This window comes from Pygocentrus nattereri, chromosome 3 (assembly GCF_015220715.1).
Source record: "Pygocentrus nattereri isolate fPygNat1 chromosome 3, fPygNat1.pri, whole genome shotgun sequence".
NCBI classification, from domain to species: domain Eukaryota; kingdom Metazoa; phylum Chordata; class Actinopteri; order Characiformes; family Serrasalmidae; genus Pygocentrus; species Pygocentrus nattereri.
Window position 1 is genome coordinate 38519903 of NC_051213.1, and position 144179 is coordinate 38664081.

General features: G+C 38.6%; 3 protein-coding genes across 14 annotated transcripts in view; 2 read left to right on the forward strand and 1 right to left on the reverse strand.

Moving 5' to 3' along the window:
* Positions 1-1009: 1009 nt before the first annotated feature.
* asic1c (acid-sensing (proton-gated) ion channel 1c) lies at positions 1010-96428 on the reverse strand. 10 transcript variants are annotated; one of them, XM_017700721.2, is made up of 12 exons: positions 94982-96428; positions 19657-19807; positions 15229-15356; positions 12886-13036; positions 12616-12672; positions 12017-12170; positions 11606-11697; positions 11349-11428; positions 10019-10090; positions 7111-7163; positions 6864-6899; positions 1010-2616 (listed from the first exon to the last, which is right to left on the reverse strand). In XM_017700721.2, the coding sequence occupies exons 1-12, from the start codon at positions 95543-95545 to the stop codon at positions 2538-2540; spliced, it is 1617 nt and encodes a 538-aa protein (XP_017556210.1). In that variant the 5' UTR covers positions 95546-96428; the 3' UTR covers positions 1010-2537. The 10 variants fall into 10 exon arrangements, with proteins under 10 accessions (XP_017556210.1, XP_017556209.1, XP_037392985.1 ...); XM_017700720.2 differs by lacking the exon at positions 15229-15356 and adding an exon at positions 16977-17104 and having other exon boundaries at positions 94982-96425; XM_037537088.1 differs by lacking the exons at positions 15229-15356; positions 94982-96428 and adding exons at positions 16977-17104; positions 85540-86344.
* Positions 96429-124816: 28388 nt separating this feature from the next.
* zgc:92591 (uncharacterized protein LOC436997 homolog) lies at positions 124817-125968 on the forward strand. The gene is made up of 2 exons (XM_017700724.2): positions 124817-125064; positions 125635-125968. Exons 1-2 carry the CDS (start codon positions 124948-124950, stop codon positions 125869-125871), a joined length of 354 nt encoding a protein of 117 aa, XP_017556213.1. The 5' UTR covers positions 124817-124947; the 3' UTR covers positions 125872-125968.
* A 12372-nt stretch (positions 125969-138340) lies between these two features.
* Positions 138341-144179, forward strand: part of asb10 (ankyrin repeat and SOCS box containing 10) — a 17411-nt gene continuing 11572 nt past the window's right edge. For 2 of the 3 annotated variants that reach the window (XR_005130093.1, XM_037537091.1), the window contains exon 1: positions 138341-138835. Coding sequence is in view for 2 of the 3 variants with exons in the window: in XM_037537091.1 (XP_037392988.1) it covers positions 138496-138835 (340 nt within the window). In the remaining variant the exon portion in view is untranslated. Of the gene's footprint in view, positions 138836-142227; positions 142591-144179 lie in introns of those variants that run through there. The other variant, XM_037537092.1, reaches the window with a different exon arrangement.

The following is a 144179-nucleotide window of genomic DNA, read 5'->3' on the forward strand; positions in this document are numbered from 1 at the left end:
CTTCTCCCTCAGGGTCGCAGGGGGTGCTGAAGCCTATCCCCCCGGTCATTGGGCAGGATACACCCTGGACAGGTTGCCAGTGAGGAACAGTGTGAATTAATTAAAAATTACAGTTAGCAGGTATTTTCTCTTGTCAGGACAATGTATTCAGTATTCTACACTACTGATCACTACATCATTACTATTCCAAGTATTCTGCCCAACCTTGAGTTAGAATAATATGACCATGTAAACCAAGAACAATGTACAAAACTATGAACAGCAACATATTTAACGCTGTGTTTAGCTAGCAAGTCCTGCAGAGGTGCTAATGTAAATTAGCATTATCACAGTGGTGGTAATTGGATGAAAAAAGGCTGCAAATTAAAATGTTTTAGCATTGAAGACATAATTTTACGACTGTCTTTCAGAGTAAACAAAAAAGATTATAAAATTACTGGAATATCCCATTTTTGTGGGTTTATTGTATGTCTGTACAGTTGTTTTAGCTTGTGTTATGAACAGTCACTGGAAATTGTATTCGTTTTCATACATACTGTTACAATGAGTTCAATCTATACATTATTATCCAAACAAGATCCTCATTAAGCTAAACCTGATGTATGTTACTGATATCAACCCCAAACCATTGTTCAGACCACACCTTCAAGATATGGCTGTATGAGAACAGGTTGTATACTTTATGCGATTTCATAAAGCAGTTGGAAACAGGGCTAACTAATAGGTCTGGATCTGTTAGAGAAGGGGACAGAAAAGAGTGACAGGTGATAAGACTTAGTCATTAAGATAAACATGTTAAGAGATTATAATGTTATTTGTTAATATAATAAAAGAGGAACTGATGTGGATTTATAATGAGTCCTCGGTGTTGATCTTAAAGTGGTGCTTAGAAAGTGTTTAAAAAACAGACCCCAGTACAAGCCCCAGATGTTTTGGCTTAAGCCCCAGATGTCAAATCATAGAAACACCCATGTGAAAGACAATGACAGATACACACTCCATTAAGAGATGATTAAATATATTGTTTATTATATAGGTTGATTTACACTTCACAACCAACTGTTTTAAAATGTGGATAACATGTGCTAGAAATCCCTTTGTAATTGATATAAAACAATGCAATTCTACAGTGTAGCGGAACGCAGAAGCGAAATTAAACGAGGGTGAATGCTTTGTGATACCATCCCTCACTCTATTGCTACGCTCTGAGCATGTGGCAGGCCATCAAGCTTTCTGTGTGCAGGTAATGAGATGTGCATGCAGAGAAGAAAGGAAGACGTTTGCAGTAAATTCTAGAATTCACCACAAATGTATATGCTAGGTGAGCCTTGAACGCTGATCTGTGAAAGCTGCAAGGAAGAGATTAGGACTGAAGCAACCCCAAAGGAATTCAGCATATATTTTATAAATCACTGTTCTACTGCAATCTTTGCTTTATATCCTGTCACTGATATGCCTTTTAATAAACACAGCCAGTAAATCAGCCGTTTGCCATTACTCACTCACTCACAGCAGACTGAGGGACAGATGAGTTAGCAAAACTGGACTGAAATTGAGCGAACCATCAATTCTAAAAGCTGCTTTATTCACAGGTATGGTTGGGGCAGCTTTGGATGTATTCATCATCAGGCCATCGTTGAAAGAGACAGAGGTGCTTGATCAGCTAAACCTGGATCTTTCAGACTACCCACATAAATGTATGACAAACTGCAAAATTTAAGTCTCATCTGTATTTCATAATATCAGAATATATAGGTCATAGAAATAAACAAACAGAAACACAATGCTTATCAAACGTAAAATACAGCTGACACAAAGAACCAGAACCAGATCTCTCTCTTTCTTTTGTTCTTTCCTCCTGAAAACCAGTATTTAAGACGTGAGGGTAATACATTGGTTATTCTAACACATTATGCATATTATTGCACTTATATACATGTAATGTAAACAGAGATAAACAATTTGGATGTTCTGGACTTCTTGAAATTCTTTTGAGCACTATCATAGAGAAAATCGATGAGGCCTGTTGAACACATGACAGTAAAAACTCCTACTTGTTGACGGATGTAAATGTTGCCGCCAGTTTACCTTCTCCAACTTTTTTGTGCAATTGTGTGCCTTGTTGTTCAGTTTACTCTCAATGGCGTTTTTCAAATGATGCTTTTTGGTTCACAAAAATCACTGAAAGCCTAAAGAGGCTCTTGAGTCTCTGGCTTAGTTTTTTTTTTAATCTTTGATAACAGTTTACTAGCATTTTCACAACATGAAACAAACAAGTGGCATCAAGATGACACTGAGTTATGCTAATAAAACCTGAGTATTGTTTTGGAAGTGTTGCCTATTTGTATTTTATGGTGAGATTGGTGTCTATTCAGGCATTTATTTTCTGACTTACTGAGCTAGTCATCATGTACTGTGTTGTGGACTTACACATAGTTTGGAGTATACAAGTTATATCACAGTTTGCTGTCAAACCCTAATTGTCCTCTTCGCACCCTGCCTCCTGCATCATCAACAAGCAAACTCCTCGAAGTTGCCTACAGACGGGTGACTAGGTAGCATGTTCGGCGCGAATCCGAGACTGTCCGAGTGACTCCGGAGTGTGTCACATGTGCTCTGGAAGAGAAGGGAAGGGGACGGAGGGGAGAGGAGTTCAGATGTGTTGGAGGGGTGTGATGAATCAATGGCAAAAGCAGATAAACACAATGACAAAACAGAGAAAGACATAAAACGTGGACAAAAATGTGAACACATGATCAGGAAAAAAAGGTAATGGAGACAAAAGACACAGAGAAAAACACACAGACGAAGCATGAGTCACAGCGCATGTGAACATTGTATAATTGAACATGGATTAGAAGGATTAGAGATGAGAATGTTTATATATTGCAGTGAGAGATGTGATGGGGGTTGGAAAAAATGGGGTGGGGTATGAATGGAGGGGAAGAGGGGAAGAGAACATTCTTACTTAGTCCTGGACTTGGGACTTTTGCATGACCCCTTAAACTACATGTTCATAAAATAGATAGCCAGCTTCATAAAAACAAGTTTAGTAGTCAATCAAGAAGTCAAGTTTAGCAGTTTAGCAATCCTGGGCCGGTTTCTTTCTTTTTGGGTACAAACTCATTGTGTGTAGACCTGTGATGACACCACAAAGAGATGCATCTAGTGATGTTATTGGACACAGGTTTCATCACAATGCCCCTGACCAAAGAAAAAAAAAGCTTCTTCAGCTCCTGTGCATGTCTTTCTTTTAAGGGTGCAAGTTGCAAGGTGCCAAATCCTCAACCACAGAACTGCTCAATTACCTGCTTTTAGTAAGCATGCTGAGATTTCTGTGCCTCTTACTCTCCTTACCCTCAAGAAAATGAATCTTGTGCAAGTAGAGAAGCTTGACACTTAGTAGAATCCTGCCTTTTGCAGCCTTTCAAGCTCAAATTTTGATGCATATTAATGTTCCTCTCCCCCAGTTCAAGCCCGGCAACTAAATCTGCACTAAAGGAGCAATGCTGATTTCACAGGTCGATGAGCAAGAATTGCAAGACAGTCTAGGAATTTTGAATAGCTTTATAGAATAATAATTTCTTGCATAAATGTAATGTATTCGGGAGTCAAGCAATAAAGGCTGCAGTCAGATTCAAACAGGGTAATTTTCATTAGGGGTACAAATGTATGAGTGATATTTGAATTATAGGTAATTACTGATCACAGCAAACAATAACCTGGAACCCCTTGTTTGCTCATGGGAGGTATTATAGTGATCCTCTGACAAATCCAATTGAAAATGTTTGGATGAGCAAGTAACAACAAACCACACCATGACCTCATCACTAGATTCAATTGCTAATACATTTCTCCAAACAACTTCCACAGACCTTTCTGTGTTTAGACTTCAGTGACCAACTCACTGCTTCAGTAAAATGTTTTTCCAAAATGTTAACAGGAAAAAGCAAAAAACATTCTATACTTTTAATGTAAGACAATGTCATTAACATTTTTACATAAAATTTATTTTTAAATAATACAGAAATTAATTCTGGGAAAAACGGAGAATCTGCTTTTTGTTTCCTTTTTGGACAGCTAAAATATGCTAGCATAACCTTCATGACGCTAACCAGTTTGTGTACCAGTTAAGACACGCAATACAAAACTGCTTTGTTCTCCACAAAGCCAGGAAGAACTCTGTCCTCTGTCCTCAGTCCTCACCGGTCCTGACCTGTTGGGTAGCTCTGACACTGTAAACCTCCAGACACTTTTCTTAGCACTCTCAGACTTGGGAATTGGCAACACTGCTCCTGTCTTATAGGTCATGCAATTTCTCAGGACCGCATCAGCAAATAACATACTAAACAATACAAGTCTGTTTTAAGCAATATTCACATTTGGTGCAGGCAAAGACAAATAAGACATGAAGCAGTCCTCTTTCTGGACAGGCCTACTGATATCCTTAATAAAATAGGCCTTCCCGAGTTGTTTGATGGCACAAAGTTATCAATAAACAATTTCCTTAAGATTAATAGTAAAAAATCTGATGGTATCCTATTGTCTTTGTAAGCTCATACAAGTGAAACATGAAAAATCCTGCATTTTTTAGCTTCTGTAGTTATAGAGTTGCGCATGTATGCTGTATAACATGCATATCTCATGGATGTTTGGCTCTTTATTCCTTATAATTCCTAGGATTTATGATGACCTTCTTGTATAGAGTTATAGATTTATAAAGCTTTATGCCATTGCATGATATTTTCATAGAAGAAATTTAACTTGGGTTCCTCCTAAATGTTCAGTGTTGGGGTTTTATCTGCACATTCAAATCCTCCAAAGCCAACCTTTATATGCTTTAGTTTTGTTTATTTTACTTTTGTTTTGCTATACAATCTAATAAGTATACTAATGGAATTGTGTAGTAACATATTTAATTACATTGAGAGTTATCAATTACATTTTAAGTACTGTGCAAAAGTCAAAGTTGATCCTTCATTTATTTAGTTTTCAGTATAAACAACCACGTACCAAAAGCCAATTTCTGCCGCAGGGGCTAAGCCGTAAAGGGCCTCCCCGCCATCTCCCACTGCCTATACAGCACTGCACCACTCCCCCATGCTGGAACTTGCGGGTGGTGGGCGTACACAGTCTCCCCACATTGCCTCTTTGGGCTGGTCCTGGTAACCCTCTCCCAGGCAGGCTACACGATTGTCTGCGCCCATTTTTCATGGAGAGTTTTTGGATCGAGTTAGTCTGGGTCTTCACTCCAGACCTGTTCGCCCTGGGAGACCATGGAGCATATTGCTCCCAACGACTTAGCTTTGAAGATCCCTAGACCACTCAAGCCCTTCAGCCATGACAAGGCCCTGTTCCAGGAAGCTGAGTGTGAAGCAGTTGGTATGCGGATCAGCACCTCCAAGTCCATGGTCCTAGCCTGGAAAATGATGGCATGCCCACTCCAGGTAAGGGGAAAGGACTTGCCCCAGGTGGAGGAGTTTAAGTATCTCGGGGTCTTGTTCAACATCGTGAGATCAGCCGCAGGCTGGGACAGGCGGCAGCAGTAATATGGTCACTGTATCAGACTGTAGTGATGAAGAGGGAGCTGAGTCATAAAGATACATCCTGACCCTCACCTATGGTCATGAGCTGAAAAAGAATGAGATCGCAAATACAAGCAGCAGAAATTAGCTTTCTTCGCAGGGTGGTGGGCTACACTCTACTTGAAAGGGTGAGGAGCTCAGTCATCCAGGAGAAGCTTGGAGTAGAGCTGCTGGAGGGATTATATCTCCAAGTTGGCCTGGGAGTGCCTTTGGGTCCCCGAGAATGAGCTGGAGGAAGTTGTGGAGGACAGGGTGGGCTAGATTTTCTGCTGTCCGGACTGCTACCGTGACCCTATCTGGACTAAGCGGTTAACGATGATGTTAATGATGATAAACAACCACTAAGTACAAGTACAAGGAGTATAAAGTATAAAATATATTTGCATAAAGAAGGTGAAAATATGTGAAATTCTTGCTACGGGCCTAAAAGAAGTTGTAGCCGTCAAGAAACTGTTACTGAGAAACTGTACACTTTTGTAGTTGAGACTTTTGTGTAATATATGTTTCTTGCTTTTATATATATATATATATATATATATATATATATATATATATATATATATTTTTTTTTTTTTACTTAATGGCTGTTTCTCTGGAAATTAAACAAATCAAATGTGGTCTTAAACTTATGCACAGCACTGTAGATTCAATTTACATTCTCAAGTCTGCACGTCCTACTTTTTCAATTTGTTTAAATGTCAAGAATAAACAAAATTTGTAAAAGTTAAAAATGATTTCTTTCCACAAACAACTGTATATAACAATTATGTTGCATCAAATTCAAAATCTTAATATCATATATAATGGAAGACAAAATTCATAATCTGCACTTTAAGCTAAATTTCTGTTTGTTCCAATGAGCTAAGAATGAGAAATAATTAATATTGAATCACACCATGCTTCTGGTATCACTGGCAAAAACTACGACTCTAAAAGTCAAGCATTTTTAAGAATAAAAATAAAAATAATAGTCATCACAAAAATGTCTGTTTCCCAAAAGCTCCAGTACTAACTTGTGGTACTCTGCGATGGTTTTATTTGTTGAAATTGAGTTTGTGTATCAAAGTTCGTAATGCAAAGTGGTATGTTGCATATTACAGCCCAATGTGAAGTTGGTTTTTCTATATTTTTGCATGATAAACACCTTTACAGCTCAAACACTAGTTTTAGTTTTTGGGAAAGAGGACAGGACAATGCAACAACACAGACTGTTGCAACAAAGTAGCAAAAAAATAAGGCAGGAGAAACTAATCCATTCAAGACACTAATTTGCATTACCTGAACTTGTGCAAAACATCATCTCCGTCATGAAAGCTATAGGATTTGAAAGACCTTCCTTAGAACGTTTTGGAAATGACAGCTTTTCTGCTCTAATTTACGGCTTCAAAAATAGACTTCTATTTTAAGGTGAAATCAATAGAGAAAGATTTCAAAGGGAGATGAAGAATGAAATGCTCATGAGAATATGCTAAATTTAGGACAGATTAAGAGGATATATCTGCGGCATTATCCATGGCACTGCTACCTGGGGACATGATTAGGCGTGACAGCAGGGCTGGTGGGGTTCTCGGGGTAGTCCTGGAACACACACGATGGGGAGAGAGATGAAGATGACCAGAGCAGGTTTGGGCTCAGTTCAATTTCAATTCAGCCAGCAGAAATTCTAAATAAACAGAAAACAGCACCTATACAAGCACTATAAAAAGTGGATTTCTTTTCTCCACCAAGCTCAAATTAATCATTTTTAGCAGAAAATGGATATCCTGAATTTGCTGAATTGAAACAGAACTGACCCCAACCCTGGACCAAACTTAATGTAAAATTATACATGTGGGGCAAATGATCAATTTATTTGTTTCAAAACAATATTGTCTTTTGTGAAATTGAATGAATAATAACATTTAAAAGGCATGAACAAGTTTTAATGGACTGGGTAGTACAACATCCACTACAACACACAAGACGCTGTATTTCAACCAGTCCCTTAATACTTTTCAAGTGTTCGTTTAATTGCACTTTTAACATCAAAAGGTGCCACAAAGATCAGTGTGTATTTTAGAATGACAACCGTTCAAAACAGAAATGTCTTTATGGGTGAGAAATGCAGCTGGTAAGCAATAACGTATCCCATCTCTGAACATGGTGTTGAGCACTCACCAGTTAACAAACTATATTCAGAAACCTGTTTTATTAATAGTGAATGGAAACATTTGAAAATTTCTGTATATTCCATCTCATCAGATGACCTGGGTGGCTAGTTTTGTGGACTGACATTCATAGCAGCAAGTGTGTGGACAATATGTATATTTTTAGCGTTATTTTACTTTTTAAAACTATAAAAACAGTTATATCTTGGACTCAAATACTCTCGAAAACTGGATACATCCTCTTAAAGCCTCAAGCACACATTTTTACAGTGGCCACCGTTTTCATTTAATTACTTCTTTAAACTCTCAACTTTGTGCAGTTAGAGCACAACGTCATATCTAAGTTACAAGAAGTGCTCACAGTTATGAAACTGGTTTTCCTCTTTATAATTCCTGTTTCATTCTACAAGAGAGAAAAGCACCTAGTTAAATTTTTTGGCCAGCTTCATATCTATTCAAACCTTCAAATCTATAGTTAAAATCTATTTTGTAGGGCCACAGGACGTGTGGCTTGGGGGCCACAGTGAAACGCTTAAGGCGATCACCATGTAAACAAAATAGAATGTAATTAAAAATGCAAATGCCATTTTAACTTCTGTCAATGAGCTTATTTGACTTTTATGCATAACTCTTGCTTAAAAAAACAAATATGCTTCTATAACATTCTGATTAGCCACTGTTACACTTGAACTAAGCCTACATGAAAAAAATGTGACAAGTGGACAAAGCAATGCATTTGAACACTATTAACATAAAGTTTAAATGGATGGAGAACAAAAATGATACTTGGGTTTAATAGTGTTTGGTAGCAAAACACATAGAATATCTTTGTATGCATGACTAATTATTTGAGTATTGCTTAATTTAGGGTAAAATCTCAATTATGAATAGGTTCCAGAAACAAAATCAGCATGTGGCCCATGCAGGTGCTTCTTCTTCTGTTGACTCATTAGACTTATTCAGATTTTATTACATCACAAATATTTCAGGACTTGTCCAAGAATAAAACAATTAGTATTACACAAAGCTAAAGCTGACTCCAGCATCTTAACATAGACAATCACATCACATTTGTGTGAATTAGCAAAATTCTTCCAGGTATCATTTACAAGTATACCAGTGTCCATTCCTAAAATACTGTTACTGCATGTTGAAAATGCTGTATATGTTTTTACACCTCAGTTTGCTGGGTCCTACAGGGCCTTTGCCAGTTTCAATTATAGGTCATTTTTACTTATATTTCATTTTTTTTTACCTGTATTTAATTTACCTAATGTATTAGCATCCTAGTAATGCCTTCTGATACAAACACATAAAAGGGTCAGTCTTCATTCTTTATAACTAAAGAAATAAAATTTTAGAAATCAACTTGAAAACTACACAAGGCCTGGAAAAAAGTCCACTACGTCTAAAAGTCACAGTTGAAGATTGAGCCAATGTAATGATTAATTATGCAAAGCATTGGGAGAAGGTTATCCTGGTCAAAGGAGGACTTTGTCTGTATGTTTTATGTTGTTCTAAATATTTTCACTCTGCTTTCTTAAGTAATAAATTAAACCAATAAAAGTGTGATGAGGGAAAGAATGTTGTCTTCAGTTTATTTTACACTACACTGTGAAAGTGACTTACTTATTAACTACTAATAAATTAGACAAAATAAATGTATATAATAACATTATATGGAAAATTTATAAAATAACATTAAATGGGATAAGTATGCATTGCACAAGTTAAGGTAGCTCATGAGTGACACTGCATCTGTTAACAGTGTGATGTGGTCAAAGGCAAAAAAATAATGGAAAGTTCTGGGAACTCTTTGTCTGCTGGTAGTTATTAATATAGATATTAATCAGACCATGGCCATTGTGCAAACTTACTCAGATATCTCTCCTTGAGCAGACAGATCTTCACCAATACACTAAAAACCCTCATCTTCAAGTAAACAGCAGTCATTTTTCTCACATTACTTTTATAATTACACAGAAACCAAGATGTTCATCTAGAGCTAAGGTATTATTCTTCAGTTATTCAAGTGGCAACAGCCACTTCAAATCAACCACAGGACTGTTGTGACCCTGTCTGAGGAAAAAAAAAATCTTTCAAGGCTGCCCTGGATCAGAATTTGAGCCAAAGACAATATGCATGCCAGCAGCATGCAACAATAAATACAGCTTTGCATCAAAATAGTCAAAATGTTAAAGAAAACTAAACATTTGGATTCCGTCATGTTTACTCAGCTCCACCTACAGCATGCACAAGCATATTGTATAGAAGCAGCTCAGTTACCAGATTATCGCTTGCGCTCCGGCGTGGCCGTCCCTTGCGTAGGAAGTAGCCCAATACTTTGTCCTTAAATACCTGAGAAGCAAGATTACAAAGTGGAGTTAAAATTAGGAACATGAACAGAAATCCTGTTCATAAACATTAAATTTTAAGACTATTAAAATCTGCCACCGATTTGTTGGCATTCAAATGTTATTCAGCTATAAACCTTTGTAATTTGAGCTGCTTAAAACTAAAAATACAAAATGAATGTGTTTTGTTCAGAACGTGTCAACATATTAGTGGTTCCCAGAGATTTTAAAGGTTAAATAAAGTAAATAAAGTATAATAAACGCTAGAAGAGAACAAAAAGAAGTATCTGCATTACAAGTGGTCAGATGGTTGCAGTATTTTTCTTGGTTCAGTCTTCATCAGTTTTGCACATTGACTTTCCCTCAGGATACTGACTAAGGTGCTCATTAAACTAACTTTATTTTGCTTAAGATGATTCTGAGTAGCTTTTGTCTTAGGCTTCAAATTACTGTCTGGCTAAAAATTAAAATTGCCTAGTTTTAAAGTCAACCTGAAATCAAATTTGACATTAGTTCATGTCTATGATAATGTTAAGCATGATTCCTCATACCATACTCTTTAAAAGACAAAATATTTTCTCCTTAATCTTCTATCAAAATGAAGACTGAATGCCTGCCTGTAAGACCTCACTTTCCTACTACCTCTGTGTGAAAACGGTCAGCCAACTCAGAGACCCTGCCTATTTTTATCATCCATTTCTGTTCTGCTATTAGCAAACTTTCCACGGGACAATGTCTCCATGATTGTGCTTTAGTATAGAGAAGGTGTTGATTCAGCAGTTTATTCAGCAGTTTAGTTTGGAGGGATGTTCTGACCGCAGCATTCGGGTTGAATGACACTTCTTCCATTTTTAACTATGAAGTAGGTGGTACATATAGAGATGTTCAGAGACATTCATACTTTTTGAAGACTTATGCCTTACGATTCATTGTTGAGTAATGTACAGATTTGTTTTGAACTTTAATTGAAATATTATGATTGATTATACAAAAAATATAAAAAAAACATGAACTAAGAAAATTTGGGTGGGTCCATCAGGCTTTGTTTCTCACTGTGAGAGAGCAGGTTTAATTTAAAATATGCGCTGCTCTCATGTAAATTGCTAAAAAATAATCACAACCCTGGTTCATTACTCAAGATGGATTATTGTTAATTGAGTGATCCAGTTTAACTGATTGATCTGTGACAGCCCAAGACAGAAACACGTTTGCAGACCACTATAGATCAGTGCAGAGAAAACAGTCATGGAGAGGCAGCATACCTCATACAAGTAGTCAAATATTTCCAGTATAGTCAGAACACTGGCTCCTATAAACAGACCCATCTGTCCACCAATGTCACCTTAGCAAAAAAAGAGTTATATAACTAAGCAATTGTAAAGACAGAAACATCATTTTACTATATATTATGTAGGACATATATTATGACTTAAATTAGTTTTCTGGATACAGCACTGCTGTGTGCTATCCCACACATGACAGACATTTCTCTTCATCAATAATCTGCATGCTGTCTCACCAAGTAGTCCAGCCACTTCATATGCTTTCTTCTGCTCAATCTTTTCATAGTTCAGAGCCTCAAAAAAGATATCAAGAACTAATATGTTGTCTCTGTAAATAAATGAACAAACAGTTTGCTCAAATTTCGAAGACCAAAATGAAACAACATTGCATTCAGTATGTCTTAATACTGGATTTGTTAATAGTGATCATTTTATTTTAGTATTACTGATAAATCTAAGGCGATAACACTGGTGAGTTTCCATGCAATGCAGTTGTTAAAAATATACTCACACTGAAAAGGAACTAACAGTGTTTACAAAGAGCCTTAGATGTTCTGCAGGAATATGAAATCTAATCTTAGATAAGTGAAACGGTGCTTTATGCGGCAACTAAAGTCTTCTTGGCCAGAAAGTGCCTTGTTTCATACCCAATGTATTGTTCTGTTTTGTTGAACTTCTTGGCCAGGTATTTGGCAGAAGCTTTGCTGGGTATTTTCACCATTGAAAGCTCCTTGCCATATCGAGTCATGTTGCAAGGCGTCTCACACACGCAGTAATCGTTGTCTTTCTCAACGAGAAAATCTGAAAATTTTGACAACATAAATGCAGAATCATTCATTCATTCTGAATCTTCAAGTTTTGCCTAACTACAGCAAGCCAAATTTAGAGTATTTCTTGTAATCTGAATTACAATAAAACTTTCAGTTGGATATTAGTGACTTGGCACGTCAACACTGCTAGCCACTTGGTTTTATTAATATTAGAAATGATTAGCTTTCCCTAGTGTCACCATTTCTGAAAAGCAAGTCATTTTCTCAAGGCCCAGCTCAAGTCTTTCATCATAATGTAACATAATGTATCCCTACCAGTAATATTCATTTGTCTTAATATTTTATCAAGTTTTAATGAAAAAATCTCTGTATGGTATCTTGAGCTTTACACAAGACTTATTAAGACTCAGCGGGTGATTATGCATAGTCTGATGATTGATGATAAATTACAGTGATTTCTTCCCACATTCTCTTACCCAAGGCAGGGTCTGCACAGTCCTTATACTGCTCTGGCGTGCACACTGTGGAGGTACCTATTATAGAGTTCAAAAACAAACCACTGAAAATGCTTAGTAAAAACTCATTATATTAAAAAATCTGTACATAACTGTAGTGACAGCAGTCATAAGAACAAATCTGTCCTCATTTACTGATTATGAACAACTCAAATTGTCACTCTAAAGAATGTGTTTATATATATGTATCATACAGTAAATTACAAAATGGCACATTTCATGTGTCCGTACCTGGCATGTGAACCATCCTGCAGTTGCAGTTCTCGAGCAAATAGCGAGTTTCACAGTCAATGCGACAGGCTGTTATGCTATAAGTGGAGAAGTACTCTGAGTCCATGGGAGTGGACCTGCAGTCGCCCCAGGGTGGTGGAAGATACTGAAGCTGAGACACACACATGGCTTTATCATTAATGGCACAGCGGTTCTGTCTAAAAACAAGTCAGTCATGAACAGCCAAGCAAAGAAAGAAAAAATACTTAATAAGGAGGCACATCACAGAATACCAACTGAAGGACAATGTAAAATTAAAGGAGCCAGATCTAGCCATGTTAAAGCACATGTTTGAATGAAAGAGATCACAAAGAAATGTGACAGCCAGACAAACATGCGGCAAAACAGTGCTGAACATAACCTGGAGAAAACCAGAGACAATGAAATTTGAAAGTAATATCTTTTACTTCTAAAGACGTTTTTCAAAATTTCTGCATTATTAAATTGCTGAGATGTAAACAAAGTCATTGAGAGTGTTTCATATGGAATGGTGGATTGTAGAGAAACTTATTGACTCGAGTTCTTTACAGTGGTGGTGATAGGAACCAGGGGTCATGACCGCTATAATGCAAAGATTTTATTTAGCCATTTTATTTACTATCCAAAATAACCAGTGACCCTACGTGCTGCACTGAAGTTTTTATATTTAATGTTAATTATGGTAAAATAGCAGTACATCTGAATATATCTGATTTTGAGACTATTTTGCCTTATCCTCCCTTGCATGTTTAAAAAAGATAAATTTTTTAGATCAAAACCACAAACATATAATAAAACAATATCTCAAGCATCATTTTATGCACTACCTTTCTGTGATGTAGCTTTTAGGGGCATTAAACTCTTTAGACAGCAAATTTCTATCACCACCACTGCGAACAATTCTAATCTCACAGTGCTGAGCATTTCACATCAAACCAAAAAGTGAATAATCCAAAATTTAAATAGTTCAGTACTGATGCTCAAGCTATACTAATGGCTTAACGCACTAGGAAGACAATGGTTACTGCTCAATACATTATCTACTAGCTGAACACAACTGGCTAGCAGGACTAAACTATGCACACTAGACACCTCAAACATCAGCCACTACCAACCATCATGCTGGCTTATCCTTTACCACTCCTGAAGATTCAACCCTTTCTTTCCAAGGAGGCTACCCTGACTTGTCTTACTCTGAACTCTCCGATGTTACTTCTCTTCAGGACCAAAGCCAAAACTGGACAAGCCACTCCCTACCTGAAGGCAATAGTCAAACCCTGAACTGCACCTTATGCCCTTTGATTATCAAATACAGCTCAGCCATCCCTCAAAAATCTCTGGCTTCAAAAGCAGACTGAAGGTAAAAAGGTTTTGAAGTCTTTTTGTATTGTGTATCAGTATATCTAGGTAGCAGCACAGACTCCTGTTTCTGGCAGTGTCATATCTCAAGGGTGTCTTTAGACCATTGCTTATTTGCACTAGCTTAAGCCCACGTTTATTCAACAAATCACTTTTGTAAGGCGCTGTGGATTAGAATGGCTGCTTAAGTAAATCTAAATGTAAATGTACACTAACTGAAGGCATGACCATGCTGTTGTGAGCTCTCAGCCAAGGATTGCTATATTATCACTAGGTGACAAATAGGACAAGGTACAACCCTCACAGCTGACTGTGCCAACCAGAGCTCTCCCGCAAATCATTTTTATTTAATGTGTGATGGACCTTTTAAAAGATTTTCTGAATTTCTGTATTTTACATGACCTCCAAACCTTTGAGCTGCGAGCATTACCGAAACAAAAACATTCTCACGCAAAACTGTGTGAAAATCGAAGAGTTTTTGTTCACAAACAGAAAACAATTATTCAATTAACTATAGGTATGAAAGACAAAAGAAGACAAAAGCTGCTTATTTAGCTGATAACGATCGAAAAGGAGCTGATGCCACAACATAGCTGCCATGCAAAAGAGCGCATGGGAGACTTTTCATTTGATCTGCCACAAAGAACCACAGGCTGATAATCAAAAATGGAAACACTAGAGGAAATGAGAACCAGTGTGCTGCAACTGCCAAAAGAGTCATTTATCTGACAATGTGACAAAGTTTGTTTCATGCATAATGAATATGCAGTCTGCAGTGTATTTGGTTCACAACCAGTATCCAGCTTCCTCAAAAGCATCATAGCACAAAGACCATCGTTAAATAGCAGTGCGAGTATCACTTTGACCACTCCCTCTAGTTAAGATGATCATTACAATGCTTTTGAGCAAACTGCGTAAAGTCTGTTGCATGCAAAAACTGGTTGGAGATGTTGTCCCATACACTACCCTTTGCTCTTGTGTGGACACAAAGGTTTGGAAACCAGGGGTGACCCCGAATCCCAGCTCACTGGGGAAAGGTGGCTCGGACTGTGAATGAACTTGCACTTTAACGCCAGCCTCATAGGATGTTTCATCTGGGAGAGTGAGCAAACACAACCCTAGATTAATGCCCCCAACACTAACTTCATGGAACGCTGTAAAATAATTTTTTTTATTTTTGCACGAAGAGGTCACAGAGCTTAAATGAATTTATACAAACTAGTCACCAAAAAGAAATCTTGCTCCCATTCTCTTCAGACATAACTGATTTCAATTTAGTGATGCACAGATCCAGTAATGGAAGTAAACAAGTCAAATTGAAAATATTTAAGAAACTGTTATCGAGATATGTAAGTAAAAGGCTTCTTTGGTGATTATCAACTGGCTATCATTTTGATGAAGGTTATAAAATCAAGGTGTGTTGATAATTCTAACCAGTGATGCATCTGATCAGTATAAATTAACAGAAGAAGCTGTGTGTGATAACACCTTAACTGAAGAAATTATTTAATGTGCCAAGTCAATGAATCCAAATTTTGTCTTCACCCTCTTAAGCAGACAGTGTCACTTGTGTCTGTTTTAAAGAGTGATTGATTATTCTCCCATCACTGCTTTGAACACTCAGCACTAGAATTAAGTGAAAATAAAAGACCATGGCTTCCCAAATTAATGTGCTCAATTTGGCCCACAAAGCAATCCTGTTTGGCCTGCTAGATGGCATTCAATTTAACAGACACATATTTTTTATACATCTGGAATCTTCCCAAACAGATGGAAATTTCCATAATTTTGCCATTGTGTTGAAGTGCTAATACTTTTGAACGCACTTAATGTACTTTGTGGTGGTAAAGGGACACCTCACTATATAAAGTATGAGGCATTATTTTGGCCTTTCTACGTTATGAATGGACTGATCATAACAATAATGCCTGCTCATTCACTCACTGAAGCCAGCAATTGTATGATTTCTGGCTCTGTTTTTTCAGCTACTGTGAAAAATGGCTCAAAAACGTTTATTTACTGATGGTTTGCTCACTAGCTAATAAGCACATTTCAAAGACAAAGTGGATCTCAACCTGTAAAATATTACCAGCCTAACAAAAAAAAAAAAGGATTTCAACAATACAGCGTATAGTACAAACATTCAGATTTTCAACTCTTTTGCTTTGTTCTGTTTGTTTATACACAAATAAGATACTTTGGTGACACTTTACCGAAGGGCAGTGCTCATAAGGCTTCATTGCACCTACATAAATGTTATTTCACCACAGAAAGTGTCATGACAACCATTTGTCAAAAAAATCTGTCATCTCACATAAGGGTTTGTGTCTTGACATCAAAGTTGACAAAAATAATCTTTGACAGATCTACTGGAATAAGACTTTCTTAAAATGTATGCCTATAATTTGTCATGAAGGGCTTATGTAGGCATTATAATGATGGTATTATTGTGAACACATTTTCAGTGAAGTATTACTAAAGCAATGTTAAACGGTCATAAAGGGATTATTTCTTGAAGATTTATTCTGCAAAACATATAGTGGGCCTTATAACATTATCTCATTTTTTCCCCATGGTTCAGTTCTGAACTCAGGTTTGTCTTTGGTTTTCTCCAGATCTGTAATGATTTTAATGGAGGGAAAGTGCTGAGCACGCAGGCAAGCAGAGATAGCAGTTGAGAATGGGATGTGTTCAATAGGCTTAGCGTTAGGTACCAGTTGCTGCTGACAAGACACAAAAGTTTGAAAACCAGGGGCCACACCAAATCCCAGCTGGTCTATGAAGGGTGGCTCATCCTGGCTGTGGATCTGAACTTTGATGCCTGCTTCATACGAGGTTTCGTCTGTGGGGACAGCATGCCAGGAAGTTAAACTTTACAGATTTGACAATGACTTTACAGAGGGAGGAAAGTGGTCTTATGTTCCTCTGAAAGGTACTGCCTCAAAGATATACTGTATAGCTGAATGCGGGCGTAGCACAATACATAGGGGTACTTCACATCCTGTAAACAGCATTTAGATGAACATTTGTCATTAGAGTTGCAAGGAGCGTGAACACAAATTTAGACAGTAATTTTTTGACATTTCATTCTTGTACATGGTTAACATCACAGTAAATTTTCATATTCACAAAAGATGCTGTTTTATAACAGTTTTCCCCACCATATTCTTGTTCAAATGTGTGATTAAACTGAATTGGGAAAAGATGGATGTGATGGAGTAAAGATAAAGGAAACAGAGCACAGCAAATGGATAAAAGATAGTGATGACGCTTAGGTGCACTCAGTCAAAATCAATGAGGAAAGCAGAGGTGTCTGGCTACCTTCAGATCATAGATCAGTTAAGAAGTAAGAGGATTTACATGATGGTGAGAGTTATCCCATCAAAACATGGTATGGATCACTAGCTTCCCTGTTTCATGCATTTTGTCTTTGAAGTTCCCATATGACTTTTAATGAGTGAACCATCCAACCAATGAAAGGCAAATTCTGATAGAATCCGACTATAATAGCAGACCTTCATAAATGATTAATGCACTGTAATGCTTAGGCTGAACATCCATTCATCAAAAAAGCAGAACAATAACCATTAGCACAGAATTTAGATTGGGGCATGCTGGTAACCTGCTCATTTAGTGATTTCAGTAGCTCAAACATACTGAATGATTAATTAAAGAAATGGCCCACTACTGCCCCAGCTAAAAGTACACATTCAGAGTTCTGTACATTTCCAGCACATGAGTAGATATCACTAAAGAAATGTATTAAAAATGTATATCTTCAGTGAAGTCTGTAAGTAATTGGTTAATAATTAGTTTTGTTGTTTTGGCTCTGTACTCCAGCTCATTGGATTTTAAATAAAACAATGGCAATTGAGTGCAGAACACATTCCTAAATTCAACTGTATTTATCAAGATGAACTATAGTGCTACTGTGTAAAAGGCAGAGACCTTTCATTGGGAAAAGGCAGACATCTTTCAGTGATTTAACTGCCAGTCAAAACAAAACATTTTTCATCACCAAAAACTTCTACAACTAAATATGTCAGGATTTTCTAAATTTGCATTTAGTGTGTCCACACTTTTTCAAATAAAGTTTTTCAAATAAAACTGCAGAGAGACTTTTCCCCCACACCTTCAAAGGTAAGTCTTAGAAGCTAGTATTATTTTGTGCTTCTCATGATCCAAGTAATCCAAAACACATTCAATTAAGTTGAGGTCTGGACTCTGGAGTGGTCAGTCTGTTGTTCTGAGAACATCAGAAGCTTCTTTGTTTGATGTGTACATTTTATTCTTTGCCTATTTCCGTTTCTCAGTAACAGCTTCTTGATAGCTACACATCCCTTACACATCTTTCATAGCCATAGTTTTGTGTTGCCTGTCTCACTGTGGACAAGGATGGACTTCTGTAGATTTTTTCAGATCTGAAGCAAGAAATGAGATTGATTTTCTCTTCTCTCTGAAAGATGAAAGCTATTAAATACTGTTTTTCTGATGGTTACAGTTTTGTGCTCTACCAGGTCTATCAGAACATTTCCCTTCCTCATCCATGTGGATTATCCTTACATCTGATCTCAGAAATATCTCCTGAAAAATGAACCACTAGTATTTATTAGCAATAAACTGGGAATTAAACTGATGGAGGGGGTCTCTGACTTTTGCATAGCAATGTATGTAGTAATCATGTTACTATGATTAACAAGGCAATGCAAAAACTGTAACATGAATAAACAACATTGAGTAAAGATTCTATTTTCAAACTTCAAAAGATAATTTAATATAGTTTTACTATATTACAAGTGGGTTTGTTATTTATCCATTTGTTTCTCAGCATTGGAGATGCCTCTATTGTAAACAATCCATAATGCCAGCATATAGCTTGCATTTCAAAAGACAAGAAAATTTGGGTAATGACATTTTGCAATGCAATAGAATGTCTTCTAGGGCATGCATGTTTAAATTTTCTGAAAAGTTCAACTTTTTTTTGTGCTACATGTTGTATTTTTATTTTACTGAAAATAAAAAAGGTATTGCAACCCCTGAATGTAATGTTATATATAAATAAGGATTAACTGACTGACAGACTGATTTTCTTGATTTAGCTATGAGAGGATATGAGAGATATGAAAACAGCCACAATAAACAATTAATGAGCTCTTAATCTGCTCATCATTTTAAGCATCATTAACAATTCATTATAATACAAACATTATAGCACTAACATTTAATGTCAGGCTGTTGAAATGCATACTATTCAGAAAAAAAAATGTTAGAAACTATGCAAGTTGCATTCTTCTTATAGACACTGTACTCCCCTACACAGTACACAGCCTTCAGCCTCTAAAACAGCATTTGTTTTATGTGTACACATGTATGTTTAGTATGTTAAATATTTACCTGTGTCTCCCCACACTGGCAGGTATTCGTCTTGCTGAATATCCAGCATTATCTCAAGCCCATTGCCTGTGCCACCTTTTAATGTCGTCAGCAAAGGGTTGCCATCCAAGCCTGAGTTAAAAGTGTAGCACTTGCCATATCTTGTATAAATCTGAAGAAAGACAGAAAAAAAGAGGTTAAATAAATAAGCGTTTGTATAATAATAACCAGGTGTGATCGGTGGCTGCAGGTAAACAGTATTTGGTAATGGACAGGGAAGTTGTATATCTTAAGGGTGTAATTTGATCAGGATCGGATTTGGCCAACACTCACTCCTTTTATGTGGTTGATCGGTTTTATGTGGTTGACCACTGTGCTGTGGTTGTGATTTTATGACATCAACAATACAAGGCAGCTACAGATGTACACGTTACATTTCAATGCTTTTGCGATACTTTGCCAAAGATGCTTTTTGGAAATTTCACAGTACATTAAGAACTTCTGGGAGCGGAGCGTTAATTTAGCCCGGAAGGGTGAGCTTTAGGTATAGAGCAAATAAATAATGAAAAATAATAAAATAATGCAAGGACTGAAGGTCAGATTTGGAGTATACAGAGGCTGCCTCCAAAACTCCAAAACCACATGCTACTATACTATACATACCACACTAATGGTGGTGTACCAATTTGACAAAGTCACTTGCTTTTACATGTTCTATCTGTAGTCGGTCTGTGATTTGTACATTGGGCATATAAACAATTGACTCATAGAAAACAGATTCAATCCGAACGTTACATTTTATTTATCAGATGTCATATATTTCCAAATAGGCTGCAATAAAAATTTCTACATCTTATAGATACTGCTGTCAAATGTACACTACACTGCCAAAAGTATTTGCTTGTCTGCCTTCACACACTTATGAAATAGAGTGAGATCCCATTCTTAATCCATAGGGTTTAATATGATGTTGGCCCACCATTTGCAGCTATAACAGATTCAACTCTTCTGGGAAGGCTTTCCACAAGGTTTAGGAGTGTGTTTATGGGAATTTTTGACCATTCTTCCAGAAGCGCATTTGTGAGGTCAGACACTGATGTTGGACGAGAAGGCCTGGCTCACAGTCTCCGCTATCTCTAGTCTCAGGCCAATCAAGTTCTTCCACACCAAACTCACTCATCCATGTCTTTATGGACCTTGCTTTATGCACTGGTGTGCAGTCATGTTGGAACAGGAAGAGGCCGTCCCCAAACTGTTCCCACAAAGTTGGGAGCATGAAATTGTCCAAAATCTCTTGGTCTGCTGAAGCATTAAGAGTTCCTTTCCCTTTAACTAAGGGGCCCAGCCCAACTCCTAAAAAACAACCCCACACCATAATCCCCCCTCCACTTAACTTTACACTTGGCAGAATGCAGTCAGACAATTACCGTTCTCCTGGCAACCGCCAAACCCAGACTCGTTAATTGGATTGCCAGGTGGAGAAGCGTGATTCGTCACTCCAGATAACACATCTCCACTGCCCATAGAGTGGCAGCGTGTTTTACACCACTGCATTCAACGCTTTGCATTGAGCTTAGTGATATAAGGCTTGGATGCAGCTGCTGGGCCTTGGAAACTCATTCCAGTAAGCTCTGTACGCACTGTTCTTGAGCTAATCTGAGGGCCACATGAAGTTTAGAGGTCTGTAGCAATTGACTATGCAGAAAGTTGGCGACCTCTGCACACAATGTGCAGTCATTTTATGTGGCCTACCACTTCGTGGCTGAGTTGCTGTCATACCCAATCGTTATAATACCACTGCATTATATATTATAATACCACTGACAGCTGACTGTGGAATATATAGTAGCGAGGAAATTTCATGATTGGACTTGTTGCACAGGTGGCATCTTAACACGGTATCATGCCGGAATTCACTGAGCTCCTGAAAGCGACCCATTCTTTCACAAATGTTTGTAGAAGCAGTCTGCATGCCTAGGTGCTTGGTTTGATACATCTTTGGCCATGGAAGTAATTGGAACACCTGAATTCAATGATTTGGATGGGTGAGTGAATACTCTTGGAAAAATAATGTATCTGTATATGTATATAAATACAATTTTGAAAGAAGGAGTTGTGGAAAATTACTTAAAATTTAACTGCTGGACATTTATAGTGTCTAACAAGTTCATCCACCCACTTAACGTCAAGAATAAGTAACACTGCCATCAGCCACTCTAGTCTTCATAATGCTAAACTCAACACAGCAAGGTGAGATAACTGGTACTCTGAAGACAAAGCTCTGTCATGCTTTCCTGATTCCACCAAAACACTAATGAACAGAGCACAGCCTTCACATCTAGTGCACTGCCCTCTCTGAGCTTTAACAAGGACCCTCTGGGCTCCTCCTCTTCTTGGGCAGCTTTTAAATGACTTCCTGCTAAACAAGGGAGGCTTTCCAGGTAATTTTGTTTCTGTGCATTTGAGGCACCTTTTCATTCTTTGCAAGCTTCCAATCAGGTACAGATAAGTTTGTTCGTTTCCCCACTTACGACCACTAGAATTGCAAATCAGGAGCCATTTTAAAGATGTAATCTTTTGAATCTCAATTAAAATGACAAAGATGAAAGATAAGGCAATGTCTTTGTCAGCATATTTTGTGGGTTGCAATGTGTTAGGTATGCGGTGCACCGTTTTACGCTGAAAAAATCATGGTTTGCTAAAACACAGAGAAAATCAATGCTTTGCAAAACTCCAAATACTCAATTAAATAGATGGCTGACTTTTATAACTGTACCTGCAATTTCATGTGTTTAAATGCCAGAAGGGATTTTAACAGTATTACAAATGCAAATACAATAATAAGGAAGGATTTCCTAGAGGTATCACATTATTGAAGAGAGTCTGAGGGGAGTTTTGGCTGTGGGAGATTTTCAGCTCATCTGTGCACAGCATGGAGAGATGTTCAATTATTCATGTCTTTTCCACCCCAGAAATTTGTCAGGGTGCAGTTTGAATGCAGGTTGGTGTTGTTGCAAAGATATGCCTCAGGGTATCTTTTCGCAGCCTTCCAAACCTGTCGCCTTTTTTTTTTTTTATTTTAAGGAAAAACGTTAAAGAGCAGGAAAGACTCAGGCTAGTGCCAAAAGCAGTCAACTGTGGTGCCAAGAGCATTTTTAAGTGATTAGGACTGCTTAGGACTGCTTCAGTCAGCACAGTTAGGAAGAAAACCCTAATGGAAAGAAGCCAAACAATATATAGACAGATACAGTGTAAAAAAACAATAATTTATGGTATTAAAACTTAAATAAAGGTTGTCTTTTTTACTGTAAAAAAAGACGTGATGCACATACACATAAATGTACGTACTGTAGTGAAGTTCTTGTAAGTGCAGTTTTCCCCTCTGAACCTACACTCCAGAAGCATGTCCTCCAACTGGTGGCCCAGTCTGCTGATCATCTCTGTGGTGTTCGGCTCATAGTGGGCAGGCAGGTTGTAGTCAGAAAAGTCCAGCAGCTGCATCATCCTCTCCCTGTGGCGACTGTGCTTAAGCATAGCCACACTCTGCTTGTTCACCGAGTGGTTAAGGTGCATGATGTCCATCCAGTAGCCACTGTAGTAGAGGTCTGCTTTAGTGAGGCTGGACACGCGAAAGAGATTCTGGTTGCACAGTGTGATGGCTGGAAATGTCATGTTGTGTGCCCAAACCATGTAGATTTTTGTCACGACAGGGTAGGAGAGAAGATAAAGCACACGGTTCCATGACCACGTGAACAGAAGCCCCAAGCATATGAAAATGGCCAAAAGCCAGAACAAGCGACGAGCTCTCGATTTATCTGGGGCAAAAACATACTTCAGCCCATGTACCTTGGTTCGAAGCACAAACGCCAAAGTGATATTCTTGGTGTTATAGGTTTCAGCTACACTGCATCTTCTCTCAGAGTTGGTATGCAGAGCTTTAGACCCATGGTTTATGGGTTCTTCAACTGATGGTAGTGTCACCATAGTTGGAGATCCCTTGCATGCACTCAAAATTTTCAAAATATAGCATCCATCACTTTGAATAATTGCTTGTGGTTTGGTGGAATAGGGGTTTGCGAGTGATTAAAAAAATAAATAAAAATCAAGCAATCAAACGCACAACAACCCTTCTCCAAGAAGAGGAAAAGCTGAGAGACAGATATTAAAATAAAAAACAAACTCAAAACAAAAAAAAATCTGCTCCACTGACAGAATGGCACAGCTTAATAACATGAAGACTTTCTCAAAGGCTTTTTATTAAGGCACTTTCTAATAATAGAAAAGGAACAAAACAGTCTGTACATTACCAAGCTCAAGGTCCGACAACACTCTTAAGATAGATAGATGTACTCATGTGTGGTGGTCCATAGTATCTCTAGCAATCCTAAGGTTCCAGAGGCAATCTGTCGGCTGCAATCAACATCTGTGTGTCTTTGTTTTCTGAAGTAATCGGAGAATCCTTACTTTAATTCCTCCCCACCTGCTTGCTCCTGGAGAGAGACTGTATGTGGCTGCAGATTCTTGTTGCTTTCCTTTTGTGTGAGGTAGCTCAACCCCTCCCTCCCTCTCAGATTTTTCTGCCGATGGATTTGCAGCAGGCATAAAGATCCACATTTTTGGCTTCTTCTTTCAATGCCAACTTGAGAAATTCAACTGTTTTGATGTTTCATCTGAACCCAAGAAGAAATAGCAACATCCTTCCAAGAAAAAACCCAACATAAATCCACCTGTTATCAACCCATGGCAAATGTAGTACGTGTGTTTATATACACAACTAATTCAAAGACTATGTGAGAGTCTAGAAATTCATCACCCATAAACAAAAAGGTGAGCAAAAGCTTCATGGTAAAAAGGTCCTTGGGACTATAATGGCCTAATGTGTCCATGTTTCCTAAGCTGTGAAGCATACAAAGAAATAAAATTATTAGTTGTACACTATAACCTCATATCCTTTAGTTTCTTTTTCAAAAATATATATAAAAAAACCTAACAAAAAAACAACAAGATCAAACATCAATCATCTTGGTCTACTGCACAATGATCTTTACTTGATTGTTTGGTCTATCCTTTTAACAGAGCCAATTTGTCCACTTCAAGAATGGACAAAAATGGGAACCAACAGAACTTCATGTTCTACTTGAGAGCCTTGTTAGTACCCCATTTACCTCAAAAATAAAACAGTTAACAATTTAATTGTCTTTTTGGTCACTTTATGCCTCTCTAGTGACAAAAGACTAAAGGACTAACTTTGGTTACTAGTTATGGTTATCTGTATAGCAGTAATGATGATGATAGTAATAATAACAAAAATAAATTCAACATCATCAACAACATGACAATTCAAAATGTTATAATGTCCTGCACTCACATAAAAATGTCAACATTTACACAGAATCACGTGTAGAGTCAAGTATAGCTTCAGTTTTTCTGTGTTGAGGGTAAAAATACAAGTCAAAACCAGCCTACTCTTCATAGCGAAATAATTCTAAAAGTATTACTTTATAAAGACTTTGCTGAGGTGACAGCCTCAGCGACAAACTAGAATGCTATGAGACATATTCAAGAAACATAAACTTGTTTACATTTTGGTGCATTTGTGGGTGATGTAATAAGTGCTTGGTGATTTATCTTCACCTGAAATAGTAAAGAATTTGCTACATTTTTGTCTGCGTCAGCTATAAGTGTTGCCAAAGACAGAGAACCCTTTTGAGTACTGTTAGGTTTTGCTGGTACCAATAAAACTTGAACCTTCAGTACTGGATGAAGTTTTCTGCTGCCAAAGATTCAAGTACTTTAAGCAGTGGAAAATGCACTTAGAGAACCATGATTTACTGTATTTATAAAATACATATAGTAGTCATTGTCTACAGGATCTACCAGCCTAAATTAAGTCACTAAAATGCAGAACAGATGGTTTTGAATAATATTCTCTTGTGTGGGCTGCCATACATTGCCACTGTTGCACTTTCCCTGCTGTCACCCAAGCAGTATCTTTCAGATGCCTACACTATATCCCAGGCTGATACTTCATATCAGAATGACATATTTCTGTGATCCTTTTTTTCAGTATTTTACAGTGTATAAATATTGGATTTTTTGTTTATAAAAGGTGTCTTTCCTTGAATACAGTCCCATTCTTTTTTTGTACCTTCTTTATACATATACACAAATTATTTGATCATATCATTCTGAAAAAAAAAATGTTGCAGGAGAAACAAACTATAAAATGGTTATTAATTCCAGGAGTTACCACTGCAGCCTGCATCAGTTCTGTTTTTTTACACTTCAACTGATTTCTATTAAAGCAGAGTAGTAAATTGGTCTGATCACAGATTGCTTTAAGGAGCACTCCTCTTCCTCTGGATTTTTTGATCTGACCATACCATCTACAGTAATGAATCTATACAAACCTCCTACTGACACTGCTTAATGACACCTCCGCAATGCAATGAATACATACGTTTTTGTTGTATAGAGTCATGGTGCGGACAAATTGACAAATGTCTGTAAACATCAGATATCTTTAAACCCCAAGCACACATCTCTGTTTACAGACATCTTTAAGCCCCTTCAAAGTGACAGGATTTAGCCCCAATTACTGATTTCTGTCCTAAAGCTGTAATCCTATAGTTTATTAAAAAAAAAAAGAAAAGCTGACAACACTTGAAAAATGAAAAACTTCAGTGGCATATGCTCTGTGTCAAAAGCATGGCATGATATATATTTAATGTAAAAAGCTTTATTATAGGACGTGGAGAATTCATGATAGAGTGCAAGAGGCTACTGTACGATCTCATATGTGATATAATGTATGAATTGGCCCAGCCTCTAGCTCTGAAACTACAATTTCTCATGGCTAGATTTCTAATCTTAATTCAGTGAGCCTTACCACAGGCTAAATGCAATTGACTTTTTGCCTTGTGGAAAATTGATCAGCACCATCTAGTGCTGAAACGATTGCTGCTGCCAGTTCCATTCTAAAATTCAATTCAACTAGTTTCAAAGTAACTGATCAGCTATCAAAACTTACACACACAAAAGAATGGGTGTTGTTACACATTCCCCTTAACCTCCTGCCATGCCTGCCACACACACACACACACACACACACACACACACACACACACACACACACACACACACACACACACAGAGTTCAGTTCTAGTTTAACAGCACTTATGGCCTCATGAGGGCCTGACAGTTGCTTGATTTAGACAATTCTCTTGCTTGCCAATCCCTCAATAATGTCATCTGTTGGGGTCAATTCTATTTCAATGCAGCTACTTGGAGAGCTGAATGTCAATACAGTCTATTAACTGAAATTACATAAAAGTTACCAGCAATGTCTCCACTTGCTGCTGTAATAGCCCTGTAACTCCCACTACATGACTAGACCACCAATTTGTGGAGAGCATAGGCTATTACACACCTCTCCTAATACGTCTAGTACGGCTTTCTAGTGCATCTTTTTAAATGATTGACCATAAGGTAATGCTAGCAGAGCAACACATGCAGAAAAGAACATACAGTCGTTATGCAAACATGGTATCCCAACGCTAGCATTTTGAGATGGGGGAGATGTGTTGCATCTTTTAAAGGCCTTAAAGAGGGAAAAAGTGTGAATTCCACCAATTTTGCAACATTTCTGCATAACAAAATGGTTAAGATGTAAACAGTGTCATTCAGAGCAGTTTGATGTGAAATGCTCCGTTCTAGAGAAAGTTCATAATTGCTTACAGTAGTGATGATAGGAACCAGACGGCCAAACTGCCTCTTAAATCTACATCAGAAAATGTTATTACATGAAATGGTCATGAATATGCTGCTTGATGAGACATATTTGACCAGAACTTTGTTTTTGACTCAATTAATGGAAGAAAGATACATGTAGGGTATTCTGAAGCAAAAGATTCCCCAGAGAAAACTTATTTTTAAGTTCTTATCTTATTATCCTACATATCACACATTACAAATGAAAACTGTTGCTTGTTGTTTTACTGGTGGTTTTGGAAGTGACTATATGTGCTTTACTGGACGTCCTGACCCCTGGTTCCTATCACCACCACTGTAAAGAAAATCTGGGTCAGTAAGTTTCTCTACAATTAATCATTTCACATCTAACCATTCTGAATGACTTGTTCATTTCTCAATCACTGAATTAAGCAGAACATTTGAAAAGTCCCCCTTTGAAACAGGGACGTAGCAAAATCAGCCACCAAAAATTGTTCAGTATAAACAAAAAGAACACACAAAAAAAGATTAAATAGACATAGATTGATGTGCCAATATCTAAGATTTTACAATGTGCAGTTAGCAAAATATACCATTGGATGATTTGGATTCTGCTCCAGTTCTGTGTTGTAAAAATGCCCTTCTCAGAAAAGTTGACTCTGAGAGGATGAAGCAGTGAGGAAATATGATCCCCCCAGATATAAGTCTTCGAAAGCTATAAGAAATGGATCACCTTCTCTGTAGTCATACTACTTCAGACAGGAGTAAGCACACAGAGAAATCCATCTTTCTACTTACACAAGCATAGTGCATTTTTCATTAGTTAACTAGACTAATTAGTCTCTGGTGATTTTCAACAGAAGACAACCTTAGTAATGCACGTGAGTGACCTCAAATGGTTGTAACAAATGGAGCTGTATCAGTAAACATGCCTAAAACAGCACAGAGCAATCACGTCAGAAACTTGACTTAGATTAAAAACCCAAGGAGATCATGAACAGATCACTTAAACTACATTCTGAGGTAGTCAGAGACGACCTACTCCACATCTAACAAAAATGCAATTGTGTTTTCAGTATCTGCACACAATAACATAATCCAAAATGTGTCTGCTGAGTGCTGACTACCACATTAGAAGACAAACAAGGAAACTCAACGCGGGGGAATTCAAGATATCCAGATCCAGTCCGGACATGAAACACATATTAATGGAAATTATAAACAAGCTCACTGTTCTACATAACATGAGGGTATATATGAGGTTTGTTTGATGATCTTTCTCTCAAACTGCACTTCCTGCAGTTGAAAGCCATTTTAAAGCCTCAAAGACCTAAAGCCAGAAAGGTCCCTTGTCTTACAGCCAATTAATTACTGTCTAGATCGATATGAAAACCGCCTGTGAATTATGTTATTACTATGAGTCTCAGATGTGGCCAAAGGCACAGAGAAAGCTTGACCATTACCCCTATCCACACAGCTAATTAACCAACTGCTTGTATAAGATGCCTTTGTCAGACTGTTTAGAGCTTTGCTTCAAATTAAGCTCCTGCTCACTGATAGAGAATGTTTTCAAAGTTATGCTTGCTCTAGTTTAATACAACTGGGCTGTGATGGTTTTGAGAGACATTGTATGTTAACTGAATAATGAATAAATACTGCACAAAACAGAATACTGAGAAAACCTCTCAATTTCAGGAGAATCAGAGCAAAATGAAAGGCACAAATTACAACTTATAAATATATTTCCAAGTGAGACTACATGTATAACACCACCTTCTACGATGCTTGTACATACAGTGTGATTCAAAAAGATTCATCTGATTTTAAGGTGCCATATTTTTACAACCGTCAGGTGCCTAGGAACCAATCACACATCAAATGAAAGAGGGGGTCATAAAGTTTCTGACTATCACCAGAAGATGGGTCCCTTCAGTCTGTGAGGAGATGGCGACCCCTGAGCAGAAAGAATATTAGGTTCTCCACTTCAATAAGAGAGAATCCGTCATAACTGTGCAACATAATTTTCATAAGCAGTAAATCTCCAAAAGTTCAGTTCATTCATTGCTTCTACAAAACTGGATGATATGCAAAACCAAATTGAAACAGCAGTGAGTACAGTGACACCTGACATGCTCAATCAAGCATGGGATGAATATGACATCGCATTGATGTTGTCTGTACAGCTGGAGGAGGTCATACTGAGCACTTGTAAAATGATATAATAAACTTTATGCTCACTTAAATCATTTACAATTTACTCTATTGTTCTGTAAAGATTTAAAGTTCATTTTAAAATTAATCTTTTTGAATCACCCTGTATTTTGGAGCAATGATGATTCTTCAGACGAGTTGCTTTAACATTTCACTTTAGAAATGAACGGTTCTGACAAATATTACTTTGATTTAAATGGATGACGGAAGCCTGAAAAAACAATCCAAAGATGGATTGGGGTTGCATGGCTAAATCCAACTCAAACACAAAATCCTACAAAAGAAAAGTGAGATGCATTACAGCATGTTGCCACTTAAATATGGCAAGAGTGGCCAAAATGTTTTTTGTCTTATTTTATTCTCTAGGCACAAATGTTTCTAAGCTAATCCTGAATCCATTTAGCAAAGAGTATTTGCAAAAGAAAAACAATAACATTGCAACTTCAGCAGGACGACAGTATTTCTGTTTTAACATTACTTCACAGAATTAAGAGGCATCAGTTAAAGAGTAAATGCAGCTGTCTCCTGTCCAGCAACCTCAGAAACCAGACCAAAAAACAATCTTGGTTGGAGAATTTGCTCTCTGTGGTCAAGCATAAGCACAAGCATCTGTTTACATCAGTCAACAACTATGCGCTTACACATCCACGTTCTTGCATTTTAGGTTAACGTTAATTGAACATTTAATTATTTCTCTCTGTCATTCTGTGTATTACATTTGGGTATTTGGGAAGTGAAACCTGCAGGAAGGTAGATCTTTAGGAGGAGGCTTGGTCATTTTCAACATGCTGCGTCCACAATCGACAAAAAATATTAAGAGACAAGCATTTTGTTTGGTTTTAAGAGAGGTGATATCTTGATATTTCTGACGCAGCAAGTCTTGCATCATTTATTCAGAGGTAGTGTTCCTCTTCCTCTTGCTAATAGTGACCTCTTGTGGTCAGCTTCACATAAAATGGTTAAGCAAAACATAGCCATTCTATCTAAAGCATCTTAAAAAAACAAAAACAAAAACAAACAAACAAACAAAAAACCCCATCAAAAAACACAGCTACGTTTTATCCATAAAGAGAAGCAGAATTTTTGTACAAACCACAGTAGGGCAACTTGCATGGCACATTCACCTTAAAATTCCTTCCTTCCTCCTGGATATCACTTTATATATAACATTTTTTTAGCTTTGGGATAATGAGAGAGCTGTGTGACAGTTGTGTTGTTTGAGCTGTTTGATGGGCCAGAGAGCTCACACCTTTAGCCCAAACGTTTCTGCTGGTTTGAGGAGGCTGGAGTCAGCAGAAGCGAGCAGCTCTCATCAAACGGTTTACATCGCCGCCTGGCTGCTCCTGAATTCCCCTGACACTGTCTCTGCAGAGAGAACATTCCGTCTGTATCAGTAAATAACAGATGCTGTTTTTCCCCCCACCGCCAAAGCCCTTGTTCTCCCCTCCCTGAGCGCCGAGTGAAACCTATCAGAAGAACCAGAACCGCTCTGTCACTCAGTGAGACGGCACGTAGCCTGCAGACAACACTCTGAGAGAGGCACCGTTTACACTCGTCCCTTAAACCCCCTGCCACCAGCTCCAGCCATTCGGAAGCAGTATGCTTCAGCAGGCCCAAAGTGCTTTAACGATATGGTGCCTGCGTTGTCCTTATCTTAGTTAAATGAATGGAGAATGGAATTCCACATTCAGATTAGGCTTGTTAATAGAGTAGTTAATTGGTGCAGTGTGTCTTCAGGGGGAGAGAGGCAGGTGGTGCAATGCCAGAAGGAGGTCTCTGCTCAGGGTTGTGTGTGTCTAGGGAGGTTTGGAGCTGCCTTGTTTCTCAGTGCTGCAAAAAAAGACATCATGACAAATGTGCAATGTGACTGGATCTGAGAAATGGTTATTGATCAAAATCATGCCTTAATCTGACCAAAGAAAAGGCTCACAGCTGAGCCCTGATATTTACTGTCATGAGCTCACATGGTCCTTCTATATCATAGACATCAGAGCTAGGAGTGGCCAATATGACAATATGTTATAATTATTGTGATCCTTTACATCACAGTATGCTTTTCTGAGTATACTTTGGGCATTTTAGCATATCTGAACACTGAACTGCATTATTATATAGATTAATAAAAACAGATTAACAAATTACAGAGATCCTGTCAACAACAACAATTAATGTACAGCAACAGCATAAACTGCACAATCAGTGTTGTGGATAACATGGTACTACGTCATGTGTTACAGTGATTCAAAAACTAGGAATTTTCTGAAATGTCAACCCATGAAAATTTTCATCCAAAAGTGGCTCTTTTGGTTTTAAGCTGAAAATTTGGCCCAAATAAAGCATAAAATTAAACAGGTCTACAAAAAAGCCTCAAAACTAATAGTAATAAATAATCTGAATAATAATGAAAATGAGAAATATAAATGAAAACTGTTGTCTCTCTCTTTTGGTCAGCTTATATGTTCAAACAGTCTGAGCATCAGCAGATCAACACAAACATCTTTGAAGAAAAAAACAAAATGAAATTTGTTTTAAAAACACTAATTCAAAATCACACACAGGGTCACGGGGGGGTGGGGGTGGGGGGGGGGGGGTGCTGGAGCCTGTCCCAGCGGTCATTGGGCGGAAGGCAGGATACACCCTGGCTAGGGTAATTCAAAATCTTTGGGTAATAAACTTTTTTTAAAGGTATTATTACATCTGTCCCTAAGCCTAAACCTAACCCTAACCTTAACCTCAAGGCAAAACCTACACCTACTCCTAGCCTAAAACATAACCTAAATGTTTTTAATAATCAACTAAATATCTCCAAATAGTTATTAATAATAAAAGTATCTGTAGATCATCTATTGGGGCCCATCTAAATATAGTGTCACCAAAGTGACTTGTGTATCACTTTGAGTCCCCTCTGAGTCACCTGCTAAAGAAAATTCAAAAGCTACGTTCACATGCTTTACAAAAAATGCCATGATTTCTGTTATTATAGCAGAGATGCCCTAGGATTTAGCAGGGAAGCCATGAAGTATTATGTAACTTTTAGTAGTTAATATTATTTAGCAAGCTGTTTAAAATTAAATGAGTCCATTTAATTTGAATTCTCTTTCTAAACACAAGGATTGTCTCATTTGAAGTACTGTACACATTACACTAAATTCCTGTAATCAAATTAGTTACTGACTTAATAAGAATTTCATTACTTGCTTTAATGTTTTATTCAGAAACTCCTCTGTAAACATTATATTTTATTGTAACATTTTATCTTATCTGTTTATAGTGGGTAGTTGCCAGATTTTCTAGATGTTCATATTTTAATCAAGAATAAGTGGCTGTTGCTTTTTCAAATGCAGCGAGAAGAGGACCATTGGGTATTCCCATGTACACCCTTCATACAAGTTGGCACAAATTTGCCTGGGTTTTAGAGAATAACTGTAATGAGTAATGAAATTACATTTTCTAGGAAATAATACGTTAAGTAGACTCATTATAGTTTAAGTGAATTAGTCATTTATAATAAGTTTTTGAGTAACAAGTAGCTAATTGGATGTCAGCCCACATCAGTAAGTACAAATAACACATTATGAATATAATAGGCAAGCCTGTACAAGCATGTGGTTTCACGTATTCCCTGCCCCAAAACACTTGATCCAACAATAAAGGGCTTGATAATTACCTGATGAACTGAATCAGGCATTAATAAAGTGATTTAACCCCTTGAAATGCAGGGACATCAGTGCAAACGGGTTGAGCTATTCTTAGGTTATAGAACTGTACAATAAAACCTTGGGCCCACCAGTGCACCCTGGCCATGTAAGGAGGAGCTGGTGTCAGATTTGATTTGAATCCAAATGCATTCTAGACTTGCCAGTATTCTTCCATTAATTGTGATCTGAAAAGAGTTGCCATTTTGTATAAAGAAAGGCTTAAATACATTTTTATTTTTTAATATCCTTTTTTTTAATGTGGCACTACTGCTTTGGTGGTCTGCATTGTCCATTCTAGGTGGTTCACAAACCTAAGACACACCAATCATCATGATGCATATTATGTAACATGAAAATCTTGAACCATCATTGTGTTATATTTTTGCCAAACTGCCCAGTCTTCATCAGAGCCTTTCCCAAAGTTTGAGCAGGCAGACTGTTTAATGCAACTACATTGTTCATTAACAATTATTTCAAAAAGCTTGATTGCTATATCTCTCCCTTGATTGTGCATCATGCAGATACATTAATCAGAAACACCATAAAAACTCTAGAAATCAGATACAGTATGTGGCTGAGCTTTATGATATAAAATGCAGCTGTGATCCATTTTTCTAGGAAATCTCAGTTTACCCAGAAGCCGTAACCCAATCACAGGGCCTTGCTGGAGAAGTTGCAGACAGCTTAGAGGAGACTCAATACAGATCAGAATAAGCATTAGGAGAAACATCATTTTGGCAGGGACGAATGTAATGCTAGACGCAAGGTCACCCTGATCCTAACTGCTGGGAGAGCGACAGTAGTTGTTCAAGCAAACATTCGGCAATTATCAGGCCAGGTTTATGTCCCTAAGCATTTCTGGTTCAAATCAGTAACACATGCCAAGTGCCATAGTTTTGATCTGATATGATCAATTGCTGAGCTCTGATTAATGCATCAAATTTTGCTACAAGTTTAGCAAAGCCCATTATGAACTCCCAAGAGGACACAAGCCCAAAGATAAATGGATCAGAATAATCTGATTAATGATTTGGCCACGAATCAACTAAAAAAGGTGACATGGAGTGTAATCATGAACTCCAGAGAGGCTTTGAGGAGTTCAATGAGGAGTGTGAAACACATTATTACCCTTAGTTTAATTAAAATGGTAAACTCTATTAAAATCAGAAGCAGTTGCTGTTTCGTTTACTGGTGGACATCCTTCTCCTCATGTCAAATGTCACCAGATGTGAATTATCTGGTGTGAGATAAAGTGAAGTACGGAACTGAGTCGACTCCGCGTCAACCTCAAAGTCTCACATCAATAAATCTCAGAGAGATAAAGGGCATAGCTTTGCTCTCTGAAATAACCCCTTGCCTTAGGTTAATCTTATCCCAGACACAGCGCTGTGTCTGGGATTCAATTGTAAGGTTGATTAGGAGATCACAGAGGGTGGAATCGCATTACTGCCTCATTCAAATACAAAACAAATGAAAACTTTAGGACAATGCATCTGGTGCTCAAACATGGCGTTCAACATTTACTTTATGCCACATTACAGGCATACATGACACAAGAACTGATTTACAGATTATTTTAAATCAAAACAAAGTGAATTTCTGTAATGTATTCATGCTTACTTCAGCCTGCTGCTTTTGTCTAAAGGCAAGTTTATGGATAGACAATCAAACATACCGGATGGGACTGACTTAAATAAGCCCAATCAGGGCACAATACAATTAGGTTTGTCTAAATTAACTGTACAGACAAATAGTGAAAAAAATAAAAGAAAAATAATCTACATTTTATAATTGTTGACCCATCAATATGCCAGGGTAAAGTCATAATCATTGACTCATAAGGTATATTTTTCCTATATTATTGGCTGTATAATGTGACTGTTGCAACATAGGCTGAATAATGCAGCTCCACAGAAGAGGATAATTCTAGCAATACCTAAGAACGGCAGGTGAATTTCAATTCAAATGGCTTTTGATCCAACACCAGCTCTAATCGGTGTGTGGGACATAAGCCCCTTCCCTTCACCGTGCTGAGTGATGCTGTTATCAGACTGGCAAAAACAAGCTCATTAGTGCAAGCAGCTACAGACCGAGGAATGCTGGACTAACGGAGGCATTCACTTCATCTCCTTGAATTCCATTAAAGAAGGGATTGGTAGAATGTTTTTTTGTCAAAGGAATGAACAGGGTGCATTTTTTCAGAGTTACATGCAAATTGACAAGCACTATAACTGATTACATTTGCATCCAAGTATCAGTAAAAACAACAATCCTTTTAACTAGCTAACTAAATAAATAAGGAAACAAGTAGGCAGACTGTAATATTTGCTTGTTGTGTAAATAGCAGATCATAATTCATGGAAGAATACTGGCAAGTCTAGAATGCATTTGGATTCAAATCAAATCTGACACCAGCTCCCCCACAAGCTTTGATTTATCCAATCCAAGTAACATGAAGTATAATATTTTTAACATCCTATCCTGAGCAACAATAATATCCATCCATTCCCAAGCCGCTTCTCCATCAGGGTCGCGGGGGGGTGCTGGAGCCTATCCCAGCAGTCATCGGGCGGAAGGCAGGATACACCCTGGACAGGTCGCCAGTCCATCGCAGGGCAGACAGACACAGACAGCCACTCACACCTAGGGGCAATTTAGCATGTCCAATTGGCCTGACTGCATGTCTTTGGACTGTGGGAGAAAACCGGAGAACCCAGAGGAAGCCCACGCAGACACAGGGAGAACATGCAAACTCCACACAGAGAGGACCCGGTCACCCGGCCGGGGAATTGAACCCAGGCCCCCCTCGCTATCTCAAAATAAAATCTATTCCCAGAAATACCTTAACAGCTGTGCATAAACTTCCAGAATGGGAAATGCCTCACGTTTGCATGGATGGATAAATAAGTCACTTCTGACTCTAAAGCCGGCTTTAAACTAAATGAAAACTACCACTGTAACATGCTGTTAAGTATGGTTAAAAAGAACACTGTATACTTCTTTCTGATATTTAGTACAGTCAAGCAGTCAGTTTGAGGTGTCACAAAAAGCAACATAGTGATTAGAAGTTCTGTGTAGCAGCCAGTGTACATTTTGTTTTGCTCAGAAACTGTATCCTTAAACAAATTCAGCTCTGCATAACCACTAATGACTTGAAACTGAATAACTTGATTTAACCTTTAATATTTTTCACTCAAAATAAGATAAATAATTAAACACAGTGAAACAGCTCATAGTACAAACAAGTACATCATAAAATAAAGGACATCAAACTAGCATAAAAAAGGTTCTGTGATTACAACAATGTGTCAAGTTTTTGATTCAGAGCAAAGTAAACTGGTTTATAATAGTCTAATCATCCATAACATAGCTTATCATGGCATCCAGTGATAGTGCTCTTGCCAGGTATTTCTTTTAATCGTCACTGCTCTTGGCCCAAAACCTCATATTTCCAAAACTTTACAGAAGAAGGAAAAAGCATACTTTACTTTTAATGTAAATCAATGTACCCAGAGCTGGACAAATGTCTGAGAAATAAATAAATAAATCTATATCATGACACACATCATCTGTCTTTGGCATAACCCCCCCTCGATCAATGGTTACATTTTTATCTTAATGATCCAACACACTGCAAGAAAGACCCTGGTGCCTTAGGCAACATTTGCACCCGATGAAAGGATTCATACATTTTTAATCTCTCCCTGCTTAGGGCAGAATGAGCGGCTCCGATTGCTGATACTCAGCTGTAACCCAAAACCTGGTCACAGCAAGGGCATGACAAAGTTTACTAACCACTAATTCAGGGGACTAGATTATTCCAAAAAGGCCCTTTCTATTTATAAAGGAACATTAAGTAAGTAGAATGAATATAGAATATAGACTCAAGCTGGACTGTGGATAAAAAAAAAAAACTGGTCATGAATAAAGTACATTTCCCTTTGATATATGTCATACCTTGTCCAGCACCTCCAAAAAGGAATGAAAGATTACACACTGGGACAGAATCAGGTTTTACACAGTGACACTTCAAAAGCAGCTTTCAGTCCAAAGCTTAAACATAGTAACATATTCGTATATACTGACCTGTCACAGTTCCTGTCAGTGGATATATGTAAAAACCGTGACATATCCACTACAGAAACCTCATTTGAACTTATCAACTGTGTTAATTGGACCTTTAGCTGGCATTTGAGGCAGAGTGTGGGGCTATCTGCTAACAAGCTGCACTGTAAGAGGTTCAGTACTGCAGAGAGTTCTCAGCATCTGCTCCAGGTGAGTAACATCTGCTACATCTAACTAGAGCATCATCTTTAATGCAAACCACATCAATCACATAAAAAGGATTAAGGAAAAATAAAAAGGATACACTTTATTGGTGTGTTTAAATGGGCTGATTATTTCCTGATGAGTACTTTATCTACAGAATCTAAAAAAAAAAAATTAAAACATGGGTGCACTGATATGGGTAGATCAGTATTTTTCCAATTCCAAATGCAAGGTGCATAGGAGAAATGTACCACCTGAGCAGCTCGTATTAACCTGCTATTAATGCAGGCTTTCCATTAGTGGACAATACAGCTGCGTGCAAAACTGCAATCATTTCAATCAGCAATGTAGTGCCTATAAGACTTTCAGTGCAAATAAGTTATGACAGCAAAATTTTGCACTGTATTTACCTTTTGGTGAACTCTGACATGCAATTGTGCATCTTAGACAAGTACCGCTACAGCTCTGGCTGTGTTGAACTCTGAAGGTCAGCCCTTCGTGTAGAATTTAATGGAGGAAACATTAATTTAAGCACGGTCTAAATGCTTACCATGTCTTCCCATTTTCTATAAAAGAATACATGAAAGAGACAATGCATGATAGGCAGTCAGCCGTGAGTTATTAGGTGAGTTTTATTAAATTAACCAGCTTCCTAACTGCAATGTTAGCTTCATCACAGACAACCACACCACCATGCTGTGGCAAGTATGTGGTTATCTGATATAATTATGTCCACTTTTGTATTCTGACTGTTTATGGTAGGTGAGTTTTTCCGCTTGCTACCACAGTTGCACACAAGTCAGCCCACTGTCACCACCCACGCTAATTATCTACATTTATTTGGTACAACTCAAGTGTGCAGCACTATACTCCCACGGGTATATAATTATCTGATGTAATGATGTAATGATGTCAGGATTTTTTTAGTCACCAATCTTCCAGACCAGTCTCTGTCACTTCCATTTCACAAGGTGATGCAAACTGCAAATGTATAGGTAGACTGTGGCTTTCAACAAAAATGTTGCCTCACACTATAGAATCTTCTGAAACAATACTAGGTATATTAGGACTGATACAGGACATGGACTACACCTTAAAAAAAAAACCCCACAACAACAACAAAAAAAATGGTTATCTCTGCAACGGTACCTTTAATGGAGAGGGCAAGCATTCTTTTCTTTTCATGCAATTAGGTGTAATGAGGTTTATTTATAGTATTTATAATAATATAGTAATTCTGCACGATTTCTATTTGTTTAAAACATTAATTTTTTGACACAATGTAAAAGATAGTAACTTTGCTTAAATGGTTAGGAAAAATAAAAAAATGTGTGTTATTTTTTATAAAATCAGGTTTGAGAAGGGGGAGTTAGTCCTAGATCATCATCAAGGAGAAAATTCTACCAACAGTGACAAAGTCTCAACTTCCATTACTCAAATCAGTGGTCCATTTTATTGAATAGCAATCCTTCCACTGCACAGAAGGTGAATTTTTTTCTGCTGCAAGATGATGTTCAATCTCTTTTAGATGCAATATAAAACCTTTATGATTAGAATTTATTGTCATGCTAGTAAAGGATATCGGGGTCAACACTGCACTTTTTATATCATCTACTATTACATGCTTTCCTGTTTCTGCTGCTGAGATTTGTCTGTGCAGGTATCTACCATTTTCTGTCATGAATGAAGTTAAGCACAAATATCTGAAGCGTAATTACTTATCGTTGGTTTTAAAACCAAAGCGGGATGAATTCAACATGCATTTTTTATTTAATTTTAATTTAACCTTTTTTTATCTCCAGAGTTATCTGTTGGCTCACAACGAATCTCCTCTGTTTTGTGTTATTTGATATACTAAAGTGTTTGTCATTTTAATGGGGATGCTATGGTCAAAGCAGGAAACCCTGTTTAGTATATGCAAACATGGCATCAGAGAGCTCATTGTTGCTTCCCATGACATTGGTAGATGTTTAAAGAGATGATTTTAAAAAGGCAAAACAGCCTCTGAAACGTCAGAAATCAACACTGAAAAGTCTTAATCTCTCAGTATTGGTGTTTTCAGATTTTGTCATTTATACTCTTTCACTGTTGGGGAAGGGTTAAATTCAATGTTACCTGTCCTCAACCATATATGGTAAGAACATAGAATAGCAATGTTGTATTGTTCTTCAGGTCAAACTGAATACAACCATCCTTTAACTTCATGATCTCATTGCCTTGAAGCCAAGAAACAGATGGTAGTAATCAACAAATGATTAGCCCATAGCGCAGCTCTGAATAACTTGAACATTTTATAGATGCATCCATTTGTCACTATGACAGTGCCTGAGCCATTACTTACTGTAGTGAAGTTCTCTGGTCCACAATCCTTGCCTCGGTACTTGCAGTCCAGGAGCATTTCTTCAATACTGTGACTTGTCCTCTGAACAAATTCCAGCATGTTGAATGTCTTACTTGGGAAGAACTTGCTGTCATCCACAGGCTGTCCTAGAGCAGCCATGAAGTCATCAAAGTCACTCTGTTCCACACCAAGCAGCCCAGCCATCCAAAACAGGTCATTCCGCTGCATCTTGGAACGGCGGAAGCTGTTGTAATTGCAGAGTGTTATGGCTGGAAAGTACATGACCGGGCTGTCCATCTCGTCCAGGATGGTGACATGGGGGTAGCGGTAATACTCCATCACTGCTCCGGCCACCTGGTACAGGAAAATGGAGAGCGAGCTGATGAAGGCAGATGCCCAGAGGAGGCGGCGGAGGGTGACTCCTCCAGGCAGGAAAATGTGGCTGAGGCCATGAAGTGTGCAGTTGGCTCCGAAAACAGTGATGTCCGACGGCCGAGGCTGCTCGTTCTCTTCGGGGTTGCCCATCACTTCAACATTCAAACAAAGCTGACCGGAGGAACAAAGCCAGCTGCCTTTGCTGAGATCTTTGTGTACAGTGTAATGGGACAGGGAGTGGATGAAGCCAAACGAGTTCTTACTTTTTTGACACGTCCCGTGAAATGGAGGGGGGGCAGTCAGAAACAAGAGATGCCTGTTTCCTTGCTGACAATGTGCTTTCCGTTTGCGCATTCTTGGAGGGCATGAAGAGCACAGAGGTTGGGTTTCTTCAGGGACAAGACATGGCCCCTCAAAGGATCGAATGGAGGAATGGGGGAGACCGATGTGAAAGCGTAGACAAAAATCAATCCAGGCTGCTAAATAAATGTAATGGCATCTTCTAAGCATGGACATACATGAAAATTCTTTTACATGAGAAAGGATTTGAATTCCATGGAAGTGAACAGAGAAAAATGTTCACTTGTACAAGAACGACAGACAGATTTTTGTGCTACATAGTATGGCAAGTTTTCTGAGGCTGGGGTGTCAGATTGGCACTTTAGACTGTTTGTATAGTTGTATAGTATAAAGTGTATAGTTTGTATAAAGTGTATAGTTTCTATTCCGAATTTTAAAAAGTGGAAGCTTTTATTCTTAAGTCATTGCTGTTTGATTTATCCTTTGCAGCAAGGACTACAGGCAACAGCCATATGATGGAGAGTGCATGGGAAGTTAAGAATAGCCTAGTAAAAAGATTATTGCCTACTGTCCACATTTCCTTTAACTACTCATCAGCTAATCTCTGATGGACCAATATATTCATGCATGCTGAATGTCTTGGCACTCAGCACTTGAGGGAGACAGAGAGCATTAGGGTCTCAGAGAATCTGTGCTTAACAAGGCAAAACACTCAACTGCATAAAGCCTCAAGTGGCACGAACAAGAAAAGTAAGGACATATGATGCTCTGAGGATTTACAGCAACTGATAAAGATCAGCAGAGGTTAGTTGTCTGGTAATACGATCATGTAAAAGAGTAAAATGTATCCATTAGAGAATCTGATTAAGGCTGAGACATTTAATATGGTCTGTTAAAAAGAAGCCTCTAAACCTAAATGGTGTACAGTAGCATCTAATTTAAGCTCACATAACTTCCAGTGCTGCAGTAGAGAGCTAACTCAAACACAGAGAAAATTCTCAGATGTATCTACTGAGAGTTTCCTCAGGGCACACTGCACACTGAAGCTCCACTTAAACGAATAACATGAAGCAAAATACAGATAACATGAAAACCTAATTTCACGCAATTTAGCAAAAATACTCACAGGAGATTACTTTTCTGGAAGACCCTATATATTACATTTTCCTCCCTGAGGTCCACTTATACGTGTAGGTTTATGTTGTAATCCATTTTTACAGGGCCATTTTACAGACTCTCTTTATCCCACAGAATTTAACAGGCTTGTTGTTGCTGTGCCTTGATGACTGACATATGTAAATGATTAACTGCTCTGTACTGTGCCTCATTCAAAAAGAAGTCTGGGCTAAAGCACTTCAGCATGAATAGGTGTGGCTAAACCGTTGGCTGAAGAGGCAGACATATGTGAATGTTTTGGTTTCCATGACATCACAAAAAACAATAATTTCAAAATGGGTTGTTTTTGTAGCTTAATTTCTAAATACAGACTATATGAACTGGGGAGTGAACAGTGTGTTGTGAAATTTCAACAATGTTTAAATACTTCTCTTTGTGCATAACCCTGCTAGCATAATGCTAATTTCTGTTAGTGGAATTCAAATGGCTCTTCAGAGAATGTGCTATAGATGGTTGTATATAGAACATTTTTGAAAAGGGTTCTATATAGCACCTGCTGTGTTATGTTTGACATGGGCTGTCAATCTAGAGGTGGTCATGAATATGCAATATGTTGAGTGTCACACCTATACTGTGAAATCAAAAAAGTCCACAAAGCACATGAAAAGATTTATTTGACGTGTATTTCACATAAAACATTTATTTTCATCCTCTTTTTACAAAGATTTTGGAATTTGGGAAAAAGTGTTAAATGGTTTGGCGAAATCTTTCTTTTTGACAGAAATTTAAGAAGTCATTGTGTTGGTCTTTCAAGGGTTTGCAATTCCTTCATTTGTTTACTGAATGTATCCTGATACCAATGGAGTGTACCTCCAATTGTACCATTGCTAAAAGAAAATGCTCCAAGATGTATATATCTGGACTTAACAGAGCATCCTATGTGACCAGATGTAGTAAAGCCCTCTTTCTCTGATAAAATTTCTCTGTTGGGACTTCAAGAAACAGACCAGTGAAGCACAGCAAACTATTTCATAACACCGGAGCAGAACCACTGCTTTAATATGCCGCTTCCCCAACATCAGCATTTCAGCATGGCAGGGCCCAAATATGCTTTCTCTCTCCAGTGCAAGGCAGCCGCTGCATTCACACGTGTTCAGATTACTGATCTCTACAGGAGCTTAGTGTTCACTTTTCCATCACACACTCCACATTCCTGATATGCAGGAAATGTCAGCGGTAGTCTATGAAAGCTACTAAACCCCCCGAAGGAACTCTGCTGAGGACAGCTCAGGTACTAAAAGAGCCATGATGTTATTATGAGGTACGTATGCCTTCCAGAGGCATATTGATATATAGAAAACAATATAGTTCCAGCACATTTCAACCATTACATTAAGTTTCCCTTTCTTTATTTATGTTCAGTTTAATAACCCTAGCGCGCTGACCACGCACTGTAACAACATGTTCTGGCATTAGTGTTAGGAGACAAGCAGTCGATACCAGTCCATGTCAAGTACCTCAGCAAATGAAAGCTACTATTACAGGCTGCTTGTTAATGTAATATACCTTCTCTAGAACAGCAGTGTAAAGACGTGTGGGAACGTGATCCATTCCAGCCAGTCAATAGTGCCGTCTGCTGGCCGTCGGCTCATCCCAGAGATCATTTCATAGATCTTTGAGCCTGTTTCCACCTTGCATTAACATATGTTTTATGTCCGGATTGTAAGTGATAAACTTTGGCTTGATTCCATTTACACTTTTATTAAAATGTATCTCTAGACCAGAGATCTGACTGTGCTTATATAGAGTAAAAAGCATAGAAAATACATCATGGATTGTTCTCATTTTACTTTTTTTTCCATCTCTTTTACCTTTCGATACAAGTTAACAAGCTTGGCTTGGGTACTTTAGAGTGGCTGAAGGCACCTTGTTTGGGACCAGCTTCATCCTTGCATATTCTCTGTCATTTTGATGTTTATCCCCTCACCTGCTGGTCAGAGAGATTTTTACTCACATATTGTATAATTGTATACGGATGATGAAAATGCATTCTGTTTACACTTGTATTAAACGCGGTCCATCTCTGACCACTTCCAAATGTGGTTTAAGCATTCTGATTGTGATCTGCACACAACAAGTTATGGGGGTCTTCACACCAGGCCTTTCTTGTGGTTAACTACACCGGACTCCTAACCGATACAACCAAGCATACTGTTCGTAATGTTGGAAATAAACAATCAGGAAGCAATGCTTTGGTGCCACAATGCTTCTTTCACACTAATCTGTGTCTTGTTGAGATAGCAGTGGGATCTGCTAACTTCTTAACATGAGGATCTCATACTGAAGATACAGTAAGAGAACTACAGGCTTGGATGAGTAATCATGGATCACTAAGGCTGAGGGCTAATAGCTTTGCGATTATAGTGGTACATATTGCGATAGTTCATGCAATGCCCACTGGTGATTGAATGTGTCATAGTTGAAGAATAACTTAAATAATTTTAGCCAAATGAATTTAATTTTGTTACTACATGAATACCCTGATTCAAGTCACAGCACACAGTAAAAAAAAAAACAAAACAAAAAAAAACACTGATTAGTTTAGCTAATTTGCATATCATATCAGCATTGCAAATGGAAATGTCGCAATAATGATTAACAGACGATATACTGTGAAGCCCTGCTAGAGGCTCTTCAAAAGGTCTCCCACATAAACACACCTCCACAGAAGTGAAAAACTAATTAAGCAGTATTTGAAAAGAGAGAGGTGACTTTTCATCCCTCGAGGTTTATGAGGGAGCTACTTCGGGAAAAAAAGAGCCTGGGTTGAGTGTGTGGCTTTTTGTGTTGATTATTTTATCTACATTGTTTTAGAGAAACAGCAGAAATGGAGACTAAAAGGATTGCCCTAAAACACCTTAGCAGCACTGCAGCTTTTCTGAATGAAAACATTATGTGCACTTGAACTTGACTGTTCAACACTATATGTGCGCCACAAAGCACACATTATAATAATACATCACATATTGACATGCATAACTTTGCAGGTACTGAAGAGACTCAACACTGCGTGATAAGTCGTACAGAAATAGCCAGAGGGAGGAGGAGTGGTGAGTGAGTGTACAGGGAGAACGGTGCGAGTACTGCAGCAGATGTCTAACAGACAAGGAGACAGGGAGGGGGAGAAAGAAAGAGAGAGAGAGAGAGAGAGAGAGAGAGAGAGAGAGAAAAAGAAAGCAGAGAGCAAGAGCTTGTTAAATGGAAAGACAGGTGGGAGTGAACATATTCTACCGGCTCTCACTGTCAGCAAGGGGCCAGGCCAAGCAAACAGCCCACGCACTCATTCAACATGACCTGTGAGTTTCAAGGGCCATCAAAACAAATCCTGATTTCCTCAAGCGTTTGAGGAGAGAAAGCCTGACTTGCAAAGTTAGCAGTGCATCACATAAATAGCTGCCACAATGAGTAGGCTTACGTCGCCTATGGTGTTAATTATGAAGTTCATATTTAATGTGATTCTTTTGAGAGTTTTAGCAGGGGGGTATAAATCTACATCTAATAATCTTAATACATTCATAAACGTTTATGATTAATTTCAAGCTTTTTGACACTAAAGCCCAACGGAACATGCAAGTATGGATTTAGAACCCATTTCAGGGAAGTAACTGTATTTCAGAAGTCTGAGTATCAGTGAAAAGTCCCAGAGGATATTCAGATTAACAGTAATATGGTTTTTGGTGAATGATTCTTGACCTTTGTTCTCTGCTCACCACTACATATATTATACATACTTATATATGTGTGTGCGTGTGTGTCTTGTGTGACAGGTGTGATATTTACCATACCAAGATTGTGTTTAAAAGTTTGGCTCTGATTCATACAGACAGAGAAAAACCAAGCAAAGCTTAGAAAAAACAGATCAATCTAGCTAGTGTTTAATGCCACAGGCCACAGTTCTTACCACCTCAAAATTGATAAAAAGTGACTTTTTATCCTTGTATGGTGGGTCATGAAACTAAGCCTAATCTTTAAGGAGTCGAGCCAAAAGCAAAAGTGAGATACCTGAGCTGATGTATAGCCATTTTGTCTAAAGCATAAGTAACATAACACAGTAATTCTGACTGTCTTAATAATGAATAATGATTTTTTATTCCTTTAGCATCTTTCACAATTACTCATAAGCTGCAACACAGTACAAAAAAGAGTATCAGGACAAGGAATGGAAAGTTTTCTGAAGAGATTTGATAGAGAAAATAAATGTATAGGCTTGCAGAGAGTGCTGAGCTGTGGGAGTGTGGCAGGGATGTAACTGTAACGACGAAGGAACTCTGCAAGATAAACAGGAGCCAGGTCATGGAGGGCTTTGAAAGAAACGAGCAATATTTTATACTTAAAGCTTGAGGTTACTGCTAAAGAGTGCAGCTGAGTAAGAATGGGGTGATGTAAGTAAGCACTCTTGCTGCAGAGCTCTGAATGATCTGAAGTTTGTTAATGAAGTATGTTTTAGCCAAGGGACCAATAAAAAGGGACTTAATCAATGTTTTGGCATCACTTGTGGTAAGTGATGGCCAGCAATGTTACCGAGTTGAAAAAACATAGTTAAGGAACATAAGGTGAAGATTTCTTGTAATTCGAGAAGGTCTCCTTCTACCAATAGTGCAGTTGGACATTCTCGAAGTTTAGGACCTGCCCACAGAACTTCAACTTTTTCTGTGTTTAATTATAGAGGAATGTAATGCATATAGAGTCATAATTCATGGGTGCATGCTGCTAGAGCTTCAGGTATAATGGGAGAGGTGGTGTTTCTGCTAACAAATTCCTGCATATCATCAGCTTAGCACTGAAAACCAGTAGTAATAAATTGTTGTCAGCTAGAGGGTATAAAGTTTCTCAGCATTGGGCTGTGAAGCAGTGTAAAAACATGTGGACATGCATTTGTATGGATTGTATACATTATATTCTATGAACAATCAAATACAATAATGTGTATAGTTTCATGCATATCCCACAAAGTAACATGTAAATTACAAAAAAGGGGACCAATAACAGGTCTTTGAAGTACTCCCTGGCTAACAGTGGATGATCTTTATTTACCAACAGTAATAATTCTCTCTGTTTGTAAGGTACGAACGGAACCAGTATAGGGCTGCTCTTGAAATGTCAACAGATATAAGACAGAAGAGAAGTACATCATAATAGTGTATCGAATGGCGTCATTACTGTCAGCGAGGGATAATACAGTTAGCTCTCAGTGTGGTAAAAGCCCAGGGTCCTGTTTATCTCATTGTTCATGGGTGAAATAAAACACAGTACATCTTCAAAAGTTTGTGGACTGCTCCACAACCCAATGCTGGGAAACCTCATAACCCTCCAGCCAATATGTGGCACTGGGCATGGTGACTTCAGCCTCATGTGTTGCTCCAGAGCATTACTTGTTATCAGAGACAGGGGCAGTGACCTTATTTTTATATCATGAAGGTTTTAAGCTCCTCAAACACTACTTTCTATTGGAGCATGCAAAAACCCAGCGCAGACTCAATAGGTTTCTTTCAGCTTTGTACGGCTAGTTAGTTAGCATGCCTTCATTTATTCACCAAAATAAGTGCAGCTGAGAGAATGCTACTTAGCAAGCAATCCAGAGCAGTAGGAAAACATATGTAAACTGCACAGGGAAACAGAGAATTAGATGTTGTCACCTGAAATCAGAGATCTAAAATGAATAGATTCATGCGAGGCCTTTTTCTGAATCATGCTAGTGTGTGTCGTGGGTTTTGTTGCTTAAAACAGACCAACCACAGACCATTGTTTTTTATGCAAGGCTTTTGTTTCACAATGTCAAGTCTACTAGTGAATGCTGGCATTTAACTTGATTGAGGGCTGAGTTTTCATAAAAGTAGTAAAAGTTTTATGAATGGATTTCTAATTTTTAGAATACTTTACCAGATATATTGAAATCCACTGAATATTTGTTGCAGCACTATTTGACTGCATTCAGAGGAGTTACAGTTACACACCTCAATGTCAGCCGGTTAAAGTTCAAGTCAAAACAATCTAGCCAACAGTGGTCCTGTGGTCAGAAACTGGCTGTTGATGAGCTAGAGCATGGCCTAAATTTCCACTGATGGATAGGGTATAGTACCTATATCACTACATCATACTGTAAATGATAAATGACAATCTAATCTATGTATAATATATTCAATAAAACAGTAAATGCCCCCCCACCCCCCACATGCAGAGGTCAGTATTGGCTGGTCCAAATGATGCTGCATCTGAAACATGTTTTGATCAGAGGACCACCCTGACAAACAGAGATAACAAACGGAGCGACGTGAGTACATTTGGCAGAGAAATGAGGAGGCAGCAGAGGACCCGAGAGCTTCAGAGAAAACCGCAGGCCCTGAATCAGTGCCATGCAGCTGAGAAGAAGTGATAATCTCAACAGTTATCAGTCCAAACAAGATAACATTTAATACGTTAATGAAAAGATTCTTGCAATTTCACTGTTCATATTCATTCTGCATCATGCGGTGGGCTTATACAATATATGCAATATTTATAGTTTATTAATATTTATATTTTACACATATTATATATATATGTATATAACTGTGTAGTTCAAATAAAAGTCTCTGATGCAGGCATACTGCCATAATAAAAGAAGTCCTCAAATAATTAACACAACATGCTTTACTTCCAGACTCCATTTACTAAGGGACATGTATATAAAAGGGTTTTGTTGTTGTGGGGTATATTTACACGCTGCCTGTCATTTGTTTACTGTGAAATATAACATGCTAGATGCTACAAAGTCAAACCATGCAGTGAAAATGAACATATTTCTTCTCCTTTTTTCTGAGGAGGAAGTCAGTACTGACACTTGAATGAGTCACCCAAATGAAATGGGTCCTTATCTCTGACTCTCACATGGAACACAATCAAGCGGCTCCTCTGAGCCTGAGACAATGTATTCTAGAATTCAAAAAGATAAATCTGGAATTAAATTTTAGTGGAACAGGGAATAAAAAGGCTTGACATCTGGACCAAAATCTGTGTTGGTTTATAACTACATTAGTAAGTTATAATCAATGCTAATGTTTTGGAGAGGGTATGGTAGCTGTAAATATTGAAGTAATATTTTGAACATTCTGTTGCAACCTAAAGCTCTATTATAAACACTATGCAAGCCTTGATTACAGTTTATGCAGGGTGAAATCACATGGTATTAAAGGCATTCACAATGGTCAAATGGATTATTCTCCAGATCATTCCAAAGTCCATTGTAACAGTTTAAGGGTCACAACGTAACATCAGTAAATACCACCAGATATAGTTTAACGTGCTGACCACATCTACCTTGCTCAAAAAAAGCATATTGTGATGTAATGTCACAACATTTCACAATTGATCAACATAATATACACACACATTTCAATTTATTTACTATGTAATTGGTATTTACTATTTACTGATACTTAAAAAACAGAAAGGAACAATATATTGTTAAACGCAGCAAATGTTGCTTAACATCTGAATTGCTCAGTTTATTTGTATGTGCATTCCGTTCACTCACACTTAAATTTCTGACTCTCAGACTCTGCCAGAATTTAGTAAATATTAATCATTCACACAGTCAGTAGTAGCGGTTGAGCTGCAGATTTCGCAACTTTGTCGAAGCAAAAGGCTGTGAGACTGTGATGCAACTGACCGACTGCAGGCATGGACAGGGGACACACAGGCCTGGCGAGCAGGCTGATAAGATAAAGGCTAAATCAAGAGTAGAGGCTGTACTTAGCCCAACAGATGAGCACTTTCTTTCATATGCCTCTCTGATGTTTGTTCCCTTAATAAAAAACTGGACTAACATTAACTCACATAGAAGAATGGCTTAGCTGGTGAGGTGAGTTGCTAAGGTCAGCGTATTTTCCATCATGGTGTAATTACGAAACCAGTAGTTTAGGAAGAATTCCAAACAGTACATCACCCACTACCACTGCCTTTCCATGAAATACTGAAGTTAGAGATTCTGCCAAGAGTATTTTTACTGCTACTTGTCAGTTGACACCGGCGATTCAATTTACTTATTAGTAACTGCTTTGTGGTATCGGCATCCTCATAACTGATGTCAATACTGTGTTTAAGTACCAGTAACAGCACTGATATCTTTGTGGTATCATTGCAACCCTAGTATATACCCCAATAAAACTAAGTAAGAAGATTTTACCACTTTGTATGTTCGATGCCTTTCCCAAAAATAATTCTCAGACAATGCAGCAACCATACTGAAAATACATTATATTTTAACAAATGTTTTATGTGAGATTTCAAAGCAAAAACCAGCAGCTAACAGTATTCAAGAAAGACCAAATACAATGCATCAGCATTTGTAAAAAAATAAAATAAAATAAAATAAAAAAACTGCAAAACTACCTAATGTGTCATATCAATCTTTAAAATCATCACAACAAATGCCAAACATAGACAAACTGCATTGACAGACAAACATACATAAACAAGTACTGCAAGTTCACATTATTCACAGAAATTTCTAGTGGAAAGTTTGGCAGTTCCTCAAGATTTACAGATGTATTATCAATGAACAGTTCCAACCAGGCAACGTGGATGCAATACTTCAATAAATATTGTACTATTGAAAAGAAATAATTATATATGCATAGAAAAGTAAAGGCTCACTTATCAGGAAATGTAAATGTGAGTGTGCAAATTCTTCAGTTACACTGAATATTCAGGGCAGCACATATTCATTTTTTAAGGTAAATGAAGTGTTTATTGTCTCTACTACCTAAAAATTGTGGTGTAATCATTATCCACAATAATATTGGAATCATATCAGTATCAGGGGATTTTTTAAAAATGTTTGTACAAACATTTAGATTTGACCAATATCAGATTATGTATTTTTGAACTCTAGTGGAGCAGAATGTTTTGGCATGTGAGCATTTTATTCATTTTACTACATTTGTAAATCTACAGAAATAAATGTTATAGTTCATTGTAATGCTAATTCAGGTAGATGTGGTCCAATTTCTTTAATTTTATAAATGTTTACAGGGTTCAGACAATACCTTTTCCCATACTGATATGATTCCAGTATTACTGTGGATAGTTATCACACCACAATTTTGATGTAGTATTAGAAATGAAACACTTCACTGTGGTGTTTTTTAAACATTAAAAAAAATAATATGGACAAAGTGTACTGTTCCAAATAGCATTTATATGGTCCCAACCTCCTAAAACATTTTTAAACAAAACACATATGAATTAACGCATATACGCAAATCTTTATTTTATAAAAATTAATAAGACTATTAATTCATTGTTATAATAAAACCCATCATTATATTATAATAAAATCTATTCAAACATCCTGCGTCACGGACATTTAGGATTGGCTGCATTTAGGCCTATGCAGATCTGGATTACACCATTTTTCCCTTCGGGAAAGATGAGTTTACATATAAAATCGTAAAACGCCTATATCAAGTACAGTTCTTCACTGATAAAAGTACCCTGTGGCTGGACATCAGCTTGCCCATCTGGGCAAGTCATTTTCACCACTCCTGTCCCGAATTACTGTTTTACTTGTGTAGTCAGACAATTGTTAATACTGAACACTGGTTTCCACAGTGGCACTGACAGATGTATACAAGAAAAATATAGGATATCAACAAGTGCCCACAATTATCATGCATACTTTTCTTTCTTCTCATTGTATTTCTCAATGCCTTCACTACATTCTGAGGAATTACAGTTGCACAATTCACTGTCAGTGGGTTAAGGACAGTCCACCAGCTGAAACAATCTAGCCAATAGTGGTCCTGTGGTCAGAAACTGACCACTGATAAGCTAGCACATCACTAAAAAAATTTTTCATCAATGGACAATCTGTTTCCATTGATGGATAGGGTAGCAGCTGACAAATGTAGCAGTTACAGGTGTCCAATTTAGAAACTGTAAACCTACAAAGTCGCCTATATGACTGGCCTATCTTACACTAGCCATATTTCACACAGCTTTCTAGTGAATGTTAAAAATGATCAAGAGTAAAAAAAAAAAAATGTGTACACCAAACATCAAAACATGCCATCCCCATAACCAGCATCTATCCAAGGCTGTATCTGATGCCTTCAAAAGCTGAGGAACGGTGGGTGAGCACAGGAAGCTGAGCTGCGTGAAATACTGTTGCCTTCATTGCGTTTCGTACACAGTTAAGGCACCAAAGATAAATTGGCTTCACAGACCACTGACTATCATTCTGTACTATGTGCTGAGAGCCATTCATCAAGACCTCCTCAGTGGAGCCAGGAGTTAGAGCAAGCAGATTTTCAAGCGTGGCCTACAACGACAGAGCAATAATTCTTCCGTCAACAAACTGACTTAAACGGGTCTTTTTGGGTAGCGGACGTAGTGGATTCTGATAGTATGTTTTCTGTACTGTCCGAAGATGCTATTTTTAGCCTGTTGCCACATTACTGACTGAAGCCAAGGTAATTGCTGCTATTTCAAAGCCTTAGGTCCATGTAGTGATGATAGCACACAGCTCCTTGCTTCTCTCAGGCTGGCAGTATGATGAGGCCTGAGCTTTTGACAGTAAATCATCAGCTCAGAGTGGAATGAGGCATGGAAAATGGGAAAAAAAATCACTTTACTGTGCAGGAAAACACACTCAACATCCCCAGCTGTCATGAATGAAAAAAGGTCTGCCTGCATTTACTGAAACGTACTGAAAGGCACCACACTAAACACTGAATGACTCATGTAATTAAAATGATTTGCAGCCTTAATGCCTATACAAGAGGACACGACAAACCTGTATGACAATGAGTAGAATTCTTATTTCATGCTGTGTATGAAGTGTGTTTCTTCATATGTTTGCATAGAAGCTTTGATATTATGTGGTCAATACAAAACTTTCACCTAAGAGCTTAGACTTGATTTACTTTGAATGAAGTAAATTAGATGCACAGCCTTCATTGGCTGATGAAAATCTATCAGTTTTGTGCATTATAAATTTGTTTCCTATTAAACATAGTTAAAATGATTTGCTCATGTGGAACTAAAAACCCCATTCTTTGATTCAGCACAAAATTATATGTCTGTATGCTCCAGAAAAGAAACGAAAAGCTTAAACAGTCCTTTCAGTATGGCACACTGACAGGGCAATTTGTGCACCACGATGAATTGAAGGTAGATGTATGACAGTCTTATTTCCACAAACCAGTAGACACTGTCAAAAAACACAAAAAACAAAAAGCAAGAGCCGATGAGGCAGCCACAGACTCTTTTGCCCTTCTTTCAATTCTTGTCTCTTTTTCTTTGCTGAATTAAAGACACAGACTGCTGACAGATTGCCATTTTGAACAGAGCAGTATTAATATATGCACACATCCTTGTTTCTATTCTCACTGTTCATTTTATCAGCTCCACTTACTACATAGGTGCACTTTGCAGTTCTACAATTACAGACTGTAGTCCATCTGTTTCTCTGCATACTTTGTTAGCCCCCTTTTACCCTGTTCTTTATTGATCAGGACCCCTATGGACCCTCACAGACCAGGTACTATTTGGGTAGTGGTTCATTCTCAGCACTGCAGTAACACTGATGTGGTGTTGGTGTGTTAGTGTGTGTTGTGCTGGTACGAGAGGTTTTGACACAGCAGTGCTGCTGGAGTTTTTAAACACTGTGTCCACTTTATTAGACACACCTACCTTGTCAGTCCACCTTGTGGATGTAAAGTCAGAGATGATAGCTCATCTGCTGCTGCACAGTTTGTGTTGGTCATCCTCTAGTCCTTCATCAGTGGTCACAGGACACTGCCCACAGGATGCTGTTGGCTGGATATTTTTGGTTGGTGGACTTTTCTCAGTCCAGTAGTGATACTGAGGTGTTGAAAAACTCCAGCAGCACTGCTGTGTCTGATCCACTCAGACCAGCATAACACACACTAACACCACCACCACCACCACATCAGTGTTACTGCAATGCTGAGAGTGACCCATCACCCAAATATCACCTGCTCTGCGGGTCTGAGGGTCTTGACCACTGAAAAACAGAGTAAAAGCATCAGTAAATATTTTTCATGTAAACCCTCAGGGGGGGCTAAACTGCTGTAGCCTGAATAGGTAGATATATGTCAATGAGCTGATCCTCGTCAGGGATGGACTGGTCACCAGGAGGACTGGGACAGCTCCCGGTGGGCATCTATGTAGGTGGGCCACTGAGAGAGTGAGAAAGAGAATTGCAAAATTGTTTCCATTGCAGCTCTTTATAAAAATGAAAGGGGACAGCCTAGGCAAACGGCAAGATCCAGGTGAATACTGGAGTGCACATATTTAGGGGTCATTCCACTAGAATGGTTCAAATTGGACTTTGACATTTTCAAATTTTTGCTTAAATGTATCATTGATATGTATACCTCACAGTCAAACATGTAACGGGGTTGAGTGTGACGGGGTTGTGATTTTTGCACAAAATGGCCGCTGCTCTACATACTGTATACCAGAGAGAGAGCACATGGCATGCATGAGATTCAGAATTAGCATATAGTTTTGAAATAAAAAAAACTTTTTTTATAAGTAATAGTTTTCTATCTTTTTTTCATGTGACGGTGTTGAGTCACTGAGTTTGGCGACCACAATATCACAAGATAAATGACCAAAATTAAATAAAAGAAGGAAGCCACTTGCCTGTCTTTGCTGTCCTGTTGTCCAAAAGACTTGAGTGATGTCACTTCTTGATGTATATGGATCATATGGATCATACCATTGTTTTTGTGGGGGAGATTCATTTGTGTTACGGGGTTGAGGGGTTACTTAGGTACAGAACTAAATAATGTGATTTTAATAAATAATTATCAATTAATTTTGAAAAATAATATCACAAACAATTAAACACAGACAGTTGTTTAGGTTGACATCAAAATATATGGACTTTTTTATAGTTGTATTTGGTATATTCTAAGTATACTTTCGTTGAAGGCCATGAGGGACATGACAAAATAGGTGGTGTCAGCAAAAATAAATAAATAAACAAAGTTCTCATAAAAAGATCAAATAAAAAAAATACACTGTATTAAAGGAGATATTTCAATGTATGTGTAAAGCTGTTAAAATATAGATTTTTGTGACCCAGTAGATAAAATATACCTAAAGAGGAGATGAGGACTCAAAATGTGCCATTTCCATGGAATGACCCTTAGGCAAGTTAGTGGCCCCCTGCATTCTCAGTGTGCAGCCATTGACCAATCACTAAGGCCCCTGCATTCAAAAGGCGCAAGGGTTGTGGTATTTGGGAGACATGGGTGTGGCACTGTGGTTGTAGTAGACTGGTCTCAGCCCTGGTTTTAATGACATCACAAAAAGAATTCAAAACAGGCTGTTTTTGCAGCTTATTTTCAGTATATGAACTGTATAGACTAGAGAGTCGTACCATTAACAATACCTCCATGCATTGCAAAATACTTTACATAAAAATCATTGGAAATGCAGTTTTTCATTACATGGGTCCTTTAAATTAAAACACTGGCTGTTAGACCTATTAGAGCTAGGTTTGCTAGGTAGCTTCAGTTTGGGCCATTAATGATGAAATAAGGAAAAAAAAAACGGCGCTAAACTTAAGCTGGTGTACATCAATTTTTTTTGGCAGTTCAAGACATTTGAAGGCACTCTATATTGAAACTTGTAACAGACATTAACGTATATATTTAACCTATGTTGCAGTTTTATAATGACTTTCAGTATAGAGCCCATTTCTAACAGTTGATGTCATTTCCTGAGTAGACAATTTTCCACTTGTCATTTCAGGACTTTTACTTATTTTCTAATCAAAACTTACAACAAAGTAACATTACAATATAGGCAGAATTTTTTAAATACAAGAAATATGATCATATTAAATAAGATGATTTAGAAATCACAGACATTTATTTATAAAAATGTAAATACTTTGCAATTTTATTCTTGGAGATACAGATAAACTTGCAGGATTTTAACCTCAGATGATATTAAGGGCCAAATGATTTATCAGACAGACCTGAGTATGAAAAACCATGGTAGTTACAAAACCTTTGGCATTACTTTTCGCAAACCAGAGGCCTCAGTTGTCTAAATGTGAATCATGACATTCAGAGCTGCATGTTTGTCTCATTGATTGGCGAGCGTCAGGGGCCACAGTGCCGGGTCTGATTCACAGCAGCATCACTCCCTGCCTTTCCCTTTTACCCGCCTCTCTCAGGGAGCTTATGGATGCAGAATACAAATGACATGTGATATTTAAACGGGCATAACATTTGCAGAGCCCAAACGGTTCTCCCTCGCACCAGTCTCAGTGCAGAGATAAGTACATGCAAATTACCAGTGGGTAATTTAGCTCTGCCTCCAGCCACAGAGTTCAAAACATTACCTTCCGTCTTAATCCATGTAAAGATCATAGTTGCATGGCCATCAGTTTTGACATCTGTTACAACAAATACATTCTACATGTCCGATGAGTGTAAACAAACTTGCACTCATCAGTTCACTACAGACATTAATCAGCAATCTTGCCATGCTCGTAAAGAGCAATTTCATGCCATTCTTTCATGCTTCAGTAGATATTATGACACAAGGCTCAGCAAAGCGATAACGTAACTTCCTCCCCATTTCTGGTGAATGCCAATCTGCCAATCTGTTTTTAAATCAATACCCAGATCAAACAAATGTAAGTCTCTTGTTCTAAAGGTAATTTGAGGTAAGGCTTTACAGCTGAATAAACAATGTGAGAAAACTGCAGCACTTTATTTCAATTTTCTGAAGAACTATACCCCTGGTAACAGAATTTAGATCTCAGTAAAACTATTATTATTATTATTATTAATATTATTATTATTATTATTATTATAAGACTACAGTCGCAACAACTCTAAATTCTACACAAATCTGGCTGTTACTTAGGTACTCCAGCATGTCTTCGTAAGACGTTTGTTAAAAATTACAGAAAAATGTAAAGTCTAAAGGTGCTAAACTGTAAAGCTACGACAAATGCACATGCAAATGTCATTTTATTAGATCTACCACAGACCTACAGTCATTGGCCATTTTATCAGAAACAACTACTATATAAATGCACTCTGAAGATGTGTGATTACTGGCTGTAGCCCATTATTGCTCCATATCGATCCACAAAAGGACAGTGACCACCATAGGACCACAGATGATTATACATTTTTTCAGTGGTAACTAAAATAATACTTTTAGACAGAGTGTGTCCAAAAGTATATATTGTATATGTTAGGTGTACCTTAAAAAATACCTTTAAAAATGCCAACTCTTGCATGTTTAGACTTATTGAGTCAAGTTTTGGAGTTATCATAAATAAGAGTTATCATTTTGTTAAAAGGAAATTTTAATGGATTTAATGGATTATTCAAAGATTTATTATTACAAAGATTATCCAAAGTGTTATGGCCAGTTGGCGGGACCAAAGCATCTCCAAAATGGCAAGGCTTGTGAGCTTGTGTCCCTCGTCAGCAGTGGTGAGTACCTACTGACAGTGGACTGAGGACAGATAAACTGTGAACAAATGACAGGGCGTTGGGAGCACAAGCCTCACTGATGCGTAAGAGCAACAAAAGCTATCCTACCTGGGCCAAACCAACAGAAGAGCTACTGTGGTACAAGACAGAAACTTTTTTAATGATGGGCAGAGTGAGAGTGAGGCAAGAGGGGAAGTGATGGCACCAGGATTCATTGTGGGAAGCAGACAAGACAGTGGAGGGAGAGTGAAGCCCTGGGCAAAGTTCTGCTGGGTAACTCTGAGTCCAGGTATTTGTGCAGATGCCAATTTGACATGTGCCACCTATCTAAACAGTGTGTGGGCCATGTATGTATGTGTGTATCTAACTGTCTATTTACTTATGATCTTTTAGAATGGTTTGATGTAAAATGCTCCATTGTAGAGAAATACTAAGTCACATCGGTGGTGATAGGAACCAGACGTCTGAAGAATTTAATTCTAAATATATAGGTGTACAAAAATGTTTTTAATACATTCATACCAGAAAGATGTGTGAGTTGTAATGCAAAATAGTATCCAAAGATTTTTTTTGTTAATTAGCACAACTGCACCATGATACATATTAAAACAATCAGAAGATCATCTTCTGTCATTTCGGATAGTATATACTATATCTATACTTGTGTTGTAGACATTGGGACTTCTGGTTCCTATCACCACCAAGAAATGTTACAGGGTAACTTTCTCTAAAATCCATCCTCACACCAAACACTCTGACTTTGTTTACATCTCAACTCTTTTAATAATGCAGAAATTTTGAAATAAATGAATGGAATTCTCTATTTAAACCACACAGTCATACTACCATGATTTTTTTCTGCAATCAAAGTCTGTGCTGTTACTTATTTCATGAGGCATCAGACTAACCTTGGAGCTGCGGGCATTAGATACTGACAGAAGTACTGGGCACACTGCATGTGACTCTGGTTAATGCTTCTCACCGCCACAGAAAATGAGGCATGAAGTCTGTACTTAATTTATATTCCATCCCTATATCTCCCTTTGGGCCTAAATGTTCGGAGTCAGCAATATGAAAGGCACTGACTTGCGCAGAATATCTCTTCACTAGCCACTGATGGAAGCACAGCTCTACTATCACGCAGTATGTGAGATCATTGTGTGTATCGATCTGGACTGCTGCACAGTTTGCAATGTTCCATTCAGTTCATGTACTGTCATCTCACATGGACAGTTGGCTGATCATAGAAAGAGTTCTTGCTTTGCCTGTTCATAGATTTAGGCTCTTTTAGGTTATTATCTTTAACATTTGTCTTGGGATCAATCTTAATGTAGACACAGGCTCTGGTTTTCATAACTTCTACATTACCCAACACTACATTAGTCTCAGTTCCAGTCATCTCAAGCACTGTAAAGTTATATACCTGATATAGGTGATGTGATGTGACACTGACTGGTCCAGTTGGTATTATGTATATTAATGTTCAAGGCACTTGACTGTGAACACTAAAACTTAGCATATTTGTCGATTTAAATATTCTAACTAGATCAGCTATTACCACAGTTGTCTGACTCAGCATCTTCTAGAGAAATGAATGCAATAACATGGATACAAGAATGAGGACCCATAAGATGTTAATGGCGCAATGTAATCTATGGACTAATGTAACGAACTTTTCAATTAAATAAGTACATAGTTGCTGACTTCATTGCAGTATACACTGCGTCTTGCATTTTGAATCAAACGTAACAATAGCAACGTGACCACTTTGAATTGAAGTTTTTAACCTTCATCAAAAAGAATGTACTTCTAACATTATCAAAGACAAAATAGAATCAGTAGCAAATTCAGTTTTCAAATATTAATATACTGACAATAGGCTGTGTCCTCTGTTACTGTCATCTCATGCAAGAATTGGATTATTGTAATTGTATAGGCCAGCTACACCCAGGAGTTTTACTTGAACCTTGTCTGGAATTGCAGAAAGTTTGAAAGCATACCATTCACTCCCCAGTCCATACAACATACATGGAAACAAATGAGCAGCAAAAAAAGCCCATTTTGAATGTCAAGGAAATCAACTTACTTACAAATATCCACTTATTCAGCCTGTTTTAGCTCTGCCCATTCATATTGAAGTTGCAAGGAGATCTTATATTAGTCCTAAAGGTACACTACCCAAAACAACCTGTTTAACTGCAAGGGATAAAAAAATATTGATCTAAAAATTAATTCTGACCATTTTTGGTACAAAAATGTTGCGTTGCATAAACAAAACACAAGTAAAATGATGGAAGATAAGACCTTTAAAACTGAAATTAAGAAGAGGCATAAATAGCAAATGTCTGAACAGTCGCTTATTAGGTTTTCTGGAGTTCTAAGGAAGACTAAGAAGAGCTGAGAGAATCTGCAACAAAGAATAATTTCCCTCAAACTGATATTTCACATCTGCTAATCAAATAATTGGTTTTGAATCCCAAAAGGACTTCACCCATTCGGAGATAAATTCCTTAATCCCTACATCCTCTGACAAAGCCAAATACTATCTTTGATTTCAAGGACATTTAAAGACTCAAATTACCTCATTCTGAAGGGTAGCGATTGTCCATCATATAATTATTCTGTTGTTTGTACTGGATAATAAAACGGCTCTACATTTTAGCCAAACGAGGATTAGATTTAATTTCAGTTGATAATGAACTTAAAATTATTAAAAGCTTTTGGTCCCCCAGCAGTCACATGACTGTTCATCATGTCCACAGACAAATGCCTTATGCACACTAATCAAAAAACCTTTTCTCCTACACCTCAACAAAGAGTGTAGCTCTCCATATAAAAAAGCTTTATGCCATGGCTGCATTTTTCTTCCCCACAATAGGAAGACAGAGGGCGGAAGAGGTGGAAACACAGGAATGCCAAATGAATGTGCTGAAATAAATCAGCTTACGCTGACTAGATCAAGAGGATGACTAATCTGTATCTCTTCTCTCAATACGCCTCAGTAACATATTCTCATTTGTGTAATTATAATTGCAGATACCGGTACCTGGAACAAACGTGGGCTCGAGTTGTGGATTGCTGCAAGGCTCGCCGCTGCTACTGCTACCACTGTTTTGCTGTTCTCATGGCAACATTATAAGCTGTTTAATGTGTGGCCTTAACCTCAGCATGGCAGGCAATAAACAGCCGTAAATGTCACGATTCCACAAGACAGATAAACCAAAAATGTTTAAAGGGTTTTCAAAACACTCTCAGTGATACTGATCAACTACGCTCTCCCACATGAACATATGCTGCCTCTTTCTATTTGTTGCAATTAGTAGTTAGGAGTAGGACTGTACAGTATTCATTGTACTTGCATATCTATACTAATGGAGAACTCAAAGGTTCCTCATGATGTGTGCTGCTTGGCTTTTTTCAAGGTTTCCCCATGAACAGATGGAACAATACAGTATTAAAGCCGTTTCACTTTGAGTGTATAAACTCTGCGACCATGTCATTATTGTACCGAAGGTATAGTAAAGTCATGCAGGGTTGCCAGGGAAACTACATTGCAGTGTCCTTCCTGGACTCTTATCAGGGGTCTGAAGTAGCACACTTCAGAACAGAATACTGCTAGAGCTAGGTTGCACGCGTTCACTTTACTCTTAAAAAAATAAATAAATAAAAACTGTGGTTCACAGTGAAATGAATTAATACCACCCTGTATTGTAACATGGCTAATAAGTCATGTGGTTTAACTGCTGGGCAGGCTTCTAATCTCTAGCAGATAGGTAGAATCACGTAAAAGACATCTTGCCTGACTGGCTAATTAACTGGCTAATTCTTTCAATTCTGTTTTAATGAACAAAGCCAAAACATGTTCCTGTCTACCCTACTTTTGCATGAACTAGACAGAAAAGCACAAATAACAATTACAGTAAGTCCGTATTCACTATTTGATGCTTTGTGATCTGTTTTTATATGGTACAATACCTTTCCCGTTCAAGATAGTATTAGTATATAGCTTTAGTACAGCTTCACTGAAAGACATCTGATGCATTATGATGATTCTTTTGCTGTCATGGTTACATTTGGAGAATAATATATGAAGCTGTATATTTAGAGTATAGTATCATCTCTATGCAACAATAAACGTCTGTAAACTTAATGTCCTGTGGAAATGTTTCCCTGTATGTCTGCAACATATTAATCACCATTTTGCTATTGTTGTTATTACTATATGAATGAAGCTCAGTTTTATTGATCGGTTTACAAGAGAAATTGGTCATTTTGTTGCCTAACCATTTCTTGGGGCAGTACAGTGTCACCAGCAGAGTGGTCCCACTTTAAGCACTGGAGGAGTGGATAAATTCCCTTTCAAAGGGCAAGACCATGATTATCCATTTAGTCCGGGGGTTTGAACTCATGACTTTGCACTTGCTGGCTTATCTCTCTCAACATCATTTCCATGAAAATGCTCAACACTTATACCTTATATGAGATAAGTCATGTGGCTGATACTGAAGGTGCATACAATTCAGATACGGTTCATGAAAGAAATTCCTGTCTAACATTTACCTAAAAGATCAGCTTTCTCTCTGATGTATTCCAAATACACACCTTTAAAACAGATCTTGGATCAGAAGGTGATGGATCCCAGCAATCCACATATAAGAGGCCTTGAATTTTATCATGTGAGATTATTTTTCTGGTACAGAAGGGAAGAAGAAAGTGTCTTTTAAACCATCACCTTTTTTTTTACAAATAGAAGCAAATTTTTGGTCTGATCTTGGAAGGATACTGGGGAGTGATTAAGGTTTTTAAACCACTCAAAACTGCTTTGCACCGAAGAATATGTTAAAATCAGCCACATTGACTTTGTAGTTTGAATACAGCTCTGGACAGCTAGCCAGCATGCACTCATTTCTTCTTGGTAATTACATACAGACATCTGATGACACTAGCTAGCCAGCAATCCGAAGAAGCACTAAATGAATTTGGACTATACCTGGAGTTAAAACCAAGTGTCTCCTTGAAATGCAGGAATCTCAGAAACTGTATCAAATAAAAATCTCGAATTCTGCATTCTGCAAGGTGAAAAGCCTCGTTTGTGTGTCTTGATAAACAAATGTTTGTTTCCCACAAAAGAATATTCTGCTCACAGTTGTCACAGAACCAGAATTTTGATTTTGATACTGATACAATGATATGTATAGGTATATATGTGTTGATATCAAACAACACTATGGCAAAAAAAAAAAATCATTTCAAACTCATTATTCACCGAACATTTTTCACAGATTTTTCTTGTTTACTCTCTTTTTTTATCAATACAAAACTTCACATTTTAAATCAAATAACAGTTACATATCTTAGAAATAGGATTGTGGGAGGTACTTTTATGTATGTTATCTATTGACATGCTGCAGTCAGTATTCTTAAGCAAACAGTTTATACCTCTTCACTTTATTACTGAGAATAATTACAGTACTCAACATTTTATAGGCAAAAGCAGGATGGCATTTCTTTAACAATTATCTCTAACAATTACCAATATTTATATGGAGTCATTATTCTCCATTGTTCATTTCTTGTATACTGCTTTTTTTAGTTGTTGTTCGTGTTCATTTTTAATGCTTCTTTTACTTAATGCATTGTTTTATGTAGTGGCTTTGTCTCAGCTACACTGAAAATGTAAAGGGTTTCCCTTAATGTACTCTTGATTCTACAAAAAGAAGATGTAAAACAAAATAATGACCTCATTCAGCATATTCTGAATAGGAGATTAATAGATGAAGAAATACAATAGGGAGTAATATTTGTTTAAAAACAAAGACAAAATGGATTATATGTTAACTATGTGCAGGTTGTTCAGGACTTCTCTTACTTCACCTATGTATTAGATACCTAATACCAGTGTCCCTCCCACCTGAACCAAATCAGCATATGCAGTTTGATTTGCCTGAAAGGCTCTTATAAATAAAGATTACTAAATGGTTCTTTGCTTGGATTTATGTTTCTAGAAAAAAAATAATACCAATTAGCTTTGAACTGTGGTATTACGTGGGGGTTCTTGAAAAATATCCACACTTAGACATCTTATTCCTTAAGTGGTTCTTTGAGCAAGCAAACATGATTTTTCTACAGAACAGCTCTTAAGAACCCTTGTAAGTAGGCAAAATAATGTCAACCTAGTGATAGCTTATTAAATAAAGAATTAAAAGAAGTGAATGCATTAAAAATTAAGGTATTGAATTGTCTGCCACATTGCTGTATTGAAAAACTATTGAACTTTTGATATATTGTGCAAATGTAATCTTGAGTTTCTTATGATGTATGCCTCTAATGGAGGTCTGAGAGCCTTCTCTATACATTCTAAGCTCTGTTGTAGCTGCAGGTCTCTTGACACTTGATAAATGTTAAGTTCAATCACTGTATCTGTGTGTGTGTGTCACGGTAAGGATGGTGTGTTACCCTTTATAGAACCCAAGTATCTTAGGAGAGACTATGATATGATCCTGAGCAATGTGTGTCTGTCCCATATTAGATATAAGTAAATGATACATCTGCATCAGCCATCACAAAAACAACATCAGCAACAACATTACAATATTATTATTATTATTATTATTATTATTATTATTATTATTATTATCATCCATCCATCCATTTTCTAAGCCACTTCTCCCTCAGGGTCGTGGGGGGGTGCTGGAGCCTATCCCAGCGATCATCGGGCGGAAGGCAGGATACACCCTGGACAGGTCGCCAGTCCATCGCAGGGCAATTATTATTATTATTATTATTATTATTATTATTATCATTAATATTTAATTAAAATCCCAGGATTTAAAAAAAAAAGAAAAGATGCTGCTATAGAACTAACATCATACAAGAAAAGAGAGTGATATGCTGGTGGCCTGTTTTTTTTTTTAGTTTGAAAGACTATATTCCAATTGGGCTCTTAAGCTCATCAAATTCTGGCTTACTGGAGTAAAACATACGAAAAGTGGTGAAGCAGGTTTTTGTTTTTTTGGAAATCCATGGATTTGAGATTCTTTACCTACTCAGATCTGTCTGGCTCCTTCTGTAAAGAGTTTTTTAAAAATGAAACATTTGCTTTAGTTTTCAGTTCCTTTGTTATCTTTATATATTTCATTGCTGTTTCGCTCCACTGGCACACGTCTTGACACTAGAACTATATTTCAACTAAGGCTGGGAGTTGATCTCAAAAAGAGTTGATTCTCTGTTTGCAGGCATTTGGGACTCAAGAGTCTTCATGGGAAAGTCTGTGTACTCAATGTTCATCTTGGTAACACCCCCGGGCAGTTCCACTCATTCAACACCAGGCTTCTTTCACTTTGAATGGGGAGAATCTATAGAAGTGGCCAGACTTTTCCATAAAATCTGAAAAAAACCCCCAGCATAAATAGTTTGATATCTTTTCTTCAAATAAAAAATGTGATTTCCCAGCTTGTTCTGCCTACTGTGCTTGCGCAAATCTCCACAATGAGGGAGTGGTGTGCCCACTTGCTTTTTAAATGACTGAAAGCTGATTGGTTCATTTCATTTAAGTGTGGGACTTACATCATAAATGGATCCCATCTTGAGTGTTATGAGCTTTCCAATTTGTAGTTCCAATTTGTATCTCTCCTCATTTTTAATATCTCTGGTTGACTACAAAGATTTGGACTTCATGTTCAAGCAAACAGAGGGTCAAATATTCTGCTCACTCTCTAGAGAGCATCTCTGAAAAATGCCTTTTTCCACAACTCACATATCACTAGATTGGGTATAATTTGCTTTGGACAAAGTGGGAAACAAAGTAAAATATACAACCCCAATTCCAATAAAGTTGGGACGTTGTGTAAATCATAAATAAAAACATAATATGATGATTTGCAAATTCTTTTCAACCTATATTCAATTGAATACACTACAAAGACAATATATTTAGTGTTCAAATGGATAAACTTTATTGTTTTTTACAAATATTCTCTCATTTTGAATTTGATGCCTGCAACACGTTCCAAAGAAGTTGGGACAGGGGCAACAAAAGACTGTCACGATTGGCCCCTCCCAGTCCATGTGTTCATGTTTTGGTTTTGCCCATGTGCGGTTTTGTTTTGGTTTAGTCCAGCCCCTTGTTTTGTAACTCCTCCCCTGATTGTCTCCACCTGTTTTCCACCTGTCCCTCGTTATCTCTGTTGTATTTAAGCCCTGTGTTTGCATGTTGTTTGCTGGTCTTTGTATCGGTCTTTGTTTGATGTTCTTGCCCTGTTTGAATCTTTGTTGGATTTATTGGTCTTTGTTTGTTTGTGTCTATTTATAGTTTGTTTGTCATGTCTGACCCACGATCTCTACATATTCTCTTTGACCCTGGACCGTTATGACCCTGATTCTGGATTTGCCCTCAAAGGTTGCTTACCTCCGCACATGCGTCCGCTACCTCGCGCCGCGTCACAACGTGTTAGAAAATAATTGCAGAAAATGTGAAAAGACTGATATGTAGTACTGAACTGTGGAGGTAAACAGTTTTTTTTTCATCATTTCTGTTCAGGATTCTTTGTGTGGACCTGAAATCATAGCTCAGTGATGCACTAGATGTATGTTGTTTTATGATATTTTGATAGCATTATTTTAAATGTGGCACGACTTTGTCTATTCCAACTGAACAGATGTTGGGGGGGGGGGGGGATAAACAGACTTATCATGTAATGTGAAAACTTTTTGTTAATTGTTCTTTGATCTGTGATAACTTACATATAAATCTCTCAGAACTGACTTATTAAGAATATGACTGCTTCATGAAAGCGCATTGCTGATGACTTCTCATCACTGCTTGCAATTTCATTGAGAGAACAGGTCAAATCACAGTACAAACTTGACTACAGGAACATGCAGGAACTCATCAGTGAACCTCCAACATGTACAATTAAAGCACAGTTCAGTATGATTTGAAACACTTACTCCAGCAATAAAATCAAAGTAATGGTTATTTCTCTCCACTGAGCTCTGCTGTCTCTGACCTTGTGTATTCAAACTTGACAGGAATGGCTTTAAATCCTCAATAGCCTCAGTCTATAAATAATGCTGAGGTCATTTTATTAAAACCATATGACAGAGGATGGTCACTAAGGTAACTAATTCAAAAGGAGAAATTGATTAAATCTTTGGGAATGTGCCATTTAAATGTGCCATCAAAGATGTGGATGAATGGGAAATGACTCCACTGTTGGCATACATGACATTTTGGAAACAGAGAAGGTACTTTGAAAATGACACTGTTTTTAGGTAAAGAAACATCACAAAGTTTCTCTCTCCAAATGAAGTAAGAATTTCACTAAAATATGGAGAAACTGTAGTGAAATGCAATCTCTTGTGAGGACATTATTTTGTAACCTCCGGTTTCAGAGGCATAATTAGCCTCATGGGAAAGAAAGATGACTCTTAGCAAAGACAATGAGTGGGACAACATTAACTTCTCCAGTACAACATCCGTCAACGTGCTGATACATTCGTCACATCTGTGATCATCAAACAGTACATCACATCTCTGCAGGGCTGACAGCATGAAGAAAGATTACACCTAGAAACCAAATATGGCAGCTCAACACATGACTTATTATAGCTTTTTACAAACTCTAGTGGAGACTTCTCAAATTATTTGAGCCGATTTGTCAGAATTCTGGCATTGAATGTATTTTTAGAACATTAAAGGCACTCATCAAAACATTTGACATTAATGATTATAATTGAGATTGAATATATATTTTTTTACTTTTTTCTCCTCCATTTTAGTCTCATTTATGCTTGTAGTATTTTTTTTTGTTTTGTCGAGTATATATGAAAAAAACACTGATGTTTTGCTGTTATAGTAGTCTTACAACTGTTCCATCTTACATTCTAAGTCCTGTCTTTTATCAAACGCTGTGTCCAGTAGTCCTTTCTTCATTATGCTTATTCTGACTTTTATACAGTGATCGAATGATCCAGATCAGTTTCATATACTATAAAAAAAAAACAATTTCTGCATATTTCAAATGTTAAAAGGTAGCCCAGAATGGTATATTGTTTTGCCTAAAACATTTTTAAAATATCTTTATGGGGCTAATGTACATGAAGGGCATACAATATTGCTAAAAAGAAAATATATTTCTTACCAATTTATCACTGTTTTACCACTATCAACATTACAGAGAAAAACTCAGAAGGTTTATTTGTCATTTCAGGTAGGAAATAAAAAGGCTTCATTTAAAGGGCAGTCATGGGCTGGACGTACTGACAGCACATGACTGAGGTATCCTTGTGCATGACATCTAACCCCCAACTGCTCCCTGGGCGCTGTGGATTGGGCTGCTCACCGCTCCGGGCAAGTGTGCTCACTGCCCCCTAGTGTTCATGTGTGCTCACTAGTGAGTATGTGGTGTTTCACTTCACGGATGGGTAAACGCAGAAGTGAAATTTCCCTGTTGTGGGACTAATAAGGGTCACTTAATCTTAAATCATAGAGAGGTTCCCATCAGCACCACTTTAAAGACATTTGAGACTGTAAGTTTCTCTAAAACGCACCATTTCACATTAAATCTCTCTGAATGACTGTTTATATCTCAACAATAGATGTGTAAAAATAATAATAAAAAAAAAATCATTGGAGATCTTTAAGTATCAAAATTCTGAATTATCCTTATAAAAAAGTCCCTGACCTAACAGCAGTTAGTAGCCTAATTATTACATAATGGTAACAAAATATTTTATGTGTACCCAGTGGCATAATAAGTCACAAGTGGGCCTGTATGTTTTTTGACTGGGCCTCTTTAATTTTTGGCACAAACAGTCCCAAGATGAGCCAATGTCATTATGATATAATATTACATATCTTGAAATACCTCTAAATTCAGTATGTGAATGAATGCATTACCAGTAGGCATTCCAGTTTCTAATAACAGTCTGTGGCAGAAAATACATACTATTATAACCTCAGTCCAAAGAGACGAGAGCAGGCTTAGGTGGAGCCCACCCATTTCCAATTCATCCCATTATTATACTTAAACATCACAGCAAAATGCTAAATATATGAAATAACCACAACAAAGGCAAAGCTTATGTCAACATTGTACAACTTTTACTGAAACTAAGAATGAAATGAGCAAACATTGGTCTCAATCACACAGACTCTATCACACAGAGCTGACAGTGTTTTTTCATTGTTTGTTGTTGGCTGTGGAAGTGGGATAACAACCTGGTGTAATTTGCAAAGGTGTGGGATATTCCTCAGGGACCTCAGACAACCATAAGTGAAGCTGCAAACTCAGATGATTCAAGCTTCACTTATGGTCTTTTTCTCTAAGCACTAGAGCACTTTGCTCTACAGAAATCAATAGGTGACGTGAAATTTATAGCAGGCGGCTCGAAATTTAAACCACAAAGGCAGCCAATCTTGTCTCTAGTCTATTACCTTAGCTAACAGTACTAGTCCAGCCATTGTAACTTATTTAAGTTTTAGCAATGTTTGTGAAGAGTTGGATGCCAAATGTGATAAATTTTCTAAACAATGTTGAAAAATATTTCTATATGAGTGTAAACTTTATGTTCACAGCATGGTATACTTGTAGACCATTTGCTACGCAATAGGTGATTCACAGCCCCAAAATATAAGCTGATATGCAATTGCATACCCTGCATGCTTGGACGTTATGCCACTGTGTAGACAGACATATACTCCAAAACTATGAAAACTATACAAAACTAAGGCCGATATATGAAAACAACAACAGGCTTCAGCTTGTACAAAGTACATACACACTTATAAAAGAACTATTCCACTATACTTAGCCTAATTTCTAATCATATCTTGTTAAACATTGCAGCCCACTTTGAATATTTAAATAACTGACATTTCAAATATTTAGAATCACATCACACACAAAAATAGCCAAACGAGCAAACAAAGGAAAAGACAAGGAAAAGCACACATTATATGACTAATTTTAGCATTAACTCTTTGTGTCTTTTAAATGATCTGGTAGCACTAATGAATAGTTTTAACCTAGATTTAACTGAAACTCCTGTCAACATTCAGTTTTAGAAACAAACAACAACCCATACAGCAGGGTTTGCTGATGAGTGGTTTACAAAAGTGCTGCTTGAGTTTTCACTACAATATTACAGAAGTATTTGATATTTCATAACATCATTAATTAATGTGGATGATGTGTGAGAGAAAGGCCCTGTTTGAATTGAGAGGGAAAGACCACTGACGTTGGGAAAAATTGCACTGCACAGCACGGCTCCGCTGAGTGATGCAGATTAATTGGAGGAGGAGGATTACTGCTAGCTGGCAGGGTGCTCCAGGCAAGCAAAGCTCATAAAGCTTTATTATGTCAGGATATAAGGACATGGATTTAACTGTATACACGCCAGGCTGCTTATCATGTCAGTTATCACCATGGTCTTACTTTCTTATATGAAAAAATGTTTTCCCATAGTCTTTGACAGGAGCTATTTGTTGGAATGGCATCTGGACCACCGCCATTTGGAGAATCAATATTGGTTTTGACACGTGTTACACACTGCATTTGGTGAGCTATTGTGATGATTTGTCTTTCTGTGTCTCCACCCAGGAAAGGGGGGAAAAAACACATTAGAAACAATCGAGTTCTTGCCTCAAGAGACTTTCGGTGGTTCCTTTGTGTGCTATTACCTTGCTGCACAAAACCTTTCTATAGCTCTGTGCTTCTTCCTAACCTGAAAGATCCTGAGACATTTGTTGTCAAAGCTGAGGTTAGGTGTGCATATTTATGCTTAAGTGCTAAGATTAATGATAGATGCCTCACAACCTCTGTGCTTCATTTGATACCTTAGAATGCCCACATTTTTAATCATTGCATTAGCCTGTAGCAGCAAAAACAGTTTAAAAAAAGCTTGTTTAATGGGATAATTAAAATAATTCTAAGACCAAGATTCAATCAAATTACATCACTGTACTACCAAGGTGACTTCTAAACATAAACACATTGCTGACTGTACATGACCACTAGCAATTATGTATTACAAAAGATGTGGATGTACAGACATTAGTCAGCTAGCTAATGAAAGACTGCTGTCATGTATACAGTTGCAAAGAGCCCATCAGTCTTCATTCCATCTAACAGCACTTTTAGCAATACATTTAGCAATAATACAGCCATTTAGGGGCAAGTGCTTTCAGCAAGCTGCTTTCAGCATTTGGTTTTAAGTGTATGGACCACTCTGGCCTCCTTCGGTCAGCTCAGCGGTGAACTTGCGGCAAACTGACCTCAGAGCAGCATTAATGGCAGTGGCTCATGTTTCATACTGCCACAAACTGGGCCCTTTGACTCCTGCTGCTTGTCCACAAACATACACAAACAAACCTGACACTAAGTTGATAGCACACGCCAAGGCCTTAACACAGCAGAGATTTCCAAAAGCACTGTGAAGCCACTGGTATGATCACCATTCACCTTGCTATGACGGTCACAGGCACAGCAAGACACAGGGGTGGGCAAAATGGCTAAAACAGATCAAGATATATTGTACACATCATGATATTTTATTTTTCTGGGGTTTGAACAATATAGAACATTTAAAAATGTTAGTGATGTTTATAATTAATCAATTAAAGTTTAACTAACAAACACAATTGTCTGACCAATGTTTTCAGTTAAAAAGCTTGTTGAACAACTGATATATGAATAGGTAGGCTTTTCATTCAACTTAAACTTTTTTTTAATTTATTGCATGAACTTTCTCTGATAGCTCTGATGCACAACTGTAGGTTTTCTGAAGTTGACTCCTACTCTCAAGTTAGCAGACATTGAATAACATTGTTGTTTTTGTTGAATATATTCTCAAACTATGGCCTACAAATGTGCTTATTACCAAACCGTCAGGGGTGTCTAAAGTCTAGCCTGAGGCCAAATTCAGCCCAGGGACAGATTTGAATTAGGTCATTGCTTCTGTTATAGAATGTGTTATAAGTAGCCTGCCAGCCAGGATGTTGCAGCTGTTCCTTTCATCTGATGGTGGCAGGAGTACCACAACATTATTGTGTAATGCACCACAATGTGGTTACAAAGTTAGCTAAGATTTAGGAGCCTTGTTACTCTGAGTAGACCTGCAACTTAATTTACTGAATGATGATTAGTCAAGACTCCAGACAAAAAGCACAAACTTAACATGAAGAAATTGGTCATTTTGGCAAGATGAAATTTTTAATACTGTCCATTGAGAGCCACAGCAAATGCATGTGCCTCATTTGTTAAAAGACATGTGAACAAAAAAGCAAAGATGTTACAGTAAATATTCAGGAGAGGGCAGAGAACTTAAAGCAACTGCAGTCTACTCGGGTCTCACACCTACCTATTTCTTATTAGAGCAAATTCAATAGCTGAAGAAATATTACCCCCTTCAAGGTCAAAATAAAACTTAGATATTTATGATGTTTAATGTGCTTAATAAAGTAATTTCTGAATGTGGCTGCTGCATTTGATTGATATGGAAAAGAACTGTATCTGATGTATCTGATAGAAACAGAATTTATAGACTTTTGTTCAGTTTCTCTCACAAATAACATTTTTGAACAAGTAAACACTTTATATAGGAACATACTTCATACATTAGACATGTTTTATTGTTACTCTTAAACAATTTAATTAATTGTTGTATGCACCTATTGATCCAAACTGCTCTAAAGAATCCAACCATAAAAGAAGCATTCTGCATCTTTTATACAGTGGTAGAAAACAGTTGCACACAGAAAGCTAATATTCTATAGAATGATATAGTAAAAACTTTTTTTAATCGTTTGTGAAAATTTTGAACTCCAGGTGACACAGTGCAATCCAGTCATCTTTGACAAAAGTCTGGAAAACCTTGGCCTATGTAGTTGCAAGAGCTATTGACTTTATGGTTGTTGTTTAATCTGAAGGAAAACGAGAGAGAGAGGAGGACAACGGGGGGAGAAATAGTGGATCAGGAAGTGCAGAGAATTAGGTGGAATTCCATAAGGTGGAAGTGAGGGCAGCTTTAAAAAGGATGAAGAATGGAAAGGCAATTGGCGCAGATGACATACCTGTGGAGGTATGGAGATGTTTAGGAGAGAAGGCAGTGGACTTTTTAACCAGGTTGTTTAACAAAATCCTGGAGAGGGAGAGGATGCCTGATGAGTGGAGAAGCAGTGTACTGGTCCCCATTTTTAAGAACAAGGGTGATGTGCAGAGCTGCAGTAACTACAGAGGTATAAAGTTGATGAGCCACACCATGAAGGTATGGGAAAGAGTTGTTGAAGCAAGGCTAAGGCGAGAGGTTCAGATCAGTGAGCAGCAGTTTGGTTTCATGCCCAGAAAGAGTACCACAGATGCAATTTTTGCGTTGAGAGTGTTGGTAGAGAAGTACAGAGAAGGTCAGAAGGAGCTACATTGTGTCTTTGTGGATCTATGGAAAGGCATATGATAGGGTGCCAAGACAGGAACTGTGGTACTGTATGAGGAAGTCAGGTGTAGCTGAAAAGTATGTTAGGGTGGTGCAGGACATGTATGAGGATAGTAAGACAGTGGTGAGGTGTGCAGTTGGAGTGACAAATGGTTTCAAGGTGAAGGTAGGGTTACATCAGGGATCAGCTTTGAGCCCCTTCTTGTTTGCAATGGTGATGGACAGGTTGACAGATGAGGTCAGGCAGGAGGCTCCATGGACCATGATGTTTGCAGATGACATTGTAATCTGTGGTGAGAGTAGAGAGCAGGTGGAAGAGAATCTGGGGAGGTGGAGGTTTGCACTGGAGAGGAGAGGAATGAAGGTCAGTAGAGACAAGATGGAATACATGTGTGTGAATGAGAGGGAGGCAGGTGGAAATGTGAAGATGCAAGGAGTAGAGGTCGTAAAGGTGGATGACTTCAAATATCTTGGGTCAACCATCCCGAGCAATGGACAGTGCAAAAAAGAGGTGAGGAAGAGGGTGCAGGCAGGATGGAGTGGGTGGAGACGGATGTCAGGGCTGATGTGTGACAGAAGGATAGCAGCAAGAGTGAAAGGGAAGGTTTACAAGACAGTAGTGCGTCCTGCTATGATGTATGGTTTGGAGACTGTGGCTGAGCTGGAGGTGGCGGAGATGAAGATGCTGAGATTTTCGTTGGGAGTGACAAGGCTGGACAAGATTAGAAATGAGCAGATCAGAGGGACAGTGAAGGTGGAGCAGTTTGGAGATAAAGCCAGAGAGACCAGGTTGAGATGGTTTGGAATGTGTTGAGGAAGAATAGTGGATATATTGGTCAAAGAATGTTGGAGATGGAGCTGCCGGGTAGAAGGAGAAGAGGTAGACCTCAGAGAAGGTTTATGGATGTAGCGAAGGTGGACATGGAGATGGTTGGTGTGAAAGTAGAGGAGGCAATGGATAGGGCAAGATGGAGGCAGATGATCTGCTGTGGCGACCCCTAGAGGGAGCAGCCAAAAGAAGAAGAAGTTTAAACTATACATCTGAACTTCAAGCTTGCTCCAGTATGGCTATTTATGTTCATTAACTTGGTCTAATAACTGGAATGAATAAAGTTGGGAAGAAAGTTGACTGTCATATTTATTATGTTAGGCTGCATTTTTACACATAGTGAGGTTTTCATGGCTCATGTCCATAATTTTAGATGTGTCAGTATTGATCATGACATTCTCAGGGACTTTGATGCACCCTTCACTTTCTGTTACGGACTCTCCACGAACTGCTCCAAAAGCTCATTCTAATTGCACTAGTGTTTATATTTGCACTATTTATATCCACAGACCTTAATCTGTATGTGCCTTATGTCACTTTAGTGTTAATTTCAAGACCTCTTATATTTATATTGTAACGGGGAGCGAGGAGGCGGACGCACACGCTGAGATAAGCGAGATTTATTAGGGGCAAATCCAGGGTCGTAGTCAGAACAGTCCAGGTTCATAAAGCCGATGCGTACAGAGTTAGGGTATGACATAACAAAGACTAGAATCCACACAAACAAAGACCAGGTACAAAGAAACAACGATACAATGACTGGCAAACGCAAGGGGCAAACACAGGGCTTAAATACACGTAACAACGAGGGACAGGTGAAAACAATCAGGGGCAGAGTTACAAAACCAAAACACGAGCACATGGACAGGACTGGGAGGGGCTAATCGTGACATATATATTTTTTATTATTCTATTTTTCTACAATTAATGTTTATATTTACAATTAGTGTTTAGTGTTTTTTTTAGTGTCTACTTAAATTCACACTTTTCCTGTTTAACATCTATTTAATGTTACTGCTACACCATGTGGTCTGAGAGTAACGCAATTTCAGTACACAGTATGTCCTGTACATATTGTAGTACTGACAAAAAAGCTGACTTGACTTGATAAACATTCCAAAATTCTCATCACCACTATGCATAAAAAACTCTGCAGTTTCACCAGACAAAACAGTAAAAATGGCCAAAAATGGGTAAAGAGAATGTATGCTTTAGGGAGATAAAGGGGAGCTCTAGGATTTGCTCTTATAAAATTAGAGAAAGTGTCATAAGGCCCTTAAACTGTTTATAGAAAATTCACTTGAGTGCTGGAAGTTTCTGGCAGTAATACTAACATTATTTGCTGTAAGCTACTGATATTACATTTAAAAGCATTTAAAATACAGTAAAGATGGATTTTCATTGAATATAAAGTTCATTGAAGACACTTTCTCATCAAAGTCTGACGTTAATAGCTGACACATTTTACTTGACATTTCCAGTGTAGACACCTTGAAGGCTTTACTACGTGATGAAATATCACACTTGAATGTACACTTGCTCTTGGTAGTCTCTTCTAAATCTTTTTTGAATGAAACATGCAGTTAGTCCATATTGACGAAATGCTCATGATAATGATCATATACTCATAAAAGCCTTTCATGTAATTTAACAAGATAACAGTAACATACTGCAGTATCACCCAGCCCTAGCCAGATACAATGGAACATGCACCTGTTTTTGGAATGTTTGTCCTTGTCAGTAGTAGCTGTTCATCCTCATGCAACATCAGGCTGCTACATTCAACTAAAGTCTCTGAGAAACCTGCCACCATGTAGAAAATCAGATGAAAGGTGAACTCTGTCTCAAAAAGGACTGCCTTGAAGCTGTGTGACTGTCTGAATACTGATCATGGAAGAGGGTGTGAGAAACGTAGGGTCAATGCACCGAGGGGAGACTGATCAGACTTTAGGAAGGAGGTTCACTACAGACTGTTAAAAGAAACATCACATCTGAAAGTGGAAGAACCTCTTATACAGTCAGGATTCATGAGGTAAAGCCTGTGAATAATTTATAAATAATGTGGATTTCTGCATGGACAGCTCACAAAATGTGATTTCCACTTAAGTCATTTTAATGAGACATTCTTATGTAACAAATGCTCACATTTGAATGTGTCTTATTTTTGCTGAACAAGTACTTTAAATTATGACAAATATTTTAAACAATTAAGGCTACTGATGGGAAAAAACATAGGAAGCCTTATTTTTGGTAACTAGTAGAACCTCCTTTAAAAACTGTGGCGAACACGTTTTGCTTGAGTGCTAGCTTAGAATCTCCACTCTATCAGTATTTGCGCCTGTTTCTTGTTCTACTTCTTCTAGTTTATACAGTGACTCCACTGTATACTAGTCCTTGAGTAATATGCACTGTATGTCTTTCCAATGTCTTAGCATTTCTGAGTCACATTTCTGAGTTTTGTGTATTCCTTTTTTGTGTGCCTGTGTGCTAAACTGTTGTGGCTGTGACTGTTGTCTCTTTGTAATTATGAATTTGCCTGGAATTATTTTGTCAGACAATTTTTAAAACTTGTCAGTTTGTTTTGATAATGACTTGTGCAAATATCCAGTAAAGATCTACTTGCCTATAAAAAAAAACTGTTCTGGATCTTGCTTCACCCCAGAGTTATTCGGATGGATTCAGTCATGACTTTGACCACTTACCAAAGTTTCCACTTTTGTGTCATCTGCTCACAGAATATCTGCAGACATCCACTGCAGTCACTCTAAGGCTCTTTTTAAGTTGCTGAACTGTAGGATGAGCAGTCCTAGAAGGAAGCGGCAAATGAAGTTCTTCCAACAGGAATTTTGTATTTTGTAATCTGTCTGGCTTCAGACTAATGAAGTCTCCTGTTTGTAGAATCTTTTTTTTTTGGTGACCAGAACTTTGTTTAACAAAACTTTTCAGTCAGTTTGACTTAACATCTAACTCTAATTAGTCTCTTTTCAAAAAGTCAGGATCATTGTAGAAATTTTTCTATCAATAATTTTTATAACAATGTTAAAAATAGAATTTTTAAAAATAAAGATATGGCAATTTTGAACATATTTTTTATTGCAATGTGTGCGTGAATGTATATATCCATGTGTCTGCCTTGTGATGGACTGGAGACCTGTCCAGGGTGTTTCCTGTCACCCAATGACAGCTAAGATAGGCTCCAGCTCCCCCCTCAACCCAGAAGGATAAGTGGCTTACAAAGTGTGTGTCTATTTTTCATGATTATTTATTGAATGCCACAATCTTTCAATATCTGAGTATATTAGAGTATGCTGAGATGTTGAGATGTATGTTATGCTTTTTCCCTTTTAAAATGTCCCCAAACATTTTCAATAGGACTGAGGTTTGGTAACTTTTCTCTCAAAAAAAACAAACAACAAAAATTGTCTCAGTTCTAAATAATACATTCCTAAACAATTAGTACATGATAATGAAATTTTTATGCTAGTTTTTATAAATGGTGAAGTAAAAAGCAAGTAGAAGAAGTACTCCCTGATCTTACTGAAACTGTCTTCATTTATTACTACAATTTAAGGTAATTATTTATGAGCCCTTCACAAACATGGAAGACTGCCATTAGTCAGTGGTGTTTGACAGAACAACAGAAGTGTTTAGAGGTCTGAGTCAGCTGTTTGAAAATGAATTCTCTGTCATGTTTTAGCAAATGTTTACAGTTAGTCAAGTGAGTCCATTTAGGATATACTAACAGTCCTGACAGGAAGCTCTCATGGAGTGAAAAAAGCTGTTTACAGTAAATAATCCTGACTATTGATTATAATATGTATAACTGCTAATGATCACTCCGGAAAAGAGCCGAACATGCTAAATTCTGAGGGGGGTAGGGAGAGAGAGAGAAAGAGAGAGAGAGAGAGAGAGACAGAGAGAGAGAGAGAGAGAGAGAGAGAGAGAGAGAGAGAGAGAGAGAGAGAGAGAGAGAGAGAGAGAGAGAGAGAGAGAGAGTGAGTTATTTCAGATTCATTCATCCTGACATTTACAGCAGTAACATGCTCTAATAACATTTATGCGTAAAACATGAGTGCTTAAAATAGGCTGTTTTAAAAAGATGCATAGCTAAAGGCTAATTCAACAACTTTTTCAAAATAATTCAACTGTAAAAAAAAATGGAACAATGTAAACAAAGACATTCAGAATGCTTAGATGTAATACTCGCAGGTTAAGCAAAACCAAATCACAACTGTTCACAGTGCTGGTGACACAGTATGAACATTACAAACATGCTACCTGATGCCTGACATTGTTGACGATACTTCTGAGATATGGTTTTAATCTAAAACATATTTTTTAAAAGTACATTCATGTAGCAGATTTACATGCAGAGTGCTGTATGGCAAAATATCACCCGAAGTAAACCTCTTTTTTACTATAAAATACATTTACCATTTTACCATTCTCAACTTTACATGTAAGCACTCAGAAGATAAGTAGTTTCACTGGTAATTTTGGATCGAACAAACAAAGACTATGTTTGTGTTGTTGACCCCTGCAACCCCTGATTTCTGTCATCAAAATCATAAAGAAATCTGTGACAGTACATTTCTCTACAATATCTACACACTGACTTTTGTTGACATGTTAACAGTTAAGTTATGCAGAGGTTTACGGTTGATGTGTCTGAGACTACTTATGAATTGGAACAATTTTGGGTTGCCCCAAGCAGCTGCTTTCAGTCTAGTTGACAGAAAAATAACAATACAAAAAATAATGTTTCCCAACTACTAAATATTTGTATTTGTTTTTGATAAATGGCAAAATAACATGTTTTGTTAGCACACTCAGAGTATTGGAACTTTTTGACTGATCACGTTTATTTGTTATTATGATTTAGATTATATTTTATGAGCCACAGTCCAGAAGGTTTCACAATTTTTTTTCTCATAACTGTAAGAACAAACTCCCCATCAGGACCAGCACTAAAAAACTACATGAAGTTGAAACACAAACATCAACTTTAAACATGTGCACAGCAACAAGGATCTTCATGAGACTGTGGTGTTTGACAGATGTTTGAATTTTTGAAAATTCTCTTACTTTCCATCACTTATGCTCACAGTAAGTCAAGTGAGTCCATTTAGGAAGTGCTAATAGTCCTGATAGGAAGTCTAAAGCGAGATGGCCACTTAGTAAAATCGCTGAGTTCTTAAAAAAGAGAATGAAAGCATGGGAAGCATTTAATATGTGCTAATAGTCCTGATTGGACGTTCTCGTGTAGACCTTGTCTTTGTTTCTCAACCCTCATGAAAAAATATATAATGCATACATTCTTTACATTCGTTTTAGGGGACTTTTCAAGGAAGTTTGCTAATGTGTCAGAACCTGCTTATGCAACGGAACTTTCAGTCAATTTGCAACGACAATAACCCATCAGAAGTGTAATCCTCCTGGGTAAACAATGGGGAGATTTCATTTCCAGGCATTTGCTGTAAATTGCCCTAATTACTGTCAAAATGACTAATTGATAAGACCAGTATAATCCATAATGAGAGAGAATGCCAGAGAGAGAACAAGCACAACACATTTTGCATGTTCTAACAGAATTTGTGCTAACTGATGCTGCTATTCTATCAAGTCTGCCAAAGAGCCACTGGCATATAAATACGACAGTGACCTGATTGCTTCGTGTCACCGATATGTACACTGATATATACCACCTGACCAAAAGTACTGGAACACTTTCTAATTATATAAGAAATCAACTGTCAACTGTCTGTGCAACGCCTTGAAGAAACTGAGGTACTAGATACTGCAGTGCAGAAAAGAGCAGAAATAACAAAAAAGTCCCAATGGTGGAAGATGACTTGCACTGAGGTGCTCATCCCTGAATTAATAAAAGAGGACTGGATGGTGAGGTGCACATCTTCACATTAATAGATGAGGACTGTATGGTGGACAGCGTTCCACAGTGCATCAGCATAGCAATTCAGACGGAAGGTGGAACATTGTAATAAAGACGTTTGCATGAACACAGCATGCATTCTTTGAACAAATGGCCTGCTGGAAAATTGTGTCATGGCTGCAAGTCTTGTTTGAGATTTCAATGCCATTCTTCAAGTTTCTGTCAGACGAAGCAACTTCAAACTCAGTAATGGTCAAGCTTTAACGAGTATAAAATCTACTATGCTGTGTGCAAGAGTGTGTGCATCGGTGTAAACTGTTCTAATGTCATCTGGTAATATACTGGGCTTGACTTGACTTGGAATTTCAGGCCTATGTACATTAAAGCTACGGGGGGGGGGGTCACGGGAAAGAAAATGTTAACAAGCGTGCCACCTAATGTTTGTCATTCATGCACCTTCTCAAAAAACCTAATTTAATGCTAATTATGCTTTCAAGCAAATAATGTTATAGATATTAATATAGATACTATTATAGATACTACAGGTACTGGTACTGTTACAGAACTACAGTGTCTGTATGTTGATTGTTCTCAAGCAAACACCACTATAATAGAATTTAAAAGCAGAGAAGTGGTACTTTATTACTGTTGACTGCATAAGCAGCCACGCTGATATGACCTCATATGCTAAATTCAGAGCTGAGAACACTTTCCCAATTTTTCCCAGTTTATGCAGCGCTTTCTCAGTTTTTTCCGTAGTGAAAGGTCCAAAATTCAGAGTTACAAGTGTAAGTCAAAAACAGCATTACTCCCACTACTTTGCACTGTTCTATTAACGCAAGATACAGTGTGATTGCACTCTGATAAGCCTCTACTAATTCATGGAAATAAGCACCTTAGCATGAGAGGATGCACCATTAAGCTACTCCCTTGATTTTGCTTACCGTTAATACCACATAAGACTGTTGAGTTTAATTTAATACAAAGTGTTATTAGGTTCAACATTCTGGAATTAGCCCATTACTGCTGTATTGAACTTCTTAGATGACTGAATCTGCAGGTGCACAAAACATGACATTCCTAAAAAAAATCAAAGAATGTAGTTCTCCATTCAGATGCTGTAGTGCTGGTAGTACAGAGTAGATGAAGTGCATTATAAGTGTTTGGTTTTCAGCAGTTGTAGCACTAAGCACTCTGCTGAATCCATATGGATCCATCCACAGACACAGATCCCTGACAAGTCGAGGACTTCATGGGAATGCGTAATGCACTGTGCATGCACAGGAATGCACGATATGTTGCGGCTCTTCTCTGCTCTGTCAAAACGGCACACGCTCCTGAACTTGCCTGCATGACATGAACCTCAGCACAGCAGTACAGTGTCAAAGGTAATCTGCCAACAATTAGATCCAAACCAGCACCCATCAATTATGTTACAGTGCATAAATGCACGCATGCACACACACTCATGAACACATGCTATTAAAAGTGACTGATTTTGTGTCATCTCAATGACCTAGCAAGTGTTTGTCATTATGCACAACAAAAGCAATTACCCATGAATGATTTGCTTTGGCGAGGCAAAGCCCTGTTGCCAGGCAACACTCATGTAAATGAAGAAAGCTTCATCTCTAACTAAAAAAGTATAGGGATGGTTACTGAAGTGACAGAGGAAACTGTTTTAAATCAAGACATATAGTGATGTTTCAAATGCCATTATTAAGGTGACGTGCAAAATAAGTCGCTGAGCCACTCACATTTTTGCCAAAAAGGACAGGATTTGAAGTAGGACAGAATCAATAAGGGCCTACGAAATCTACTAAATCTGCAAACCTCACCTTCGCAAGAGCCTATAAGTGAGAGTGATATGAAATGAGTGCACCTTAGCCGGCGCCAAGAAACATCAATTTCTTTCAAAGCAAACAGAAGGACTGTAAATAAGCACACTCTCCTTAAGTAAACACCTTCCTTATTAAAGGGTTTCAGTTTACACTGTTCTATACTGTAATATTAGAATGACAACATTCTTGCAGCAAAATTATATTACGAAGCAGCACCATACTGCTCACCAGCTAGTTAAAATCCTGCTCCGAATAATAAAGCACAGAGTAATAATTTACACTTGCTCTGGTAGGATAAACAGAAAATCTTAAATCTTGCTCGAAGCAATGGTAAAAAAAAAAACATTGCAAAAACATGAAAACAGCAAAAGTTAAATGATTCATTTGAAAGTTAATTGAAAAGCTAAGCTTAATATGAACCAAAAGATGTTACAAATATTAAAGCTTCAATCACAGAACGGCCAGCGTTTTGCTGTGTTAGTGACAAGTGCAAATAGAAATAATGATGTCACAACATTCAGGACAATTTCTCAATTTGGACTACGTTTGTCACTTGACTCGGATTTGTGCTTAACTGACTCGTGACTTGACTCTGAAGATCTGTGAAATTTCAGAGAGAGAAAAAAAGCAAAACTGATTAGGACTGCCAATCTTCTCGTAGTAAATTCATAAAACCTTTCAGTTTTACTATGAACACACTCAGTGTTGGGGTTTGAGGGTACAGCATTATTGGTACTGTACATAGTGAATGTATGATTGCCATGGCAACTGTAGTCATGTCCACGGTCTAAAAATCCTGCCTTCAAAAAATCTTGTCCAGTCATACATGTGGAATCTGATAAGCTATCTCATACCAGAGCATGTGAATGGAAAGGAGCAGCAAATATTTTCACTCCTTGCTCAAAGCGATTCTGCAATCTCTCCACTCCAGCGCCACTCCAGGTTCACTATTTCTCCATATGATCCATTCATAAAATATTTTTATCCTGAATGTATGAAAAATACACTACACACTTTAATTACATAATTTATGGCCATTATTAAAAAACAGTTCAAAAACTTTAATCAGTAGGTAAAAGCTTGAAATAACAGCCCAATCACAAGCTAGAAAACTGCTAAGGGTAGGCTAAATAAATGCATGTGCTCTTTCTTGTTTATCATTCACACAGAAAAATGTATCAGCTCTCTGTATTGTCTGTAGAACTTTGCTGTGATTGGTGAGAATTTCCAGCTTTAGGTCTGATAAACAGCTCTGCAGCGCACACACGGTCTATGAATAGCTGTCGTATGTGAGCTGTAGCAGTCACACTGCCACATCACTCATGTCACGCAGAGGACTGCCTGGCTTGTGGGATGGAGCAATACTGGAGCAATTTTGGAGCAAGAAAAATCACGGATGAATTTGTGAAAAGCCGCTCCTCTGTGATTCTGCTGCCCAAAATTACGTCGCTCAGCTCCCTGCTCCACTTCTACGCCGCCCCACTCACATGTTCTGTGTCATACCCTGGATTCCTAATGCCTAGTAATTTTAATAATGTTGTATTCCTTATTTCTAACTATATATATATATATATATATATATATATATATATATATATATATATAGATAGATAGATAGATAGATAGATAGATAGATAGATAGATAGATAGATAGATAGATAGATAGTTCCTTTATGGATTGTTTAACACTATATTCTTAGTCCATCATCCTAATTCCATTATCAAAGCACAGCCCTGGGATCAAAATGTTGCATAAGTGAATGTTGGAATGGTTTTTGGCACGCTTACTTAATTCTTTAAAGACTTGATTTACAATAAAACAATCACACTTAAATCTTAAAAATAAATGTCTACTGCTCTACTAATTTTTCCTATAGTTCAATGTTTCATTTTAAGCCGTGGATATTCAATGTAAGAAGAAGAGCATCAGTTCAGATCAAAAGTTACAAAGCTTTAAATGTCTGTCTAAACCTGATGGGATGCATCTGCTCATGTCAGGTTTGGCTGGATGTGTCAAATGTGAAATTTGAAATCTGAGACTTGAAATCTGACCAAACCTGACCATCTGCTACTTTTAACATGTTTTATCCTGGGATTCACTTTGCTTTGTTACTTTATTTTAGTTTTTCTTTGCTTTAATTTGTCATGCAGTTGTCACCCTCTCCTGTTGTTGACAGTATTTGGCATATATTCACAAAACAAAAAAAGTTTGTGAGAAATGGATGTGAGGTAAATAAAATGCAACTTTGGAAAGGACACACAGTTAAGTGCAGCAAAAAGATATACATATTTTTTGGACAAAAATCTATTCTTATATGTAATATTTTCCATGGACAGAAAGAGTTTTAGGTTTAAACAGACAAGACCAACTTTATTCTACAGCTTGAGAAAAGTAAAGTATGGAAAGTTCACCCAGCCAAATCTTTCAGAATGTCAGTTAAAAGCACTGCTTGATAAATAAATGTATTAAAGCAGAACCTCATATGTTATATATTATTATATCTATCTATCTATCTATCTATCTATCTATCTATCTATCTATCTATCTATCTATCTATATGTATATATATATATATATATATAAAAAATCAAAACCACCTCCTTGTTTTTAAAATCCATTATCCCTTTTATCAGCCGCACTTACAATATCACTGCACTCTGTAGCTCTGCAATTACAGATTGTAGTCCATCTGTTTCTCTACATATTTTGATAGCCCCCTTTCATTTTTTTTTTCTTCTGATCACGATTATGCAGAGAAACAGATGAATTACAATCTGTAATGGTAAAAACTATAAAGTGCTCATATAAAAAAATACAGAAAAGAGGAATTACAGTATGCAAACAACATCCGCAGGCAGTAGCATTCAAATCTACATGGAGTCTCACTGTTTTATCACTGTCTATCCACATGAGTGCTAAATAAATGTCAATGGCTGTAATGTAGACCAGCACAATCAATCAAAGCTATAGCTAAAATGTGAAGTATGTCAAAATCAGCTGCTAGAATTGTCAGTATCATTGCTAAATTATCATGAACATACTGCTGAGCACTGAAAAAGAATGCTTTGTAAACAGAGCAAACAGACCACTGTTAAGGATGTAGATATCAGAGGGAATAGTAGAAAATACAAAGTACTGATAAGATTCACGAAAACAAAGTGCAGATTCTAGTTTGCTTAAAAGTAAATAAAAATTCCTGTAGAGCATCTCAACATCTAAGGTCCTCAACATCTAGGAATATCTATAGGTCAGAATATCAGGCAGTCATTGAACCTTATGGACCATCACGCCTACTTAGATCACAAGGTGCTGGCTTACTACTGGTACCTAAAGTTAATAAAGTTACATCAGTGGGGAGAGCTTTCTCATACAAAGCCCCTCAGCTCTGGAATAATCTTCCTGTTAATGTCCGGGACTCAGACACAGCCTCAGTCTTTAAGTCTAGGCTAAAAACTTACTTGTATAGTCAAGCATTTGGTAATTAGTCTTCTCTGTCAGATCTAGACCTGACAGAGTCTCTGCTGCTGTTATACTGAAATCTGTGGTCAGCCACTCTTTACAGAACTGATTCTGTGTTTTCTTCTTTTCTTTGCTGAGTTGAACAGCTGCCCACCCTGTGCGTTTGATGCTGTTGGCCCTTCTGCCCTGATTGGGTGCTACTGCTCACCAGCCACTGGCTTGACCACCGCTGTTGGTACTGCTGCATAATCATTAACTAATCAAATTAGCCATTGCTTTCTTTTTTCCCCACTTTGTTCTATAATACTTCATAATAACAATGTTTGCTATCCGGTGTCGACCAGAGGAGGATGGGTTCCTCTTCTGAGTCTTGGTTCCTCTCAAGGTTTCTTCCTCTTCTAGGGAGTTTTTCCTTGCCACTGTTGCCACTGGCTTGCTCATGGGGGCTTGGACCCGGATTATTTTCTTTTCTTTTCTTTTGTAATACTGATTGTTCTGTAAAGCTGCTTTGTGACAACACCTGTTGTAAAAAGCACTATATAAATAAACTTTGCTTGCTTGCTTGCAAAGTGTGTCTATTAAATTAAGCACTACTTAATAGCATAAGACAGAGTTTTTAAATCCTGCTCCTAGAGAGCCACTGCATAGATTCAACTACTCCCTAGATCAACACACCTGATCCAACTCATTAACTGATTATCAACTGCTTCATGCACTGGATCAGGAGTGCTGTGGCATGACATAGTAGAAGCTTTCAGCTAACTATAAAAAAGATTCTGATGACCACAAAAGGAGCTTTACCCAACTGCTGCATCTGATAAACTAGAAAGAGTCTTATAGAAAGATAGAAAGAAAATCTGCATGAACTACTCACAGTGGTGAAGTTGTAAGGGAAGCATTCCTCCCCTTGGAAGGTGCACTGGAGAAGCATATCATTAATGTCATGGCCTGTACGATCGTGGAAATCAGTCATGACAAACTGCTTGGGCTTGAAGTTCTCAAAATTGGCTTTTTCCTTCAAAGCAGCAAGGACCTCTGGCTCTCCAAGTTGCGGCATTGCAATCTGGTTATTCTCATTGAGTAGTGTTAGCATTTTCCCAGTATGATAAAGATCGTTTTTGGTGATCTTGGAAAAGCGAAACTTATTTAAATTGCAGAAAGTAATGACAGGAAAGGTGAGGTTAGGTGCTGCCACTTCATCCAGTTTGGTGATGTGATGGAACTCAAAGTAATATGTCACTCGGTCCATGCATACCAGCAGAAGCAGACTCAGAGAGCTCAGAAACAAGATGGTCCAAAAAAAGCGACGGAACGTCATGTGTCTGTAGACAAAAATGTATCTCATGCCATGCAGTGTGGAGGTGTTGGCAAAATCTTGCAAAGTTGAAGGCCTGACACTCTCAATTTTGTCCCCTGAATCTCCCTTCAAGGCTGTCATTGCTATTCTGTTTAATTCTGGTAGAACCAAACACAATGAAAGCCCTCAAAACCCTCAGTCCTACAAAAAAATTAGCACTGTCCAGTCTTCTGTTTCAATGCATTTAGAGAAGAAAATACATCACATGAAAATGGGGAAAGAAGATGAACTGCATCAGAGATATTCACTTGGAGAAAGGAGATGATCCTCAGCAGCCAACAGGACCCTGCCCCATCCAGTAAATTCCATCCACAAGGACTGACTGTAATCGCTCTGATAATGGTATGCGGTGAGTTTATGAACGAGAAGATTGAAAAAAAGAGGCTGCTAATCCTAGCTGCCACTTTCCTCCCTCTGCCTTGGCTCCTCCCCTGATGCTTCTCATCAAATGAAAATGCAGGATTGTAGAGCTCCTCTTAGCCCATCTCTTGTGTTTGACAACTGGGGGTTGGGTCACTTGAAAGCTTCCTTCTTGTTTTTTTCTTTTTTTTTCCCAGGAACCAAAATCAGCAATGAATGCCACACACTGATGCTAAGAAAAGCCATGTTGGTCTCATCCAACTGGCAAGCAGTTTTTCTTCCAGAATGGCCAGTCTGTAGATTTATATACTGATGCCTGAATCCTTTTTCTCCCTTTTGCAAGCTGAGAGCTTGCTGTTTGGTCCCCCTCCCTTACTAAGGCTCTTCAGTAGTTAGAATCCATCCCACTGCTGAGTACCTGCTTCACCAAAAGGAGAGGGAGTGCGTGTGTGAGAGTGAGAGAGAGAGAGAGAGAGAGAGAGAGAGAGAGAGAGAGAGAGAATGTATGTCTGTGATAGAGGGGGGCAGAGGGGGCTCTCCTTCAATACACTGTTTCCATGTTTCACAAGAGTGAATCGCAGCCCCCAAACTGCAATCTGACTGTAAAGCTACAGGTAGTTACCTGTCAGTGTTCATGCATAGCATTGCAATTCCCCCCTTGTCACATCTCAGGAGGCACATTTAGCTAGATTTGCTTCTTCTCTAGCATTCACCGCCTATTTATCAGTCCCCCTGGACTCCCACTGAATTTAATGGAAAGTCTATCTGCTCCTCCTCGGAGCACAGATTAATTGTACAGGACAGTCTCTGATAATCAATTAATGATATTCATCAAAGTAGAGTGATTTAAAAACAAATTAATTTAGTATTTGTTAAATGCAGGCATAGTGGTTTTGGTTCTCATGGCTTCACCTTTAGAGACTAAGAGACCCATTATCATATAAATTGATCATTTGAAACATGATGCATCACTTAGAGCTTGAACAATAGCTTGATAGCAACTGTTCCTCAAAGACTAAAAGATCAGTCCATGTCTTTACATAACCCTTCCACTTCAATCCTAAATGTCAAGAGAAAACTTCTGTCCTCTACAAAGTAGGCAAATTAGCATAACAATGACTGGATAGACAAGGTTATGGCTCTTTTTCCACAGGGCCCATCAAAATCCTGAATAATGTTCCAGCAGGGAAAAAACTAGTTAGATCTATGTTGACTCATCTTCATTTGAAAAATCAACATTACACAAATCAACATTACACATTACCATTACACAAATCAACATTACACAAAACTGGTTGATAACATCCACAATAACATTGATTGCTGAATTATCAATGTAGTGCTGTAGATACCAAAATGGCGCCCACTGTGGCAGACATCTTTATGTGTTCCTCCTGCAACCAATGCTATTTATTATTATTTTTATTAATTTATTATTATTTTTTTTTAATTAATTTATTATTTTTAAAAATAATTTTAAAATATTTTTTACATGGCCACCGCTACCCAGCCTGTTGCTAGCTAATGTTTGCTCCCTCGAAAACAAGCTGGATGAGCTGAGGACCAGAATAAAAACTCAGCGTGAGATCAGATAGGGCTGTGCTCTTATTCTCACGGAAACCTGGCTCTTGGACAGCACGCCAGACTTAGCGATCCAGTTAGAAAGGCACTCTATCCATCACGGGGACTGCACAGCAGCATTGGGGAAGAACAAAGGCAATGGTGTCTGCATCTATGTGAACAACAGGTGGTGTTCCAATCTAAAGACTGTTGAAAAACATTGTTCAGCTGACTTAGAGCTGCTGATGGTGAAGTGCATCTTTCTATCTGATCTTTCTATTTGATCTAAGTGATCTTTCTATCTGCCAAAAGAGTTCAGCCCTGTGTTTATTCTGGCTGTTTACATCCAGCCACGGCACTAGGGCTGCTGTGTGAGGCTATTAGTAAACAAGAGACCGTGCACCCAGCTGCCCTGTTCATTGTTGTTGGTGAATTCAACCACTGCAACCTGAGGACTGTCCTCCCCAAGTATCATCAGCACGTGAGCTTTCCGACGAGGGAGAGTAATATACTTGACCAAGTCTACAGCAATGTGAAGGGGCCTACAGGACTGTGCCTCAGCAGCACTTTGGACAGTCCGACCACATCTATGTGTTCCTCTACCCAGCATACAGGCAACTCCTCAAACAAGCACTTCCAGTGAGTAAGACTATCAAAGTGTGGAACTAAGAAACTGGTCTAGTACTTCAGGACTGCTTTGACAGTACAAACTGGGATGTGTTCTGAACTGCTGCTGTGAGAGAGGACTGTATGATTGATCTAGAGGACTATGCTTCTGGGTTAACAGGCTACATCATCAGCTGCATTGAAAGCATTGCTCCTACAAAGCGATGCAGAAAACACCCCAACAAGAAATCTTGGATAAACTGTGAAGTTCAGTCCATGCTACGTCTTCGCCATGCTGCATTTCTCTCGGGCAACACTGAAGATTACAAATGTCCATATCTATCAGAGAGGCCAAGAGACAATACAGACTGAAGTTGGAGGGCTACTACACCACCGCAGACTCCCAGCGCATATGGCAAGGACTGCAGTACATCACCAACTACTAACAGACGAGCAGGTTGGTCTCAACCAGCCACACTACACTACCTAATGAGCTGAATGAGTTCTATGCTCGCTTTGAGGCCCTCAACCCTGGCTGACTGAGAGACATTATGGCCACACAGAACACATCATTCACTGTGATATCAGTGGATGTGTGCAGGACCTTGAAGAGAATAAACCCATGGAGAGCAGCCAGCCCAGACAACATCTCCAGGCGTGCACTCAGGGTTTGCTCATCAGAACTGGCTGACGTGTTTGTGGACATATTCAATCTGTCCCTCACGCAAGCTTTTGTGCCATCATGCTTCAAGACCACCGCCATTGTGCCCCTCCCAAAGAAAAGCATTGTGACCTGCCTAAATGACTATCGCCCTGTTGCACTCATCCCAATCGTGATGAAGTGCTTCGAGAGAATAGTCATAACTCATATCCAGGAGACCATTCCAAACACTCCAGACCCTCTCCAGTTTGCATACTGTCCACAGACGACACAGTGAACACTGCCTTTCACACAGCCCTGACACACCTGGAGGAAAAGGACACGTATGTCAGAATGCTCTCCATTGACTACAGCTCAGCATTTAACACCGTCATCCCATATAAACTCTCAGAAAAGCTCCTCACCCTCTGACTGTCATCCGCCCTCTGCAACTGGGTGCTGAACTTTCTAACAGACAGACCCCAGTCAGTCAGAGTCAGCTGCCACACATCCAGTACAAGAACAGTGAGCACAGGGGTCCCTCAGAGCTTTGTGCTGAGCCCCCTTCAGTACACACTCTTCCCTTATGACTGCATGGCCTCCCAGAACAACACCAGCAACATCAAGTTTTCATTGGACTGATCACTGGTGGGGATGAGACAGCATACAGGAAGGAGGTGGCTGAGCTGGTGGCCTGGTGTTATGACAATAATCTTTCCTTGGATGCAGACAAGACCAAGGAAATGATTGTTGATCCAAGGAGGCAGCAGGAGCTGCACTCACCTCTCTACCTAGGTGAGACAGAGGTGGGGAGGATGAAAACCTTCAAATTCCTTGGCATCCATATCAGTGAGGATCTCACCTGGTCACACAACACACCTCATCATCAGGAAGTCCCAGCAGCAACTGTACTTTCTGAGAAGGCTGAGGAAATTTGGCATGCCAGCCAAAACTCTCAGTGCCTTCTGCAGGAGTACGATCGAGAGTGTTCTTACCAGCTCCATTATGGTCTGGTATGGAAACTGCACTGCTCATGACAGAAAGGCTTTCCAGCATGTGATCAAAACTGCACAGTCCATCTCAGGACCAGCCTTCCCCTCACTACAGGACATATATCAGGAGGGCCCACAACATAATCAGGGACAGTACACACCCCTAGCACAAACTCTTCACACTCCTACCTTCAGGCAGACACTACAGGAGTGTGAAGTCCAGGACTACAAGACTGACAAACAGTTTCTATTCACAGGCCATCAGGCTGGTGAATACCTCACTCACTACCTCTTCTCCCCTCCCATTCTGAACTGGTTTAACTTTGGCCAACCTTGCACTCAATAACTGCACCTTACATACACTGTACTACTGCTGTCAGAACACTACTGATTACATTTATCACTTGCACAGAACACTACTGCTTACATCTGTTACTTGCAACATACACTTTATGAACAGCTGCTCTACATACTTGCACATATGCACATGTAACTTTAATTTTTCTTTCAACTTTGCACATAAAACTGCTTTTTTACTATTGTTTTTAGTGTTATTCTTATATTTTCTATTTTTTTCTATTTTCTTCTAAGATTATATTAAAATTATATGTGGTGAATCAAGGAACAAGTAAGTAAGAATTTCATTGTACAGTGTAACTGCCTGTTCTGCTGTGCATATTACAATAAAACTCTTGAACTGAATTGAATTCATTTGCTAGACTGTCAAAATGCTTCATTGTTAAGCAATCAGTGCAAAAAAAGTGCATTACCTCAAAATAGGGTTGTTCCTGAGTTGTAACACAATCACAAAACTTTAAACTACTGCTCCAGGACAGGCAACTTCAACATAATATGTAGATCAAAATCCGGGTTGCTCAAAAATTTAAACGTGTATTAAATCGGTTACTGGCAATTTAGCACTGACACTAGGGCTGACCTGAACACCATTTTACAGGCCTCAAATACTCATTGGTATTTTTATGTGTGCTTCATTATGATTCTCAATAGTACACTTAAAAATGAAGAAAAATACTTATATTTCATACCTAACCACAACCATTTCAGTTTGATCGTTTTTTAAATTGACATATTCCTATTTTCATTATGCAACAAAATTTTACATCCATTTTCACAATTCATCCCAAAGAAGATGTGATGCAGATATGCTGTAATGTTAAGTCTGAGAAGGAGACAGATGAGTTTGACTGGATTTTTGCTTGGGTAGATAGCAGTGATAATACAGAAGTTAGAAGTAATAAAGAAACCTTTTAAAACCTTTGTTTAGCAATATGTGCTGAGCTTCTTCATCTAAATATCATTCATATGCATTTTGTTTTAAACATCAATGAGATGTAAATAAATGGGATCAAGTTAATATCACTTTACTTTTTTGGTGGATGAAAATCTCAGCCTCCCTTGTGGGTTTGGTTCTCCTTCTCCTGCTAGAAATTCAGATAATTTAATGGCTCACAATAAAATAGCTTTCAACTGTAAATTTAGGTGCTGGACTGTTGACCACATGCATGCTTCTGATGATTTACCACTACTGTAAATGCTCTGAGGTAGTATGCCTGTGGATGAGGCTCAACCAAACAAATAAGGTAAACCAGGCAAGTAAAGTAAGACCCTAAAATACAGCATCTACTGTCTTTTTTATGATAATCAGACTGTTCAATGTCTGGTTTGTTCCTCCAAGATTTTATCGGCTACATGAGTTTAACTTCTAGCCGGTTTCGCTCACTTAATTTGCTCTGACTTACTGTAGCCTATTTTCTTGTTCAGTTGGTTTACTTTTCTATTATACTACAAAGGAAGTATAACTCACACTGTACCAGAGTGATGGAATGAGAAAAGTGTGGAGAAAGAGATTGCTCATAATTCAAAGCAGTACCAACTCAACTCTGAAGAACTCTGTAGTATAGGCATGTGTCACTTCTCTTCACTGGTGATGGGACAGCCAACAGCAGCAGTAGGACGAAATCTAAGATGTATGGAATATTCATAACGGCTCAAATTCAACCAAATGTCTCTAAACCCAAGTGTTTGGCACTTCACTTTGCAGCAGAATAATGATTTGAGTTAAACATTCTACTAAAAGAGTGCAATGTCTGTGCCTGCCCAAGTCAAGAATCTTATCTGAATGCTACTGAATGAATTTCACGTACAGTGGGTTGCAAAAGTATTCAGCCCCCTTGAACTTTTCAACCTTTTGCCACATTTCAGGCTTCAAACATAAAGATATGAAATTGTAATTTTTTGTGAAGAATCAACAACAAGTGGGACACAATTGTGAAGTGGAACGAAATTTATTGGATATTTTAAACTTTTTTTAGAAATAAAAAACTGAAAAGTGGGGCGTGCAATATTATTCGGCCCCTTTACTTTCAGTGCAGCAAACTCACTCCAGAAGTTCAGTGAGGATCTCTGAATGATCCAATGTTGACCTAAATGACTGATGATGATAAATAGAATCCACCTGTGTGTAATCAAGTCTCCGTATAAATGCACCTGCTCTGTGATAGTCTCAGAGTTCTGTTTAAAGCGCAGAGAGCATCATGAAGACCAAGGAACACACCAGGCAGGTCCGAGATACTGTTGTGGAGAGGTTTAAAGCCGGATTTGGATAGAAAAAGATTTCCCAAGCTTTAAACATCTCAAGGAGCACTGTGCAAGCGATCATATTGAAATGGAAGGAGCATCAGACCACTGCAAATCTACCAAGACCCGGCCGTCCCTCTAAACTTTCAGCTCAAACAAGGAGAAGACTGATCATAGATGCAGCCAAGAGGCCCATGATCACTCTGGATGAACTGCAGAGATCTACAGCTGAGGTGGGAGACTTTGTCCATAGGACAACGATCAGTGGTACACTGCACAAATCTGGGCTTTATGGAAGAGTGGCAAGAAAAAGCCATTTCTCAAAGATATCCATAAAAAGTCTCATTTAATGTTTGCCACAAGCCACCTGGGAGACACACCAAACATGTGGAGGAAGGTGCTCTGGTCAGATGAAACCAAAATCGAACTTATGTTTGGCGTAAAAGCAATACAGCTCATCACCCTGAACACACCATCCCCACTGTCAAACATGGTGGTGGCAGCATCATGGTTTGGGCCTGCTTTTCTTCAGCAGGGACAGGGAAGATGGTTAATATTGATGGGAAGATGGATGGAGCCAAATACAGGACCATTCTGGAAGAAAACCTGTTGGAGTCTGCAAAAGACCTGAGACTGGGACGGAGATTTATCTTCCAACAAGACAATGATCCAAAACATAAAGCAACATCTACAATGGAATGGTTCACAAATAAACGTATCCAGGTGTTAGAATGGCCAAGTCAAAGTCCAGACCTGAATCCAATCGAGAATCTGTGGAAAGAGCTGAAAACTGCTGTTCACAAACGCTCTCCATCCAACTTCACTGAGCTCGAGCTGTTTTGCAAGGAAGAATGGGCAAAAATTTCAGTCTCTCGATGTGCAAGACTGACAGAGACGTACCCCAAGCCACTTGCAGCTGTAATCACAGCAAAAGGTGGCGCTACAAAGTATTAAAGCAAGGGGGCTGAATAATATTGCACGCCCCACTTTTCAGTTTTTTATTTCTAAAAAAAGTTTAAAATATCCAACAAATTTCGTTCCACTTCACGATTGTGTCCCACTTGTTGTTGACTCTTCACAAAAAATGTCAATTTCATATCTTTATGTTTGAAGCCTGAAATGTGGCAAAAGGTTGAAAAGTTCAAGGGGGCTGAATACTTTTGCAACCCACTGTATGAATTTCAAGTATGAAAGCAATAAGTTCCTGAAATAAGCAGGTAGTGAAATAAACTGCAACACAGCCCTGGCATAGCATTACCATGGAGGGTACCCAGCATCCAGGGATGTCAACAGGACACAGACTTCAGGCAGTGATCGGCCACAAAGAATTTTCAAGCATGTGCTAATGCCACTCATCGTTGAATTACAGCACACATTCTGAAATTTACATCACTGTCATCACTTAATTTTCAGATCAAATCTACTAATGGTTGAAAGGAGCAACTCAACAACCTTTTATGGCTTTTGGTATTATGGCTGTAAACAAATATAAATATAAATGAAAGGCAGTTTTTGTGCATTACTGGCTGTCAAAACTGTCACCTATTTACTCTTAGTCAAGCATGGTGACTCTAATGGGCAGTATGAACATGATATGACTGTCAATAGAGCATAACTTTGGGACACTATAATGCACAACTTTTGTGCCAAGTACTGTACTTTCATAATTTAAATGCTGGAAAATATGTATTTACTAATATATACCACATTTTAAGCTACTGAGCAACTGTACTGTTTAATTAATTAAACACTTGCTACACAGCTAGTACTTAGGTAGGCAGTGGAAATGATGGCAAAATACCTTATCAGAGATTTGTATTCAAACTGTACCGTATGCATTTCTACTCTACTGGTGGAAAAACATCATATGAGTAGCACTTGTCTGTTTACTGTTTACTAGAAATAAAGTAGTTTATAAGATTTGAATAAAACAATGAAGATCTGTATATCCACTTAACAGAATAAGACTACCCTTAGAGACCCACTGCCCTGAATAGATTCAACTATGCATCAACAAACCTGGTCTCCAGCAGCAAGAGGAAGAAAAACTGGTGTAAGAGATACACACCAATGGGGGAGCTTACTGTAATAAAGGTCAGACATCAGCAAAAGGAGCTTTACCTAACTGCTGCATCAGAAAAACTGGAAAGAAATCTATAGAAAAAGACAACAAAGAAACAGCAGGAACTCTGTAGTAACTCACAGTGGTGAAGTTTACAGGAAAGCAGTCCTCCCCTCGGAATGTGCACTGGAGAAGCATATCATTGATGTCATGGCCTGTGCGGTTATAGAAATCAGTCATGTTAAACTGCTTGGGCTTGAAGTTGACGAAGTTGGCTTTGTCTTTCAAAGCAGCAAGGACCTCTGGCTCTGCTAGATGTGGGTTTGCAATCTGGTAATTCTCATTAAGCAAAGCTAGCAATTCCCCAACATGGTAAAGATCATTCTTTGTGATCTTGGAGAAGCGGAACTCATTGAGATTGCAGAAAGTAATGGCAGGGAAGGTGAGGTTAGGTGCCGCCACTTCATCCAGTTTGGTGACGTGAGGGAACTCAAGGTAGTATGATACTCGGTCCATGCATACCAAGAGAAGTAAACCCAGAGAGCCCAGAAATGAGAGAGTCCACAGGAAGCGACGGAATGTCATGTGTCCATAGGCGAAAATGTGGCTCATGCCATGCAGCGTGGAGGAGTTGGCAAAGGCTTGCAAGTTTGAAGGCCTGATGCTCTCAATGCTGTCCTCTGAATCTCCCTTCATGGCTGTCATCGCTATTCTCTTTCTAATGAGAAATGACTTGACAATGTACTTAGCAAAAGTAAACAGAAACAGAATATTCTCCTAAACAGTGTAAGCTACGGCAAATTCTGAACTAAAGGTTGTGATAATACGAGTTCATAACACTGATGTCTTTAGATCTATAGTATCAAGAAGCTTGTGGGTCCTTCACATAATCAAGGGTACCCCTTTTGTCACAGGCTCCTCTGCTGTTGCCTCTTGATATCAGCTGGGCATTCAGGCACAACCAAAACCTTCAATCCCCAAGAAATGGAGCACCATCCACAGTTTCAATACAAGCAAAATGAAAAGTGCATTCAGAGAAGAAAAAACATCAGATGAAAACGGTGAAACAAGATGGAACTGCAATAGATACATTCGTGTGGAGAAAGGAGAAGAAGAGCCTCAGCAGCCAACAGGAACCTGCCTCATCCATCCAGAAGGACTGATTCTACATCGCTCTGATATTGGTATGCAGTGGATTTATGAATGGGAAGATTAAAAATGGGTGGTTGTCTGTTGCTCTTAGTTGCCACCTTCCTCCCTCTGCCTTGGCTCTTCCTCCACGCCTCTCATCAGACAAAAATGAAGGGTCAAAGACCTCCCCCAGACCTCTTGTGTTTGACAACCGGGGGTTTGTCGTCTCAATACCTCCTTCTCGTTTCTCCGGGATCCACAAAAAGCTACAAAGACTACCTCTGGATGCTGAGAAAAGCCACGTTGGTCTCGCCCAACCAGCAAGCGTTTTTCTTCCAGATCGGCGTCTTTAGATTTATACACTGGTGCCTGAATCCTTTCCCTCGCTTTTGCAAGCTGCGAGCTTGCTGTTCGTTCCCCCTCCCTCACTTCAGCTCTTTAGTAGTCAGAATCCATCCCACTGCCGAGCGCCTGCTTCACCAAAGAGAGAGAGAGAGTGTGTGTGCGTGTGTGTGTGAGAGAGGAGGGGGGCATGTGGGGGGAGGGAAGAGGAGGCTCTCACTCAATACACTGTCTCCAGGTTTCACAACAGAGAATCGCAGCCCCCAATCTACAATCTGGCTGCACAGCTACAGGTAGTTGCTTGTCAGCATTCATGCATAACATTGCGATTTCATCCTTGTCACATCTCAGGAGGCACATTTAGTTGGATTTGCTTGTTCTCTAGGATTCACAACCTATTTTCTAATCCTTCTAGACTTCCACTGGATTTAATGGTGAGTCTTTCTCTCCCCCAAGAGCATTGATTAATTGTGCAGGACAGCCTTTGATAATCAATAAATGACATTCAGGCTAGTAGAGTGGCTTAAGAGGAACATTATTATGTATTTGTTAAATGCCATCTTAGCAATTTTGGTTATCATGCCTTCATATTTACAAGACTGCAGGAGCCAACATCATACAAGTTGGTCATCTGAAACTTATGTTATGTGAAATGTTAAAGCCTGGCCAACAGTTCACAAGATCAATTCATGGCTTCACATACCCTTCCAGTTCAAGCCAAAACAGAATGAGATTACAACCCCTGTGCTCTACAAAGAAGGCAAATTAGCATAACAATAGTGAATAGACAAGGTTAAGGCTCTTTTTCCACAGAATCCATCAATGTGATGAATAATGCCCCTACTGGGCAAAAACTAGTTAGATCCTCAGTCAAGTGATAAACAAAACAACTTATAATAATAAATGCGTGGATGAACATAAGTGCACATGCTGCCAGACAGGTGTACTACATGATACAGTTATACAGTTAACATCCCAACATGCTCTGCGGCATGTATAAAAATGTTTAGCATATCTTTTTTGGATAAACATGTCATGAAGAAAAGATAGAGAAAGTGAATTGATGGTGACTACATTCACATCTGCATACAGATCTATGGGAAAGACATCAGTAAATAGGTAATTGTGGTCAAAAGCACACATTCAATCATCATGATGCTTGTGCATATGTGTAAGCAACTAAGATGACTGAGAATGTCAATGTAGGACAACAAGAACAGTCAGTCCACAACTATACAGAAAGGGATATTAGGCAGCTCTTAAACCCCTCATTACAAAGACAAATACCATTTGAGAGTTCAGTGGTAAAAAAAAAAAACATAGGCATTGGTCTATAGAAATAGAAAAGGTCATTTCATCACCAAGAGAATGGTACAGACCTGAATGCTTAAGCCCTGTAGTGATGGCGTCCGTTGGCTCTATTATGTTGCAGGGCTGGGGTGTCAAATCCCATCTGCAAAGGGCCGGTGTGGCTGCAGGTTTGCACTCCTGAATCTACTTGGTCAATAAGTTAGTATTTCATCAGGTGACCTCCTGCTTGTTGGAGTGAAAACCTGCAGCCACGCTGGCTCTCCGCAGACAAGATTGGACACCTCTGCTATAGGGGGTATTTTGCTGCTATTGTTTGAGTTCAAAGAATAACTACAAATCAGTAATAAGTTATTCTAACTGGTCACCTTTATCCTGCAGTGAAACATTTCTATCCTGATAGAAATCTCCTATGATGACAATGGCTTCACCACCTGAAACAAAATTGTTTGGAAAGACAGCGTTTCATCTCTCTAATACATTTCCAGACACCTACAGTGACCATAGGGGTCAGCCCATAGCTTATGATTTACATCACATCATATCTCGGCATACAATGTGTTGTTACAGTGGCTTGTGGTGGCCTAGTGTCTTACTAAAATACTTTGTTTTTCCTTTGTCACCCATCTGCATGCTGACCCATCATCACTTGCTCATGGGTAGTCAACATTCAACAAATGACTAATAGCATCCACAGTAACAGTGAATGCTGAATTATTGATGTAGTACAGCTTTATTTACCTATAACCCTGCAACAATCTGCATCAAAGCACAACTTGCATTCAATCAAACACTAAAAAAGGAACTGCACCACCTCAAAATATGGTTGTGCTGGAGTTACACAGATCTCATAGAGACATGCTGTTCTGTGCAGCTGCCAAACTTTAAACTACTGCTCCAGGCAATACATCTTGAACACAATTTGTGGATCTTTCACCTGTAAACACTGTCCTCTTGACCATCAGCATGCCTTTGATGTTTAACCATGAAGGTAACTCATGTAGCATGCCTGTGGGTAAAGTTCAAATGGTAAAATAAGGTCAGCCAGGCAAGCAGTAATATACAATCCAACAATACAGCCAGTGTCTTTTTATGGTAATCAACTTGTTCAATGTTTGATTTATTCTTTCAGGATTTTACCTGCTACACTAGCCATTTAACATTCTCTGTTTCTCCCAATTAATTTGCTCAGACTCAGTCTAGCCTATTGTCTGCTTTGCTCTTACTGTACTAAAACACATTAGAAACTTTTCTTGTTACTACTGTTCTGTATATCATTTTCCTTCAGAGTATCGACGACATCCTTGATCTGTGGCCAATATTAGGAGAAACAGGATACATTCTCTGGGCACTTTACTAAAATCACAAAATCCAAAAACCAAGTCAAATAAATTAGAAGTAGTTTATGTTCAATGGCTAACAGGCCAATATAGAGTAGGTAGACAAATCATACACCAAGAAATAATAAGGAATCGTAACACAGAGTCAGATACACAGGAGCAAACAAACAGGCTCATAAACAACATGAACATGAGCGACTCTACAAATTAGAAACTGTGTACCAGGGTGCAGCTGATACGAGTACAGAGAAGCCAGTGGATATAACCAAGCTGATAACAGCACTGATAGACCACAGCAGAAGGATTCACATTTATTAAAACTTATACAGACTTCCAGAAAGCTTTAAAGTAACTACTAATTTAAATATATATATATTTATATATATAAATAAGAGCTATTCATAAGGTCACCACTGGTCTCATATTTTCACAAGAACCAACCACAATCTGCATGTAAATAAGGTCATGTGTTTTAAAAACCCACAATCCAGTTGGCTACCCAAGAAAGGAAAGCAAAGAAAAAAAATCTCTGAAACAGAGCTATAGTTTTTAAGAGAGGATATGCTGACAAATAATATTACAATAAACAAAAACAAGAAGCAAATTGGTTAGTCAGCTGTTTCAGCTGTTTTTATTTCCTATTTTTCTTGATCTCAGGAATTCAACTTCAGTTTTCACATAAAGTCCTTTGTAAAATCTTTTGTAAACTGAAAAACAAGATTAAAAGTTAAGTTACTTGCAATAGAATTAATTGGAACATGTGATTAGAATCTCAACAATATTTCATATTGCTTTTCACTTATTTAAGGAAGAGAAGGAATAAAAGGCAGTTTTAATGCTCTAATATCAGTTTGAAATCTCTTTAAAATCTAAACATCTGTTGATATGATTCTAATATCACTGTGCATCCCTTGTAATAACATGATAAGCAAAATCCAGTATTTGTCTCTCTATCTGTCCTTAGGCCTCATGTCCAACTGAAATATGCACAGAGAATCAGAGTACATGCACTCTTTGCTTTAGACATTTGTTTGCATTGGATAGTACAACCTACTGTACTAACCATGGGTTCAGTTCATTCTGCCAATGCACTACACATCTTTATCTACACATTATGCCTCCAAAAATCGAGAACTATCAACTATAAATAGAACTATCAAACACCATGGTTTATACCTGAGGCAACTTACCTGCATAATATTAATGTCCAAAATTCATAGTCCTAAGACAGATGTTACCCAGCAAACAAATCCAAAAGGCGCAGTCTTGACCCAATACTTTATCATTCAGACATCAATCTTTTCTGGAGGGGTTATAGCTTAAAGTCCTCTGTCTTTAATTTTTAGTTTTGTTATACATGAATCCCAAGACAGGGACTAAGTTACCTAAACACAATAAATGCAGTTTATTCACCCACGCTACATACAATTTGGAGACTTCCAGAGGAATCAGCGGAATTTATTTATTTGGAGTTTTTGTCAATGCGTATTTTACTCATTTTGCCTTGCAGTACAATCTAGAAAATGTTTCAGCTCTCTTACATAAAGGGGCTTCATCAGTTCAATTAGACATTTTAAACCTCTGTCCATTACTCCTACAATGTAAAAACTAGTTAATGAAGATGAGAGCCCTCATATGACCATGTTTTTGATGTTCTGGCAGAGTGAAAATGACAGGTGATTGATTTTTATATAAATATTGAAAAAAAACTGATAGGTGATGCTACAGTTCCTTCAGTGACCAGCTCCTTCACCCCAAGTGTGTGAAGGAGCGCTATCGCAGGTCCTTCCTTCCTGCTGCTGTGAGACTGTACAACCAGCACTGCTCCCAGTAGACCACACACACATACAATATACACACATACAGAATGCGAACATTCTTCATTGTGCAATATGCTAAGTGCAATACAGATTCCCATGCAACTCTTATTTTATTTTATTTTATTTTATTATTATCCTTATTTTCCTGTAAATAGTCTAGAGATTTAGCTTTCATTTTTATTATTTATAATGTTGATAAGGTTTATACTGTTTCCCATTTCTATTACTGAGTGCCTTATTCCTGTTACTGTGCTGCTGCTGTAATACTGTGAATTTCACCGCTGTGGGACTAATAAAGGATTATCTTATCTTATCTTACAGGCTCCCTCTTAGTGGTAGGCAATATTTATAAAATCTACTATCATGATATTTTCTGAATACATTATATTGCCAAAGGTATTCACTCATCCATCCAAATCATTGAATCCAGGTGTTCCAATCACTTCCATTATCACAGGTGTATAAAACCAAGCAGACTGCTTCTACAAACATTTGTGAAAGAATGGGTCGCTCTCAGGAGCTCAGTGAATTCCAGCATGGTACCATGATAGGATGCCACCTGTGAAGTCCAGTTGTGAAATTTCCTCGCTACTCAGTCAACTGCCAGTGTTATTATAACAAAGTGAAAGCTATTGGGAACGACAGCAACTCAGCCACAAAGTGGTAGGCCATGTAAAAAAACAGAGCAGGGTCAGCGCATGCTGAGGCATATAATGCACAGAGGTCGCCAACTTTCAGCAGAGTTAGTGGCTACAGATCTCCAAACTTCATGTGGCCTTCAGATTAGCTCAAGAACAAGGCATAGAGAGCTTAATTGAATGGGTTTCCATGGCCAAGCAGCTGCATCCAAGCCTTACATCACCAAGTGCAATGCAAAGTGCCAAATGCAATTGTGTAAAGCACAATGCCACTGGACTCTAGGGCAGTGCAGACCTGTTCTCTGGAGTGACGAATCAAGCTTTTCCGTCTGGCAATCCAATGGATGAGTCTGCATTTAATGGTTACCAGAAGAACAGTACTTGTTTAACTGCATTGTGCCATGTGTAAGGTTTGGTGGAGGGGGGATAATAGTGTGGGGTTGTTTTTCAGGAGTTAGTTCCAGTGAAAGGAACTCTTAATGCTTCAGCAGACCAAGAGATTGAACAATTTCATACTCCCAATATCGTGGGGATGTCCCCTTCCTGTCCCAACATGACTGTGCAACAATGCACAAAGCAAGGTCCATAGAGACATTGATGAGCGAATTTGGTGTGGAAGAACCTGACTGGCCTCCTGACCTCAACCTGATCATCTTCAGGATGAATTAGAGCAGAGACTGCAAGCCAGGCATTCTGGTCCAACATCAGTGTCTGACATCACAAATGCGCTTCTGGAAGAATGGTCAGAAATTCCCAGAAACACACTAAACCTTGTGGAAAGCCTTCCCAGAAGAGTTGAAGCTGTTATAGCTGCAAAGAGTGGGCAGACATCATATTAAACCCTATGTATTAAGAATGGGATATCACTCAATTTCATATGCGTGAAGACAGACGAGCGAATACTTTTGGCACTATAGTGTATATCATGGTATCATGCTCTCAGATCAAGGTAAGGTATGGACCAATAAAGATAATGAACCCATGCTTCTTGAGCATGTGTACTTTATGTTAAAGAAAAAAAAAACTGAAGCAGGTCCTGGGTACCACCAGTTAGATGCACAAAATCAAATGAAAAAATTGAAAACAAACAAACTTTTGTTTTATTTTCCTTTAGATTTCTTTAAAAATGTGAAAGTAAGTCTCCCAAAAAGAACGGAAGCTGCAATTAAGGACACACTATTTAGATGTTGAGGCTCCTGTGCTATTTTCTATTACATATGTTTTCTCTGATGTTGAAACAAAGAATAATTTGTACTTGAAGTTTTGAACAAAAATTAAATAAATGAGGGGTGGTCTCTGACTTTTGCATTCTACAGTATATAATAGATATAATGTTCATATACCTATATATAATAGATATAACGTTCATTACATTATCAAATATATCACTAAAAATCATCACCTGTCAAAAATATCACTTAAACTGAAAAGTACTATGGTTTGTTGTTATAGACCAGTGGTTTCCAATCCTGGTCCTGCTGTACATTTTGGTGTTTTCCGGCTCCCAACATGTTTCATTCAACTTATTCATTAGCCGTTCCTGAGTTGAAAGGTGTGTTGGATCAAAGAATACACAAACATGTGCAGGACAAGGGGTACTCTTGAGGCCCTATGCTTCATCCATGTTTGGCTTGGCCACGATAGTAAACACAATAAAAAGTTGAGCACAGGAAATATTTGGTTTTAGGACCTGCTTTACCTAATGAACAACATAAGCAGCTGCCTAGGGCCCCCAGCAAATTCTGGGTTATTAATGTACCATTAAAATGTCTAAGAAAAGCTACTTGGGGTTGGGATGTATATCGACCGGTAAACAGAGAGCTTCGCCTTTTGGCTCAACTCCCTCTTTACCACTACAGTCCTGTACAGTGACCGCATTACTGCTGCCGCCTGTCCCAGCCTACGGCCGGTCTCACGATCCCTCTTCCTGTCACTCGTGAACAAGACCCCAAGATGCTTAAACTCCTCCAACTGGGGCAGGTCCTTTCCCCTTACCTGGAGTGGGCATGCCATCCTTTTCTGGGCCAAGACCATGGACTCAGACTTGGAGGTGCTGATCCGCATACCAACTGCTTCACACTCAGCTGCAAACCGCTCCAGCGGTTGAAGAACAACATCATCTGCAAATAGCAGAGACACCTTCCTCTGGCCTCCACACATAATGCCCTCCTGACCCCAGCTACGCACTGACACTCTGTCCATGAATATCACGAACAAGAGTGGAGACAGAGCACAACCCTGGCAGAGTCCAACGCTAACACTGAAATAGTCTGACTTAATGCCGAGTATACAGACACAGCTCTCACTCCGGGAGTACAGAGATTGGATAGCCTGGAGTAGTAGCCCCGGCACCCCATACTCCCGGAGGACCTCCCACAAGATATCTCGAGGAACATGGTCATAAGCCTTCTCCAAGTCCACAAAACATATTTAGACTGGGTTGGCAAACTCCCATGCCCCCTCAACAATCTGTGAGAGGGAGAAAAGCTGATCCATTGTTCCACGGCCGGGACGGAATCCACAATGTTCCTCCTCAATCTGAGGTTCAACTATCGGTCGGAGTCTCCTTTCCATCACCTTTGCATAGACTTTCCCAGGGAGGCTGAGCAGTGTGATACCCCGATGATTGGCACACACCCTCCGGTCCCCCTTTTTAAAAATAGGGACCACCACCCCAATCTGCCAGTCCAAGGGTACTGTTCCCAAGGTCCATGCAATATTGCAGAGGCGTGTTATCCATGACAGCCCCACAATATCCAGAGCCTTAATCATTTCTGGATGAATCTCATCCACCCCCGGTGCCTTGCCACTGAGGAGCTTACCAACTACCTCAGTGACCTCCACCAGGCAAATGGAACTTGACACCCCAGAAGCCTCTGGCCCTGACTCACGTCTCCCAGATTAAGAAGTTCCTCAAAGTGCTCCTACCACCGACCAATAATATCCTTATTCGAAGTCAGAGTTTCTCCACCCTTGCCAAATACAGCTTGGGCGCAGCCACCCAGACCCCTCCTGAGTCGCCGGACAGTTGTCCAGAACCTCTTTTCCAAGGCCTCACAAAACACCTCCCATGCCCTGGATTTTGCTTCTGCCGTTGCAGCTGCCACCTTTTTAGCCTGTCGGTACCTATCTGCTGAATCGGGAGTCCTTTGGACCAACCAGTCCCTAAAGGCCTCTTTCTTCAGCTTGACAACCTCCCTCACCACTGGTGTCCACCAGGAGGTTCTTGGGTTACCGCCCCGCAGGCACCCACAAGCTTTTGGCCATAGCTAGGTTTTGAACAGGGTCCATTCAGACTCCATGTCCCCTACCTCCTCCGGGACATGAGAAAAGCTCTCCCGGAGGTGGGAGTTCCCAATACACCCTCACTATTTGCTTGGGCCTACCGGATCTGACCATCAGTCTTCCCTGCCATCTGATCCAACTCACCACCAGATGGTGATCAGTTGACAGCTCAGGCCCTCTTTTCACCCTAGTGTCCAGAACATATGGTTCCAAGTCAGATGAAACGACAACAAAGTCGTTCATTGACCTTTGACCCAAGGAGCTCTGGTACCATGTACACTAATGAACATCCTTGTGTTCAAACTTGGTGTTCGTTATGGACAATCCATGCCTGGCACAGAAGTCCAATAACAATTCACCATTCGGGTAAAGCATTTATAACAGTAAAAAAGCAATGCTGCTATCACTACCACTAAAGTTAGATCTAAGTTTAACATTAGCTGGCTAAGCAAGAAATTCTGCATGGTCAGACAGACACCTGGACGCTCAAACTGGAACTAAATAAAACTTAAAATGCAACCAGTCATCAACAATACAACATTAGCTAGTTATAAATCTATATAATTTAGACAACTTGTGCTAGTCATTGTTATTAGTTAGTGTCTAATTTTACAGGACATCACCTAGCAAGATACCACACCCCCCAAAAAAACACCTGCTTAGGGCCCCCAAAAGGCTAGAGCCAGCTGTCTAATTTGGGTTGAGCTCTGTTTTGCCACGTTTATGTTATCCTGTTTCTTGTCATTTTCTCACTGTTCCAACTGCCTCTGGAATTAGAATGCTTAAAAGTGGTATGATGTCATAGGACACCACTGTCTTATTTCCTGAGTCAACATCCAAACTTCGCAGACAAAATCCTCAGAGTTATGAGTGTAATGTACTGTGCTGCCCAATAACGAAGTTGAACTGTGCCTGTGACCTGAAGTATTTAGCAATGTCATATGTCACTGCAGTTGATAAACAAGCTCAGAGTGGCTTCCTTCGCATAAAAATGGTGGAAGCCTTTAATCGATTTCTTTATTCTCATCAAGTTGCTCAACTGCTTGCTTTATCCTTGTCAAGTTTTTGTCACTGCTGGAGGGATCCCTCCTTAGTGTTTCATATGTCTCGGCATAAACAAGTAGCATGCTATGTTTTGACTGATAGTTTAATATGTTGTGTATCTTTCCTCAAAATAGGGCTGAAAGATTAATTATTGTTATATTGACATCACAATTTGGAAGAGTGTAATTTTCAAATCATGAGAGCAGATGTATTGCAGGTATTTTCCGCAAATCCTTCAGCCCTGCCTCAAGATGATACATAACTTTGTAACAGGGACCAGAGGCAGTTGAATGTAAAATTATTTTATTGGTTTAACCATGAAAGGGGTGGGGCATTCAAAAGACATACAGACAGAGGAATTAAAGGAATGGAAAGTGTAATGTAGATAAACACATGCAACCTCCAACTGAGACTGACAGAACATGGACTATTCATACACACAGAAAATGACTGTGTTTGAAATAGCGTACTACATACTGCTTGTGTACTAACTGTGCCCCAAAGTTGTACAAAGGTACAAAATACATAGGTACTTCAAGACGATATGGATATGCATCATGATATATGGTTTTCCTGAGATTTAATAAGCTGGAGCACACACAACAGAACGTATAGTGCTACGTAAAAAAATACTATAATAATAATAATAATAATAATACAAGTACATTTTTTACAAACTGCACTGAATTCAGTTAAAGAGGCTTAATTATGCTTACATTGTAATGAAACATGAAGTCAGTTTTTTTAAGGACTGACAATATCGACAATACACTCATAAAAGCTTTTTGTGACATAACAATATTGTCTTATTGCCCTACAAGTATTATGTACTATGTAAGACCAACTCGAATTTCTCCAGAAAGATACCTCAATGACGTACTACTCTGGCCAAATATTCCAGTACGCAGTCTGTCTTCGTGATATAATGCATCCCCAAAATACAATGTGATTCATTCAGGGGGAAACACCCACTGACATAACAGCCTGGTTAGCCTCTGACAATTTATTAACCCTGGATTCATATTTTAAGGACACATAAATGACAAGAAAGGAAATCATTTGTCCTGTTACTGCACTCACTAAAGCCCCATTCTCTCCTGGTCCCAAGATGGGTTTGCTCACCTGATCTATTTAATAAAGTTAGGAAAATATATGTTGCATAGACAACATTAACATAACATAGCATAACATTACATAACAAAAGTTAGTCTCATGTAAATAATCAACAACATTGGCTTTTCAGGCTTATGTATGGACTCACACTGCTTACTATTCAGTCAAAGTAGTTAATTTTACCAGCTACGATTGTAATGAAAATAAAATTAAACCACACAGGTTTACCATAAAAATAGAAAAAAACACCCTAAACTCTATTAAGGTATCTTTCAAAACTACATCCACTCATTCTGGTAAAGAACTGGAAGGCTAAAGAGTCTTGAGATCAGTCTGCACAAGGCCTGTGTCTTATACATGTACAGTACTGTGCAAAGGTTTTAGGCATCCAAGCAAATTTTTAAACAATTTACCTCAGCAATGAGTTTATCACAATATACATTAGAATAAAGTCATTCATAATTCATATAAACATAAAAACAATAAAAAGTAACAAGAATTTCTTGGGTCCATATTTTTTCCTTGACACCTTCACAGCCACCACAGAGACTTGGTAATATCATCAATTACATCATGAGCACAATTTACTGAAGCACTTATTGGCCAAACCAGGAGTTGTTTTTTAATTACATATAATGCTGGGCTTCCTTGAGGAGAGGTTTGAAAATAGTTAAAGAAAAACACCAACATGCAGAAAATCACTATTTATTATTTATTTATACATGTCTTCTCAAAAAAATAAAGGGAACACTCAAATAACACATCCTAGATCTGAATGAATGAAATATTCTCATTGAATACTTTCTGTGCAAAGTTGAATGTGCTGACAACAAAATCACACAAAAATCATCAATGGAAATCAAATTCATTAACCAATGGAGGCCTGGATTTGGAGTCACACACAAAATTAAAGTGGAAACAAACTACAGGCTGATCCAACTTTGATGTAATGTCCTTAAAACAAGTCAAAATGAGGCTCAGTATTGTGTGTGGCCTCCACGTGCCTGCATGACCTCCCTACAACGCCTGGGCATGCTCCTGATGAGGTGGCGGATGGTCTCCTGAGGGATCTCCTCCCAGACCTGGACTAAAGCATCCGCCAACTCCTGGACAGTCTGTGGTGCAACGTGGCGTTGGTGGATGGAGCGAGACATGATGTCCCAGATGTGCTCAATCGGATTCAGGTCTGGGGAACGGGCGGGCCAGTCAAATGCCTTCATCTTGCAGGAACTGCTGACACACTCCAGCCACATGAGGTCTAGCATTGTCCTGCATTAGGAGGAACCCAGGGCCAACCGCACCAGCATATGGTCTCACAAGGGGTCTGAGGATCTCATCTCGGTACCTAATGGCAGTCAGGCTACCTCTGGCGAGCACATGGAGGGCTGTGCGGCCCTCCAAAGAAATGCCACCCCACACCATTACTGACCCACTGTCAAACCTGTCATGCTGAAGGATGTTGCAGGCAGCAGATCGCTCTCCACGGCATCTCCAGACTCTATATATATATATATATATATATATACACATACTATATACACATACAAACACACACACACACAAAAGTCTTAGGCACCCAAGACACATTTTCAAGATCTATTTATTTGTGTAGTATGTGTTTATTTGCTGACAAAAGTGTTATTTGAATAAAGAAAATGTATAGAAAATTAATTAATAATGATGGTGGTGGCTGTGATGGCTCTTGTTACTTTTTATTGTTTTTATGTTTATATATATATATATATATATATATATATATATATATATATTTACACACACATTATTAATTAATATTCTATAAATTTTGTTTTTTCAAATATTAACACTTTTCTCAGCAAATGAACACATACTGCACAAATAAATTGACTTTGAAAATGTGTCTTGGGTGCCTAAGACTTTTACACAGTTCTGTAGCTATATGGTATACTACTGATAAAATGCAGCACGCAACATATACTGGCGCAGTATGCAGTACACAGTATACAGAATGCTATTTTGAACCCAGTCAACCCATGTCACATCACAATGCGACCAATGAACAGAGGGAAGAGCCAGGGCAAAGAAAGTTTCCAGAACGCAGAAGAAGCTGATTTTGTGGCTGTGATAAGATCCACCATTCATTAATATACTATTTTTCTGAGTGATTTTATATTATTGTGCTTTGCTATGAATTTGCTATATCTACAGATGCAAAACAGGAAAACTATGGACACTGTTTCAAACTCTATATGATTAAACATAGTACGAGTACCCAAACTGGCTTTCAATAAATTAGCTGCACATAAAATGAGCACATGTGTTTGAGCTGCATTAAAAAGCAAAGTACTGGATGAAATACAGAAGATCCTCTTACTGCTTCTTTTTTTATTTTGCATTAGTTTTGTTTTGGGCAGAATTTTTTTTTGGTTTGGCTAAATATTTAATATGACATTCTTAGAAACTCAGAATGGCAGAACAAAAAAGTGAAAACTGGTTGAGTAAACCAGAGTAGTACTGTTTGTGGCGAATGTGAGAACAGGGGTTATTTTTGCTTGCTGTTTTACCATGTGTATTTTACAACTGCAGACCCAGGACAACTAATGACCTACTAAAAACTGGCTACTGGCAACTGCACTTTAAATTTCACATTTCAATTTTCCAATGTGTCTTTGGTGCTAGCAGAAACTGTCCTCTTTAATTTTCACATTTGCTCTGCTACAATTTTCCATTTGCTTTGGCACAAATGGTGTTCAGTTGAGGAAGTCAGTGGTTACTAAAGCTGTCTGTATTGGACTTTATTAACAGAATGGCTATTTTTCAATAGAGGTATGTGCTATGCAACCTCCGGGTGCACACGCCCGCACCCCTTCATGTGTCGGACAGTGTCACGCTAGACTTATGTCACGGTATATAGTGCTTTTTTTTGGTTCAGATTGCTTCATCCTAACGGGAGTTACAACAGAATATTCTGGCCCTCTTTCAAGTGAATCTGCCTGTAGTACTATACTAGAAGATAATGACAACAAGTTGTCCCTTGTACAAATTCACAATTGGAATTGGGGCAGTTTGCTCCAGACAACACAAAGGCATTTCTAAATATTCCCTTGTTGTACCCCACATCCCATGTATCCACCTGTGTATGATTTGTTAAATGTGACTGAATCCAGTTTAGCGTCATCCTGCATAAATCCAAGGCTTTAACCTTAATTAATAAGGCTCATGATATAAATTTTGCAGAATGATTTTCACCAACCACTTCTCGAGGTCTGTTAAATACAGCAGGCATGTATCTACAGAATGTATTTTTTCAAAAACTTGATTATAATTCATACAAAAGGTTTGTGAGGCATTTACTTATCGTGAAAACCCTTTTTTTTTTCCTTAACCTTTGATAAAAATTAAAACAGGTCTATAATTTCAGGTCATACTTACCAGGGGTAGGTGATATGGCAATATCACATCATGATACTTAGATATTTTTACATTACATGGCAGTAAAATTAGTTTATGATCATTGAATGCAGTTTACAGTCTTACATTGAAAAATTCCATTGCTATATCATTGCTCACGTACACTGGAAAACTGAAAAAGCCAAGGAGTTCAAAAGGAAGTCAACATGTCTTTCACTGACTACAGCAAAGTCTTTGTCTGAGTCGACCACACAGAACTATGGAATGTCCTAAGGAAAATGGGAATAGCAAAGCAACTCACTGTTCTAAAGAGGAACCCCTACAGTGATCAACAAACGACAGTCATGTGTTTTTTTTAAATACTGCCTTTTTATGAGACAAGAATGTAGCCTATAACAATTTCAATATGACAAGTAATGTGCTGGTTCTTGTACCAATTGTATGAAACAAACTTCTCAGCTAAAACTCATAGAAGTTCTATACAAAACAGCATGCCTCTGTCAAATGTATGTGATTAGGTCACCTAACATGCATTAACACACCTAACGCTTACATGTCTAAACACCATAAGGAGTAATGCAAATGTTTTAGAAAACATGACATAGATTAAATCAGTCTATAAACATCTACAAAGACAGCATTAATTTCTAAGTAGTAGAAAGGTTGCCAACTTTGGGGAGGTAACTGAAGTGAGACTTTCTGGTAGCTCAGCTGAGACTAGAATGGGATTTTCAATTTTACATGCTCAAGAGCATATCCACTACCTAAAACATGCATTTCAAGTACAGCTCAAGTCATTTGCATGTTCGACCCACTGTTCTTAAAATCAGTCCTCAGAGACCCCCAACTGATCCATAATTTTGATCTAAATTAGCTCCAGTTCATTATTTGAATCAAGTATAACTCTTATTTGAAGACAGAGATAGTTAAATAGTGTTTACTATGATTGTGTTTATTTCTAATAAAGAATTTTTCCTTTGCACTGTCCCACTGGTACAGATTTATGTACTTTTTATACAGTAATTTAGAAACCAAATTAATTTGTGGTGAGATTGTGGTGATAATTGAGTGGTGAGATTACCTCAGGAAGTATTCATTTAAATTATTAAATAATTGTTGTATTATAATGACAACTGATTGCCTTTTAATGTAACTGCCTGCACTGTTGGGGTCAGATGATGGGGACATGAAATTAAAATGAACCAGAGTTAAAAACGAATGATTAACTAGCACACATTCTGAGAGACGGAGCAGTAACTTTGGGAGAGAGCCCTCCAGGTTTCTGAGGCCAATCCTTAGTCCGAACTCAAACGCAGCACTCTGCTTCACTCCACAGCACCCTCACGGCCGTGATAGTGACATAAATAGGCAGAGCTATGGGAGACGCAGCCAATGTCCTCTTAATAGATTAGGATATAAACTAATCAGAGGCCACGAGGGATACAGAACATAAAATAGTTGTGATACAAGTTTGGTGTTTGGCTGGCTTGAGATTTCATTCTTTCCCATCTTTCCTGACTTGAAATTTCTTTTATTGCTTGAAGAAAGACCCAAAATCATGAGTCTCATTCCAAAACTGTGAGAGTTAGAACCCCTGGTAGCAATCTTTATTGTGGATCACTGTGATTTAACATAAAATGTTTGAGACAAAAGTAGAAAAGCCAAATAAAATAATTTTTTTGATAGAATTTACAACCATTTGTCATTGTGTTTGCACACTGTGAAATTAGACCTCTGCATTTAACCCATCCATGCAGTGAAACACCCACATACATGCACACTAGTGAGCACACACACTAGAGGGCAGTGAGCACACTTGCCCGAAGCAGCAGGCAGCCCTTATCCACAGCACCTGGGGAGCAATTGGGGGTTAGGTGCCTTGCTCAAGGGCACTTCAGTCATGGACTGTCAGCCAAGGGAATTGAACCAGCAACCTTCCGGTCACAGGGCTGATTCCCTAACCTCCAGCCCACGACTACCCCCAGAAGCAAATGCAGAAACAGCAGTCCCAAAATTATATTATATTCATATTAATTTGACATGAAATTACAATTGCAGTGAGAGCAAATGCAAATAAACTGTTTAAGCAATATTGTGGAATCACTGAATGAGCTGGCTGGTCTGGACAGTGAGGGAGAGACCTGAGAGTGTTGGGGTGAGGCAGCAGCATTCAGTACAGTATGCAGTGGAGGTGAGAGTGATAAGGAATAACAAGGGCTGATGCAGTGGAGCTGAGAGCGCTGGGACTGAGTACAGTAAAGGCTGATGCAGAGTTGAGAGTGCTGGGTCTAAGAACAGTTGGAGTGATGCAGTAGTGCTGAGAGTACTGGGGCACTGTAAAAAAGTGTCTTGTCAGATCCGTCTAAAAAAATGACTTCATGTAGTAACAAGCAATTTAACTAGTTTTCTTCAACTTAAAAAAACTACACTAATTCAAAGAATCAAAGAATCTCACTTTCAAAACTCACTTTACCCAAACAGCTTTATCTCATCACATCCCCAAACAGAAACATGTTTTCAAATGCTATTGAATTTTGTAACCTGCTAGCACTAGTGAAAAAACTCCTTAAAAAAAAAGTAACATGCAGCTTTGGACAGTCATAATGAGCCCCTGTCATAAACGTCGGCTCCAGTGACTCTTGAGAAGAGAAAAAAATCGAGTGCCACATTGTTACTTCATCAGTGATTGAAGTAAAATTTGGATTAAAACACCTCAGAGCAGTCCTACAAAATCATGACATCTCTCAAAAGAATGATACCAGAACACTCCTACTCACTGAAAACCACACTGAAATCACTGAAATGTGAGCATTCACAACCCATAGAGAACAATATATAAATTTAACCTACAGTAACACATTTTACCCAATGATCTTTGTCATGACAAATAAGAGGGTGCACTAGGAAATTTCCAAAAGCAACATTCTTCTGGGGGCTAAGAGACAAATGACAGAATATGCGCTTTCTTTTTTTAATAAAATTAAGGATCACTGAAGGGACACCAAAAGGGACCCCTGATTAAAGGACAGAATTTCAAGGGTGTTTTTGGAAGCATATCTCAGGCTTTAAATGGTCTCTCAAAGAAACATGGTTAGTACTGTACACACTTATGACAGAAGAAAAACATGATAGATGCCATCCTTACCCAAAAACAACTTACTGACAGTTTAGTAAAGCACTGCAAGTGAATCCTGAGCAAAACTTTAAACTGGATCAAGGCAAAGAACTCACAGGTTGTTATGAAGCTCGAGATCCATCTTATCTTCTTCCAGCTGCATTTAGTCCAGAGAGGGGCTAAAGATTCAGAGGACAACAGAATATCAAAATATTATGTAAAACGGACACAAATGCTTCTAGAACTGAAAGAATTCTACCAACAAGTTTCTATTAACCTTTCACATTTCCACAACACATAGACAGACAGGGCTGTGAAAACATTTTAGTCAGCTTAAAAGGTTGTCTAAACTGCTTCCATAGTACAATAATATTCTCTGTGTATTTAGTTAGATAGCACTACAAAGGGGCATACTAATGTGAGCAGCATGAGTGGGCCTCCATTAAACACCAATTAGTATTTAGAGAGACACATCAAGAATGAACCACCTGAATATTAGAGACCCAGCATTAGGTTCTAACAAACTGGCCATATATTTTTCATTCAAGCCAACCACAAGCATTTATACCTGCTATTTGCTGTTGCTTACAACTGCTTTACAAAGTAGTCTTGTCAATTTCCGTACAACGTAATGAACTTCATTTGGAAGTCTAAGTACCAACACAAAGATATAAGGCAATACCACTGTAAGTAATACGATAAGTTAAGACTAAATTCAATGCTAAAAGGCATTTCTAGTGATGTGCCTGGTTTTCATAGCGTTTAGGTGTGTTATTCATACATTTTCATAATTTATTAACCTGCTGAGGAGCATTCTAAGTTATATTAGATATGAAACTGACATGCGCAAAAGACACATCAGACAGGTTATTGAGATCATGAGATTTCCCATTTCCTGTGAAGTTTCTCTGGCAAGCATGTCTCTTCCATTTAGGGAGAAAAAGGGCTTGGGAGCATGATGTCATGACGCAGTGTCTTACAGGTGATACACCACTTTGTCAGGCTTAGTCAGTTATACAGACGGATATAAAAACAGCTGGTATAATTAAACTCAAGCTCAATTTATACTCATACATTTAACAGAATCAACTTTAAGAATCATTTAGTGAATTTGTTGCTTTTTGTATCAGCTAACTAACTTTTTACAAACTTGGTTTCTGGGTAGAATATTCATTTGTAAAATGTACATGGGCTTCAAGTGACCTAAAACTTTTACTACTCAAAAGAACAGGCTCTTAAGCTGCATACTGGTTAGGAAAAAAGTGCGCCCACACATCAATAAGCTTCCATATATCCATATAACATTGTTTGGAATTCCTCTGAAGTTGATTAAGATGCACCCCATTTTCTCTAATTCACATTTACGAATGGCAAGTCTACCAAGTCAAACCACAATAAAACCATCTCTTTAAGCTCTTATACTGTGTTTGTAGTATGCAAACAAAGAATTAATTCTACCAATACCATGGAACATTCTCATAATGCAGTGCAACGTGACATTAATTCCCAAACCCTACAGCTTATCTGCAGAATGGTTTAGACTCAAATTATGATAAACTGCACAGCTTCCTGACAGATATTTGAAATAATACATTTGAGTGCATGCTGTCTGTGTTTAGCAGCTTTGCTTACAAACACCGTAAAGGCCAATATTTGGTAAACAAAGTTCAGTGCCATACACTTTCTCTATACTGCTCTAACAGTAGAGGAGGAGGTCTACCTCTATTATGACCAAACTGCCAGGACGTCCGTTTATCTATCCATTGGGTGTTGTGAGACTGAGGCCAAAAAATCCATCCAATAATACTGTGTCATGACCCACCAAAAATTTAAAAGGCCAGAAAGGCCTCCGGGCTATCGATTCTCAGTGAAACGCTCAAATAATATGTTTCACCTATACCCCACTGAATCTTTTGCCTATCCAAAAGTATAGAGACACACAGAGGTTGTTCTTTGATGTACAATAGTACGCTATTTAAAAATAGTTACAAATTACAAAATTTCATGGCAAAATAATGTAGTAAGTAGAATAGAGAAGCAACTGAAAGCAGCAGTGTGTAAGATTTGCTTTTTAAAACTGAAAGAATCAGTATTACTATGTCAAGAGGGGAAAACTTGCTAAAATATGGTGCTCTTGTGCTGCTGTGAATTTTCCCGTAAAGCCTGAAATATTCATTCAAAAGTCTTAGCTGTTGGGTTGGATTTTGCAAGAGCTTTTCAGACCACATCAGATGCCTTTATGCATTGACGTCACATACATAGACTCAAAAAGAAGGTCCGGCTCGACATGGGCTGGTTACCTGAGCAACGCTGGTGGGGCCATTACTCACAGTGGTTTAAGTTGGTGACAGGAAGGAAAGAGATTTCGCTAACTTTGGAGACATCTTCTTCTTTCGGCTGCTCCCTTTAGGGGTCGCCACAGGGGATCATCTGCCTCCATCTTGTCCTATCCACTGCCTCCTCTACTTTTACACCAACGATCTCCATGTCCACCTTCACTACATCCATAAACCTTCTCTGATGTCTACCTCTTCTCCTTCTACCCGGCAGCTCCATCTCCAACATTCTTTGACCAATTCTTTGATTCTTTGACATCAGAACTGCAAACTGTTGCCCTCTGCAGCGTCACTTGTGGTCAAAGCAAAGAAACGCTGAACCGTTCTAACAATTATTTCTACCCAATGAGTAGCATCATTTTCAGTAGTATACACATAACATTAGTACAGCGTACTAACCCAGTGTGTTAGATGTTTTACTGTGCTTTTACTTAATTAAAAAGCTTAATATTACTACTTAGCCCCTCATAAGGTGAGTTAACCTATCAAAATATTCTAATTATTGTCTAAATGCTGGTAATGTCTGGTAGTTTCTTGTTAAAATTTTCCAGTTCCATCTTAAATAGTGTAGCAGTAACATTCCAGTGCCTGAGGTGTTATAATAACTACTGCACCATTTAGGGTGGAACAGGAAAATTAAGACACTGACTTCAGCTTCATAGTTCTAATACTGGTAGTATTTTTACAAGGTGGTTTATGCTATCAAAATACCTTACCTAGAGGTTTTATGCAAAGAGCTAGTTATAAATATGTGGAATGGTAGGACATTGACGCCTTAGCACAATTCGTCAGAACACCGACAAGCTAAAAGAGAGAGTGACAAGCTAGAGAGAGAGTTTAAGCTAAGACAAGGATCAATATTTGCTTGGCCTTTTTTCAGAGGTGGCAACAACTGAAGGAACTCAGAAGTGATGCTCAATTGACTTTTTTATTGCTGAACATGTTAATCAGCTAGCTATATAAAATATAAAAAAACAGCCAGCCAGATCATTATTATTGTGGAATTAATGTTACCCTTGTAACACAATGGAATTGTGCAACTGTTTTAGCTTTATAGCTAATGTTAGCTGACTAATTTGCTAATATTAGCAGATTACTTGCCTAATGGTGCCTATTTTCCAGGTCTGGCTTAATCAAAAAATCTCTAATCTTGTTGATGTTCTTAAGGTGATAAAATGCTGATTTATTAACTGTTTAGACATTGTTAGAACTGAAATCAGAGTCCATTAGTACATATCAAAAATATGTGTTAGTTCTTTAAATTTTAGGGTTCTTGAAAACAGATCAGCAGCCAGGGTGCGCCTCTCACTTCTATTCCCAAATAATCTCTGTTTTATCTTTAATCTGTTCAATTACAAAAAGTTTTGTTCCATACAGTTATAGATGTGCTCAAGACACTTACAAAGAGAGTCAAGGGGACCATAGTCATCTGGGGAGAGGGCTGAGTTAATTTGAGCATCATCTGCATAGCTGTGGTATCCCAGAGTATTTGTAGTATTTGGCATTGAGGAAGCTTGTATAAATTGAATAAGAGCGGCACAAAAATTTTACCCTGGGGGACACCACAGGTCACGGGCACTCTCTCTGCAATATTATTTTCTATTTTGACAAAGTAGTCACCTCCTCTCAGGTATGAACCAAACCATTTTTGAACAGTTACTGGAGGGATTCCATCAAAGGATGGAAACAACATTACATTAAACTGTGTTAGAAAAAACAGCCTGCAATGATGGTGTGGACCTGTCTATTGTGTTTATTGTCATTTGCACAGAGGAAACAGGTTTCCTTATATACAATGAAAAGCTTACTTTGCTCCTCGCTAAGAATGCCAAATATAACATTAAAAATACAAAAGAGTATATATACAAGCATATATATTAATCAAGAAATACGTACTAAATATAGGCTACTAATAGAGGTTTTTAAATTTACAACAGGTTAGGTTACAGTGTATAAATTACAGTGGTATGGATGGATGGTGCTGTGCCTTGCCGGGAACATGATTATCTGCTGCAGAAATGAGTGGTAAAGTGCAATAGTGCAATTGTAAACATGTGCTACAGTAAAGTGACAGTAGGTGCAGGTTATTCCTGAGGAAAGAGTTCTTTACCAGTGGGATACACATCACACGTCTGTACCTAAGTCTGGGCAGACCGAAGTGTGAATAGTTATTTCTGATTCAGAACTCTGATTGCGGTGGGGAAGAAGGAGTTCTTTAGTCTGGCAGTCTTGCACATCATACTCCTATACCTCCGGCCTGAGGGCAGAGGTTTGAACAGTCCGTGCTGGGGGTGGGTGGGGTCTTTGATGATGGAGGCAGCCTTCCTTTGGACTCTATGGTTGTAAATGTTCTGCAGAGAGTGCAGTGGAGAATTGGTGATCTTCTCTGCAGTCTTCACCACTCTCTGTAGGCATTTACGGTCCATCACGGTCAAGCTGCCGTACCACACGGTGATGCAGCTGGTCAGGAGGCTCTCAATGACACAGTTGTAGAAGTTGCTGAGGATCACCGGAGACATCCCAAACTTCCTCAGCCTCCTCAGGAAGTACAGCCACTGTTGAGCCTTTCTGATTCGCTGCTTGGTGTTCAGTGACCATGAGAGGTCCTCACTGATGTGGACACCCAGGTATTTAAATTTATTAGTAGTGAACGTTAAGAAACTTTGGCGTTTGAAACAAGGGATGCATAGGTTTTTAGTACATGCCGATACTGAGTAACATATTTAGAATTAAGTAGTTGTTAGTGTAAATGAATAATGTACCTTAAAAAAGAAATCATTAAAATGTAGCTTATTTTAAATGAAGTAGATCAGTAAAGTAGATTTTCCACGTCAGAAAAGCGCCTATAAGTACAAGTCATAGTTTTTGCTCCTCACCTCTCTGTTTTAACAACAGTCTCTGTAGCAAACTGCCAACAGGAATCACTACCAAGGCTAATGCATCCAATAAGCTCAATTCTGTAGTTTTACATCTTGTTGGGAGTATTTTATGTTTGGCTGGTGGAGCTGTAGTTAAATGCCCTCTAAAAACAGACAAAGACTGTGTGATTTTAGAAATATTGTTCTTTGCTAACTCATATTGTACATTTGAATAGACCATTGTGTACAGGCAAAGCCAAAGATTTGTGTGTGAAACACAGCCTCTACAGATGACTCTGTCTGTGGACAGTCAAAAAAAGCTTTCATTCACAAAAATATGCCATACAGAGAGCACTGCTAACACTGTGCAGTGAAACTAAAGCCAGGTGCTGATGTACACTGTAGGACAATAGGGTCTCTCTACAACTTATTTTACCAAAAGAAATCACCATATTAAGGTCTATACCTTGCTATTGTATTCAGTCAGAGAAAGGTCGGCATAGAAGGTCTTCGGTAGGAAATGCTGACTTTTTTCATCTCAGTTATTAACCTGTGTATTTTGTGATTGTGTGTAAAATGAGCTACAATCACATAGCATGTTCCTGGTGGGAATCTGCCAAGGTAGAGTGTTTAAAGTAACTGACAGGTTTGTGTCTGACTGTCAAGAGTCAGTAATATGCCTGTGTGTATGTGTGAGCAGAGCCTCCTTCACTGTGTTTGTTTTGCATCCCTAGTTCAGACAAGGCACTTGCATTAGATGCCACAATAGAATTTAAAAATATAAAGCATCATCACAATTCCATGATGCACACTGTCATAGGATTGCATTACCAGGTCACAATGTTTTGATGCACTGTTATACTTATAATTATAACTTATATAATTATAACTTATATTATTATGCAAAAAGATGGCCATAATTCAGACACAAGCCACCCTCACCATTTGGAGGCTGTTGGTGTTTTTATTTCATAAAGCTGAAAACATTTTTATTAATCTATCTGGAAGACCACACTCATGAGTCAATGTCAAAACTACTGATAGATATAATTACGTTTACTCTAAGGGAGGGGTGTCCAATACTGGTCGAGAAGATCTACCATTCTGTCATTTGTCAACAAATAATACAATCGTCTTCCTTAGCACAAAAAATATAAGATCATTGCATGGCGAGGGCTTAAATATGCAAGGAAACCGAGTTTGGCCTCAGTTACATTGTTCTGTTAATACACTGCGCCCCCCATCACCGAGATGAACTTCGTATTGCTGTTTCTATCACACTTAACTTCAGATAATCGTTACTGTTGAACCCTGATTCCAAGAGGTGTACCAATTTGATGTCTGAAGGCAATGCAGCCAGGAGAACTGAATGATTTTAACATGAAAACTAAGCGTCCTTGTGCACTTTAACACTAGCTACAATATATGAGAATACAATTTGTCACTTGTTCTGCTTTCCCAGGAATTTTGACTTAATGTTAATTGTAAAATAAATTAAAAATAAACATTACAAAACCAACCCAATGTCAAAAGCTCAGTCTGTTGGCTATGTTTGTCAGCGGTGCCTTGATGCAGATTTTGACAGAGCATGATTTTTATCGTCTCTCGTTGTCTCAATGAGCTGACTGTTTTGGTGTTGGATTGATTTACTCATACTAACATTTTGGTTCACAAGCTATTAAAGAAAGAAATATGAATATGAAACCAACCGCTAACGTCACTGTCCACTGCATCGGCAACTAGCTAGCTAATGTTAACGGCAGTGCATTTTGTTTCATAGTTAAGTAAAAAGAATCTGATTTGATTCTGTCGCATCTGACGACAATCTGCTTCACATATTTGATGGCACTCTGTGTCTTTATTTTCCAAAGCTAGTTCCTGGAGCTAGTGAACACTCTAGTGAATATTAGCGTTAGTTAGTTAGCTAATTAGCTAGCTAGCTAGCATCCACTGACATGAGATACTTTCTCATCTTAGTACCACTTATACTGGGTTTTAACAATATTACGACACACTATGATTTCAGTCAGCTCATTGCTATTGTGTTAAATTCATTGTTGTGGCTTGATAAATTTGACTTTTTGAATGGTCAACCTGGAACCACCTGAACAAATTCAATGACCTATTTGTAGTGGGCATGTCTAAATTGTCATTTTGAAATGATAAAGGATGCTGAAAAACGCACTGAACAGAACCGAAACAGTGAACAGATGTATGAGGTTTGGACTGAGATTTGTGCCAGTACTCCAGTAACTGGCCTCTGTGAAAGTAACAACTAACTGTCAGTTACAGAACATGTGTTCATTTATTATACACAAACCATATCAAGACACTATACGCTACGTGTGCAGGAGAAGTGGAGAATGTGTACATCTCCATCTGCCCTCATTCTTCTAAAAAGTGACAGTGTATGTGAAATCTACAGTATCTGTGACATCTAATCTGCAGTATTATTTATAATGCAATCTACCAAACACAAGCAATTCTCCATCTTGGCCTGTAGTCTGTAGCAACAGTGAGATATGGCAAAGGACATCAATATGCACTGTAACTTCTTGGCAAACCTCCTGACTCTTGATACTTTTCAACACTAGAAAAAATATTCTCCAACATGGACAATTCTACCCTCTACAGGGTTGTTTATTTACTGTTGTGTTATGCATATCTGACTAGTTTATATGTATGATGTGGTGATACAGCTACATAGTGGTGTATTTGTATTTTTATATTTCCAGTTGTGTAATATTTTACCAGGAAGACGATTGTCTAAGATGTGTTTAGGAAGGGTGAATTTGTTCCTTGAGGGAAGGGTAAACGTAATACGTTTTATCAGCTCCACTTACTATATAGGTGCACTTTGTAGTTCTACATTTACAGACTGTAGTCCATTTGTTTCTCTGCATACTTTGTTTTTGGTGGATAATTCTCAACACTGCAGTAATACTGACATGGTTGTGGTGTGTTAGTGGGTGTTGTACTGGTCTGAGTGAATTAGACACAGCAGTGCTTTTGGAGTTTTTAAACACCTCAGTGTCACTGCTGGACTGAGAATGGTCCTCCAGGAAAAAAACATATCCAGCCAAGAGTGTCCTGCAGGCAGCGTCCTGTGACCACTTATGAAGGATTAGAGGATGACCAACACAAACTATGCAGTAACAGATGGGCTTTCATCTCTGACTTTACATCTAGGGTTGACGGACAAGATAGGAGTGTCTAATAGAGTGGGCACTGAGGGGGCACAGTGTTTAAAAACTCCAGCATCATGACGTCACATCAGTGCTACTGCAATGCTGAGAATGATCCACCTCCCAAATACAACCCCAATTCCAATGAAGTTGGGACGTTGTGTAAAACATAAATAAAAACAGAATACGATGATTTGCAAATCCTTTTCAACCTATAGTCAATTGAATACACTACAAAGACAAGATATTTACTGTTCAAACAGATAACCTATTTTTTTTTTTAAATATTCACACATTTTGAGTATGATGCCTGCAACACATTCCAAAGAAGTTGGGACAGGGGCAACAAGACTGGGAAAGTTGAGGAATGCTCAAAAACACCTGTTAGGAACATTCCACAGGTGAACAGGTTAATTGGAAACAGGTGAGTGTCATGACTGGGTATAAAGGGAGCATCCCTGAAAGGCTCATTCGTTCACAAGCAAGGATGGGCGAGGTTCACCACTTTGTGAACAACTGCGTGAGCAAATAGTCCAACAGTTTAAGAACTCAGTTTGTCAACGTGCAATTGCAAGGAATTTAGGGATTTCATCATCTACAGTCCATAATATCATCAAAAGATTGAGAGAGTCTGGAGGAATCTCTGCAAGTAAGCTGCAAGGCAGGAACCAACATTAAATGCCCGTGACCTTCGATCCCTCAGGTGGCACTGCATTAAAAACTGACATTCTGTAATGGATATTACCACATGGGCTCAGGAACACTTCAGAAAACCACTGTCAGTGAACACAGTTCATCGCTCCATCTACAAGTGCAAGTTAAACCTCTGCCATGCAAAGTCAAAGTCATATATCAACAACACCCAGAAACGCCGCTGGCTTCTCTGGGCCCGAGCTCATCTGAGATGGACTGACGCAAAGTGTAAAAGTGTCCTGCATTGAGAGGAGCCAGCTGAGGTGGTTCGGGCATCTGATCCGGATGCCCCCTGGACGCCTCCTGGTGGGGGTGTTCCAGGCACGGCCTACCGGGACAAGACCCCAGGGTTGCCCTAGGACCCGCTGGAGGGAGTATGTCTCCAAGTTGGCCTGGGAGCGGCTTGGGGTCCCCGGGAATGAGCTGGAGGAAGTTGCGGGGGACAGGGTCATCTGGGATTCTCTGCTCTCCCAACTGCTACCGCAACCCTGTTTGGACTAGCGGGCAACGATGATGATGATGATGATGATGACAACGTCCCAACTTCATTGGAATTGGGGTTGTAGTACTTGCTCTTTGAGGGTCTATGGGGGTCCTGACCACTGAAGAACAGGGTAAAAGGGGGCTAATAAAGTATGCAGAAAAACAGATGGACTACAGTCTGTAATTGTACACTACAAAGTGCACCTATACAGTAAGTGGAGCTGATAAAATGAACAATGAGCGTAGAAACAAGGAGGTGGTCATAATGTTATACCTCCATCCATCCATCCATTTTTTTAGCCGCTTCTCCGTCAGGGTCGCGGGGGGGTGCTGAAGCCTATCCCAGCAGTCTTCGGGCGAAAGGCAGGATATACCCTGGACAGGTCGCCAGTCCATCGCAGGGCATAATGTTATACCTGATCAATGTATATCATACATTGAGATTCTGCATTTATATGCCACGTTAAAATAAAATAAAAAAGAAAGAAAACTAAAAACTTTCTGTTGTTTTAAGCTATAAAAATTAGAAAAATTACATTACATACATGGCACCTGATTAGTAGCATTAGGCCTAGAGAATGCCATAATATCTAACATTTATCAAAAAACAAATACAAACAACAACAACAAAACAGCTCTTCAAACATGCAAACTGCAAACACATCACTACTGTTTATTTAAAAGGTTTAGGGAAATAAAGTAAAACATTTTTGGAACAAAATGACAGCATTGTACTGTCATCTCATCCTCATTTTGTCAAAACCCACTCAAACCCCCATTTATTTTTAAGTTTTTCTTTTTCTGTTAACTATCCATCGCTGACTGTGTTCCACAGTGCACTGCACTACACAGCAGGAAAAGTTCTTTCAGTCTTATGGAAAATGGGTCATTATTAGAACCACTTAACTTACTCTTGCATGGATTTTTTATTTTTTAATCTTTTCTGCTTAGACACCATATGATTCACAAGATGTTCATTAAGAATAAATTTGTTTTTGTTGAATGTGGTGAAGAACACTGATTTTCCTATATATTTCCCATATTGTCCTAATTTAAGCTCATATTTGGTCTCTGAGAGGGCAGGGGCCTTACTCACTTTACACTCAAATCAATTACTGACCCTCTGGAACAGGTCTGGGAGAGACCATCAGGACAGAAGGGCTTTAAAATAGTGTTTGAGAGTTTGTCTGCAAGACTAGGGAGCCCCACTGGACATCCTGTATAAACAAAAAGAATGCATGGCCACACCTTATTAACGCGTGGGAACGAGATCCTAATGCATGGCCACGACTTAGTAAGGCGTGGGAACGAGATCGCGGCTTACTAAGGTGTAGCCATGCCTTAGGCTCTCGTTCCCACGCGTTAATAAGGCGTGGCCACGCATTATTTTTATTTATACAGGATGTCACCAGGGGCTCCGTACAAGACACATCGCAGAGTAGTATGGCAGTAGCATCTGCATTCATATGAGTTATTTCTGTGATTTGAGTTCGTTATTCAGACATATTACAGTTACAGATGTATTTCTTCCACCCGTCCATTCATTCGTTCGTTTATTCACTCATTCACTCATTCTCTCTCTCTCTCTCTCTCTCTCTCTCTCTCTCTCTCTCTCTCTCTCTCTCTCTCTCTCATAATGACACAGGACTGCCATCTAGTGGCCAATATAGTAATAAAACGCATTTAAACCTCTCGTAATATTTTATTATGCGATATTACGACATATAAAGTCACTAATAAACACAAAAGGTTTGTTAACAAGATTTTTTTTTCAGAAAAGACATTTCTAAAGTATTCACCGCTTTAGGATGGCAGTGAGCTCATTATCATAACAAATCAGCGTTCGGTTCCAATTAGTTCAATTGCAGCAGGACTTCATAAATGGGCGATGGGCGGCAGTTGAGGCCTGCTAAACAGCATTAGCACGTTTGGCTGAGCTTTTCCAGTGAGCTATAGGCCACAGAGTGGCACATAACGTCCTTAAAACATACTCCTATATGATAACATACAGTAACGGCCACCTAAAATGACGAACGATGGGACGAAAAAGAAAGGAAAGGCACCAAGAGACAAAAAATCGTCTAAAAGAAAAGGCAAGAGGAGGGAAACATACGCTGTGTACATTTATAAAGTGCTGAAGCAGGTAGGTCACTGTAAAACACGTTAGCAAAACGAGGCTCTTGTTTGTACATCAGTTCAGGTTCCATTTCTATAAGTTTCATAATTGTGTTCTGTTGTACAGATTTCAAAAATGTTCAGTTTAGTCTAATTAAATTTGTTACATTTATGAACTGAAAAAGTCCATGTATTGCTGTACACTAGCATATAGACTAGCTGCTTTGGGATGGCAAAATGTTTCAACATATAATAAAGGCTATACTGTGACATGCTGTCAATTTCAAGAAAGTCATCCTTGTCACATTTGTTAAAGGCTTTATGGAGTTCCTCTTGGGCCCATCTTCTGTTTCCTTTTAACATGAGCTAGCAGTAGTCAGCTGTTATAATAACACCATACTAAGGCATGTATTTTATCCTGGGCTTTTCTTTCCTACTTAATCATGTAATAATAGAAAGGTCATAGAATCATTTGCAATGTTTTTGCTGTTGTATGTTTTAGCAAAGTATAGCTACAGAAGTCATGTATTGGTGTGGAGTGTTTAATGAACATGGGCAGCTCCTCCAGGCTCACTGCCTTGTGGAATCCACTTTCCAGGTCCACCCTGACACTGGCATCTCCAGTCGGGCTATGAGCATCATGAACTCCTTCGTAAATGACGTGTTCGACCGCATTGCCACCGAGGCCTCAAGACTGACTCAGTACAACAAGCGCTCGACCATCACCAGCCGTGAGGTCCAGACTGCCGTCAGGCTGCTGCTTCCCGGGGAGCTGGCCAAGCACGCTGTGTCTGAGGGGACCAAGGCTGTCACCAAGTACACCAGCTCCAAGTGAAAGGGCAAGGAAGCAGACTTTTCAAATACAAAAGTCTTGTGTTTGTGTTCCAAAAGGCTGCTTAGTTTTTGCAATAAAAGCACAGAATCCTTTGGCAGCTGGTTTTTGCCGTCCTTTCATGGAGAGTGGCATTCTTTTACTTTACCAAAGCTTGTTGCACACAGACTTCATTCCACAGAAGTCAAATAGTTTCTGCTAAATTGCCAGTGTTAAATTGACTCCTACTGTGTTGAATGAACTGTTGCAGTGTTCAGTTGGACAAAACTTTTGGTCTTGGTTTAGCTCTGGGGACTTTTCTATGTTTAAGATTTTATCAGAAATTTTATCAGTCCTAATGGCTTTCATTTAAAACGGTCAACTCTTAGATGAGCAAAGGTAGTCTTAAATTGTGCAGTGAGATATCTTTGTTGAAATGATGGAAAATGGCCTGGTAGGTTGAAATGTAAACAAAATAAAAAGTTGGTATTGAACTAGACATCAGTAGTTTAAAAGTTGCCACTAGATGGCAGTGCTTGCAAACTCTTAAGAATAAGGCCCTTTTTACCAAACCTCTTAAATGAGCAACAGGAGTCCTAGGTGTTCACTGGGAATCACCATTTTCCTCTCAGGGCCCACTTTTTGCTGAAGAAAACCATTGATTCTGCAGTCTAATCAAAATATAAATTGGGACGTGTCTTTCCTATCTACAGTATATTTCCAGTGGTATCCAAGCAGATCCTCCAATCAGCAAATTCAGCTATTTTAAGGTGCACCCATTGCTTATGCAATTTAATTACATGCATACACAGCTTGTGAAAAGCATCACCATTAGAATGGTATGCTCAGGAGCAGATATCCATGAGGCTGATGTCACCATGCCCAGTGCCAAGTGTGTAGACCATAGGTTCCTAATCCTGGTCCTGGAGTGCCCCTGTCCTGTACGTTCTCCTGCTGTAACACGCATACTTGGGCTTAAGAAACGCTTGTTAATTAGCTGAATCAGGGGAAAAAAAAACTAAAACATGCAGGGCTGGGGGTACAACTGGACCAGAGTTAGGAACCAGTGGTCTAGAGGGGTACTCTATATTCCTAAATTAATTTACCATTTTCAAACCCTTTACTCATGAATTAAGTAGTTCACTAATGTTACCAGCCAAATTTTCCAGTATTTGGTTTGTTGAAGTCTTTGTGCTGTATGTTCTAGCAGTAGAGTGCTTCATCATAGCTATATCATAAAAATAAAATAATCACTTCCTATTGTGCGATATATGAGGGGGCATGCAACATTGAACTAGCAGGTTTTTTTTGCAGCGGTCAAACCAGCAAACATAATTTTCTGTTTTCTCATTGAGCTGTACTTGTGAATAATCATTATGAAGCAAAATAAATGGTGGAAGGGGAATGTCTTTTCCTGTAAGTTTATAAAGTACAAAAGTCAGCCTCTTCCAAAATTAATAAATCCCAGGACAATCCCAAACCATGTGTTTCAAAAGCACCGCTTGCTATTGATATACACTCACCAGCCACTTTATTAGGTACACCTTGCTAGTAAAAGGTTGGATCTCCTTTTGCCTTCAGAACTGCCTTACTTCTTTGTAGAATACTTTGAACAAGGTGTTGGAAACATTCCTCAGAGATTTTGGTTGGTTATTCAAGTTACTGTTGCCTTTCTATCATCTTGAACCAGTCTGCCCATTCTCCTCTGACCTCTCACATCAACAAGGCATTTTCGTCCACACAACTGCTGCTGGCACAAACAACCATGCCACATTCAAAGTCACTTAAATCACCTTTCTTCCTCATTCTGATGCTCAGTTTGTACTTCAGCAAGTTGTCTTCACCATCTCTACAAGCCTAAATGCATTGAGTTGCGGCCATGTAATTGGCTGATTAGCTATTTGTGTTGACAAGCAACTGAACAGGTACCTAATAAAGTGGCCGGTGAGTGTGTGTGTGTGTTTGTAATCTGTGGCATACTCTTTACAAGCTACCTACATATAAACCTTTGAATGTTCTGCACCAGTAGCTTCAAAGGACTTATTTGAAGTTGATTTAACCGTTGAGTGACAGTGAACTGGAGTGGGGAGAATTTTTCTCTCTTTTGGCAGGTCTGAAGCTGAGAGGAATTCTCAAAATTATTTTTTTTGTTATTTTCATGCTCTTGCCTCTGCATGTCTGCCGTCGCAGTTAAGACCAAAGTCAGTTCTGACTTTGAGCTGAGTTTTAATTTTTCATCAAATAAACATGAGTTTTCACTCATATCTACAGGAAAGCTGAATTTAATGATGTTCTCCGGCTCTTAATTTCTTCACATTTGGCAACTATATGGAACTATCATCTGATAAACTAATGATTTGTTCATAGCTATTGACCTTGGATATTAATGGTGTATTAAAGAAAGTTAAGAAAAGTATTTAATCCGATTAAATCGACACGTTGTGCTATGCACATCCTTCATAATGACTGATAATCAGGTTACTAATTATTTAATTAAGACTACTTAAATAATTATACTAAACACAATATAACTCCAAGTAAATCAAACTTCTGTGAAATCAAACTGTCCACTTAGGAAGCAACACTGATTGACAATCAATTTCACATGCTGTTGTGCAAATGGAATAGACAACAGGTGAAAATTATTGGCAATTAGCAAGACACACTCAATAAAGGAGTGGTTCTGCAGGTGGGGACCACAGACCACTTCTCAGTACCGATGCTTTCTGGCTGATGTTTTGGTCACTTTTGAATGTTGGTGGTGCTTTCACACTCGTGGTAGCATGAGACGGCTCAGGTAGTGCAGCTCATCCAGGATGGCACATCAATGCAAGCTGTGGCAAGAAGGTTTGCCGCTGTCTGTCAGCGTAGTGTCCAGAGGCTGGAGGCGCTACCAGGAGACAGGCCAGTACACCAGGAGACGTGGAGGAGGCCGTAGGAGGGCAACAACCCAGCAGCAGGACTGCTACCTCCGCCTTTGTGCAAGGAGGAACAGGAGGAGCACTGCCAGAGCCCTGCAAAATGACCTCCAGCAGGCCACAAATGTGCATGTGTCTGCACAAATGGTTAGAAACCGACTCCATGAGGATGGTATGAGGGCCCGACGTCCACAGATGGGGGTTGTGCTCACAGCCCAACACCGTGCAGGACGCTTGGCATTTGCCAGAGAACACCAGGATTGGCAAATTTACCACTTGCGCCCTGTGCTCTTCACAGATGAAAGCAGGTTCATACTGAGCACGTGACAGTCTTCGAGACACCCGTGGAGAGTAATCTGCGGCCTGTGACATCCTTCAGCATGACCAGTTTGGCAGTGGGTCAGTAATGGTGTGTGGTGACATTTTTCTTTGGAGGGCCGTACAGCCCTCCATGTGCTCGCCAGAGGTAGCCTGACTGCCATTAGGTACCGAGATGAGATCCTCAGACCCCTTGTGAGACCATATGCTGGTGGCCCTGGGTTCCTCCTAATGCAGGACAATGCTAGACCTCATGCGGCTGGAGTGTGTCAGCAGTTCCTGCAAGATGAAGGCATTGAAGCTATGGACTGGCCCGCCCGTTCCCTAGACCTGAATCCGATTGAGCACATCTGGGACATCATGTCTCGCTCCATCCACCAACGCCACGTTGCACCACAGACTGTCCAGGAGTTGGTGGATGCTTTAGTCCAGGTCTGGGAGGAGATCCCTCAGGAGACCATCCGCCACCTCATCAGGAGCATGCCCAGGTGTTTTAGGGAGGTCATACAGGCATGTGGAGGCCACACACAATACTGAGCCTCATTTTGACTTGTTTTAAGGACATTACATCAAAGTTGGATGAGCCTGTAGTTTGTTTCCACTTTAATTTTGTGTGTGACTCCAAATCCAGGCCTCCATTGGTTAATAAATTTGATTTCCATTGATTTTTGTGTGATTTTTGTTGTCAGCACATTCAACTTTGTACAGAACAAGGTATTCAATGAGAATATTTCATTCAGATCTAGGATGTTATTTGAGTGTTCCCTTTATTTTTTTGAGCAGTGTATAATCTGCAGTACTCTACCATAAGCAAACCAGTCTTATGGTTGGCCATATCATGCACAAAAGACATTAACATGTTTAATGCGCAACTACTGAGATGTCTTGGGTCCTTATTGCATTTATCCTCCAAACTATCCATTTTGAAGCAAACTGAAACAAAGCTGCTTAGGGGTTCTCTGTCCACTTATTTGGTGTGCACCAGAGTTTGAATGGCAGCGTTTTCAATTGCTTGTTAATCGAACGCACAGTAATAGCTGTAGTTTAATTTTGTGGATAGTCTCAACACAGAAGTCACTGAAACACATTCAAAGTAGTCCTGAAATATCTGATTAAAAAGTGACTTTCTCAGGCATAAGACTCTGATGCCTAAATCACATTGTTGATTTTTCATCTGATATTATTTGGATGTTCAGACATTAGCCCTGTGATCATTTACTGAAATGGCTGCCTTAGCATATGAATATGATTCAGCTAAAAATTGAAACTGTCAGGTCAAATGTAAAACCTTAAAAAAAGGCATCTAAGCACATCTTCAGTGGAGTATTGAACGAGAAGAACTGCTAAGGTATGTTGTAAAAATTATTTTACCATACAAATCTGAATGGAAACATTTCCATTTAACACAAGATATTTTGACAGCTAATATGGCTCTGCCTTTCAGTTAAAATGGATACTGACCACTTTTTGTGATTTGATTTATCCAGTTTGCCCACTATGCATTAAAAAAGCAGTTTTTTTATTGGACGTCATTCTCAAATAATATTTTACAGTTTTTCACTCAGTTTGTGCCAGCTGTTTTAAAAAAGTGTAGCTCCAGTTCTCCAGATGTGGATAAAGCCTAGCTATAGATGGACAACAGAGATTCCCTCATTGCAAGCTATAAATTAAGATACTGTAAATTGCTATTAATTTACAGTCAGGTCAGAAATATTGAAACTATGCAGTGCTATGGGTTGCCAGTAACAGGAAACAATATTTTTGGTTCCCTAAAGAACGCTTCAGTGGATTATGTAAAGGTTCTTGGAAGAGCTCTTAAATTATAAAATCTTTACCTTCTGTAAAGGTTTTTTACATCTTTGATTTTCTTCACATTCACAAATATCTTTTTTTAACATGGCTCTTTAGGGAAACAGAATATTGGCACCTTATTTTTGTAAACTCTGTTATATTATACATTAACCATACTTTTTCACTAACCAAGTATTCTGTTGTCTATGTCTATGCCTCTACACTGAGTCTATGGTACAATATATTGCTATACATCATGTTCGGCTTCATTGTAAATGTCAGGCTGTACTCTACGAGAAGTGTGTCAAAGTAGGTTCCTTCCAGACCAAAGCTCTGGATCAGCATTTTTCCTCTTATAAGACTCTGAATTCAATTCATGAAAGCCTTGCCAATTAGCTGATGAGTTGAATCAGGTGTGCTTACTGAGGCAGTAAAACTCTGCTGTCTTGTGGCTTGCAAAGACTGAAGTCTGACACATATTCTCTATGTTATAGACTATGTTAGACTGTACTAGATTCTGCACTCAGAAAAACTGTCACTGGAGTAATGCAGCTGTGACGAACCAGACACTTGCGGTGTCTATATAAAATAGAGAAAAGGGTTTTATATTGAAAGGGCAGTTCAAAGTTAAATCAGCAAAGTCGGGCCAGGGAAAACTTTTGAGTAGAATAAGAAGATACATGGATGAGGTGAAAACACACACAAAAAAACACAAAAAAACAACAAAAAAAAACACGGTGAATCAGGCAGACTATACATAGAAAAACGATAGTAACAAAACAGGTCAAACGCATTAAAGAAAAGTACAAGACGACACTTAGTATGTACACAGAAATTATGGCAATACTTCACAACATGCATGACCAGCAAAGGGGTATTCATACAAACATAGACAGTCACATGTGAAAGAAATCTGAGCTCTAGCTGCTAAGAAACTGGGGTTGGGTAATGGAACACCTGTAACAGTGACATATTGGTCAAGGGAATTGTTGGAAGTGATGAGACATTAGAGACAGAAGGTGAAACTGGGAGTGTGACAACTGGGATGATACCATCAGGGGTGTGTCTTCAGTATCTTTAGTTATGGAAAATAACCGTACAATATTTCATTGTACAACCCCATTTCCAAAAAAGTTGGGATGCTGTGCAAAATATAAATAAAAACAAAATGCAATGACATGCAAATCATTTAAAACTTATATTTAATTGAAAACAGTAAAAAAGACAAAGATTTTATAACTCAGATATGTTATTGTTTTTTGAAAAATATATGGCCATTTTGAATTTGATGGCAACAACACATTCCAAAAAAGTTGGGATGGGGCCAACAAATGCTAGTAAAAGTTAAGTGTTATTAAAAACACCTTGCGGTTGATTGATAACAGATCAGTAACATTATTGGGTGAGCAATTGTGAACTGTGATTTTGCTGCAGTTCCTCGCTGCATCCACAAATGAAGGGACAAAAAAGATACCAAATATAAACACGATCCAGAAATGCCACCGCCTTCTCTGGGCCTGAGCTCATTTTAAATGGACTGAGGGGAAGTGTCAAATCAACATTTGAAATTTTTGAAAATCATGGACACTGTGTCCTCCGGGCTAAAGACCACTCAGCTTGTTATCAGTGAACAGGGGTGCATTAGTGCACATGGCATGCATAATGTGCACTTCTGTGAAGGCATCATTAATTCTCAATGATATATACATTCTTTGGCAACATATGCTGCCATCCAGAGAACGTCTTTTTCAGAGAAGGCCATACTTATTTCAGCAAGACAATGTCAAATCACATTCTGCATAATTCTGCATATATTACAACAGCATTGCTCCGTATTAAAAGGATCCGGGTGCTAAACTGGCCTGCCTGCAGTCTAAACCTGTCACTGAAAACATTTGGCACATTATAAAATGTAAAGCACAAAAAAAGGAGACTCTGAACTGATGAGCAGCTGAAATCCTATATCATCCCAACTTTTTGGAAATGGGGTTATATTTATTTGTATTTGACTTCATTAATTCTGTCTAGACTCCAGACTTTTCATTTTATAATGGAAAATGCAGTATTCTAAAATTGTGATATACAATACCACAATACAATGTTCTAAAGATGCACGACAAATTCATTGAAATCTATCAGTCTGGAAAGGGTTACAAAGCCATTGCTAAGGCTCTGGGACTCTAGCAAACCACAATGAGAACCATTATCCACGAATGAAGAAAACTTGGAATAGTCAGGAACCTTCCCAGGAGTGCATTGACAACTCTTCCAGAAGGTCACAAAAGAATGCATGCAAACATCTAAAGAACTGCAGGCCTCATTTGCCTCGGTAAAGGCCAATTCCACAATACGCCCTCAGAAAAAAAGGTATGACACTGTCACTGGGGCAGTACCTGTCTTGTCACTATGGTGGTATCCTCAGGGGTACATCCCAGTACCTTTAGTCAGGGAACATAACTGTACCAGAATCCATTGAAATGATATTTTCTAAGCTGTACTGAGTCCACACCCCCTGCCTCGTCTCCAGGCTTTTTATTTTACTGTTCTGGTTTAAAACATTTGGTTATGAAAAGGTACAAATATCTACTTTTCCACTAGGAAAAACTCATGTAAGTTACACTATTGGACCTTAAAACCACTGCTGTACCTTTAAGGGTACACATACATTGTTTGTACCTTGATGAACGAATCATGTACCTGCATAGTACATTTATTTCTAACAGTGTAAGAATGATATTGAGCAAAAGTGGCATCAATGTGAGAGCTGCAAGACGCAAACCAATGCTGAACAAAATGAGCACAAAGGCTCATCATGCCAAAAAACATCTAGATGATCCTGAAGGCTTATGGGATAATATTCTGTGGACTGATGAGTCAAATGTGGAACATTTTGGAAGACATGGGTCCTGTTACACCAGGCGTAAAGCTAATACCGCATTCCACTATGAGAACATCATAACAACAGGTGTCCGTCAGTTTGTGACCTAAAGCTCAAGCACAGCTGGGTTATGTAGCAGGACAATGATCTGAAGCACACAAGCAAGTCCACCTCTGAATGGCTCAAAAGAAACAAAATTAAGGTTTTGGAGTGGCCGAGTCAAAGTCCTGACTTGAATCCCATTGCCAGATGCTGTGGCAAACAGGCAGTTTATGCTTGAAAACCCTACAATGTAGCTGAATTAAAGCAATTCTGCAAGGAAGATTCAGCCAAAGTTCCTCCACAGCAATGTAAAAGAGTCTTTGCAAGTTATTGAAAACATTTGATTGCAGTTCTTACTACTAAGGGTGGCACAACCAGTTATTAGATGTCAGGGGCAATTACTTTTTCACATGGGTGATTGGTTTGGGATTATCTTCAATCAATGGATTCAATCAATCAGTGTTTAATCATGTTGTCTCATATATATATATATATATATATATATATATATACACAGTCACCGGCCACTTTATTAGCTAAATAAAGGTTGGACCTCTTTTTGCCTTCAGAACTGCCTTAAATCCCAGTGGCATACTTTCAACAAGGTGTTGGAAACATTCCTCAGAGATTTAGTTTATTTATTTGAGTTATTGGTGCCTTTCTGTCATCTCGAATAAGTCTGCCCATTCTCTTGTGACCTCTAACATCAACAAGGTATTTTCGTCCACACAACTGCCGCTCACTGGATATTTTCTCTTTTTCGGACCATTCTCTGTAAACCCTAGAGATGGTTGTGCGTGAAAATCCCAGTAGATCAACAGTTTCTGAAATACTCTGACCAGCCTGTTTGGCACCAACAACCATGCCACATTCAAAGTCAAGGAAATCACCTTTCTTCCCCTTTCTGATGCTCAGTGTCCACTTCAGCAAGTTGTGTTGACCACCTCTACATGCCTAAATGCATTGAGTTGTGGCCATGTGATTGACAGATTAGCTATTTGTGTGAACAAGCAACTGAACAGGTACCTAATAAATTACGTGTACCTAATAAAGTGGCCGGTGTGTGTGTGTGTGTGTGTGTGTGTGTGTGTGTGTGTGTGTGTGTGTGTGTGTGTGTGTGTGTGTGTGTGTGTGTGTGTGTGTGTAATCTGTGGCATACTCTATATAATAGGTTCTCTATTATATATAATCTGCAGTACTCTACATATGGTGAGCTATACAGTATGGTGTATGTCATTGTAAACTCTGATGAGTTTTAGTGAAATGCTCATAGCTCTGTTTGACTGCATAAACAAGGAACGTCCTGAGTACGTCATCCAATTAATTTGAAGGTAGGAGTGGATGATAACAATGGACGTGTTGCTTTGTCGATTAATATTTAGTCAACAATTTGCCCACTTACTGCATTATATTGAACTATTGCGCGAGCGAAGCAAAACAGACACTTTGGTCGAAAACAAATGGTGCTTTTTGTTCCACATTAATCAGAGCAGCAGCAGCCCGGTCTGAGCAATGGCGGATGTTAATGTGGTGTATTGCATTTCCCTCCCCACCCCTCGCCGCTCTCTTGCTCCTGCAATGTGCCTTGCTGATGGCCTGATGTATGCTAATGAGAGCATGTCTGCGGACATATTACTGCGCGTGTGATAGGGCCATTAATGACAGTGTCTTAAGCACTATCATCATCATGACCATTTTCCCTCTGATCTCCTGGTTCCTCGCTGATCCCCCTTCTCTCTCCGGAGTCATCTCTCTCTCTCTCTCTCTCTCTCTCTCTCTCTCTCTCTTTTGGGAGAGTGTTATAAGCACATTATGGATTGGGACATTAGTGACTAATGTAGTCACTGGGCTCCGCATTGTTTTGGTGCGCAAGTGCATCATTAGAAAATGTTCCACTTGGCGGGGAAGCGCGTATTAAGTCCGCTCGCAATGAAATGAGGTTGTGATCGATTGTTAAAGTTATTGAGAGCTATTAGGTTGAAATATGAACCTCTCAATTGTCATAATGAAGAGGGGCTCCATTTGTGCAGAGATCAACGGCACAAACGTATAGCATACCAAGCATCGCAGGTACTGGGCTATAAGGGCCGTTAAGAAAACGGCGGAAGTCAACATTGCTGCCAGGAAATGCAGTGACACATCACTATCACTCAACTCATCAGAACTCCCAGCTCTCTAAACACTGGCGGATATCAGCTATAAAGGGGAATTTGGCAGTTTTGCTGGTCAACAAAGCACTACAGAAGCGCCCGCTAGTTCGTCTAACTTGCAATCAGTCGGTATATCAACTAGCTCCACCACAAAACTGTCTGACTTTCATCTTGAAGCAAGGCCATTTGCATGCTAACCTCATCTCTCCATCATACATTGGACATTTTCATTTAATGCTATGCAGATTCCATTCAGCTATGTTATGCTGTTTCACATCAGACTCTGTGACTGGCATACGACTTCTGGGGCCAAAAAGGTACTGCTTTACACTGATGTTCAGCATGGCAGGACAAGTTTGGACACTATTTAGAACATAGAACATAGGACTGTTCATTCTTTATACCACTATACCACTGTTCAAGTGGTTGTCGCCATTGGAGTTATCCTGTGTATTTCATGTGTCGCTGCAGTGTTTTTCTACACTCCCACTCTTTATGAGGTTTCTTACTTCCGGGACAATATCAGCATTTGAAGGCCACATAAGTATGTCTGTTTTCCACTAAAAGCAATCTTATTGTACAATAAATTAGTCTCAAACAATTAGCTTGCATTGCTAAGTCCTCCCCTCCTACCAATGTGCCATTAATTAGCAAGTTTGTTATTACCGCTGCCTTTGCATGCCAACTAGATGAGCCTACATATATTTTTTTGTTTAGTTTTTTCTCCTTTAATTTTTATGGCAGGCACAGCAGTCAAGTCGGCAATAAGTGGGAGATAATCAGCAGGAACTAATTGCCTAATTGTATTGATGAGATTTGCGATCATTAGATTGTTTTGTGAGTCCAGTCAGAGGCCTGTTTGACCACAGCACATCACAGATGGCCAGATTTCTGTTTATCTTGCCTCTTTCACCTACAGGGACTGAGATGGACATGTGTGTGTGTGTGTGTGTGTGTGTGTGTGTTGTGCAGGCAGAAAGACGAGATTCTGCTGGTGTGTGTGTGTGTGTGCTCTGAGTGTATGTGTTGTCTGCAGGGAGTAAGACGAATGAGTGAGAGGACTGCTGATTCGATGCAGTTTTTTTCTCCAACCCTCTTCTTTTCTTGGTCGAGAAAGTCCCTGTCTCCACAAAAATTGAATGTCCACCATTTGAGAAATGAATTTGTGGAAGTCGCTGTCTCTTTTCCCCCATTAGTAAGTGTTTAGTTCAACGTTTTAAATAATTGCGTTACGAGGAATGATATTTAAAATACATTTGGGAGGCAATGGGGCGGGAAAGTGCCTACATGTTTTGCTGATGACACCCGGGCCATTTGGAAGACATCAAAGTAGAGAGGAGGTAGCCCAGATGCATATTATAAACTCATTATGCGTATCATTTAAAAGGATGTACTCCAGCAGCAAAAACAATCTTGCCATTCTCTCTCCCTTGCCAGTAATGTGTGTTTGCAAAGTCGAAACTCTTTGATGCCTTCAGTCAATGTGACAGCTATTACTGCACTGCAGAACGCAATCAATGGCATATATATATTCAAATCGGCAGTGCCATTAACATATGGATCAAACACAGAAATGTTTTTAGATGGCAACTCAAAAGGAATCTTTTTTTACAAAAAATTGGGTAGCTGATTAAATAAGTGCAAACAATGGACTGATCTCACTATAAATATAAGAGAGGTTGATATTATTGCCATTACAATGGCCACAGAGAAACCACATTTGGTTCCCTAAAGAAACTTTCAATGGACAGTTCTTCAAAGAACCATTTTTTTAAAGAAATGACAATTTTGAGGGTGAAAAGCCTTTTTGAAATTCACAGAAACTTCACATTATTTAATATACCATTTAAAGGTTTTTCATAGAACTGTACATCCAAGGTAAGAGCCGTTTAAGAACTAATGTTAATACAAATACTTTGCTGCAGTTTAATCCTGAAAGGATCGGTTAGCAAAACATACTTGTAAATTCTTCAACATTAAACAACACAGAGCCAAAAAATTAAACTATATCAGAGGCCCTTGTGTTAGCTTGTTGAGACTGTGGCGAGATAAGCCATGCAAGACCTTTTCTACCATGTGGGTGGTCAGTCGTGACTCATAATTTATCTGCAGCTATTTGTAGTTATCAGCCTGGCCAGTAATGACAGACATGACAAAAAAAATTGTCATAAGCGTATCATTAGCTTTACACAGAATAGGCCTGTGGTTGTTTAGACTAAATTTAGCCCAATGAAAGTGTAACAAAAATGCCCATGTGCTCATGTTAAATAGAGTTTCAACTGCAGCACATTAAACTTGGTATGCCATGTCCATGTGATCACAGTAAAAATAGATTTCTGCTCACAGGGCCCAACTCAGATTGGGTATCAAAACAACCTCACTGAGCCTGTGCTAGATAAGAGTGGGGTGCATATGGCCATTTAGGAGATTCCAGGCCATCTCCGCAGCTCTTATTCCCATTTAGAAACAAATTTTTGAAGAATAGAAAGAGAAAATAAGAAAAAGAAGGCAAGGCAAAGGTTTCCTTCATAGTGTCACTTGCTTTGTCAGAATGTCTCAAAGAAGCTTCGCCTTCACTCCAACAGCCCTGCGCTCTCTCGAACAGGACAGGGACCTGCTGGAGAGAAGGCGCTATCAGAGGCAATTGGTAGACCCGGTACTTAGTGGTTACCTGCTGAGGAAGGAGGCCCGGGAGAAGACCAGGCTTTTCAAACAGACCCGTTTGGAGCCGACCGCACCAATGGTGTGCCGTGACCTGGTGGTGCAAAATGCCCTGTACACGGGAAACGTGGAGGCTGTGAAGGAGTTCTTTCCCAAAGGCTCATCAGCCAACCTGGTCATCCAGCCTGAAGGAGGAGCCATGCGCTGGGTCTCAGATGGGAAAGTAAGAGGTAAGAGAGGGGTTTTATTTTTATTTTTTTGGAGACAGTCCTTAATTAAGTGGCTGAAGAAGTCATTGAAATACTATGGTTTCATGATAAAGGCTGGCTGAATGAGGATGGAAAAACCTGAATAACTCAATGTACATTTTTGTCTTTAACTGGTTGAAATTAATTAATATTTCTTTTGGTTGATAGTGCTACATGAACACTATGTAGTTGTTGGTAAAGAATATTTCAGAGCAGTCTGAGTCTATTAATAAATTAAACTTTCAAAATATTTTTAACACTGAAAATTAATCTTCATTCACCTTAATTTAAGGCAACAAAATGCTAAATGTTTCAAAGGTTTTTAACTAAAAGATGTGTGGACACAGTTTTCATTTACTCAATTCAGCAATTCAACTTTGTGATCCTGCAATGAAAAAGCAAGGAAATTAAGAAATAGTTTTCTTTTAAAAAAAGCAACAACTATTGACACCTCTACAATATTTGAATAAAATGTACTAGAAATATTCTCCTATTTGCCTCTTTTCAAGCACACCAAAGTCTTTATAAACTCTTCAGTGGTCTTTCATGACTTCCTCTCACCAGGGTATAACAGGGTTGGGATGTAATATAACATATAGAGAGAACACAGACTTAGATACAGTCTAATCTCACATTTAACACAGACAGGGTTGGGATGTAATGAAATACAAGTATCTGGAATACAAAAATAAAGAATCTATTCAATCCAAGTGACATTTTGGAAGTATTCACATAAATTAAACTTTACATTTTTAAGCAGAATCATTTTAGAAAACTTACCACTAAATGAAAAATATATACTACCTTTAAAAGAAACACTGTCAAAGCTTGTTTATTAACTCTTTAAAATCAGTGCACAGGATGTAACAAACTCTACAGAAGAATTCAAAAAATGACCTCTTCACAAATGCGAAACTACTAAAGCCTGAATAGACCGATAAATAACTGTGATTCAGTTATTAATCTCAGTGCCACTACATTTTGAGGGACGATCCAACAGTTTCCTCAGTATAGGACATGTTCTCAAGGAATAAGCTTTGTATCAGTGTCATACTGGCTTGTGCATGTGTTTTGTTGCAAGTTACTTATATGCTATTAACTAAAAATTGCATATCTATCCACTTCATAGTCAAAATCACAAGACTTTGTTGTTGGTATACAGCAAATTGTACACAGGAACAGTAGTGGACTGAAGCAGGCAAAAAAGCCAAATTAATGTTGAGTACATTGTAACTTGAAATATATTAACATACGAATAACATGAAGAAAACTGCCAATGAGTAACAGAATAGTGTGAATTAATTACATTTTACAAAGCAGAATTTATGCCCTACGAGTGTGTATTCTACATGCACTCTAAATGTGTTACTTCTTACATATTACTTCTATATATAGTTCTATATATAGTTAATTCTTATATATATTTAGGGGACACATACTAAATACCAGGTGGGAACAAGTAAGTCTCAATCAAGATTTTTTTTTTACCCTTCCAACTAAAATACAGAATCCATGGTACACAGATGACTATGGCAGGTATGCTGTATACACAAAGAATAGTGCAACAACACATGAAAATAATTTGAAAAAATGCTGTTGAACTAAAAAATACAACATTGAGTACATAGGATTAAAATAAAAACTAGCTCAGCACTAAACTAGTTCAGTGAACTAAAAACAACTGCATGATTTGAATAGAATTTAGACGATAACAGAAACCAAAACGACTTAGCAGAACAAAGTTTACAGAAATGACAGCAAAATGATGGTGAATGTGTGAAACTGTGAAGCTCACTTTTCTGCCATCAGCTTCTTATTTAAATTTTCCGTTCCACCTTGAATGGTGCAGCAGTTATGTTCCAGTGCCAAACTGTTGCACCATATAAAGTAGAATGACATGCTGTCATGAGGAAAACGGTTAGTTCGCCTCACGAGTTTCTCCACTAAGAGTTTAAGTGCTGAGTGAGGGCACATTGATGCTGTTGATGCTTTGCTTGTTTCCAGTTTATGGAGCTGAACTTCAGCTCTAAGACTTAAATTGTCTTCCCGAGGTAAAATAAGCTAGACATCTGATGATGCTGCTGTATATCAGATTGACGGCGGGAAACGAATCCATTAACATTCAGTGCAACCGTCCGTGTACCAGTCTGCAATCAGACATCTCTCCATGTTTCTTCAACTTTGTGTCTTGAGTCTTTCTGAGTCATAAAGCTGAAGTCTGAGTCCGAGTCATTGGTATTGAAGTCCAAGACGACTTTCAAGTCTTTCTTTTCTTGATATTCTCGAGTTGGACTCAGTGACATACAAGCCAAACACCCAGTCACCCATTAAAATACAATATATCAATGGATAAGTATAATTCATATATTAATGAAATGAGGCATAAGGCTGTTAAACTTCAAACAAAGGCTAATAATCATAACTTTACAAAAGTGTGAAATATTGCCTCATACCAGTTGCATTGTGGGGGTAACCATTCTTTAAAATGACAATTAAACCATCTCCATAGCAACACTATTTAGAAGGCATGTTCAGAGAAAGGCCTTGCTGTCAAATCACAAACCTAAGAGGCTAGAATTCACTGAAAATAGTTAGGTCTTTTGTCAGATGACAAAAAAAAGACTTTTTTCAGATATGAACATCAGAAGTGTGTTGGGTATAATAAATTGTCAATGTAATGCAGAAAAGATGCTACTCTCTACTGTGAAGTGTGGTGGTGGAACAATGATGTTTGGCTGTTTTTTCCCCCAAAGACCTTAGAATACATGACATCATGGACCTCAAAAACTAGGAAATTTTACATCAGTATCTGACTGCCTTCAGCAGGAGGTTAAGGTTGAATCACCTTGAGAAAGACAATAATCTGAAGCATATCACAAGTATACACAGAAATTAATTCACTGACCACAGAGTCAAGCTTTTGTAGTCGCCATTCCAGTTTACGACTTAAACTCAAGCAAAGACTTGAGTTGAATGAAGACTAAGGACTCTTAGAGATGATTTTCTCTGGACAAATGATTCCAGAAACCTTCATTTGTCCCCTGTCATCATCCAGTATTGTAAGAGAAGACACAATACTGGTCAGTACTAAATTTAGTTTTACAGGAAGGTTACTTTTTATGCATATTATGATCTTTCATAACTTTTTTTTGTTTTCATTTATCAAGGATGTCAGAACTTCTGGAGGTCAAGGTAGCATGTACAGGTCATGTTAATAAATGCAATAGCGTGATATGTGAGCACACAAATTTCATCAGCTACAGAAGCCCAAAACACCTCATGGGTCTAAGGTATCAAAAGGTCAGATATCAGTCAGCGTCCCTTAAAATAGCCCCTGTCCAGACAAACAGAGCTCAGACTATCCAAACGTTACCCAAGAGAAGCAACTGTCCTACTGCTCAAAGCAGCATCCAAACAAGAAGGGTTACTTGAAGGAAGCCTGAAGTTGGATACTATCCAATTAGAAGCTTTATAGATCTTGAGCAGAGATACTTTCTTCTCTGGCATGGCGCCAAAGATTAAGTTCCGGAAGCAGAAGAAATATCGCAATGACGTGATCGCAACAGCGCGCGCTGAAGGATGCATTCTTCAATTCTGGAATGCACTTTTGGTTGGCGATGAGATCACTGTGATCAGTATCATTGATGACCCTGAATATGCACACCTTATGGACGCTATTTATGATACTAGTGACATAGAGGAGTGGAAGAACTTCAGGTTCAACTACAGAGGGTTAAGTATGTCAAGAGTTCATGTCTGTTGTATGAAATAGAATATTATAGAATTATAGTAGATTAGATTAAAATTATTTTTTACATTATTTCATAACATTATTCATTTTGGATTCTTGAAGATTTGCTTATATGAAAGCAGCACTATGTAATATTTTTGTTAAAACTGAAAGAAGCAGCATTACTAACTCAGGGGACAAAAAATAACTAAAATATGTATGTGTGCACTGCTGCAAGTCTCCATATAAAGCCTGATGTAATCATTTAAAAGTCAAAGGTACTAGGTTTTCCTTACAGTGGGAACCTGGTTTTCTATCTCAGATAAGTAACTATTCTGGCCCTATGTGAATAATGCATTCAACATCCACCTGGAATTTTGGCTTCCCATTCCTTTAACTGTGTGCATTACTGCTCAATGTGCCATGTTGCCAGTTGTTTTAATGTATTAAATCAGTTTGGGCCAATCTAAAACCATGTTTTTCTTATAGTGGGAGACTGGATCTTTTATCTAGGATATGTAATTATTTTAGCTGGATGTGAATAATGTTCTCAATAGCCTTCTAGAATTCTAGCATCCTGTTCATTTTCCTGTGGGCACGACCGCTATATGTGCCATGTTTCCAGTATTTATTATTAAGAATTAAATAAGCTTGGGCCAGAGTAAAACCAGGTTGTCCGGACATTTGAAGACTGGATCTACAATGTAAATTTTCTGATCTGATGTGAATAATGCCATCAACATTTACCTGGAATTTCAGCTTCCTATTCATTTACTTGTGTGCGTTACTGCTCAATGTGCCATGTTGAGAGGTATTTGAATGTATTAAATCAGCTTTGGCAAGGCTAAAACCATGTTTCCTTTACAGCGGGAGATTGATTTTCTGTCTGTGATTTGTAATTATTCTGGCCCGACGTGAATAAGGCCTTCAATATTCACCTGGAATTTCAGCATCCTATTCATTCAGACCAGGCTAAAACCAGGACTTCCTTACAGTGGGAGACTGGTTCTCTATCTGTGATATGGAATTTCTCTGGTCTGACGTGAATGAGGTCTTCAATATCCACATGGAATTTCACATTCTTATTTATTTACCCATGTGTATTACTGCTCAATGCGTCATGCTGTCAGTTATTTTAATGTATTAATTCAGCTTGGGGCCAAGCTAAAACCAGATTTGTTGTCTGTCTGTGGCATGTAAGTATTTTGGCTTGATGTGAATAAGCCTTTTGATATTCACCTGGAATTTCAGCTGCCATGTGGGCACCACTTTCTATATGTGCCATGTTTTCAGTTATATTTAGTTTTTAGTTTTTTTTAGTATTAGGTCAGCTTGGACCAGGCTAAAACCAAGTTTTCCTTACAGTGGGACACTGGATCAATATCTGTGACATGTAATTTCTCTGGCCCAACGTGAATAAGGTCTTCAATATCCACTTGGACTTTCACCTATTCATTTACCTGTGTGCATTACTGTTCACACAGTAACTGTTGACAGTTATTTAATGTATTAAATCAGCTTGGGCCAGGCCAAAACGGATTTTCCTGATATATACTAACCAGCCACTTTATTAGGTACAATGTTCAATTGCTTGTT

Bases quoted from the DNA above. Each gene is read 5' to 3' on its own strand.
- asic1c (XM_037537085.1), bottom strand. From the start codon at position 23,619: ATGGTGACACTACCATCAGTTGAAGAACCCATAAACCATGGGTCTAAA. The intron at 19,808-22,983 runs GTACGTACATTT...GTCTTTCTTCAG, and splicing joins CTTACAAGAACTTCACTACA to ATTTATACAAGATATGGCAA. The intron at 7,164-10,018 runs GTAACTGAGCTG...TGTGTGTTCCAG, and splicing joins GGAGCGCAAGCGATAATCTG to GACTACCCCGAGAACCCCAC.
- zgc:92591 (XM_017700724.2), top strand. From the start codon at position 124,948: ATGACGAACGATGGGACGAAAAAGAAAGGAAAGGCACCAAGAGACAAA. The intron at 125,065-125,634 runs GTAGGTCACTGT...TCCACTTTCCAG, and splicing joins TTTATAAAGTGCTGAAGCAG to GTCCACCCTGACACTGGCAT.